The sequence below is a fragment of the Cryptomeria japonica genome, chromosome 10 (assembly GCF_030272615.1).
Source record: "Cryptomeria japonica chromosome 10, Sugi_1.0, whole genome shotgun sequence".
Taxonomy (NCBI): Eukaryota; Viridiplantae; Streptophyta; class Pinopsida; order Cupressales; family Cupressaceae; genus Cryptomeria; species Cryptomeria japonica.
In genome coordinates, this window is record NC_081414.1 from 134,554,464 (window position 1) to 134,698,642 (window position 144,179).

General features: G+C 38.1%; 1 protein-coding gene across 2 annotated transcripts; it reads right to left on the bottom strand.

The window, feature by feature from the left end:
- Positions 1–15,422: 15,422 nt before the first annotated feature.
- On the bottom strand, positions 15,423–107,044 carry LOC131030902 (uncharacterized). Of its 2 annotated transcripts, XM_057961856.2 has the most exons (7): positions 106,341–107,041; positions 68,907–68,984; positions 68,651–68,793; positions 66,071–66,141; positions 65,597–65,704; positions 16,170–16,262; positions 15,423–16,022 (listed from the first exon to the last, which is right to left on the bottom strand). In XM_057961856.2, the coding sequence occupies exons 1-7, from the start codon at positions 106,827–106,829 to the stop codon at positions 15,940–15,942; spliced, it is 1,065 nt and encodes a 354-aa protein (XP_057817839.1). In that variant the 5' UTR covers positions 106,830–107,041; the 3' UTR covers positions 15,423–15,939. The 2 variants fall into 2 exon arrangements, with proteins under 2 accessions (XP_057817839.1, XP_057817840.1); XM_057961857.2 differs by lacking the exon at positions 65,597–65,704 and having other exon boundaries at positions 106,341–107,044.
- Between the last annotated feature and the right edge of the window lie 37,135 nt (positions 107,045–144,179).

Consider the following 144,179-nt stretch of genomic DNA (forward strand, 5'->3'; position numbering starts at 1 on the left):
ACCAAAGCAATTGGATATTCAAAGGCATGCTCAAAATTTGGACACAAGGAAACCCCGCATCAAATTTGGGGGCAACACATTAGAACAGACATGCCTATAGAGTATGGTATACATGCGCAAAATAGATATGGTGTTCCTCAACATGAATCTATACCAAGTGGTCCAACATGAATCTATACCAAGTGGTCCATATATGCAACATCATTACAGACCTCCTCCATATGAACATGTGTATGATCAATATCATCCATATATGCAACATGCCCCTCCTCCAATGGGTACCTCAAACATAGGATATGGTCCAAGAAGTCGATCTCCACCTAAGAGCAATTTGGAGCAACAAATCAAGGACTTACAAAAGAAAATGGAAGACATAAATACACCAAAGCCAACATACACAATGAGAGACATATGTTCTTATCCATTTGACAAGAGCATTCCAATGCCTCCTTTTCCTACACACTTTGTGACGCCTAAATTTGATAAGTATAGAGGAAAAGGGGATCCTAAGGCACACATAAGACAATTTTTCACAGCTTGCATTGAGGTAGCAGCAGAAGAGACATATTTGATGAGATTATTCCCACAAAGCTTAGGTGATCAAGCTATGGAATGGTTCTCCCAACTACCACCTGGAATTAAGTCATGGGGTGATCTAGCAGAGGCATTTATCCAACATTTCTCCTACAACATAGAGACAGACATATCAGTCACTACTTTGTGCAACACCAAGCAAAAAGAGGGAGAGTCTTTTGCATCATTTTTACAAAGATGGAGGAATCTAGCCAATAGATGCTCTTGTGAAATTCCACAAAAACAAATGGTAGAAATGTTCACCTAGAATGTTAACAAAGACATTGGCTATGATCTAAGAAAAGCTTGTTTGTCCACCTTCAAGGATGTTATTGAAAAAGGCTTGGCTACAGAAAAGGTCCTAATTGAACAAGGAGTCATCAAGATATTCAAGGAAAACAAAGATGACTTTAAAGGAAAAGACAAGCCAAGATTTTGGAATAAAAACAAGAACATGGTCAATGATGGTGTTGTTGATGCCAACACAGTGTGACCCAAAGTCATCTTTTCAGGATCAAGTTCTACAAACAATCAAGTGAATACTCAAACAACTTCCAGATCACGAAGGAAGTACACTCCATTGGGAGAACCACTTGAGTCAGTTTTCAAGAAGTTAGTGGCAAACAAGGTAATCACAGTTCCAGATTTTCCTCCATATGAACCAAAAGTTAAACCAAATTGGTGGAATGATGATGAGTATTGTGAATTTCATAAGAGCAAAGGTCATAAGACAGGAAATTGTCATCGACTGAAGAACATCATATAGGATCTCATTGATAGAGGTGACATTGAGATTGAGGGACATTCGTCTAATCAAGAACATGAGATGTTTAAGGAACCATTCCCAAAACATGACAAGGGAAAAGCTAAAGCCACAGAGGATCAAACCAACTATACCAGAGCATCTTACAACTATGATTCAACCATCAATCACATCTTGATGGACAATTATGTCTCTACCATTATCATCAAGGACAAAGCGTCTGAGAATTCTACTCGGAGACCCAGGATTGTCTTAAAAGGTGTTGGATCTTCTTCTGAACCTACCTCTGAATGTCATGTTACAACTCGCCAAGGTAAAATCACTTTGCAAGGTGCTCCAACTAAAAACACCGCTTCTTCATCAACCAAACCTGAGTATGATCTTGTAGAATAGTTAGGGAAGACACCTGCGCTCATCTCCATTCTTGAGCTCCTATGCATATCCCCTACTCATAAAGCCATTCTTGACAAAATCTTGAGAGATACTGACGTTCCTACTGATCTAAACGTGGACCAATTTCAAGCCATGGTGGATACCTTTCCATTCCACATTCACTTACTTTCACAGAAGCCAATGACGCCTCTGTAAGTCAGCCACATAATGCACCACTACACATTGAAGCCTTCATACACAAACATCGAATAAAAAGAGTCCTGATAGATGGAGGAGTAGGTCTAAACATTTTCACATTAAGCACTATTACACAATTGGGATATTCTGATAAAGCTGTGAATTCTACAAATCAAATCACCATTAAGGCTTATGATGACGAAGAGCGTTCATCCAAGGGCACAGTCACCTTACCTCTCAGAGTTGGGCCAGTTACAAAGGATGTGGTTTGTCAAGTCCTGGATTTAAATCTCACTTATAACATATTGCTAGGACGTCCTTGGATTCATGAAATGAGGGCAGTCCCATCCACATATCACCAATGCATTAAGTTTCCCCATAATGGAGTGGAAGTAACAGTTAACGGTGATCCTAATCCATTCATTTACTGCAATAACCTGAAATCAAAGACTGAGACCATCATTCCCAGTAATCGTGAGGCTGTTCCTTCGTCGGCATACATTGATCCGGAGTCATTAAAACCTTCGACATCAAAACAAGGTGAGCTTAAAGGAAAGTTTCAAGACAAAGGCATGGGGGAATATACTTTAAATCAGACCATGTACTTACGACAAGTCATGAGTTTCCCAAAAGAATATGGAAGACCACATCCTAACAAGCAAGTATCCATCACGATGCTCAAATGGGACCCTACTACCTTTCAAAGATGGGGTGAACTAGAAGAGGAAGGTTTATACAAAATGCTTTTCAAAGACAATGAAGAGGAAACACAAGATCACATCAATTTGCCATGTGAGAAATATGGCAAAGACTTCAAAATTCTACAAAAATTCGGGTATGATGGAAAAATCCCTCTGGGGTTACGAAAGGAAGGCATCATTGAACCTTTACAACCTGAATTGACTTTCAAGAAGGAACGCTCGAAAGGACTTCGTTTCTTAACTTCCAAGGTCCACACCCAAAGGACAGAAGAAGCTTTACAAATCAAAGCTGCCAAAATTCAACAAGAGGATCGCTATTCCACAGATTCCAACGAATGGGAATGGGGTTCCAACAAGTCTTCCAGTGACTACGAGCTCACCGAGACATTCAGAGAGCCAGATGAACCCACAGAAGAAGAGGAATTTTATAACAAATTCAGAGTTGGTCAAGAAACAACCCAGGAGGATTCCACACGGTCCATGTCTCAAGGTTCTAGGTTGAAATCACATAGGATGAGAACACCTATCCCAAAATGCGCTACTAGTGATGATAATTTGGATTCGCTCACGATCGAGACTGATGAGGAGAGTGTCATCGATGACCTCGATAATTACCTTGACATACCCGAATATAACTGCATCTTCACTCTTAGCTCCGCTAACTTCGAAGACATTAACGGCCTTCCCCTTGTCCACCACCAACTCATTGACTGGGATCATGAAGGACCTACACAGTTTGACACATTCCAAAATGATGAAGCTTTTATAGACTATCTGGGGATACGAGATGATCTTCCCCCTGGTGACCATAAAGCGGGATACACTATAGAACTCAATAGTGTGGCATATTTGGGTGAGGGTGTCGGACCTTCCAGTCACAAAAATGTGAAAATAAGAACAAATCAAGGGTCTTATGGCGAAAACCACACTGTGGCACTGTCTGACCCCAAAAAAGTAAAAAGAAAGGACGTATCTGAGGGTGAAAACCTCTTTGAGGCACCCGAAGATGGAAGGCTCGATATTCTCCCAGCATCATATGAGGAAAAGTCATCCATGTTGGTAGAGGAGACTATCAAAACAAACATTGGTACAGAAGAGGTTCCACACAACATATTCCTAGCTCAATCACTGACAGAGTCCGAAAGGTCAAAATTCATAAGTTTCTTCAAAGAACGACAAATCAACTTTGCCTGGTCATACACTGATATGCCTGGATTAGATTCGGATTTGGTAATGCATCATTTGACAGTCAAACCGAGGGCAAAACCAGTAAAATAGAAATTAAGAAAAATGCATCTACAAGTGGCATTACTAGTCAAAGCAGAACTTGAGAAATTACTCGATGTCGGATTCATACGCCCAATTGATTATCCTGAATGGATCTCCAACTTGGTACCTGTTAGTAAACCAGATCGCAGCATCAAAATTTGCACAGATTTCAGAGACATCAACAAAGCTTGTCCAAAGGATGACTTCCCATTGCCAAATATTGACTTGATTGTTGATCTCACCACAGGTCATGAAATGTTATCATTGATGGATGGATTCTCTGGTTATAATCAAATAAGGATCGCACCCGAGGATCAACACAAAACATCATTTACTTGTCCATGGGGAACTTTCTGCTGGAATGTTATGCCTTTTGGGCTAAAGAATGCAAGTGCTACATATCAAAGAGCCATGACTACTATCTTTCATGATCTCATGCACGTAATTGTGGAAGATTATGTTGATGACCTCTTGGGCAAATCAATAGACAGAAAAACACATTTGGACATACTTTCAGTCGTCATTGATCGGTTGGAAAAATACAAAGTAAGATTAAACCCCAAGAAATGTGTCTTTGGAGTAACCTCCGGGAAGCTCCTAGGATTCATTGTATCCAAAAGAGGAATTGAAACTGATCCAGCAAAAGTTAAGGCCATCTTGGAAATGCAACCTCCAAGAAATATCAGTCAACTTCGATCCTTACAAGGCAGACTCCAGTCCATCCGAAGATTCATAGCACAACTAGCAGATAAGTGTAATCCTTTTCAGCACCTGCTACATAAAAACATCAAATTCAAATGGGATGATAACTATTAATAGGCATTCCAGACGCTCAAAGATTATCTTCTAAATCCACCAGTTATGATGCCACCAGTTCCAGATCAACCACTATTACTATACATATCAGCTACTCCAACAGCACTGGGGGCACTCTTAGCACAACAAATGGCTAAAGGCAAGGATAAAGCAGTATACTATATCAGTCGCACATTAGTAGGATATGAGCTAAACTACACACCAATTGAGCGTACATGTCTCGCCGTGGTCTTTGCTTCGCAGAAATTATGACATTACATGCTTACTCATAAGACTAAGTTAGTTGCAAGGATAGACCCATTGAAATACCTTCTCAATAAAGCAACACTTACTGGGCGACTGGCCAAATAGGTAATGATCCTGAGTGAATTTGACATCAAGTATGTGTACAGAAAAGCAATAAAAAGACAAGCCATTTCAGATCAATTAGCAGATGCTCCCATGATAGATGATGTTCCTCTAAGTTCAGAATTTCCAGATTAATCCATTTTGACAATGTCACATGCAAGGCCATGGCAATTGTACTTTGACGGCTCATACACACAGCATGGGGCAGGAGCTGGCATCCTCTTTATAACTCCTCAAGGGGATTCTATACCAAAATCATACCGCTTATCATTTCCTTGCACCAACAATATAGCGGAATATGAGGCATTAACAACAGGATTACGAATTGCAGTTCAATGGAAGATCCAGGAACTTCGTGTTTTTGGGGACTCCCAACTTGTCATCCGTCAAGCAACTGATGATTACCAAACAAAAGATGAAAAATTAATGCCTTATAAACAAATGGTGGACGACTTGAAACAACACTTCACAAAGATAGACTTTGAGCAGATACCAAGAGAGCAGAATCGCGCCACAGATGCTATGGCTACAATTGCTTCCTTGATTGATTTACCTCCAAACGAGACCCGCTATGAGTTCTTGGTGGATAACCTTTTGGTTCCTTCATATGAGATCATGCCTACTGAGACAATATGCATTTTCGGTCCCGAATCCCAGTTATATGGTTCCATTTTCACATACCTACGTGACAATACTCTACCTCCTGATCTATCAAATAACCAACGTCGCACTTTCATTCGTCAATCTTCTCGATATGTCATTTTAGCTGATATCCTATACCGGCGAGGTCTAGATGGCACTCTTCTTAGATGTTTAGAAAGTGACGAAGCTCAGATTGTGTTACGGGAAGTGCATGAAGGGATATGTGGTCCACATGCTAGTGGTCCTACCTTGGCCAAGAAACTCATCAGGACTGGATATTACTGGCCCACTATGGAAAAAGATTCATATCAGTTTGTCAAGAAATGTAAGCAATGTCAAATTCATGGAGACCTCATACATGCGCTCGTACAAGAACTTCAACCACTTGCGTCTCCTTGGCCCTTTTGTCAGTGGGGACTCGATCTCATAGGCAAGATTCACCCTCCTTCTTCCAATGGTCATAAATTCATTATCACTGCCACAGAATATTTTACAAAATGGATTGAAGTCGTGCCTCTCACACAAGTCACAAGAAAACAGATTGCTACATTCATCCTCAACTATATCATTTGCCGATACGGTATTCTTGTTTCCATTATCACTAATAACGGGCGTCCCTTCAAAAATCAAGATGTTCGTGAACTCTGTGACCGCTTCCATATTTCCATCATTTCTCCACACCATATTACCCCCAAGGTAATGGCCAAGCTGACGCATCTAATAAAACAATCCTTAAAATCCTAAAGAAGACAGTCGACGATGTTGGTCGTAATTGGCATATTCAACTTAATCCTGCACTTTGGGCCTACCGCACAAGTGTCCGCACACCTACAGGAGCTACACCCTATTCACTTGTCTATGGTACTGAAGCCATCTTGCCTATTGAGGTCGAGCTACCCTCTTTACGGGTCTCTTTGCAAAACATCATCAGTGACAAAGACTATAGGGTCTCTCGCTTACAAGAGCTGGAACTACTGGATGAACGAAGACAAACTGCTTTTAGTCATCTCAAGGCTTACCAACAATGAATGAGTCGCAGCTACAATCACAAGGTTAAGCCTCGCACATTTGAGGTAGGTGACTTAGTTCTTAGAGAAAATCCTAAAAATCAACAAGACAGAGAGAAGAAGGGCAAGTTCGAACCAAATTGGCTTGGTCCTTACATCATTACAGCAGCATATAGATCTGGGGCATATCAGCTCTCAACTACAAAAGGTGAACCTTTGGAGGATCCTATCAACAACATGCACCTTCGCCGATTATACACATAGCTCTTCAGAATATCCTAATTCAAAAATACAAAAAAATACAAAAAATACAAAAAAAAATCGTTATTTGGTGAAACCCTGGCAAACAGGCGCCTTGTGACACAAAAAACATTGAAAAAAATCGAAAAAAGTAAAGAGAAATAATTTCGTCCAACGGTGAAAACCACTTCAATGGCGCCCTGGGCAAGTACCATGGTGAAAACTGGGTCACCAGCGCCATGCATAGAGACATTGTTCCTCCCTTCTTCAGGATTCACTTTCATCCTTTCACTTTACACACACTCACAACCTATTCGTTCATAATAAACTTACCCATTCCATCATGGCTTGTTATTGATCTACCCAAGATTGGTTCGCTATTCATAATAAACCTCCCTTTTCACCTCCATTTCCATCCATAATAAATCAGATCCTATCTGTGGCTAAGGCAAATCCTACATCTAGTGATGGGTGTGGAACTGAGAACATCACATGTTTCGAGGAGTACAATTTCTTCCAACTTTCTTCAGTCTATCCGCACACAATCCGCAATAAAGCAACATTTGCATCACAGATCCACAATAAAGTTTCATCTTCTCTGCAATAAAGTATCAGTTTCATGGATTCAGTCAATTTCAGATGAGACAGCAGCAACAATGGGCTTCAACAAATCAAATTTTTCAACAGACTCAGACAACATTATGGTTCAGTGCTATCTATCATTTTTGTGAAAGTAAACATTGTGACCACAATCAAATAAGACTTATACAACTGACAAGAGACACTAAACTTGAGGACTACAGTGGATGTTGGTGTCGAGTCTTGCTTTTCTTTTGATTTCATCTTTTTTGGTGACATGTCTTTTAGCTTTTCCAGGATGTCTCTGACTAGAGATTCTATCTCCAGGATGTCTTTGACTAGAAAGGCAAGGATGGGGTATCGTCACCTATTTGTATTTTTTGTCTGTGGATTGTCTCTTAGTAATGCTATGACTTGTCCAAGGATATGAGGACACTATGAGTCTAGTGTGAACTGGGGCATTCCTTGTTCGCGACTGTCTTATCTCCATGCAAACAGGTACAATGACTTTCTGGGTCGAACATATGCCTCAATTGTCATAACCTACTTGCCATAATAAAGTTCAATGATGATAACGCACAAGAAGCTCTTTCACTCTCATATCTTCTATCTTCCATCCCCCTTTCTTGATTGACTTCCATCATCCTTCTTGAGTCCGCGTAGCCTGCTATCACATGACTGAGTATAATGACACACTAAAAACATTTGCATTTCACGTAGTTGCACCTGCATTACCACATATAAGCATTTTATACATACATATAGATATCACAACTGCATCACATCCTGCACACAACACCTGTTAGCACAATTTACATTTGCATTACATGCATTTACAATTGCATTGGCATAACATTTTAAAACATAAAAGAACAAAAATATTGCATTGCATCATATACATATTTGCATCCATAAAACAAACATCACATAAGAACATCTCATCACATAGGTACACATGCATATAGCTGCCGCAAAGATGAATCATCTCATATATATAATCATAAAGTGTCATGATACAATGATGTCAAAATCATATGGCTACAAAAGCACCCGTAGGTGTCTACAATACAAAAATGGTAAACTGATACATAGGGAGCCCTCTATGGCTATGATGAACTCCCTCCCTCGGAGCCGCCTGGCCTCGATGGAATCTGAGCCCCTGAAGGACCCGCCCCAGGATCATCCCTCCTGTCTCCTCTATCTGGTGGTGGTGGAGGACCCATAACCCCACCACTCGATGCCTGTCTCCTCCGGCTCCCTCCCATAGCTGTCATTGTACGCTTTGGTCTATGGAAGCTCCTCGCCCGCTAATCTGCTGGTACTGCACCATAGTAGAGATCTCGCCAGTAGGCAATCTCCTCCCCTGCCTGTAGGACATAAGCATATCCTGCCCCTGTGTCCTCCGCTGCCTATCTCCCGGCCCTCAGTGCTGTCTCAGCCTCTATATAGCGCTGAATAGCCTGATCTCGCTCCCACTCAATATCTTTGAGCCTCATCCTGAGTCGATCCCTCTCCCTCTCCAGCTCCTGGATCTCATCTGCCTAGCCCTGGTAGATTTCCCTCAGCTCTAGCAGCTCATCCTCCACCAGGTCAGCCCCCTCCACCTCTGCCTGTGGGTCCCCCTGTACGAGTGCCTGCCCCTATACCTGTGTCTGTACCTGTACTGCTGCCTGTACTGGTACCTGTCTCTGTCCCTGTCCCTGTCCCTGCACCTGTACCTGTCTGGGACCCTGTGTTGTTGGCACCTCTAGCGGCAATCCACCGCGACCCCTCACCACCCGAGCCTGCCTCTCCTCACCACCCTCCCTCCGAGGTGCAACCCTCCTCTCTCCAACTGCTCCCCTCCTCCTCCGTCGGCCTCTGCCCCCATCACCTCCACCATCATCATCATCCCCACCCCCATCTCCATCCAACGGCTTTCCTGGATCCGTCAAGTGTGGGAAGGGATGCTCTGCCCAGTAGGCTGTGTACTCAGCATCCATGTCGGTGTCCTCAATCTCTGGCCACATGTCCCAGGGTAGGGGCATCATCTCTACCAGCTGTGTCACTACCTGATCATATGACAGCAAGGGCCCAAACTGTGCCTGATCTCTGACTGTCCGTGCATACATGCCCGAGCCCCGTGGCATCCTCTGAATCCTACCAAACTGTCGGCCAACCCTGTCCACTAGCTGCCTCTCCAGCACATAGGGCGTCCACCCAATCAATACCTGCTCCGGAAGGTGTAGGGAAGCTCAACTGCATCATCCTCCCACTGCTCGCAACCCAGGTATGGTCTCCATATGCCCATGTTGATATCATCTATCACTCCCCGCCAATGCTCTAGCCTGCCAATCCGTGGCTGTGATGTGATCATGTCATACAAATGAACAAAACTGCATCCATGACCCCTGCCTCTAAAGTGTATCGGCCTCGTCACTGGAGATACTCGTAAGCCCATACCTGCAGCAATGTCACTCTGCAGCCCAAACCCACAGATCTGTGGTACACAAATTGATGTAGCTCGTAGTAGAGGTGTGCCAGCACACACAGTCCCCGAGCATACCTGGTGTGCTCCATCACCAGTGTCTCCAGTGCTCCTCCCCACCCCATAGCCAACCCCCGTGTCGCCCTATCCGGACACAGAAACCCACTGATCGCTCCTCCTACCACTGCTGGTAGTGCTAATCCTGTGGCTGTCATGGTATCCCATGCCACATGTCCTGCCCTCATCTCCAGTCCTGGGTCTTGGAATACTCATCTCAGGGCCTCCCTGTCTCCATCTCGATCATATGGGATCAGCTCCCCATCGATCGGTATCCTCAGTATCCTATATACATCCTCAAGGGTGACTGTCATCTCACCCATCGGCAAATGAAACGTACAGGTCTCGGAGTGCCATCTCTCCGCCAGTGCAGTCAACAGTCCCATGTTCGCCCGAAACTCAGGCACATATAGAACATGTCTCAATCCCATCTCCTCAATAGCTGCTCGGTCCTCGAAGGACAACTCAGGTCGCAACCTCTGAGTGGACAGGAATCTCTCCTGTGACTCTAGCATCGGCAAATACTCCTGCAGTCAAGCAAATCACTCATGTCAGTCATAGTGGCATTCACTGTTCATCACAAAATGCTACTTTTTATCCAAATGCATAGGGCATTCTATCCTAGTGACACTCACTGTTCATCACAAAGTGTTGCTATCTATCCTAGTGACACTCACTATTCATCACAAACTGTTGCTTCTATCCTAGTGGTACTCTCTGTTCATCACAAAGTACTACGTGTGTGACACTCACTGTTCATCACAAAGTGTTACTCACATTTGCACTCCCTGTTCATCACAAAGTGCTGCTCATGTTTTAGTACTCCCTATTCATCACAAAGTACTCTATCTTGGTACTCACTGTTCATCACAAAGTGCCTTGATTTATCCTAGTCTTCCCTAGAGAACCTGCTTGAGTGTATCCTCTCAGCAGCTTATCCAATCGACAGCGTATGTTCATCACAGAACTGCCGATTTGACCTAGAAGACCAAAACTTAACACAAACGCGCTTACCTGACATAAACGCGCTTTCAAACTGCACAGACGCGCCTGATTGACACAGACGTGCCTATGCTCTACACAGACGCGGCTAGGCGACACAGACGTGCCTTCTTTGCACAGACGCGACTGACCATCACAAACGCGGTCGCATTTGACACAGACGCGGGTTCAAACGCAGATGCGCCTGGCACAAACACAGACGCGCCTGGCACCAACGCAGACACGCCTGGACGTTTTTGGACACTTTTTGGACCCTAGTCTAAGCGCATTTATTGCTCTATCTACCATGCATTAATGACAAAATTAAATGCGTCAAAGTACGAGGAGGTTTGGTGGTACTTACCGGCTCTCCTGCCTCTACTGGCCTCTGAAATCGGCGAACGCGGTCGAATCTATGAATGAAGGCCATCGCTGCTGACTGTTGCTGCTCTATTTTCGCTCTGCAATCTGCTCTCGTGGATGTGTAGATGACAATGAGGATGTATTTTCCCCCGTGGTCTATCTTATAGACTACCCCTAGCCTTCGTTTCTCGAGTCAGTCTTCTTTATCCCGTAACTTTGTCACTTTATCCGGTCAGTCCATTCTAGCCTTTCTTTCTTATCGAGAGATTGTCTGCAATCTTTTCAGATATTCTCATCCAATCTCTCGAGCGGGCATATCATTCCCATCTTGGGGCAATTTTGTATCAGTTCATCTTATCTTCTTTGAAACAACGCGACAAACCGCATTGTCTCAAAGAGGGGCAAAATGTAGACACCTAAAATTGTCATGTCTAATTAAATAAATATTTTATTTATTTAATTATCTAGGCTTAATTCTTCTATTAATTAAATAAATCTTTATTTATTTAATTAATTCATTTATCCTCTTCTAGCCTTATTTCTCATTTAAATAAATACATTTATTTATTTAAATTATCCTTTTCCTAAATTAAATAAATATTTTATTTATTTAATTTATCCCACTTCTTCTATTAATTAAATAAATATTTATTTATTTAATTAATTCATTAACCTTTTCTACCCATGACACATGTCATTCATCTCTTAATTCATACACTACCTACCCCTTTCATTATTTTATTATTTCTTTTACCTACCCTCTAATCATAGCCGACCTCCTTTTACACCTCTCAATCTTATCCCTCAATTTCATATAGTGTCTTCTATATAAGGAGATGCTTACTTCATTATCAAACCCTAAAGAGCTAATGAGATATTCGAATGAATCTTATACACTTGATTACACTACGATCCTACTTGCAACCACATTTCGTTCTTTGTTGAGCTCTTATGCACATAAAATCTGAGAGCAAATATATCAAGCAAGATCAATGGAGATAGGAAGAATGGAGATCCAAACCCTATTGGACATGTGATGGTATAATCTTTGTGATTTTGTTTGATTTGCATTGTCTTAGGTAATCTTCATATGTTATGGTGGATCTTTGTTGTTGTTAGGCTAAGGTTTTGTGGTTGAATTCATTTAGCCTTTCAATATTGTTATTATTGTTATCCACTTTCACCATATACACCAAGCACCATAGAACCTCTATTAATCTTGCATCCACCTTACAAGAAAACAACCTGCACACCCATATCACTCAACTTACTTACATAGAGTAGATTTTGTGCCAAACCCAAGATGTGCATTACACTATCGATCCCCTTTACTCTACCATCAAGGAATCTAATCTTGATTGTTCCATGACCAACAACTTCCAGATGAGAGACCAAGACACATCTTCCCACCATCATATTCTTTGTACTTTGAAAAGCAACCCTGACGTGAGGTCATGTGAAAAGATGCAACTGAATCTATCAACCACACATCTTCTGATGCATGCATTATCAAAGTTGCAACAAATGTTTCACCATCTTGAGAGAATTTATCTAAATCCAAATTGGAGGGTCTCTTCTTCTTTTTCTCCTCCTTACAATCTTTATGGAAATGACTAGTTTTATCATAGTTCCAACATTTTGCCTTGGACATTCCAAAAGACTTAGATCTCCCACGAGATTTGAATCTACCTTTTTCGTATTTCTTGTCCTTCTTATTGCCTTTCTCTTTCAATCTACCACGAACTACAAGAGCCTCCTTAGCTGACTCAGAAGTCTTCCTTTGAATCTCTTTAGAAAGTAACAATTCTATCACCTCATCCATCTTGAACTTGGTGGTTATACTCCCAATAGCCATAACAAGGTGGTCCCATGAGTTAGGCAAAGAACACAACAGAAGCATGCAACAATCCTCCTCCTCGATCTTGTCACCAACAAAACCCAACTGACCAATGATCATATTGAATGCATTGAGATGATTAGGGACAGATCCTCCATCTTATATCTTCAGAGAATACATCTTTCTCATTAAAAGTTTGTTTACCGGGGATTTAGCCTAATAAACATCTCCAAGCTTCTTCCAAAGATCTTTCGTAGTCTTCTCTTCATGGACATTCAACATAATGGAGTCTGCTAAACAGAGCCTTATGAGGCCCTTAGTTTTTCAATCCACTGTATCCCAAACATCTTGCGTCGTGGTTTGAGTATTTGTTCTAGATATTGCAGCCCATAGATCTCTATCCACGAACATATCTTTCATTTTCAACTTCCAAAGTTCAAAGTTGTTGCTATTAAACTTCTCCATATCAACTTTTGTGGATGTGTTTACCATCTTCTTCCTACAACGAAATTTTGAAAATACTCTACAAAAGCTCCCACTCAAACTGAGATCAGAACAAAAAACCTACTACCCAACAACAAAACCAAAACTGATCAGGCTCTAATACCAAGTGAAAGGAAGCTAAGGTGCGGAAAATGCTTCCTTGCACTTATTTACTGGGGGAGATAGCACAAATTTTCTTTACAAATCTTCTATTACAAAATCAAAAGCACATTCACAAGTAGATAATAAGCATGCATAAAATCAACACAATGAACACTAGATATATTGTGGGGAAAACCCTTTCGGGTGAAAAACCCTACACTCCAAAAGCATGGTACATTGTATTCCAATAAACAAACTCTTATAACACAATATCAACACTTAGCTTCTTCAATAGGAGTCTACAACCTAACAACCCACAATCTGGATTAATTCGAACAACATAACACTTCACCAGCAATACACAACATGACTAATACTCTCCAAGGCTACCTTTTATAGAGAAATACAACATAGGAAGCTTCTAGATGAAGCAAGAAGATGAGGTCATGCAAAACATTTAGCCCTTATTTTCAGCCACCAAAAAGAATGCGAATGACACATGTATGTTTCCAAATGACTCCACATTCAAACCTCCTAAATTGGGCACCCAAAATTAACTATTTGGAGGTATGATAGATGCTCTAACACATCTTACAACCATCATAACTTACAACACTTACAGCTGTAAGAGAATCCGTCCTAAATGACTAATATTAGCTTATTCTATTACAACTCGTCATAACCCAACTTGGGCGCCCACCTTCCCCATGCAAAAGATATCTCCCACCACTTGTCCAATATGATATAGAATCTATCATAGGCTGACACTTGTCAAGATCCTCAAAATTGGATGCCTACCTCCACATGTGCAACATATGTGTCATGCAGTCATTGCCAGGTAGGATGCCACCAAGACTGTGTCCCGCTAGATGACTAGATATTTATAGGCAAAATAATAAATAAATAAATCCAAAATCACTGTTCGTATTTACAAAGGTTGAAACACCTTAATCCCAGCAGAGTGCAAGCTTAAAGGTAAACATGGATAATAATATGGAGTTAGTTCAAAGTGAGGGGTTATAATACCTAAAACAATTGATTTTAACTTAGAGAAGAATTACTGAAGTCTCAGCCACTACTTATGCTAAGAATACAGAACTTAAATTGTAAATTCCATGTTCTTATGATCTTATTAAGTTATGGATTATAATTTGAGTTTAATCTATATATAAAATAGTTGAATATATATGTTCTGTATAAATTGTACATTTGAGCACATGCCAGAGCTTATAGTATTGATTTTATATTTTCTTTAACAAAATTTTCTATTATATATTTTAATTTTATATTCCTGCAATAATTTTTTCTTGTAATTGCTACAGTTGTATCACAAGGAAAGATACTATTTTGATTTCTTCTGTACATTATCCGTACTATTGCTCAAATATTTTGCTTCCATGTGTGATGTTTATTTGGACTCATTAACCCAAGATTCTAAATCTATTAGCAATGATTATATTCTAAATTACAACTAATTTCATCGATCTACCAACAATAAGTTGTCTCCATTATCCTCAATCTTTTACATGCAACTACAGAAAATTCTCATGGGCATAGCCTTCTTAAAAAAATACAAGAAAAAAAGGATTTTTCTGAAAAAAGACAAGGAGAATGAGACAGTTAGTGGATGATAACATGATATTGAATGAAGGAGCTCATACTAATACAAGAATCTGATACAAGATACAATGTGCACATGACTACGATTACAATGAATAAATCATCACAATGTTCGTTCTAATGTTGTGCAACAGTAAATTCCTGACTATACCTGACTGCCATAAGTGCAACCACAAAATGTGTAATACTTCTGATGCAACAACGATAATTTGCTACATTAATAACTTTAAAAATTTCAAAACAACTGCTACCTAGGGTATTGACCGACCTATTCAGGTAACAGAGATCTGTATTGATATCAGAGAAAAGAAACCATGATGTATTTAATTGCTTGGATTATTGTACATGACATGAGGATAAGACAAAAGCGTGGTGGCTATGCACAGCTTAACTTGAGGACCATCGCTTAGCCAGCCCTGCAATAAATGGATTATCAACGTGGGTAGCTCTTATTTTCTGAATTGTTGTTTACAACATTCAAATAATCAAGTATTACATTTCCACTAGTCCATAGCAGATAATCAACATAGATAGATCCTGTTTTCTGGAGGACTGTTTGCCACATTTAAATAGTTGACATCAAGAATTACATCTCCAAAGTCATCTGCAAATGAATGAACATGTAATTGAAAATATATCAATTCAAATATTCTGTCATGTTTGCCGATCAGATTAGAGTATAAAAGCTTCCTCACAACAAATATATACGATGTGCTAACTATATTCGATCTATTGCGGGAACTACTTTTACCTTCATAAATTGTTCTGAACTCTTGAACCCACTCGCCAACAAGGTCCTCATAAATTATGCCCCCCGGGTGAGCATCAAGAACCACCAACGCTCCTGGAACTATATGTTTTAGTATGTAACTATGTATAATCAAATCAACCAAAAAAGCAAGTTCAAAACTCTGACAAGCTTTGTCCATTCTAATTGTGCTTTCTAGGGCACTAAATTCAAACTTAACATAAAATATGTTTCAAATATAAATTTTTCTAGCCTTGATTTTTTTGAAGACAAATATAACCCCTATAAAAAAAGATGATCTAAAATATGTCAGCCACAGTAGTGAACGTAAGTGTTGCAGGAGCATCTCAAGGATCATGTCATGAGTGTGAACTAAAAACATATTTTTTTTGCAATTTTTTTTTTTTTTTGTAGTCTAACCTTGTATTTCACTTTATAGTGTTGAGACTCAGACTGGCACAGACTTGGCACGCTATTTTTTGCTTCAGACTCAAATTTGCCCCCAAACCTCAGCAAATTCAGCAAAATGAAAAATAGCAAATTTTAAGGTAAAAAATAATTATCTTGCATCTTAATTTAAAATAGCTTAAAATACACATAAACTAATCAATGAGATCTATCATGCACATTTTTAAACAACAAAATAAGTAAAAAGTGACAATTAGTTCATACTTAACTCCAATACCAAAAAAAAATGTGTTTTCATATATTTAAAATTGTACTTTTGTAGACAAAGTTCAAAAAATGGAAAATCAAATTAATGTTGAGACGAGCCATTCCTCCCAATATTAGCTCCAAGCTGCTAGACCTTGTGCCTCTTTGAGTATGTCAAGCAGCAGTTGCAGACTATCTGTAGAAGAGGGAACATCATTTCGTGCACAATTTCATCTTATTTGTCTCTAGCTGCATGCACTTGAAACTCCTCCTCCCCCATTGTTACAGCAAAGTTCCACCTAGGTGCTTGGAGAGTACCCTTTAACCTATTTCATTTCCCAAGACTAATTCTTATTTTACAGACAACTTCGATTTTATTTAATTATTTTTTATTAAAAGTGACCATTTAAGTTTAAACTGAAATTTCAGAAGCCCAAAAGTATTTAAAAATTAAAAGTGGTCACTTCAAGGGAAATAAAGTAAAAAGTTTCAAAATAGTTCGGAAGGGATATAAAAAGAAATTGCAAAAGGAAATTTCATATTCTTTGGTCATTTTCATTTGTCATTGTGCAAATCGGACATTTTAGCTCATCTCAAACCCTAGGACGAAAAACCTTGAGGGTTATTGGCATCAAAAAAGAAATTTCTTCCGAATCAATGCAGGTGGATTTTAACCAAGATTCACAATCAGGATTAATGTTTGGAGAATAAGAAAATGTTGCAGGTTCAAGGAGTGTGTTGATTACAACTTTATTGGAGATTTGTAGGCAAACAATAAATTTGGTGGAGTTCAAGTTTAATCTTACCTAGCCACTCCATATTGGGTAAGATTTTAAGTGCTTATTACAAGCAGAAGAATCGTGGAATTTGAAGGGAGTGGAATCTATTAATATACTCTTTGAAGACTCTAAGTAGCCACCCATACTTTTGGAATTATCTTGATATTTGTTGTCCCAGCATAAAGGATACGGTGAGTTTGGGTAAGTTGGGTGCTAAAGGGGAATTGCAGCCTTATGATAGAAAATTCTGGCATTGGCTACAAGATATCATTCTCCACTTGGGCTGACATTTCAGCAAGGGAGTTCTTTTTGTGAGCTAGCTGAACCACATTGAAGTCCGGTGCAGGGCGCGAGCAACAAAGGATGAAATGATTCTTTGGTGTAAAGGTTTGATAATCCCTAACACGTATATTCACATCCTTTCCAGCTTTGGTCTGATTTGTGGAGACACATAGTATTTTGGGCAACTTATAAGTACTTTCAGCCTGCAACGGCAGTAATAATCTCCTCCTGAACTTCTGCAATATTTAAGGTCAGACTCTGATTTTATAGCAGTATATTCATAATTGAATGCATGAGTTTATTGTCACAATAATCTCATCCTTTACTTAGTTTCCCGCTGTAATTTCAATATTGATAGTGTATAACAGTCACAATTATCTGTCATATTGCTGGCATAAATTTACTATATCAGACATTTTTCAAACAGCAGTTTGTAAATTCTTGGGATATTTTATGCAATAATTGTGTCACTCTTAATATACCTGTCAAGTATTCTTATGTTACAAAACCAGTTGGAAACCACAGTGTTTTGATTGGCAGTTGTTCCATAAATCATTAGTTAAAATACATACAAGTGCAGTTTCCTACCGTCTAACAAAATGCCTATGTGCAAATGAGACATTTTTGGCAAGTCTCATTCAAGATATTAATGGTATCAGAGCATGTATGTGTAGTCATGACATATGCAAAAGTTTAGAAATATTCCAGCCCGTGATATTACAGTTACAACCTGCTGTGACCAAATCACACATTGCCCCATTTCAATGGGGACCCCTTTTTTTTTACCATAGTTGTAAATATGGTGTCATAGTTTAGTTTAGTTTATAGTTAGTGTCTCTTAAATAAATTCAAAAATACAAAAAAATACAAAAATACAAAAATACGAAAAAATCAAAATTCAAAAATTCAAAAAAATGAAAATCAAGAAAATTTGGCTAAGGCATGGAAAATAAGTAATGCCTCTCAATATTTTGCAGAGGCCTCTTCCTTCTGCCCGACAGATTTAAGCAAATGTGGGCGGCGGCGTTTATACATTTGCCAGAACATTTTTGGCATGGGGTTTCGATAATGTTGTGTTCCGTGAACTGGATGTTCAGAAGCACAACAGTATTTTAGATTTTGGAAGGTGGATGAAGGATAACTATGGCGGCCTCGACATACTGGTTAATAATGCTGCTATTTATTTATCAGAGAGCAGCGACTTAAAGACAATGGATCTCGGCGATTAATATATTGCTGCAATTTATCTGGCGCTGATAATAGATTAATCAATATCCGGCTCTCCCTTTTCGCTAGAGAATTAGGGTTTGATTAAACTGTCTGAGTTTTTTTCTGAAAGAGCAGCATACCCACATTTTGGTATTCTTCAAGTTCCGTTCTTCTGCCTGTAAGACATGGACGAATCTAGGGTTATTGGCACGTGGGCTGATGTAGGCTGGGAAGATCAGTCGCATGTCCCACAGCTGGTCTTCACGAAGGGCAAATGGGTAGATATGGCAGCGCAGAATTGGTTGAGGGCAAACTTAACAAAATTTCAAACCGGTCTCGAAGTATTTTCGAGGTTTTTTCAGAGGTCCAAGCAGTGGAAATTGGTGGAGTATGGACAGATCTGGTGAAGGGCATCAATGATTTTTGGATCGTAGGCATTTTGGTTAGGGCCCGCGGCAAAAGTTTATCCCAAATCATTTAAAGGGGCTTCCGGGTAAACAATTTACAGCGCTGGGAGGAAAACCGTCCTATGCGAAAGTTGTGAAGTTTTCATCTGTAAATGAGGCAATTAGGGCTTCTTAGCTGAACACTGGTGAAAAGATGATGGACAAACAATCTAACAGTAACCCACTTGAGTTATCTTCGTCACATCAAAGGGGGGATAAGGTAAGGGAATCTTCAACATTAGGAAAAGACGATAAGGTAAGTGAAAATCAAACCGGCTCTGATTTAGGAGGTGGGTCTTCACAGGTATGGGTTCCTGTTCCATGCATTGATTTACTTGATTCTGTTGTGGATTTGAAAGCTCGCTGTTTGCATACACATGCTATTTCTGGGGAAATATGGGGGGATGCAACTAGTTTATCTAAATAATTGCAGAAAAAGTGGTCTGATATGCATTATTTTCAATTACTCTCTACAAATGCATTTATTATTGTTTTCAACTCTTCTTCTGTTAGGGATGAGGGTTTAAAATCTTCACATTACTAGTTTGGTAAAAATTTAGTGTTTGTTTCGGCTTGGAAACCATTTTATGTCCCTGCTTGGTCAAGCTTTAAATTAGTTCCTTTCTGGTTTGGCTTGCCCAAATTACCATTTGAATTTATGGACCCAGAGGTTTTGGAACAAATTGGTAATACTTGTGGTTCTTTCTTATCATCAAGATTTGATTTTGCGGAAGGGGAGGTTTTGGTAAAAATTTGTGTCTTGACTAACCCTAATAATGTTTGCCCTCGAACTTGTATCATTAAATCTCATGAGGGTATCTGGAAACAACCAATTAATAAGTTGGAGAAAGACTTTGGTAAAACTTCCTTGCAATTGGATGCTCCTTTCCTTATGGATTTTTCGAAATCCTCTGTTCTGGATAAGGCAGAACATTGCTTGGGTAGTAACGATAATCTATTTCTGGATAAACTATTAGTTAATGGTTCCACTGGGAAACCTCCCGCTACTTTTGAGGTTAACCAGGCTATGAGGGATGTTGGGAAGCGAGAGGTTTATGTTGTGTCTCACGATCTGGAGTCTGTAGGGTTTTTTACAAGTAAGGATAAGACAGTAGCTCACCAAAATATTGTGGTTTCGGGGGACAACAATGTGGATGATCTACTTCCAAATCTCACTACCTCGAATTTCTTGGATAAGTCACTAAATGATGGTGGTGGGAATCCTGTCTGTCCTGTGAAGTCAAAAGAGTGCTTAGAAAGTTGTCAGGGGATTGGTCAGATTTTTGCGAAGAATGATGGGGTTGTTTCAGAGTCTAATGTTGGGGTTTCTTCTCTAGGGTTTCCTGATGATGCTATCCTTGCTCAACAAGTCAAAGAATTGGTGTCTAATTCTTCGCAACATGTTGATGTGGATGTGGATAATAACGCCACCTTAGGAAATAATATTCAGTTGGGGGACATTCCTGTTATTGTGCCAGATGAAAATCTGGTTCACCAAGTGAATGATCTTTTTAAAGATCATGAGCATTAGATGGATGAGGACATTACAAATAGGGTTATCTGTTCCATTGAGAATGACTTGGGGGGAATTAAATCGACCCTTCCTATTTCTGCATCTGCTAACCCTTTTGAGATTTTGGCCTCATCAGAAGTGGGCATCATAGATAATTTAGCCATGACTTCTCCTAAGTCAAGTAAGAGTTTACCAATTGTTCAAACTACTCTAATTAGGGGTTCATCTGTGGTTTCTCCTGGTAGGGGTAGGCCTCCAAAGAATCGAATTGATGTTGGGATTCAGCAGATTTTGTCTCTTTCTCCTAGTGTTGGGAAAGGGAAGCATTCGGTTTCTCTTGGTGACGCTATGAAAGGAAGTGGTACTCCTAAGGGCAAGAGGAGTAAGAGGTCTATTATCAATCCTCCTGTGACTAGGTCGAGGGCTGTGAAGCGTAATCTTCAAAGTAGTTTTGGAGAAGGAAAGTCTTCTCTGTCTAAGGGAAAGAGGGGAGCCTCAGTCTCCCCTCGAGAGCAATGAGAATTATATCTTGGAATGTTAGGGGCTTAAATGCCCCTAACAAGAGGCGCTTAATTAAGTCCCAGATGGACTTAGTTAAGTGTGATATTTTCATGTTGCAAGAGACAAAATTGTCAAAGGAGTCTGCTGATTTGGTTTTTTCTTCTTGGAGAAAGTGGGAATTCCTCTCCTCTCCAACTTGTGGTGCGTCAGGGGGTTTGGCATTTCTTTGGAATAACTATAACATTGAGGTTGAGCTAGTTGCTTCTACTATAAACTGGATGTTGGCCTTAGTTAAAAGCAAGCTTTCGAAGGTTAAGTTTTGGCTTTTTAATATTTATGCTCCTTCTGGTATTCAAAGGAAGACTAAATTATGGGGAGAACTTAGAGGATTTCCTCCCCTTTAAGGCATGGTCCCTTTATAATCTTTGGGGGGGATTTTATTGCTATCACTGACTTGGGAGAAAAGAAAGGAGGTATTCTTCCTAATAAAAAAATTATGGAAGACTTTGGGATGTTCATTAAGGACATGCGTCTTTTTGATTGTCAATTTCAGAATGGGATTTTCACATGGACAAATATGTGAAGAGATTTTTCTCAGATTGCGAAAAGGTTAGACCGGTTTTTGTTATCAGATGTTTGGATTGATTCAGAGTTTGAATTTTTTTCCTCTATTCTTCCAGTTTCGGGGTCAGATCATTTTTTAATTTCTCTATCAATTCTAGAAGATAAAACTCCTTTTAAGTCACCTTTTAAATTTGAACCTATGTGGTTTAGAGATTCTTCCTTTTTGCCTTTGCTCAAAAAATGGTGGAGTTCTGCTCCTTATTGCTCTGGATCCCGAATGTTTCAGATTGCTAAGAAGTTGAGATTTTTGAAATTTAATATTAGAGAATGGAATATATTGCATTTTAAGAACATCTTTCTGGAAAAACGGAGGATTCGAGATATGATTGAATGTTTTAATTCACATGTGATTCAACATGGTATGGTGCCTCTTGTTTTTGATGAACTAAAATTGCTAAAAGCAGAGCTTGAAGAAGTTTTGTCCAGAGAAGAAATCTATTGGAGACAGAAATCGAGGAAGATCTGGCTTTCAGATGGTGATAGAAATTCAAAAAAAATTCACTCTTCAACAAAAATTAAGAGAAGTAGAAATAGGATATCTTGTATTGAGTGTCCAAATGGTTGACTTTTAACAGAACAGGAGGATATTGCTTCAGAGGCAGTTAGGTTTTTTAAGTCACTATCGTCTTCAGAGCATGGAGATCTTCATAATAACCTTTCTTCTAATATCCCTTCTTTAGTTTCTTCGGAAGATAATAAAATGTTGATGTCTCCTTTTTCTTTGGATGAAGTTAAGAATGTTGTTTTTGCAATGAACCCTGATAAGGCTTCGGGACCGGATGGATTTACTCCTTTATTTTTTCAGAAATGTTGGGATTTTGTGGGGAATGATGTTTTATTGGCCTTCGAGGAAGCTAGAAGGAATAGGTCTGTTTTGAAAGAGCTTAATACTACAATGATTGCAATTATTCCTAAAAAAGAGGTTACCAAGACATTTGCTGATTTTCGCCCTATTGCTTTATGTAATACTTTATACAAGATTTTTACCAAGGCTATTTCTTTAAGGTTGGCTAAAATTCTGCCTAGGATCATTTCTTTAGAACAAGGTGGTTTTGTTCCAGGAAGGGAGACGGCAGAGGGAGCTATAGTGGTGCATGAGGTTCTGCATTCTATTTCTACTCAGAGAATCCCAGCCATGATCCTCAAATTAGATATGATGAAAGCATATGATAGAGTAAAATGGGGGGCGTTGTGTGTTGTTCTACTTAAATTGGGCTTTTCCAAGGCATGGGTCAAATGGATTCGTGCTTGTATTTCTTCTGCAAGGTTCTCGGTTCTAATTAATGGCTCCCCTTGTGGTTTTTTCTCCTCTTCTAGGGGTTTGAGGCTAGGGGATCCCCTGTCTCCTTTCTTGTTCATTCTTCTAGCTGAAACGTTCAGTTGGGCTATAAGAGCCGCTAAGCTGGGAGGGCTTTGGAAGGGAATTAGGATTCATAATGTTCCACAAAGCATTTTGCATTGCTTGTTTGCAGATGATACCTTGTTATTTGGTCACGCCTCTTTGGGTGAGGCAAGAGTGATAAAGGGGATAATACAGAATTATGCATCCTTTTCTGGTCAGAGAGTCAATATTGATAAGTCAAAGATTTTTTTCCTTCATGCTTCACAATTGGTTCAGGATAGATTGAAGAGTTTTTGGGGATTTGCATCTGGAAATCTTCCTTGTTCTTATCTTGGTATACCTTAGAGTTGAGTTTTGGGAAAAAGATCATTTTAGTTATCTCTAGAAGGATCCTATCCTGGAATCATAGATGGTTATCTTTGGCTGGTAAGATTGTTCTTATTAAGTCTGTCCTAAATGTCGTTCCTATTTATCTCATGTCTGTTTTGCAGTCTCTGAAAGCGGTTCTTGTTAGTTTGCAAGATACTCTTAGATCCTTCCTTTGGAATAATAATAAAGAACGTAAGAAGAAACTCCCTCTGGTAGCATGGGATAAAGTTTGTTTGCCTAAAAACCTTGGGGGCACAGGCATTAGGAGTCTGGAAAGTCAGAATTTAGCCTTAGGTGCTAAGTTGGTTTGGAAATTGTATGAGAGACCATTCTCCTTTTGGGCACAAAATATGTTTGCTAAATATTTAAATAACAGACCAAGAGAGTGTTTTTCAAGTTTCTAATTTACCGTCTGGTTCAGCTATTTGGAATTTTCTATGTAAATGTAGATCGGTGATTTTGCCTCATCTCTCATGGATTGTTCATAATGGTAAAAAAGTCAAGTTTTGGGAGGAAGTTTGGAATGGACATCCCCCTTTGGTGAACTCGAGGGATTGGTCTCCTTAAATTTCCACTCTTTCTTCCCTTTGGGGTGTCTTTGTGGCTGATTATTTTGAAATTGAGTATAGTGGGAATCTTAAGGTGGCAAAATGGAAATCAATTGAGTTTTTAGATATTGATCAAAATGTGAAATTGGAATATGAAAAGATGTTGGGGGAGAGAGTAATAATTCTTTCTGATGCCGACGATGAGCTTATCTGGACAAGGAATATCTCTGGTAAGTACATAGTTAAGGATGGCTATAATTCTCTCTTGGTTGGTAAAGATTTATCTACTTGGCCATACAAGCTGTTTTGGCATATGGCTTGCCTCCCAAAGGCTGGTGCTTTTGCTTGGCTAGCAATGCAGGACAGGGTCCTTACAGGAATGAGGTTGGACAAGTTGGGTATTACTGCAGTATTTTCTTGTGTCTTTTGTAATGAAAATTTAGAATCCTCTACACACTTGTTTCTTCACTGTGATTTTGCCTATGCTTGCTGGCAGTGGTTGTTTGAAAAGCTTAATCTATCCTTTGTTATTGGTAAGGATCTCCTTTCCTACTTTAGAGCCTGGCCTATCCTGTTTGCCTCATCTTTCTATGCATGTCTTTGGATTATTTCTCCATCTATTGTGATTTGGAATATTTGGTTAGAGCGTAATAATAGGATTTTTAAACAAACAAGTTCTTCCTTGGCTGAGGTTTTATTGAGGATTGAATCTTCCATCTCTGAAGTTGCTTTGTCTTTTATCTATAAGAATTTGGACACCCTTACCTCTTTTTCTCATTGGGATGGTATGGTAACTCGAGTTTGGAGAATGTTATCAGTCTTACCTTCTCATGGATCTATTTTAAATAAGACTAATGCTATAAGTAAGAGAAATTTTGCTTGCTGGAAACCTCTTCCGCAAGGGCACTTTAAATTGAATTTTGATGGTGCTTCTCGTGGGAACCCTGGTCTAGCAGGGGCAGGTATGGTAATTTATGATCATAAGGTAAGATTTGTTCAAGCTCGTTGTCATGCGATTGGTTTCAAGTCTAACAATTGTGCAGAATTCTTTGCTTTGTCCTTTGGTTTGGATATGGCTGTATCTTTGGGAATTAAGGACTTGATAATTGAGGGTGATTCTATGGTTATTAATCAAAGTGTCATGAAAAAGAAGTCGAATTGTTGGCAATTACAATGTATACTTGATCATATTTTGCAAAAATTAGATTTTTTTGATTCCTTTTTGATTTCCCACTGTTATAGGGAAGTGAATAAGATTGCAGATTTCTAGGCTAACTTAGCCATTGATAGTGAAGCTAATATGCGGGAGGTAAGTGTGGATGAGATCCCTTCCTCGGTTTTGGAATATTTTAAGTAAAGAAGGGCATAGTTGTAGTCTTCATCAACCTCCTTATTTGGTGTGGCTTTTCTTTGGTGTGGGTTCTGCTATGCTTGATCACAATGTTTATTTTGACAGGGTCTCTGATTTTGCTCTCATTTCTGCTATGTGGTATCATTCTAACCAGTAGTTTGGAGAATTGCGTTTCATAGACAGGGGTGGTTCAGACTGGTGTTTTTTGGCAGCAATGGATATGCATCCTTTGGTGATCATACTTTAATCTTCCTTCTATATGCTTCTGTTGGCGGCTTCCTTTATATCTAATGCGGCTTATGTAATTGGGATGGGTTTTTTGATGTACTATGCCAATGGGCATTTGGTATCGGGTAGAATAGGCTTGTGTTACTTAAGCAATACTGAAAGGTTTTCTTACTGGTTCTTTCCCTTCAGTGCTTTTTGAACCAAACACTGTAAAAAACTTTTAAAATTTAATATAGTTCAATGGTTCTATCCACTTTTATCAAAAAAAAAAAAAAAAAGTAATGCCTCTCAATGTCATTACTGCTTTTAAGCAGTGCTTCTCAAGAGCATTACTCCTTTTAAGCAATGCCTCTCAAGAGCATTACTGCTTTTAAGCAATGCCCCTTGATGTCATTACTGCTTTTAAGCATTGCCTTTCAATGGCATTGCTTTATTTAAGCATTGCCTTTCAATGGCATTGCTTTATTTAAGCATTGCTTCTCGAATCACTGCTTTTAAATTATACTACTTCAATCATTCAAACACTTAAAGCAATCCTTGGTAGATGTGCATTAAGCAAGGCGAACCTCATTGTCAATTGAGAAGCAATTTGAATGATTACATTCAACAAGGATAAAGTGTGGAGTAAGTGTTTAAAATTAATGCAATTGAGATGAGTTCAAGGGTGAATTTGATTACTTGAAAAAGCATTTGATGTGGTGATGATGTTCATGCAACTAAGCAATTCAAATCGATGCTTTGTGGAATGATAAAGTTAATTTGGAAATCCAAAGCATGAATTCGAATTGATTAAAAGGCATTAAATGAGAAGTGATCAATTTTGTATGATAAAAGTGGACTCATTTAATGAGAGGCATTTTAGTTTTCGAAATTCGATGAGAGTGAAGAGTATTAAGGCGTCCAAAACGTTAAGTTTGAAGTCTTGAATAAAGGTGGCAAATTTTTAAAAGTTCAATAAAGGACAAAAGATTGCAAGACTCGATTCTGGTTTGTCATTGGGGTACTGTTGTGACCTTTTCACACATCGCCCTATTACTAACAGGGACCCCCTCTTCTCCGGCTTTCTACGTTGTTAGGTTAGGGTTTTGGCTGCTTAGTGGGCAATTTTGTGTTTCCCGTGCTCGAGTCTCAGAGTTTTGATCATGCCTAGTGACGTTTCGGGTTTTTGAGGTTATAGGATCAAGTTGCAAACGTTGATATTTTAATGATCCTAAATTTTGTCTAAGTGTTAACCTTTTTGAGCATTAACTGTTTTTAAGCACGCACATCAGTGATTTTAAAGTGCCGAGGTATTTTCAGACCTTTTGGAGTTGTTTTCTCGCTCCTAAGGTATTATTTAAATTGATTTCACACTTTATCCCGATAATTTCCTTGCGTTTCGCTCAATTTTTTGGAAAATTTGCCTAAGTCCAGTCTAATTTTGAAGTTTCTAAGCGATTTTGAGTTGTTAAAATGCCAAATTCCTAAGGGAAATCCATATCTCAAGGGTTAGAAGGTAAAATTCCATGCTAGAGGTGCTTTTCCCCTCATATTCCAGATTACCCACCCTTTTCCCCCACTCAAAATCCACACTACACATGGGTTTCCCCTTAAATCCATACTGTTTATGATTTTCCACCACTGTTTATCCATGCTTGGGTCGTTTTTCCCCTGGAAGAGCTAGAATTTGGCTAAGTGTCAGGATTTTTCCAGACTGCCATCGATTTTCCACCAAGAGTGCGGACTGAAGTGCGGACAACGTTGAGGATGATTCCATGCCTGGATCGATTTTCCACCAGGCCGTTTTGTGACAAGTTAGTGCGGATTTTTGTGCAGACTCTCAGTCCATACTCAAGTCGATTTTCCACTGGGAGCAATTTGATGAGTTTCGAGTCCGGATTTTCATCCAGACTGAGGTTGAATTTTCATCAGGGAGTTTTTTTTTGCAAATGAAGTGAATTTGGAGTGTGGATTCCTTGTCCATGCCCCCATCGATTTTCCCCTAGCCTGTTTTGTATGCATTTTGATGAAATTTTGCATGGATTTTTATCCAAGCTGGGATTGATTTTCCCTTGTGGGGAATTTTTGACGTTTTAAATGATTTTTAATGGGATTTTTTGATCCCTACCCATATCAATTTACCCTGGAGGCTCAATTTCAACTTAAAATTGAAATATGTAATAAGTGAGCCCCATTTTAATTGTTTTTAAATGATGATTAATGATTATTTAAAATTTTTAAAACAAAATTAAATAACTTGCAATAAGCATTTAATGTTTTTACCCTTCTAGAAGCAAGTTAGTTTTGCCAAACAAGTATATAAGCAAGTGTTTTATCCCACATTGCTTGTGTGATGAAAATGAGAGGCAAAAGCAAGTATAAAAGAGGAGTCTCCAGCAATATTTTATTATTAAATCTGCCAGGTGTCTCCATGAAAGGCGATTTTTCTCTCTTATTAGCGAATTTTGGCGAAGTGTTGAAGTGAAGTGTTGGATTGAGGATTTCTTTCCTCCATTTTTTCCAACTTGGCAATCCTTTCTATTGCTGCCATTGAAGATCATTTCCAAATTTTTCGATTTTTCCCAAGTTTGGCGATTTTTGGTGGAAATTAGCGATTTTTTGGTGTTTGAGACTTTGGCGATTTTATCTACATTGCTTGCTGTTCCAGACATCCATTGTTGCAGATTTGAGCTACATTGAAGAGATTTTCAGAATTTTCAGAAATGGCGCTATACCTGGGAAAGTTCGATTTTTATTTTGCAAGTGCTGGGAGCTTACTTTGGTGAATTCCATGCATGTTTGATGCGACCTTTGCTCTCCTACTTGCTGTCATTTGCTTCAGATTGAGACCTCCATTGTTGGCTGTACATTCAATTTTCAGACTTAACTTTTATTGCCCAGCCAGCTTCAACTTTAATGATTTGCATTTGGAGACATTTTGGAGGCATTTTGGAATCATTTTCAAACCATTAGAAGGCTGTCTTAAGGTCTGCAACTGTGTTAATGGCTGCTTGTCCTCAGAAATATATCTTTTACCAGCCATAACTATGTTTCCAAAATTAATTATTTTCATCATCAAGACTGATTTTTATCAAATTTGTGCATATTTTTGAAGGATTGCAACATGTTTTTTTAAGTTAATTTATTAATTGCAAGTTGTCTTCAGATTTGTGAACTCAATTGTTGAATGCGGAAGGTGTCCTCAAACATACCTTGTGTGAAAACACAACCTTTCACACCTTTCCTTAGTCATTGTTGATCCGGTATACTCCTTTGCATTTTAGTTTGCATAATTTCTAAGCATAAGGAGGTATTAATGAATTTCATAGAGGGTTTCTATGCCCTAGCATTGTCACACTTTGAATCTAATTGTCAAAATCTACAAAGAGTATGGACTATTTTCCTGACTTCATGCTCTAATTAGCTAAAATCTTTAGAAAGTTAGGAATTTTATCAAGAACACTATTTATTTTCCTAAGTCTAACTTCAAGCTTCGTACAGGTACAATGTCGAAGTCTGGATTTAAGGAAAGGAAAGACTACTGAAGATGCTGGAGACTGGATTCTATCCAGAGCTCAAGATTTCATCCAGATGGAAGGAGATCACAGATACAAACATGCATTTCCTAGACTTGGACCAGATGCGACAGCGGATGTTCGGAGTCGAAAATCAGGTTCCTTCCCCAACATATGCGAACATTATGAAGAGTGGTATTTTTCATGCCGCTGGATTTCCACAGTCCATACAGTGCAGTGAGCTTATCCTGGAGTGTGCACGATGTTATGATCCGTTCACGCGAATGATCAAAACTCCTAAGGGTGTTGTTATTGCCTACCTTGCTGAGGATGCTATTGCTGAGGTGTTTGGAATTCCACGTGGAACAGATATGAAGGATGTGACCAAGGATGAATATACAGAAAGATAGACGAAAAAGATGGGTGCATGCAAGAATATGATAAACAAAGGGTGGATGATTGAGCCTAGGTCTCATCATTCCAAGGCTCCCAAGACACTCATGTGCATAGACTTCAAAGAGGAATATAGCGACTTGATATTCCTACTCAACAGAGTGATGGGGATGCCGCAGGGAGCAATATTCGATGGATGGATGTTTTACTTCATCCAGGATTGTCTTAGAGGAACATTGGTAAATTGGTCTAAGATTATAAGTGACAATCTGGACTTCAGCTAAGGAATGTAGAGTGGTCCAAGTCATTCGCCATGAGTTTCTTACCTGGTATACCTGCTTGCAAGGTTTGTTTCATACAAAGGATTGATATGCAAGGGTGAAGTCGAGAATGGGCAAGGACAATTCAGGAGTCATGAATGCTACCCCCAGCTGAGCATGTATAGAATTGAAGACTATAAGAGAGTGAATGATGCATTCACTATGTACATCACGCGGATGTTGCAAGGCGGAATCCACAGAAGATTGTCCAAGGAGGCAACAGAGCTAATAGAAAAATATGGATCGTGGTATATTCAGTTCCCCACTTTCACGTACCTTAGGATTCATGGGTTTCAATCTGAACCCTATAGACTTCCTAGGTATCCAACCGACAGAATCATCTTGTTGGAAGTGGTGAGACAACTTCTAGAGTTTGATGTCATTCAATGAGAGAAGCATAGGACAAGCATGACATTCCCTATTTCAGTTGGGAAGACATCAGAGGTTTGCTAGTCTGTCTTAGCCGCCAGCATTGCGAGTGAGGAGCTTGCATTCTATCGATTCACAATATATAAGAAAAGAGAAAGATTTGATCCAGATAAGAAAGTTGGAAGGATCAAGGGAGAGAAGTTCATCCACAAAGTTGACATAGAAGATTATTGGGCCAACCTGATGGACAAGCAATCAGTGAAGAGACGAATGTGGTCTAGAATGTTAGTGGATTTCATGAGGAAGTGTGGACTTTTCCTCATTCCTGATCAAGTGTTAGATGACAGAGATCATACGCATCCATAGTATGAGAATGAAATGAAGAAGGCAATCTTATTGCCTAATTGGTCAGAGTCAGAAGATATGTATTGATGAGAGAGGTCTTGAGTTTCTCCCGTGCGTGGGTAGATATACAGATGAATAAATTAGTTGATATGGGTGTTCCCTTCACTTATGAAAGGATGAAGCCAGAAGAGTCTACTTTCGAGGATGATCAGAGGACTATCAGTGATGTCAGGATTTATGCAGATGAAGAGAGTCAAGCTCCCAAGAGAAGGATGAACACGCCAAGAGAAGTCAAGGCCAGAGGGAACAAGATTGAGGAGGTGAAGAAGAAACAGAAGACTATCATTCCTCGACCTATCATTCCTTCACCACCTCTCAGTGTCTCATCAATCAAAGTGATTGAAGTAACAGAGCAGAACAAGGAAACCCAACAATGTTCCAACACAGTGATACTACCAGGGAATATTCAGGAGTTACATGCCACAGCGACATTTGCATCTCCAAATGAGAATGATGATCAGTCGGGATCCCCTACTGTCCTTTTGGAAGTTAGTTTGGGAAATGAGGTATACGATTGGACCAGGAATAATCCTGATGATGATGATGATGATGATGATGATGTCATCTCGGCATTGAGAGGGCTTGATCAAGAAATGTGTCTCAACGATGGTATGGAGATGGCCGCTATTCCTGAATGGCTGATGAGAAGTATGGAGAAAAGTAAGAAAATGATAGAGGTACAGCCTATTGATGACATTGATGACTACCTAGCTAAGAGTGCTAAGGAGAAGGAACCCAAGAGAGCGGAGATTTTGTCACACATAGCTAGAGATGAGACAGGAATGCGGATTGCGCAAATTGCTATTCCTATTGCAGGTGTGACAGCGGACATTGCTACTCCTATGGATTTCCAGATCACTTCAGTTGCCCTTGGTCGTACATCCAGAGAGCACGAATTTCAGGAGGTTGGTGAAAACCTCAAGGCAATCGATGCAAGATTAGATAGAGAAATTGCAGAGAAAGAAAAATACAGAGAAGAGAATAACAAACTTAGAGAGTACATTGCAGGGATAAGGCGTGAAAATCCCACCCTTATTTCCCCTATTGCAGTTGACCATGGAATGCATTCACAAAATGAGGCAGCGAGAGATACACTCTCGGAGGTAGAAAAGTGGATTGAGAGTACAAGAAAGCAGGCAGATGATTTCCTTACTCAGTTTGTCCATGCATATGATAGGACAACAAGGCTCGTATTCAAAATCCAGTATTTGGAGGAAGTTTGGGAAGAATTCCAGCCTATTCAAAAGAAGACTATTCCACACCTCCAGGCTTTGAAGAGGATTCCTAATTCCACCTTGGTCAGCAAGAACATTGTGCACAGTGGAGACAGATACGATTTCCATGGCTGGTATTGTTTATTTGCCGTGAAGAAATCAACTTATGAGAACGCCCAGTCGAGTTGTATGGAAATGGAGGGATTGATTCAGGACATTCAAATGAAGATCCTTGCCAAATTGAGGAATTATTAGGTGTTGATGTTAGTGATGCTAGTGGTTTACATTTAGCCGAATTAAGAGACAAGATGAAATTTATGTATTTTTGCCAATTGGACTCTTTGAAGAAGAGTCAGATAGATGACTTGATCTCTTTGTTGATTCATGTTCATAGTTCGCAAAAGCTCATGCCAGATTGGGAGAACAATTTGGATGCTTGCTCGGATTCATTGGACGTGATTGATTTACAACAGGATACCTTGCCTAGCATTTCCATGGAGGATTTAGATTCAGTATTGGCTAGATTCTTGGAGTATGCTAGGAGAGAGAGAGAGATGCAGGGAGGAATCTTCTAGAAGATACCCTATTTGATGACTCGGTATCTTTTTATTGGGCCATATGTAGGTGGCGCCATTTTTTATGTAAACCCTAATTAGGGCAATTCTAGGGTTTTGTTGGCATGATCTCGATCGTTGATCTTGTATCAATCCAGGCCATCCATTTTTGTAAGAGACTCTATATATGCCTCCTTGTCTCTCATTTGTAAGAGAGAGTTTTTGTAAAATTGTTGGTATATGCTGCAGCTATTTGAATCATAATCATTGTTCAATTGTTGGTGATTTTGCTCTTCAAGTGTTGTGTTTGCATTCATAGTTCTCAAATCCTCCAAGTTAGATTAGAATTTTAGATTAGAATGTATTTTCATGTATGTTAGATTGAGTGAAAGATTTGTTGAATTTATTTGTGTGGAATCCTTAATCCATACCACTAGCCTCTTGTTGCTGGTAAGTGCACCTTGTGTGGTCAACTAGAAATTTGAATAAGCTTAACTTCAACTATTACGCGTCCCTTGACAAGCATCAACTTGGATGGTGTCAGCGTTTGATGGTGATAATCTGAAAATCTTTAAGTATACCTTAGACGATTGCATTGGGCTTGTGTTAATACCTATTTGTGAGACCTTGCCTAGTTTGATTCCACTAGATTTGTTCATTATTTCCTACATTCCTAGGCTTAGAATAGATTTCCTGAACCCTATTCCTTTTGCCCATTTTTTAGTAAGAATTAAATCCAGAGCCATATTGATAAATCTTAAGTTGTCAGCACTCCTATTCCGCACCTTCATGATAATCCAAACATTTGCATAAGTCCCCAAGTGAACACAGCAATTCACATCGACCATTGAGTTACCCACTCGTCAAGACCTAACATGTAAAAACCTTGGAATCATTTTAGTTGATCTCATTCTTAGCATCTAAAGTGATTTTGTTCAAGAGAGGGTAAATTACCTTGGTATTTTATTTTGAAATGCTATGTGCATAAAACACACATCAACAAGTACATTAAATGAAGTGCATCAATCACCCAAGCTTGGTTTATTAAATCAATGCCTTGGCAAAATTCATTTAAAGTTGGGCACTAAGCATTTAAAAATTGACTAATTCGAACTCCAAGGTGGCCGACTTATTGCAAGGCATTAATGAAAATCGTTCAAGTTTGTGATGGGTTACTGGTTACTATTTCCTTCAAATTGATCACTTGTTGATCAATTTGTAAATCGATTTGCTCCTATCTGTATGATATCGAATTACACACAGCTTGTATACAATAGCAATTTGTAATTGTGAACAAATTTCTATCAACTTCAGGCAGCGACTATAGTCTTTGATGGAAGCGAATTCATCTTGAAAGGTTGGTGATTTGAACTTAACATGATTTCATCTCAGGGTGTCAACAATTCTGATTTTCAAACGAACGCATTAGCAAGTTCACTCCTGAGTGATCAGCGACAAGCATCTTGATCTTCTATATCAGCGCATTCCCCTTTTGAAGTCAAGCGATTGGGGTTTGATGCACACTGTGTGATTGCATATCAGAATACCAGTGAGTTTGTTTCAGAACTTGACGACATTCGAGTTTGTTTCAGAACTTGACGACATTGTCCCTGGGCGATTTCACCAGCATCAGCAACTTACGCTTTAATCATAATTAGCAGCGACTCTTGTTTTACCAAGGGCGATTATAGATCAGAGGCAGCAACTCAGTTTCGATCAAGATGTGTTCATACATGATGATTTGGCGATTCTATTCCACACAACAGCGATTGCAACTTTGATCAAATTTTGACCATCTCCGAGCAGCAATCTTGATCTTTTATATCAACGACTTGCATGTGAATCATTGCCATTCAACAATTTTATTAAGACATTCAGCGATTGCATTTGAGCATCAGCAATTTCATCCTAGGGATATCGGTTTCATTTCTAGACAAAAGCGATCACCCATCACAGTCGATCATCTTGGATCAGACAATTCAATCTTTAATCAGCAAATCCCACAATAAATTTGTCATCTGCAGTGAGTTTGATCTTCAAAGGGGCGATATAGAGCTCAGATCTGAGATTTAAATTATCTCAGTGACTATCTGAATCTGATTTGGGTGTCTTCCTTTATAATGATTTTGTGCCTTTGAAAGCCTTGGTAGCACATACCCACTTTATTTTAAATTGATTTCCTTGTCAGAGGTGATATTGTTACTTGCTGATGTCACTGCATTAATCTGATTGTTATTACCATTTTGACAGTGACATACCAGGTTCGAGCCATTTCATATGCCAGCTAGTTGACAAGATCTTGAGGTTTGGATATAATCAGCAAGTACTAAGTGAAATTTTCATATTTTAATCAGTCTGATATAAGATATTTGTCTCAGATCTGAGACAGATCAGACCTCATATTAGGACAGATTTGGTTTATTTTGAGGCCTTCATCTTTATTGTCAAGTTATTGATGCTTAATTTAATCAAGGACAAGGTCATCATTAAAGATTTGATCTAAGTTATCAATTAATTATTTGTAATAACAATACAACTAACTTAGTCAACTCTCACAGGTGCTATGGCAGGAGCTAGGCAAACACTTATTAAGGAAGATTCAAAGAACCCCATCTTTGAGATGAAGATCACATCACCGTGAATAGTGTTGGAGATCTTAACCTCGGACAGATTGATATGCAAAAGTTTCAAGGACCACTCTACACAACCACGCCAACAAGATACTCCCAAATGACAATGGATAGTGGGATTATTAAACCCTTTTCGAATCGCAAATTTTTCGGAGGACCGTGCATAACTTACGCACGGTCCCGATGACTTTTCTCCAAATTTGCAGGGCAGTTCTGTATCAGTCTAAATATCTCAGATCCGAAGTTACAGCGCGATCTTGAATTGGTAGCTCCTTATTTCATCCATTTTGTCTTCCTTTTCTGCATAGTCAACAAGTCAACATATCTATTTACAAAAGAGGGAAATTACATTCCAACACTTGAAATCCACTTAGCATTCACATCATTATTTCCCTTGGATCTGGATCTAGTGGATTCAATCCCTCTTTTGAATGTAAAGTGCATTTTTGCATCAAGTGAAAATCATCCTAGTGGTTTCCTTCCTCTCCTAGGTGGGGAACCACTAGGGTTCAATTTTCCACTTTACATTTTGGTAGACCCGACATCTTACATCTTAATTCTGATTTCTTATTGTTAGATCTGAACAACTGCAATTTGAATTTCAAAATTTCATTTCCAAGTTTGATCTTTTTACAAATTTTAGAGGTTATTTGCATTAAAACCCTAATTTTTCATTTTGAGGAAATTAAGCTTGTGAAGTATAGCATTTTAGTTGCTTGTTTTAGATCTGATTTCTATTTCAAAATTGCAATTCAAATCTGTCTTTTCATTCTAAAAATTAAGTGGTTAAACAACACAACCCTAATTTTTAAGAATTTCCTATTTCAACCTTTGACTGCTAGTTTATCCTACCTAGACATCTCCAAATCAGCTATTTTTTTGGATTCTGCAATAAAATCATAATTTCTATCATCCCTGAAAATTTCGAAAAAAGTTGGTTGGACCATGAATAACTTACGTACGGTCCCTAGCTTTTTTCCCGAAATTTTGGGAGCCAGAATTGACAATATTTTTCTGCTTAAATCCAGAAAATTGGTGTACTTTATCAATTTTAACACCTCTTAAGGTCGAAAAACAAATTCATATTTCAACACTCTCAACTTCTAAATTAATTTTCATAAAAGGGTCCTAATTTTAGATCTTCTTTTTCAGCAAATTAAGATTTTCATTAATACTTTCAATGGCAATCAATGGACTAGATTTATTTGCTATTTCACGTATGATTACATTGTTTTTAACATATATTTATGAGTTGGATAAAGGCTTCTTTCATTTCATGTTGCTTCTTTTCATTCATAGCACTTGGTCATACTGGGTGGTTAGGATTTCAAAGTCATTTCCTTTTCAATTTGATCTCAAAGCTTTCAGTATCATTTATGTGGTATTATGGTGATGTTATTAACAAAATGCATTTCATATGTTAATCACCTTAAGCCTTTTGTAGATCCCAATCTTAGAGATCCTAATCCTTGTACCTCTCCTAGGGTATCTTGTGTGAATGAGATGAGAGCTAATGCTTCAAACCAATGATCTTTTTAAAAGAGAGCAAGCATTGGAAAGCAACATAAGCCCATCTTCTCACACACATACCCTTGAGCAAGGGGGGCAAAATCAAAATATTAATGTTCTTACATCTTTAGACCCTCCTTATTCTCCTAGGACATATCTTCAAAATCAAAATATATGTAGAGAGGATGATGTTATGCATTTTATTCATGATCTTTCTCCTCACATAAAAATAAGTAAAAATGAGCCCTTACATGATGAAGATGTTCATTCCCAATCTCCCAAAAAGGATAAGCATGATGAGAGAAAAGAGAATGTCCCTTCAAGTGATATTCCTTCCTCATCTACAAATCCTTTTATTCCCCCTTACACATCAGATTTCAAAGAAATTCATGATCCTATTCCCCCACCTAGTCATTTGCAACATTCTTATAGTCGTGGCTTTGATATAATAATAAAAAAAGGTTTTAGAGGACAAGGACTTGGGAAGTTTGAACAAGGAATTTGTGTCCCTATAAACCTTCCCACACAAGCTACTACATGTTGGTGTTTGTTTTATCATCTACTAAACATTAGGATAGGATACCCGAAGGTATTCTATCCTCTCCTGAAAAATCACTACTGATTCCAAGGTCTATATGTGCCAACAAGCGACTTTAGTGGAATAGCTTCTTGGGTAGTGTATGCTGAAATTTAAAGGGGGACTCACGTTGACAAGCATCTCGAACTGCTGAACTTAGATGGATTTGGCAATTTTAGGCTCTTCTTTTTTAGGGGGGGAATTTTCTGGGATTTAGACTATCAAAAGAAAGGGAAAAAGGATAGGGTTCGAGGAGGTTAATCTAATCCTACGAATTTTGGAGACGGTATCAACTAGGTACTCTTGAGAAACCAAACCTTGCTTCGCCACACTAGGGACAACTACACAAGGCCGGTGCAATCTTCAATGGGTTGTGCTTATGATCGAGATGTTGGGATGCACAAGGGATGGGCTCAGGCTAACTTTGCACGGTGAGATGGAAATCATCCATACACCAAAAGTATGAGAGAAGATACACCATCAATTGACACTTATCAAATCCTTCATTCAAGTTAACAACAATGAAAGCAAATCTAAATTAATTCTAACTAAGTGTTGAGGCAATTGAAACCATGCAAATCATTCAAATAATAGAGGTTACAAAGCAGCGCACATGCAATATATTATCTGGAAATGACCTTAAGCAACAATACATCAAAAACCTCACCCCCTCCAAATGAGAGGAGGCAACCTTATATAGTTTTTCAAAATGAATGAATGGCCGAGATCAAACAGTGATCAAGGGCCAAGATTGAAAGTCTTAAACCCTAATTAGGGTTTCCCGAAATACTATCAGTTCAAACAAATGGAAGAGTGACACATGGCGCAGCTGCTAATTTCACTGTGGTGAGTGGCCACTTTCTTCTTTCAGAGATTCAATGTATCTGGACACAATGAGCTTGACCTCCTCCATGGTGACACTTGGCAAACCGCCAATCTGGAAGTCGACGAGGTCCACATCATCGGTACATGTGGCAAGGATGCCTTCCCACTCAACTGCTTGGGTGAGGAAGGCATCATTGATGGAGAGGAAGTTTGCAATCTTTGAAAGATCGCCTTTGTCAATCATCCTTGAATCCCTGAAGAAGCTTGCCTAAATCCTGGCTCTCAGGTTCTCTGCTTGTAAATGCTTCTCCCTTAGGCTTTCCTTCTTCCAGATTTCTGACGCCACACGGAATACCTTGCCCAAGATCTCTCTAACACTTGCCTCTATCTCAAAGCACTTGGTCTCGGATTTCTTCAGAACCTCAATACGAGTGACCAGAGTATAGTACCATGTGCCGAAGTCGTACCTGTCTCCTGTCTGTATGATGCTTGCATCCACTAAGCTCCTCTTCGACATGCCTCGGATAACCTTCAGATGAGGGAGTATTTCATTCTGAATTTCATCCACCTCTTCCCAATTGGAGGCTAGATCCTAGATACGATCAATCAATAAAGAAGTTGCCTCATGTGCCGATACTAAGTTTTCTACCAGTGTGTCAGCACGCACCGAAGCGTCTGAAATCCATTCCTTTTCTTGAGTGTATGAGACCTTCATATCGTCATAGTCCTTCATTGATCCCTGCTAAAGAGGCTGTGGCGGAGTAGCCGGGACTTCATGGTTGAGTGGGCTGGTAAGATGGAGAACATACTTCTTCCACTATCGGTTCTCTTCTACAACCTTCTTCCTCTTTTCCTTTTCATGAGCCAGCCTCGTCTTTAGAACGTTGCAGGAGTCATCAAAATATTGGATCTCTTGGTCCTGGGTGGACTTACCCAGCTCTATGGTGGTAACCTTGTAATCATCTGTGGTGACATTGTCTCTAGTCTTCCCTTCTTTGGGCACCGCTATCTGGACTGTCCTGAATCTAGCACTGTCTCTCTGAATTCGGGAAAACTTCCTAGCGGGTTTGGGTGGTTTAGCTATAGCGGATTCATTCACCTTCTCCAGGAATGCTGCGGTGACCTCCTCGGTTGAGTGGGCCTCTTTGGGAACCTTGGCCTTTATCCTTTCTCTCAGCCAATCCGGAATGGTTGATTGTTCTACAGTGTTCCGATCAAACTCATCATCTGCCTCTCCTGGGTTTGTCGGTATGCCATCCAAGAAGATTGTAGGTGCTTCAATTCGCTCTCTGTCTGGACTTTGGAAGACCTTTTCCACTACTCCCTCAACTGGCTGGGAAAGCACTCTTACTTCATCATCAATCACACAGATGTTCATCTCTTGCTCCCAGTTGCACTCTGATCAGGCGCAATGGAAGCAGCACTTAGGATGGAGTGACTCTCGCTGGATTCTCTTCTCTCACCTACAACCCTTTTCCCTGTGACCTTTGTGGAGCTTCCAACCAACTCCTTCCTCTTTCGAGACCCAACACTTTCTAGATTTCGAGCATCACCGACGGAGGTACAAGGATTGACGGACAGAGCATCATCTACTCCCATTAATTCATAAGTCAAGGTCACACCTTTGGCCTTCAACTGTTTTGTCTTTTCAGATGCCCACCACCTTGAATACTCAACCATCGACCTCATGAGGTTTGCTAGATCTGATTTCTCTCCCTCTGTCCAATCTATTAAGACTAAGGGTTCATTTTTCATCTTCTCAAAGCCTGGCTGCTGAAGTTCTAGGCTTTCTTCTACCTGATCGGCAACTCTGAATACTTCTGTTGCTCTCACTATACCCAACGAGATTTTTGACCAGAATCTCTTCCTGATCTCGAAGCTATCGGCTGCATTAGCCCAGTAGTCTTCTAGATCTAGTCTGTGCTCAAACGTTGTTCCTTCGATCTTCTTTATCCTATGGAATGGATCGAAATCTTTTCTTGCCTTGTATTGATAGAAGGGATACCAGGCCAGCTCCTTCTCAGCGGTTGCAGCAACCTGTGATGATGGACATGTTTCCAACCCATTACCAATCGTAAGTGAGGACGTCCCTGCCTTCTTCTGCTTATCCCTTTGAATCACTATATACTCCTCCAATTGTCTCACAACCTCGAGCAACACCACTCGGTTGGTAGGGTAAGTTGGAAGCTTGTATGGAGGCCCGGTGAATCCCTAAATTCGGAGGTAAGTGAATTTTGGATATTGGATGTACCAACACCCAAACCGACCGATGAAGTCCATAGACTCTTGAGAGAGCCTCTGGTGTAGGCCACCTTGAAGTGTCCGGGTAATGTGCATCAGGAAGGTATCATTCACCCTTTCGAAATGGAATTTCTCCTCCATGTGGAGCTGGGGATAGCAATCGTATACTGGAAACTGGTTCTCCTTGTTCCCAACTTCTCCTCTACAAGTGAGACCTTTGTACCTGTAGGTCCTGGCCAAAGAATAAAACAAGTAAGAACTCATGAAGAAAGTCCTATTCGTCTCCAGGTTCCTTAGCTAGCTGTCTAGGTTGTCGCTGATCATCTGGGCCCAGTCTATCATTTTTACTCCATTGATTATCTCATTAATGAAATAATACATCCAAGGTTCGAATGGAGCTCCCTGAGGATTTCCTATTATTCTATTGAGCAGGACAATCATGTCCCCAATGTCCTCCTTGAAGTATGCTCGCACTAGGCTCTTTCTCTGGAGTTTAGAGGCACCCTTCCTTGGCTTGTCTAGTCAGGAATGGTTAATTATGGCATCATATTCCTCTAGGTGGTCATGGTACAGACTGTCAGCTTCGTCATTTGTCATATACACTGTGTTGTGGTACTCTGGGATCCTAAAGGCCTCTCTGATGGCCTCATCGCTAACATTCGCCAACACTCTTCCATCAGGTGCAACAATGTCCTTACTGATGGGGTTGTAGTGTTTGGCACATTCGACTACTAGTTCATTGCACTGCGTGGTGGGGAGGAAGCCAGCAGCATGCACGATACCACTCTTCATCATCTTTCGCGCAATGGTGGTAGGCACAAGGTTGTCCAGACCAAACATTCGCTTCTTAAATTCCCTCAGATTGATGTGTCCAAGGTTGGTGTCACTGATGTTCTTCCACTTTGAAGTCATCCTCGACTTTGGAGGAGCATCTTTGTCTACCTGAAATTTCATAATGCCTAGGGCCTGCAGGCAAACAATGAAATTTTAAAGTTAGAAAATAATTTGCAAAGTTTAGAAAATAAAGGAGTTGCGAAATGGCAAAGTGTTGGAAAATTTTCCATTTTTATTCTCATACTTAGCCATAAAAATCGAATTTCCACCTAAAAACCCTCAGTCATAAGGCTGGTTGTGGTTACCACCAAGTGTCAAAACTCTCAAAAAAATTCATACTTAGCCAAAAAAAAAAGATTTTCTTCCTCCTAAATTTTCGAAAAAATCATTTATTAAATTCTGAAAAATATTCAGAAAATTCATAAATTTAATTTCACCTCTGACTTGGATAGAAGTAAGGCTAGAATTTTCTCCAGAATACTCAGAAAATTCAGAAAAGTTTAGATAATTCTTCCTCGTGCTAGTTGCCTTTCTCCAAAAATCTGTAAAACTTTTGCCAAAAAATATTATCCAACTTCCAGCAATATCTAGAATTTTCTCCAGATGATCTTCAAACTGTCATACTTTACTAAGCTCTCCTTGGTAACTTTGAACTTCTTGGTGTAATAATGAAGTTGATAATGAAGTATTTGTAGACAAGGTTAAATATTCAAGTAGAAACCCTTAAAATCATCCAACTCATACTTCTAATTTTAACTTCATGTTTCCCAGTTTTAAGGCAATATCTCAAAAAAAACTTTCCACTTTGATTTAATATCTCAATAATCTTTCAATATTCTTTTCCTCAAAAAAAACTTTCCATTTTGGATTTATTTTGAAGATATTTAATAGTCCTTAGATATTTTCTTCATTTTGGATTTAATTTTGAAATCTCTGTGGATTTTTGTGACATCATGTTGACTTTGTCTGACCTCCCATGTGTAGGCGGACTTTAGGAAGTGTATCCTCATCTTCTCCATGTTTTGGCGGACTTTGCCTACCTCTCCAAGGTATGGTGGACTTTGGAAGGTGCTCTTGGGCGGACTTTGGTGGTTGCTCCATGCAAGGCGGACTTCAACACATCTCCTCATGGGCGGACTTTAAGCACCTATCCTCATGGCCCTCTAACCTATGGCGGAGTTTAAACTTGGCTTCTCATGGCCTAGGCGGACTTTGAACAAGGCTCCTCATAGCTCTCTTACCTTGGGCGGACTTTGGATAGTGCCCCCACATAGCTCTCTTACCTTGGGCGGACTTTGGTGGTTGCTCTTGCTACCTTGGGCGGACTTTGGAGACCTCTCCTCATGACCCTCCTAGCTTATGGCGGACTTTAGGCATCCCTCCTCTTGCTTTAGGCGGACTTTGGAGAGTGATCTCACACTTAAGACCTTGGGCGGACTTCAAGCACTTCTCCTCATGGCCTATTAACCTATGGCGGACTTCAGGCTAGGCTCCTCCATCACTTGGCATGCTTGGGCGAACTTTGGGCTATACCCCTATGCACCTTACACATACATGGCAGACTTTGAAGGTGCCTCCTACATGACCTCCGAGACAGTGGCGGACTTTGGGGAGTGCTCCCACATGACCTCCCAATGCATACATGGCGGACTTTGGTGGTTGCTCCATGCAAGGCGGTCTTCAACACATCCCCTCATGGGTGGAATTTAGAGTGTTGGCCATCATGGCCTCTTCAACACATGGCAGACTTCTTGATGGCCTCATTTGTACCTGCAAAAACCCTTCGTTAGCCAGACTTAGAGGATTTTTTTTGGAAAAATTTCAAAATTTCACAACTTAATCAAATTTAACTGGATTAACTTGAAATTTGAAATCCATGCCTAGGTGGATCATCTGAAGCAGCAAAAGCCTAAAATCTAGGGATTTAGCTTTTTTAGGTCAAAACTTGGAATTTTCGAGTTCCGGTCTAAGCTGGTCAGTGGTGCAAGTGTAAACCCTAGGTTTGCATCCCGAAAAAGCAAAAAGCAGACATCCCTAAAAAATAGGGAAAACTTTCTAAAAAAGTAGCCATGCCAGGGATTGGGCTAAAAATGCCAAAAATGAAACTTCCTAAAAAATAGGAAAAAAGCAAAAAAGCAAACTTTCTAAAAATAGAAAGTTGTCCAAATTCGTCCAAATCAATTGCGATCTTCGTCCTTTGGCCTTTCTAAGCACTCTGGTGGTGTTCACATTCCGAAATCACATAACTTGCAAGAACTAACTTTCAATCGTCAGGGCCTGAAATGCTCTGAACTGGACAAGGCTTGGGGAAACTGCAGCAAAAGGTCACAGGATACTAACAAAACCCTAGAAAGCAAGAAAAGAGAGGGTCCCCATTTGCAATGGGGCGATGTGTGAAAAAAGTCACAACACTACAAAAGGCCTGGGAAACGAGACTCCTTTCCCTACGGACGAACTCCTTAGGCTCCAAAACTTTCAAAATCATCTCTAAAGACAACAAATCATAAAAGCCCGCAAGAATGCTTCTTCTTCAAAACATCCCTTTTGCTCATTTCATCAAACCCACGATCACAATGCCGATGATTGCCCTGATTTTCAGAAACCTATTCAAGAAGGCATAGACAATGGAACAATTAGAATCGTGGATAATGATCCTTCTTCTAACAATTTTTCTCCTCCGTGTCAAGAAGATGAATTAAAACATATTTATCATCCCGAAAGACTAGCTACAAGAATCTATTGGAGATTGAAATATGATAAGAACATTTCCTTTCCTCCTAAAAAGCAAAACATCAATCTTGAGCAAGTGAAAAGTGACGAATATTGCATTTTTCATGATTCATATTCACATTCTCTTGGAAAATGTCCTGCATTAAAGAAATTTGTTCAAAAGCAATATGATCTTGCACGAATTTGTCTTACAATAGATCTAGCTGTATTTCTTGGCAAAAACATAGTGCCTTAGCACTGATTTTCTCTTCATGTTGCTCTTCACCCTATGACATAAGTAGCCAACTTAATTGGGGGCTCTTTATCATTTGTGGTGGTGTTATTTCAATTTTAAATACCTTGGGGTAGCAACATGAAGTTCACTTTCCTTCTTCTTTCTATGGATTTATCTCTATCTTTGTGCATTATTCATTATCAGATCTCCTTTCTTGCATAGAGCTACGAAACCCGGGGACGCGTCCCCTACTTGAAAACCCCCGTCCCAGTCCCGGGGACGTTTCGGGGACTTGGGGACATCCCCCCCCCGTCCCCAAATTGTCAAAATTTTGAGGGGACGTCCCCGAAACGAGGGGACGGCTTCCCTAGCTGTGGGGGACGTCCGTACGTCTCGGGGACGGCTGGGGACGGATTGAGGACGTCCCAGCCATCCCGAGGACGGCCAGACGTCCCCCACGTCTAGGGCTAGGGAAAAATATTAAAATAAAAAAAGTCGTATTTTCAATTTTTTTTTAATGATGTTTTTTGCGTAATTGAGGGAGTGAAATATCTCATGAAGGGTTTTTTGCCAATAGAAAAATAACACCCGACGCCTATATAAAATAATAAAAGTATTTTTGGCCTCGCAGGGCGCTGCCCCTCGACCCCGCCCTGTATCGCGACAGGGAGCGCGCAAGGGGCGCTGCCCCTTGACCCCAAGTTGGGGGCGCTGCCCCCAAACCCTTGTCAAAAAATATAGGGGGGAACTGCGCTGATGGAAGTAGTGAAAATTTAACCTCTGAGTTTGATTAGGCTCCATTATGTATTTTATTTCTTTAATATCTATTATGATATGCATATTGACAATGTGAATGAATTGAAATTCTGAATTATGAGTGCATATTGAGTATTGAGTCTATTGATAATGTTGTATGTTCGATGTTTGCATTCTAAAATGTTTTCATAGTATCATACACATGCTATATCCATGTTTTCATATGAATATAATGTATAGATGCATTCTTTATCCATGTTTTCATATGAACATTTAGAATTTTCCTATATATTTTAAATTTTCCCTATATTTTATACAGCCGTCCCCTTTGCCGTCCCCCCCCGTCCCCAAATTTGGCAAAAAAATTTGCCGTCCCAGAAACTCGTCCCCCCGTCCCGGAAACTTGGGGTAACGTACTGTTGTGACCATTTCACACATCGCCCCATTTGACATGGGGACCCCCTCTTTTTGCTCGTTCTGCTTGTTCTTTTTCTCTGCTCTTTTTAGGGTTTTGGTAGTTTGTCAGTTGTCTGGATTTAGGGTCAAGTCTTAGGGTTTCCGTTACTGTCCTTTCAGGCCAGAGTCCAGTCAGTCTTGAGAGCTTTTTAAGCTTCCTCTCGCAGGATGCAATTTTGAATGGAATGAATTCGCCAAAAATGGTCTATTTTCAATTGGAATTTTGGGTGCAGAGTCTTAATTTGCCTAAGTGTTGATGATGAAATTGTGAATTTTATCCAATTGAGTAATTTTGACCAAATTTTGAGTTTTTTGATTTTTTGATCCTGGGCATTGGGAATGACTTATTTTTGCCTTGTGAAGTGGTTAAATGTGTGAAAACTTGATATTTTGGCCTGTAGGAGCAAAATCGCTCCTGTCCCTCAGTGAAGGACCGGAGCTCGTTTTCAAAAATCTCACTGTCTCTGCAGGGTCAAGATGAATTTCGAATTGGAAGTGATAGAGAAAGGCATGATCTTTCCGTTGAATATAAATTGAAGAATTTCACGAACACGGAAATGCCCTAGGGAGCAAAATCGCTCCTGTCCCTCAGAGAGGGACCAGAGCGAAATCTTCATAAGGCTCTAAATTTTGAAGGATTACCAAGCATCAAGTATCCAAGGAGATCAAAGGGACTTTATTTTGCACGATGAAAGTAATGACAAGTCAATAGAAGCAAAGACAAGCTCAAAACCTTGAAGTTCGCTCCTGTCCCTCAGGCAGGGACCAGAGCGATATCCACCATATTGGCCAAATCTCCCAAAAATCACGTTAAGTCAAGGTTATGCGAGATGATAAAAGGTCCAAGGTGTCTTTTGAAGATAATATACAAAGGTTTTAAACGTTAAATGAATACCAATTTGTACAAAGAAGCTATATCGCTCCTGTCCTTTGGGCAAGGACCAAAGCGATTTTTATTAAAACCTTCATTTTCCTTCAAATGCATGTCAAGGCAGGGTCGCACAAGGTCAAGGACGCCATTCGGAAAGCGATGAACAAGAGGCAAAGATCAAGAGTTTGCAAATTTGAGCCAGGACACAAGGATCGCTCCTGTCCCTCTCCAAGGGACCAGGGCGATGATCCTCCAAACATTGAAAATGCTTTGATAAAACAAATGAGACAAGCGTGGAATAGAGAAACAATATTATTATTCGCCTTATAAAGAGGATTGGTGATCAAAGAAGCGAGATCAAGGAGAGGAACACCAGGATCGCTCCTGTCCCTCACCAAGGGACCAGGGCGATATTTGTTGAGTCACTTGTTATCCATTGAAGATCACGTCAAGGCAAAGTTGCACAAGGTTTAAAAACATCGTTTGGAAGGCGATACAAAGGAGGTGAACGTTAAGATGTTACCAATTTAAGCTTGAAATGGAGAAAACACATGGATCGCTCCTGTCCCTCTCCAAGGGACCAGGGCGATGATCCTCCAAACATCAAAAACGCCTTGTAGAAGTTAAGTGGAACAAGCATAGAATGAAGAAATAATGTTATTATTCGCCTTATGATGAAAATTGGAGATTAAAGATACAAGATCTAAGTGAAAACATCTAGATCGCTCCTGTCCCTCTCCAAGGGACCAGGGCGATAATGGTCATAAAGGGCACCCGTTCACACAAGCAAATCAATCAAGCTCGAAGAACCCAACGAAAATGGCAAATTCAATGTGGAGATGAAGACTTTGAACGTCAAAAATGCAAGGATCAAGACAAAGTTACTGGATCGCTCCTGTCCCTCAGTCAGGGACCAGGGCGATGAGGTATGTATTGTTCATCTTCAAAATTTGGCGCTTAAACAAATATTTTTGAATCTATTTTAAATGCTAAAATTCGATAAATTAAAAGATTCAATTAATTAGCATTTAAATATTGCGTTTGATATTTATTAATTATTTTTGCCTTTGTAAAAATCGAATTTGACAATTTAAATAATAAAGGCATTTAATAATTAATTATTAATCAATTAAAAAATTAAATGAAGCGCTTGGTTTATGGAGGTCGGCCTTTATATTTTATTTAAAATTTGTTTTTAATTACCAAGTCGGCCTAATGGTAATTGAGGTGTGAGCGCTTATAAAGGGGAGATGAAGATTGTATTTTCACATTCTCATTTTACCATTTCAAGTGCGATTTGAGGAAGACAAAGGAGAAATGCGAGTGGTGTTTTGAGGTGCGAATTTTAGTTCAAGCAAGGGCGGCGCAAGTATCATCGAAAGGAAGTGCGAACCTTAGTTTCATTTGTGCAAGTTTGCCAAGGACGTAAAAGATATCCCGAAAGGTGGCGAAGTTGCTATTTTGAAGAGGAGATCACGTTAAAGCCACCTAATATCAAATTTTGCCTAGGCGATTTTATTCATTTTGCATTCTAGAGTTAGCTATCGAGAAAGGTATGGCGATATGGTTTTATTGTTTTGATTTTGAACGTTGATCGTCATAGCTTGAATTTTGAATTTTGAATTTTGAATTCCCCTAGCTCAATCGTTATTTAGGAAATGATAACTCAAAGACTTATCATGAAGTTTCCTAAAATTTACTCTCTAATCTATGTTATTCATTGCAATATCCAGTTTCTTATTGTGAAATGTTGTGTAGGTATGGCGACCCCTAAGGCGGGAGCATCCACCAGTCGTCCAGCTCTCATGAAAGAAGATCAGAAGACTGAAGAAGTGGAGACCAAGATCGTGTCGAAGTGGAGCAACATTGGAGATACTAACTTGGGCAACTTCAGCACGAAGAAGTTTCGAGATGTCCCTTACATTGGCAAGCCATCACCTGTCGCCTGGAGGATAATTGAAAGTGGCATCATTAAGGCGGTCGGCTTCCCTCCAGCAGTACAGTGTCATGAGTTGATGATCGAGTGTGCTCGTCATTATGATCCTGAATCCAGAACGATCGTGTCCAATGAAGGAAACACTTTGGCGTACCTTTCAGAGGAAGCTATAAGTGAAGCTTTCCATCTTCCAGAGCACAGGGACATGATATACAAGAGCATAGAAGGAGCCAGGTCAATGTACGAAGATGATCCAGATGCTTGCCTAAGCATCATCAACAAGAACTGGTTACTCAAGAGTCGTCCTCGCCTGAGCAAGGTACCGAACACACCACACAGGATTGATTTCCAGGAGGAGTACAGAGATTTGATTACAATGCTCAACCGAGTTACAGGTGCACCTCAGGCTTTTTACTTTGAAAAGTGGATGTTCTACTTCATCCAGGTGATAGTTCAGGGTAAAGGAACAATTCCTTGGGCTAGAATGATTAGCCATTGCTTGGACGTACAGTTGAGGAGACTCAAGGCTACCAAGTCCTTCCACATGAGTTCATACGTCAGCTATGCATTGATCAGGAGTTTTGAGTACGCAGGACTACCTCACAGAGGAGTGATTGGAAGAGGACCCGGCGAGGTCAGAGCTTGTGATTCCTATGCCTACTTGCATCATCCGCCAGGAAGCAACTACAAGTTAGTTAATGATACCTTCACTATGAACATCACAAGGACGTTGCAAGGTGGGATTCACAACAGATTATCTCAGGATGCACAGAAATTAATAAAGAGGTATGGTGCTTGGTTTATTCAATTTCCGAAGTTTACTTATATCAGAGTGCATGGATGTCCTTTACCTCCATACATGTTGCCGAGATATCCGACAGACAGAATTGTGTTACTTGAGGTAACAAGACAGTTGGCAGCTTATGCGAAGGCATTCAGACACAGACATGGAAATGGAGTTCCGGTACCTATTATATTGGGCAATTCAGTTGAGGTATGTCCTAATGCTTTAGCCATGGATGACGCAGAGAAGGAGTTAGCCTTGTATTCTTTTTCATCTTTTACTTTGAGAGAAAGCTTTGATCCACATGGACATTTAGAGGAGACAGTCGGTAGGAAGTTTAAGCATGAGTACCAAATAGAAGATTTTATGATGAATCTCTTAGATGATCTTGAAGTGAAACGAAAAATGCATTCTAGATTGCCTTTGGATTTTATCAGGAAATGCAGGATTTACAGAGTGGCCGACCAAGCTCAGGACAGTGGCAGACATATCCAGTCATCCTATGATCGAGAGAGTAAGTCAGTAAGGTTAGATTGGAATGAGCCCGAGGTTGTGGATTTGGATGCTTTGATGGCTTCAGTCTTGTCTTGTACTCGCAGATGGGTTGACGTACAGCATCAGAAGTTGAGAGAGCAAGGCATAACTATGACTTTCACTTTGGAAGAGAAACCAGCCGAAGGTGGAGCTAGTGTAAGCGAAGGCAATCCTAATCTTAGAAATTCAAGTGAAGGTAACCTTCGAAGTGCAAGTGAAGGCGATCTCCATCCAAGAGGTTCGAAGAGGAAAGAGAGACCTGGAAAGAGGGAATCTTCCAAGAAGAAGCAAGAGGCCAACCGAGATCGTTCATCCGGTACTTCTTCTAGACCAGAGAAGAGAACATTTCAGGTGGAAGAATCCATGGAGTCGATGGTACAGAACGATAGGCAAGAAGAAGGACAGGCACCGCAAAGGTCACCAGGTGGATCTCTCTAGGATTATGAGCTAGATGAAGATAAAGAAGATAACGAAGTAACATCTCCTCCCAGAGAAGAAGAAGTAGTGCATAAGGAAATTCAGGTTCAAGAGACAAGATCGGCCATCCCGGATTGGTTGAAGGAAAGATTAACGAAGGTGATTGTGATAGAAGACGAGGACAATGTGATTGATTTAGAGAGCCTTGTTGGACATTCCCAGGAAGTGACAGAAAAGAGAAAGGCTACCAAGATGTCCAAGATGATTAGAGATGAGACTGGATCCAGAAAATTACAGATAGCTACACCGGCAGTAGACAAGTATGAAGGTGAGATCTTAGCAGAGGAATATGATGTAGAGACATTTGAGCTAGGTCCATCCACAGCTGAGCAGACACTAGATGATGCCACAGATTCATTTGAGGCATTGAAAGACAAGCTTAGAGAAGAAATGGAGAAGAATAGAAAGCTTGAGAGAGAGGTCGGTGCATGGAGGACATATTTCAGTCATCTCAATGAACCTTTGGGACGTCAGGATCCAGCTAGATCACCAATGCAGGCACTTCCACTTCAATCAATTAATGAGGTAGAAAGATTCAGGAATATGGTCCAGCGTATGAGTACTTGGATGGATAAATCTCATACAGTTGTTGTAGAGTTTGTAACAAGGATGATGAAGATTATTCATCAAGCTATCCAGGTTCTTGAGATAATCCACAATTTGATGATAACAGTAGCCGCATTTGCTCATACCAAAGATGTTATCATTTCTGTCTTGAAAGTAATTAGACACAGATCAAGGAAGGTCTTAGTGCAAGAAAAGATCATGGATGGAGGATCTCACAGTTTGCTTCAGTGGTCCACCTTACTCCAGATGAAGGAAGTTCTCTTCGAGGACATCAGTACTAGATGCAATCATGTTGAGGAGGTGATCAACCCGATCCAGGACAGAGTATTTGAGGTACTACGTACCATTCTTGGCAGGAGGATCGAAGTTGAGACAGATGTGGATATGCAGGAATTAGAGGATAGAATCAAGGTCATCTTTTGCAAGGACACTAATATCACAGACGAGCAATATGATCAGATGTTTGCCACCATGCTCCTGATTGAAAGGACAAAGGAACTTGAATCTTCATGGGACGCAGCTCTTCTACATGCATTCGATCAGGTCATCCACTTGGAAGAAAGTATGAAGAATCTTCCCGAGATTCCAATTGCTAAGATCGAAGGAATCGTGTCAAGATTCATTACATATGCTAAAAAAGAGAATTGGAAAGGGAATAAGATTCTAGATGAGAGGTTGTTATAGATGACATGGCATCTTATTTGTCATTGGTTCATGTCTCGTAGGTTTTTGTGCCAAATTTAATATTTGGCTATGCATTTAATATTGTTCAGTAAAAAGGAGGCCATTTGTAACAAACCCTAATTAGGGTTTAGGTGTCATGATCTTGACCGTTGATCCACTTTCAATCTGGACCTTTCATTGTAATTGAGGATGCTATTTATACCCTCATTTTTCATTTTCATGAATAATAGAATAGTAATGTGAGAGAGAAGAGAGAAAGTTTGATGTATTAGAGAGATTAGAAGCAATTTTCACTTTTGTAGCAAGATTGAGTTTGAGGAAAGGAATTCAAGCAATTGTTGTACATGATGACTTTGAAATCAATGAAATATTGAAGTTATGGTGTTTTGTTGCAACTTTCTTGGTTATCTTCATGGTTGTTCAATTTACTTGAATCATGCTCAATCAAAGTAGTGTGTTAATTTGAAGGACATAGTGTGAGACTTGATCTTTGGTAGGATTCGCTTTCCATATCACTAGCTTCTTGCTGATTGTAGGAACGCCTTGCATGGTCAACTGGAGATATTTGAATCACTTAACCTTCAATCATCATTGTATCTTGGATATGTACCTTCGTGGTAGTGTCTTTGATCTTTGATACGTTGAAAATCATTTGTTACCTTAGAAGATCGCATCAATTTCAATTAAGTTGTTATCTTATGGCAAAATTGAAGTTGGTTGAATCTTACCAAGTCTTGTTCACACGAAGTCACTCTTAGGGTTAGACTAGATTAGACTTCTTGCAAAACCCTATCCTTTTGTTATTTTTTGAAATGCTTCTTAGTTTAGTAAAATTTCAGGCTTTCGGAGCGTAAGACCCCTTGAGGATACAGCAAATCACATCATACCACGGCGAGCTTGTCCACACGTAAAGACCCTACTAACCAGAACATTGGAGTCATCCTAACTGATCCTTCATGCGAATCTTCAGCAGTTAGAGACTTTATTCAAGAGAGGATAAGATGCCTTTAGGTATTTTATTCTGTGTATGATGGTGTACAAAATACACGTCAACACGTAGGCATAGAGTTATTCTTATGTGAGCATATAATTGTTCTTTGGTTTTCCTATTTGCTTGGAGAGGAGCATCTTTAATGAGTAATCCACTTCTTCTCTTGCCTTCATTCTCTTGGAAAACTTACCTCTTCTATGGTTTCGGTTATTCACAAGTATGACATGCCCCCTAGCATGGAATGATCTCTCGTGAAGTACATGTCCCTTCCTTGAGAGGATTTGTTCCATTAGGAAGGCATATCACTTGAAAATAACCACCATTAGAAGATGTGTAACGCTTATCCTTGTTCTTCTCACTTGGGGGGCAAGGATTTCGCTCCTTTCTCTTTCTTTCTATCTCATTTATCATTATTTCCTTTAGGGGCTGCATTTTTCATATGTGATTATCATTTCTTACAATGGCATGTTCTTATGACTAATCCCCCTTGGGGAATATGTGATGCTCTTTCTCTCTTCTCTTAGAAGATTACCACTTCTTGAGACGTGTATTTTACATATACTAATGTCTTTTCTCACATGCGTTCATGTAAGTACATTGTGCATTTGCTTATGTTTAATCTCTCTCTAGAAGATTGTGTAAGCTCTTCTCATTGTCCCTACACTTGGGGGGGCAATGATCTCTCTCTCTCTCTCTCTTTCTCTAAGGATCCACTCTTTCCTATTTTGCAGATGGTGTGAGTTTTATTACTTGATGTCATTCCTTGTGTGAAATTGTTGTTGTTTGCCCAAGGGTTCTCTCTTATACAAGAGGTGTAAGTCCTTGACAATAACCTCTTTGACACTTGGTAATGTACATCTATAATAAATTCACCCATCCCCATTTGGATAAAAGTGAGTCATCCTTCATCAAGAATCCCTTTCACCTAGCAATAGGAGGAAGGATTGAATTCTTATTCTCTTCTGTGCTTCGTTCTAGAAGATGTTATATTTGCCTAAGACAACTCCTCTTGGAGGTAGATGTCTTTTGAGCAAAGATCTCTTCTCCTCCAAGGATCTCCACACTTATAGCAAGATATCTCTTTTCAACTATCTTATCCTTGCTTGAAGAGTATTCCCTCTCTTGCTTGGATTTATGACATTGTTGCATGATGGATATCTTCTTGGTGTCAAAGGTAGGTATCCTTGTTCTACTTTCCTTAAGATATCAATATTAAACTACGTTGACATCTTAAGGGGGGGGCACCCACACTGCTCCTTTTGTATTATATTTCTCTCGTGCATTGTATCTCTTATACAGGGGGTCATTCTCGGAACCAGAGGGCAGCCTCTTAGCATGAGATGTCGCCACTTTTCTCTTATACAGTGGGTCATTCTCAGAACCAGAGGGCAGCCTCTTAGAGCGAGATGTCGCCACTTTTCTCTTATACATTGGGTCCTTCTTGGAACCAAAGGGCAGCCTCTTAGAGCGAGATGTCGCCACTTTTCTCTTATACAGTGGGTCATTCTCAGAACCAGAGGGTAAACTCTTAGAGCAAGATGTCGCCACTTTTCTCTTATGCAGGGTGATTATTCTCAGAACCAGAGCATAGTCTCTTAGAACGAGATGTCATGCCTTTCTTGACATTTGTACTATACATCTTATACAGGTTGTAGCATACTGTTGTGACGTATTCACACATCGCCCCATTGCAAATGGGGACCCCTATTTTTTTTGCTTTCCGAGGTTTGCTTTCTAGGTGTTTAAGGTTTGTCTGTTAGCCTTTGCATTTTGAGTGTCGCTAGGGGATCAATAGGATGGTAGGCTTTGCTTGAGCCGGGGGAGTCAGCAGGTGCTCCAGGTTAGCGTTTCTTTGAGAGTCTTCCTTAGGGCCTAGTTTTGCTCTTGTTGCTAATTGTGTCTTGCTTTGTGAGTGGGTATCATTCTTGAAGGTCTGAGCTAGGTCAAGTTGGTGAGTGATGAAGTCTGGAATGCCCTAATCCTGAAATTTGGCTAAGTCTGGAATGTCCTGATCTTGAAATTTGACTAAGTCTGGAAAACTGAAGAATCCTCCAAAAACTAGATTTTGCAATATAACTCCTGGAGGTCCGAAACCACTCTCAAACATCCTAGAAGTATATATGGAATATAACTTAAAGTATAAGTGACATTTCTTATACTTAAATGTTATATTCCATAAAATGATCCTGACGGAGAGTCCAAAATGTCAAATTTCGCTCCTGACCCTTCCAAAGGGTCCAAAGCGAATTTCGCTCTTGACCCTTCCAAAGGGTCTAGAGCGAAATTCATATTTCCTCTATTTTTCTCCTTAGCTTGACCAAGTTTTTAGACTTTTGAGGCATAATTGAGAAGGTTTGATGCAACTTTGCCTTGGAGAGGAGATTTTAGACCTTGGGATGATGGATTCTAGCCTAGGAGAGGAATTTCGCTCCTGACCCTTCCAAAGGGTCCAGAGCGAAAATCCTTATGCACCTCAATTTATCACTTGTCAAGACCAATTTCATAGTTCCTTAGGCATGTTTGGGGGATTTTTGACATGTTCTAACCTTAGGAGGTGAGTAAAGGTGGATGAGATGAAGATCTTAGCCAAGAATAGGAATTTCGCTCCTGACCCTTCCAAAGGGTCCAGAGCGAAATTCACTATAATCCTCATTTGCTACCTTGAATGGGCTTAAAACCTGGTTCCTCAAGTGGAAAACAATCTATATTTGCCTCCAGGAGAAGATTGAAGTTTGAAAAATGAACAGTTAAAGCTTAAATCAAGATTTTCGCTCCTGACCCTTCCAAAGGGTCTAGAGTGAAAATCAACCTAAGACTCATTTCTTGCCTTATTTGACCAAATTTTGATTTGCAAGGCATTTTGAAGGGAAGAGTAGACATGTTTGGACATTGGAAATGTTTGAAAGCTTTGAAAAAATGAAGGATTCTAGCCAAGAAGGTGAATTTCGCTCCTGACCCTTCCAAAGGGTCCAGAGCGAAATTCCTTGCAAGCCTATTTTTTTGACCTTGCTTAGACCACAAACCTTGTCTCCTAGGTGAAGAATGATGTTTTGTTACCTTTCAGAGAAGATTGGAGTTGAAAAGATGAAGGATCAAATCAAGAATGAGATTTTCACTCCTGACCCTTCCAAAGGGTCCAGAGCAAAAATCCTCCTAGACCTCATTTCTTTCCTTATTTGGCCAAGTTTTGATGTCCAAGGCATGTTGAAAGAGAGAATGGGCATATTGAAACCCTTAAGGACGTTTGAAGGAGTTAAGGAATGAGTGTTTTGGCCAAGGAAGGAAATTTCGCTCCTGACCCTTCCAAAGGGTCCAAAGCGAAATTCCTTACAAGCATATATTTTTAACCTTGCTTGAGCTTAAAACCTTGTTCCTAAGGCAAAAAGAGATGAAATTTCACCTTGCAAAGAAGATTGGGATTGAAAAAATGATGATTTTGGGCTCGAAAAGGAAAATCGCTCCTGACCCTTCCAAAGGGTCCAGGGCGAAATTGTGTAAAACCTATCTTTTCCCTTAGTTTCATGCCAAATCTAGTGTGGATCATGATTAAAGAAGTCCTTAGGCATGTCCTTGAATGGTCAATAATTATCAAGTTTGAAAGAATTGAGCCAAAATGAGAATTTCGCTCCTGACCCTTCCAAAGGGTCCAGGGCGAAAATCCTTCAATCACCTATTTTGCCTTGCAAAATCAAGTTAAACTTAGGTTGGATGAAAGAAGTGAAGTGTTTCCTTGCCTTGTGAGGTGGATTGAAGTTGAAATAATGAAGAAATGAACTACAAGCAAGAAATTCGCTCCTAACCCTTCCAAAGGGTCTAGAGCAAAAAACACTAAAACCATCCTTTTCTCCAAATTTTGTGCTAAGTCAGGCCTATACTAGGGTGAGAGAAGCTATTTAGAATGCCTTGGAAAGATGTTTCACCTTCAAAAATGTGAATTTTGACCTAAAATTGGAATTTCGCTCCTGACCCTTCCAAAGGGTCTAGAGCGAAATTCATCAAAATCCCTATTTTCTCCTTGTGTCAAGTCAAGACTTTGAGTCCTAAGGCGTAGTTCAGGTTGAAATGATGTTTCTTTGCCCTGTAGGATGAATTGAAGTGAAGGAGATGAGGAATTAAGACCTAAAGCTTGAATTTCGCTCCTGACCCTTCCAAAGGGTCCAAAGCGAAATTCTTAAAACCTCCATTTTTGCCCAAATTTACATCAAGCTTGGTGTTGGTTGAGAATGAGGACGTCCTTGGGCATGTATCTAAGCAAGTATGATCACAAGGTGAGAAGAATTTGAGCCAAGAATGCAAAATTCGCTCCTGACCCTTTCGAAGGGTCTAGGGCGAAATTCTTATGGAGCCTGTCCTTGGAAAGAATCTTAAGCAAACTTCATTTTGATATCTTCTTGTTGATGATTTAAGGTAGCAAATGCTATGTTGAAATGAATTTATTATGTGTCCTTAATCATCTCTTGATTTGTTTTGCAGATGAAAGAAGAGCAGACATCATCAAGGACGACCTCCTCCAGTCTGGCATCAACAAGGACGACCTTCTCCAGCCCAACATCATTAAGGACGGCCTTCTCCGGTCTAGCATCATCAGGGACGACCTCTTCCAGTCCAGCATTCGAAGGAAAGGTACACCATCCATCCTGCACATCGAAGACAAAGGAAGTTAAAGCAAGGGTCCATTGAAGAAGCCAATAGTTTCAGAAGAGTTAATTAAAGTTAGCTTCTAAACATCACCAAATTGAACATCAACCAAGTGTTGGACAAGGTGGCATCCCAATCATCACTCCTCCAGTCGGGTTGGTCCACCTGAGCGTGTCCAGATTCAATGTACCTGACTCATGGGAGATGGCACAAACTTCGATGTACCTACCCCGGTTCTCCATTGGTCGAATATTCCAAAAAAGACATGTGTCCAAATAATGCAATTATTTCATTGGCCAGAATTGAGTTTGTTGTAACAAACCCTAATTAGGGTTTTCATTGTAAAATCTCAACCATTGATCTCAAATTGATCGGAGCCATTGAATTGTATTGAGGGCGCTATATAAGCCCTGGCTCCTCATTTGTAAAAGCTAATAGTTAGTCATTAATAGCTAGAAGGTTAATAGTTAGTTCATAGAGGTTAGAATAGCTAATGATTAATAGCAAATAGAATAGCAGTTAGAGTAGAATAGAAAGAGAAGACAAAGATTGTTGCCATGATGTTGTTGTAAAAGACTTGTAAACTTCATTGAAGAAATGGTGAAATCTATGGGTCGATTCAACAATTTGCATGGTCTCTATACTTCTCAAATTTGATTTCATGTTATTAGATGAGTGGAAGAAATGTGTTTGATTGATGGTGAAATTTGTATATCCATACTACTAGCAGTTTGTTGATTGCAGACTTGCCTTGTGTAGTCAACTGGAATCATTTAACTTAAGCTTAACTTCAACTATCGATTCTTCATTGATATGCATCAGCCTGATGGTGTCTATGCCGGTAGCAATGATTTGAACATCATAAAGCTTTCCTCTGAAGATCGCACTAACCTTGTGGAGATGGTCCTAGGATGTCAAGACAAGACTTAGTTAGAATTTCATCAAAGGTCATTCATTGCTCCTACATTCTTAGTATCAGAATTAGATCCTTCCATCGCCCTCATCCTTTTTCCTTTTTTTTCAAAATCTAGGCCAGTAAAATCCTGTGTTCCAGTAATATTCAAAGCAAGGTCATCACGTGTAAGTCCCCTTGTGATTCCAGCAAAATCACATCATACCACAGAGAGCTTATCCACACGTAGAGATCCTACATAACAGAACTTTGGAGTTACTCCGACTGATCCTTCAGCGAGATCTTCAACAGTCGGGAACTTTGTTCAAGAGAGGATAAGATACTTCGGTATTTTATTATGTGTTCGCATGTGCATAAAAAACACATCAACACATACTCGGGCATAGACTCCTATGAGTGCTTCGAACCTCACTTGCACACACGCACGAAGTTGAGTGGAACTAACCGTGTTCTCACTCTCCTCCCTTACATGGATCACTTAGACAAGTTCTAGGGACGTGATGTCCACGATTCCTTTTGTTCGCCTTTCTTCTCATGAATCACCAAAGTGTGTATTCATGTTCTCTCTCTTCTTCCTCTCATGAACTCATAGTTTTACTATTGATGGTTCATGGATGATGTCGGCTTTGCTCTTTTATGTAGTAATTGGTGTTTATGTGATGGCATTTGTCTTTGTGTTTCAATTAGTTGTTGAGACATTTGAGTATCGAGGCCTCTTCGGCTAGTTGATTCGTGGTCTTGTGTTTTGGTTTTTGTCGTGTGTCTTTTGTGCTTTGTCTTGTTTTGTTTGTCTTGTTCTTTTTGTTTTGTGTGCTCTTGCATATGTTTGAGTGAGTTAAGATCCTAAGATTGGGGGCTTTTGTTCCTCAAGATTAGTGGTGTCTTATACTCCTTGTGGTATTGCTCTGCATCTCTCATCTTCATCTCTCTCTTTCTTCTACTTTACCGGCAATATTGGCATAAGCCATACTTCCGCTAAAGTGGGGGCTAAATGTAACATCATAAAATTGCGACCCTTCCAATTTTGATCGCGTCTTAGGTCCTCACCCTAACGACTGCATCTCCCTACTCAATTGGGACCCCTCTCTGCATTGTTCTTCCAAATCTCCTCCTATTTCAGCCCTTGTGTCACCTCATGACCCTGTCCAAGCCCCGAAATAGGGCAGGACAGGGGTGTGGCACCCCTGTCCTCCCTCTTTGCTTGGCCCCAAAATGGGTCCATCCAACCCTTGGACCTAATTTGCTTTTCGGGATTTAATTTCTCCCATGTCGGCCTTTGGTGAGATGAAAATTAACCCTCCTAGGCAAGTATAAAAGGAGACTTAATTCTCTCATTTGGCCAGGGGAAAAGGGGGAAAGGAGAGAGCAAGAATAAGCGAAATTCATGAGGAGGCCTTCATTATCATCATCAAGCGTTCAATGTAATGTCCCCATTTTGCGAGCATCAGAGTTTGTAAGAATTAGCCTATCATTTGACCCTCATAGGCTAACAATTACTGATAGAGGGCCTTGTGTGGCAGTTACTTGGTGATTAGAGACATTACTCTTCAGTTGGATTCAGGTTTTGGCCTTTGCACAGGTTTTTTGACTCAAATTGGCACACTTACTATTTATAGTAAGTTACTATTTTGGGAGAGTCAGGGTTCCTATTAATAGAAAGACACCTGAGCAGAGCTTATTGGCAGTGTCGACCTTGATTGGGCCTTTGCAGCTATTTCTAGACTCAGTTCCACATACTTACTATTTATAGTAAGTCACTATTCAGGGTTTCTATTTTTAGACAGGCATCCAATCACATGGAGAACAGGGAGAGTCGACTCCTGGCTCAGACGGTTTAGCAATCAGACAAGTACATCAAGAGATATTAAAGTTTAAGTGACTTAAGTGATTTATTTAATATTTTAATATTATTATAAAGTTCTAAAGTAACTTTATAATAATAAAGTCACTTTAATATAATAAAGTGCGTTAAGTGAATAATTTAATGTGGGAATAAATCTTTTATCCCACATTGGCCAGGAAGGTGTTTGAGCTCTCTTAAGGAAAGAATAAAAGGAAAGGCAAGAGTTCATTCTCGACATCCAGTTGATGAATCGTATTTTGATTGATTTTTATTGTGGAGCCTAGGGCTTTCGCAATTTTCTTCTTTGATCATAGGAAACGAAAACTTCCTATTGATAGCAATTTTGAAGGTGTGAAATAACACCTGAATTATTGCAGTTGTGGGAAAGAATACTTCAGTTCTTTCATTTGTGCAAATTGGTGAAGTTTTCTACAAGGGTTTGAAGTTTATTGTTGAAGAACATTTATAGTTGGTTGTGAATCATCCTTATTTGGCAACAAATTATTCAAGGTTTTAAGAGCAGATTGCAAGTTTGTTCTTGCTGCTACAGTGCGCGTGAACAGTGCCGTGAACAGTGCGCTACAGTGCCGTGAACAGTGCGTTACAGTAGTTGGAGTTCTATAGAAGGGGATTTAGAAAGGTTGAACAGCTATATATATTTGACAAGGGATTTGCATATGAAGAGAATCAAACCAATATACCAAGGCAGCCATTGAAATACCAGGTTTTCTATCTATGGTCATTGTATTAGAAAATCATTACTTCATTGCATCATTTTCTATTATGATTATATCATGAAATATTTGGAGGTTGCATATGTTTAATGGAGATATAATTTGCATATTCCACATTCATGGTAACATTCAACATTGATCAGCCATTTAGCTTTCATGCCAATTGTTTGCTTAAATGCCTAATGGCTGTAGGTGTACTTTGGGATGCATGACAAGTGTTTGTCTTAATGTCAACTAGCTGTACTAGTTAATTTCAGTCATTACATATGTGTGGAAAGGTCTAAAACAGCTAGTATATCATTTCTATAACAACTTTGCATTGTTAGAATCTTTCCATAACATCATTTGCAGCCTACAAACCCAAAGAAGACAAATAAAGAATTCACTACAGCGGCTTCAAACATTGTATGCCAAGTGTTTGACAATATTCCTTGGGGTTCAAATAAGCGAAACAGGGTCAGATTAGCCAAGGGATATTACATTCAAGCCTTCAAGCATTCATCAAGTCTTCTTCTTCTTCATGTGTCTTCTTCACTCATCCATTGGAGCAACATTACAACATTCATTTGCAAGCATGTGTGTGTGTTAGGGTTTTGTCATGTTACATGCCATTTCATGCAACACTTGTGATTACATTCAAGAAGCGAAGCAACCGTCATCAACAAATTGCAGATCTACAAGGTATACGTTTCCGTTATTCACATTTAAGTATTTGCAATTACTTTCTTTCAAGGTTGATTCCTCAACCGAGGTTTGACTAAGGCAAACCCCTATCCACAACCCTTCTTCCCTTCTTTTTTGTGTGCAGGTTGTAGGTGCACAACTGTAATTGCAGATTTAGGCTTCATTTGCAGAGATGGAAAAACCCTTTTCGACTCACGGATTTTTCGGAAGACTCTGCATAACTTACGCACAGTCCCGACGACTTTTCTCCAAATGTGCAGGGTAGATCTGTATCAATCTAAATATATCAGATCCGAAGTTACAGCATGATCTTGAATTGGTAGGTCCTTATTTCATCCATTTTGTCTTCCTTTTCTGCATAGTCAACAAGTCAACATATCTATTTAAAAAAGAGGGCGAATTACATTTCAACACTTGCAATCCACTTAGCATTCACATCCTTATTTCTCTTAGATTTGGATCTAGTGGATTCAATCCCTCTTTTGAATGTAAAGTGCATTTTTGCATCAAGTGAAAATCATCCTAGTGGTTTCCTTTCTCTCTCCTAGGTGGGGAACCACTAGGGTCCAATTTTCCACTTTACGATATGTCTGCCATTCTAGGAGAGAAAATCTTTGTAAAGAGATATTTTGTCCTGAAGGAATTTTTCCACGTTCTAGTTCACATCTTGTTCTGAAGGAGATTTTTCCATCAACTGACCATTTCTTCCATGTCTGGGAAATTTTATCCTGTCCAAAGTTCTTGGAGAGAGAAAATCCTCTCTCTTAGCCAATTTTTCTCATGCCTTGAGATTCTTCATTGAAATGTCCCCCTTACTTTTTTCAATTTTGAACACCACAATGCACCCGTTAAGGTTAGGAAAGAGTAATACAATACTGTTGAAAGGTAACCCTTCCACTTTTTGATCACCAAGAGCCTAGTGTGGGTGAGGTGAGAGCACACGGTGAATAGGGGATCGTTAGCTCCAAAACAAACTGAAAGTACACTGTTGGGCGGCAAGCCAGCCCCTTCCACTTGTTCAGCGAGCAAGAACAACTTGAATGTAAAATCACTCTACCACTTTTCAGCAAGAGGACAGTTATTACAATATTGAAAGTAAGATCACTCAACTACTTATTCAACGGGAGGACTGTGAAACAAACTGTAAGTAATTGATAGGCGGCTAAGCCAGCCTCTTCCACTTCTTCAGTGGGAATGCAAAATGTAAATGCAATAAAATGAAGGTTGATCAGTACTACTAATTTCAGTGTTACAATGAGAGCATTAGCTTGCAAATTACAATAGGAAATTGATACCAAAACACACCAAAATGTTAGGAATTGATCCTCTAACAAATATGAGCCATCCAGCATATGAAAAATATCCAAACAGGTAAATAACATGGGTCTGATATAAAGAACAACAAACTAAAATAACAGACCAACAAGAAGAGAAATCACGTAGATGTTCATAACTTCGCCCACACAACTCCAAATGACTTGAAATCAAATGCAAATGATCCCTGAAGAGGAGGCGCCCAAGCCAAGACCAACCACCAGCTGCAAATCTGATCAACACACCTAATGTACGCTTCCCAAGGCATTCACATACATGATATGGCCAGGTAAGGAGGGCGGGTTTGTTAATAAAATCCAAATCAACACCAAAAACCACGAGACTTAGCAAAAGGAATCGCCTAACCAAGAGGAAAACATAGGAAAAATACCCAGAAGCAGCAACTGAACTTTCAAAGACTTATCAATGAATTCACGATCAGCTCCATACCAAACAGCAAACTACAGCACTGAAAACAACACTCCAAAATCAGAAAGCATCAAATAACTTCATCTTCGTTGAGCTCAATCTACTCCTCTGAATGAGAAACAATCACAATATTTAGCTAGGGGCTATCTTTCAAGCACGAAACTGAAGGAGGCTAGGAGGTATGTATTCCTCAAAGCAAGAGTCTGGAATGATTTCGACAACACTTCGTTATGATAAGCAATAGATAGTCTCAAATGAAGGCCAAGGCACTTATTTATAACTTTCTCCCAAACTGAACCTCCTTTTCCCTGTAATGTGGGGCTTAACAATGGAATTCAAATTTACTTTTTAATTTGCATTTCATTTCATTTCATCCTTCACCAAGTCGTCCCATTTTGCCTAGACAAGACACTTTAATAAAATGCAAATAATACATAATATGAGCGCCCAACATATAATTGAGAAAATGACTTTAAATATAACTTAAGCAATCCCTTAATAAATCATCCATTTTGCCTTAAGTTATAATTCAGCTTTAAACACCATTTTCCATTAAATACTAAACTTGTCAAAAACAAACTCCAACAATATGGGAGATCAAACTTAGAGAACTGCCCTACTAGATATAGCCACTGCATTGAGCTGCAGAAACCCTGCCAAAAATAGCACTTACTAAAAATAGCATACTGCTAAAAATAGTGTGTCCAAATGCATTTTTAACCACATTCTAAGCAGCAGTCGCAACTTACTAAAAAGTCTTCAGATTCATTTGCATGTCACACCATTGTGAAGCTCTTAGAAAAACCCAGGATAATAAGCTGTCCTCACCCCCACTTACTAAAAATAGTAAGTTTACCAACATGAATCTGAAGACCAAAAAAGTCTTCAGATTCATTTGCATGTCACACCATTGTGAAGCTCTCAGAAAAACCCAGGATAATATGCTGTCCTCACCCCCACTTACTAAAAATAGTAAGTTTACCAAACTCCACTGCTTGCTATGCATGTAAAACTCCAACATGCAAGCCACCAAAAACGCCAAGATATCCCCCTAGAAGTAGGAAACCCTAATTTCTGCTTCCAACTAACCTACGGGTCTCCGGAATAGGCTAACGGCCAACTGAATTGATTACTGTTGAGAAGGGGACATTGCATTCACCTTGGGCACATTTCTTCCCTAAGGAAGGAATTTTTGAAATTTTGAAATTTTCCTCCTTAGCCTTGGATTCCACGTTCTGTTTTGTCCTTGGGCACATTTTGAAGGTGGTGAAGGATTTCTTTGGAATTGACATTTTCCTTCTTGACCATGTTTTTGCATTTTCTACTTTTGCTGGAGCGCATTTGCTAGGGAGTGGAGGACTTCTGGAAAATTAGACTTTTTTTCCTTGATGTCACTTTGGCATCCATTACTTTCCTAGAGCACATTTTCTCCATGGTGAAGGAATTTTTGACGTGGAGGAAAATTCCTCCTTAACCTCATTTGGTGCCCAACCTTGACCTTGATTCTACTTTTGCCATAGAAGAAGGAAATTCTTCATGTCTTAGCCAAATTTTACATTTTCCAAGGCCTTGAACATACCTAGGGTGCATTTTGGCCTTAAGGAAGGAATTTTGTTGAGGAAAAAATCCTCCATGGCATGGAATCCACGTTCTCGACTTGTCCTTGGGCGTTGTTTCCACCTAAAGCAAGAAAATTTTCCTTGGAGGAAAAATCCTCCTTACCCTCTATTTGGCGCCTATCTTGCTTCTTGGACGGAATTCTCTAGTATGCAGGAATTTCATCTTGGAAGGATTTAGACATGGATTTTCAGGAATGCTCTGCCTTTGGTGTCCTGACCACTGCTTGAGATGGACCTGCCAAAAATAGACTTACTAAAAATAGTAAGTACTTCCAAACGTCATATTAGGGCAAACTGGGGGGGTGACACTTAACTAAAAATAGAAACTGTCAAAAACCGTAAGTTTGATTTTAACTTAGGCCAATCCAAGACATAATGAAACTTACTAAAAATAGTAAGTGCTCAGAATTCGTTCAAATTTCACAAGTAGATTCCTTAAAGGGTTCTGACTTCAATGCAACGTTCAGATTTTCCAAAACCCTAAGAAAATGACCTCAAATCTAAGTCTGAAGGGCAAAACCTTAAAATAGACACAACAAGTTCCAGACTTAGTCAAATTTGCTCAAAACACATGCAGACTTCATCAAAATTCATCAAAAACACTTGCAAACCAGGGAGACTGAACGGATTGCTGCGAAAAGATCCAAAGAACGAAAACAAAAAGACCTAGAGGACCTAAAAAGTAGGGGGTCACCATTTGCAATGAGCGATGTGTGAAAAGGTCACAACAGGTTCTTTTTATTATCTTCACTTCAAACTTCCAAAGTTGAACATCAGACTTCCCATAACCAAACTCTTGGTAAGTTCTGTTTGTTGAAGATGGAGAAAACAGAACATTTAATACGTGTAAGTTGTATGCCAAAGAATCCATTAAAGCAAATAAGTTATATTTAGCTGATAGCATTTATTTATCTATTATATTTCTATCTATTAAAGATTAAGGACTATTCATACTTCTAGGAAAATTTAAACAATGCAATCTGTCAACCTCACAAAGTATAGAAATCGTATTGTGAATGAGCTATTTTCTATCTCAAAAGCTTGCCTGGTGCTAGCCATTGTGTTGAGCACTTTTTGTTGGAGCAATCTGGTAACGGTGCCAGCCATAAAATATTTCGTAGATTCATGCTATAATCATATGGTAAATTAGAGCCTGAAAGGAAATGAAAAAGCCATGTGATACATGCATTAAAACTTAGCAAAAGAGCAACAAAGGAGGAAAGAAAAGTTGCATGTGATTTAGAGTATGAAGCAAAGCAAACATATAGTCAACAATATATGCAGTATCAAACAAAAAAACCATATAACATAACTTATCATAATAGATAGATTAATTCCTACAAAAACAAAAATAAAAGAAAAATTCTATCTTGACACAATAGAAGATGGATGGTCCTTATATATTCCAATGAAATCTAAGCAAACCGTGCACTTATCTCATAATTATAAATCATTAAATTAAGTTTAAAGGGTCCAGAATAGCCAGGTTTTTAACCAGTCCATCTAAAACTGTATTTACCTGTTTGGCAATAGCCAAGGTGTACTGGAAAACTTTCCTTGTTGTATGCCGGGTATTCTTTGGCATGAAACCTAAAAATCATTACAATTTAGCATTTCATTAGAAATTTAAAATCGTATATCATTCTCAATTTGCATATGTATAGCTCACTATTCTGCATAAATACACGTGACAAACAAAGCTATTCTAATGAAACCATGTATCATTCTCAATTTGTACCTGTATGGCTCACTATTCTGCATAAAGCTCACTATTCTGCATAAATGCATGTGACAAACAAAGCTATTCTAATGAAACCATGTATCATTCTCAATTTGTACCTGTATGGCTCACTATTTTGCATAAATACATGTGACAAACAAAGCTATAAATTAAATGATATAAATACAGCTATGAACCAAAAAAGGGCTAGAGAAATCAATGTAGTATGTGTTTCTTATTTCCAGTCATTCAATAAACACATCACCTCCACTTGAGGTAACTTTTGTATTTATTCCTCGTACTTTAGAAAATCTGTGAATTTTACATCCTTACCCTTTTTCTTAGTCAGCCCTTCTCTAAAAAGGTCTTCCAATCTCCTCCACTAACTTTGAAAAGTGCGCTTGTCTTTTCCATCTCTAGTTCTATCTGGATTTCTATAGTAGCCCTAAACTAGTTGTCATTACTTATGTACGTTTCTCTTTGCATATTCAAAACCATATTTCTTAAAACTAAATTTCTTTCAACTGGTCAAACCGTTTAAACTTTAACCAGATAGTCTTAAAAGGTTTCAAGAGAGTATTCCAGTAAAGATCTATCTTCAGAAATAACATTTGCCTATCAATAGTAATCCCAATCCAAGAAATGAGTACTTGGATTCTAGTTCAGTTCACCACTGAACATCGCTGGTTAGAAAAACAATGAAGATTTTGACTCCCTTGTTATCCTGCAATGTGGGATTCACCAGTGATAACATACATTTGGCCTTACATGGTCTTGATAGCTTATTTAGGAAAGTACGATACAGCAGAATAACAACTGATTAAAATCATAGAATATAATAGCAGTGATCAATCAGCTATGAATGCAAATAACAGCATAAATAGCAAACAAGTACCAAAAGAATGAACATAAATATGAGTCTAGGTTATCATCAGAGGTGCAACTCTTGATCATACCTTTTCAAAATGATAATAAAGAAGTAGGAACTTGAGTTACTTGATAACATATCTTTGGTAGCATAATCCAAACATGGTGCTTGGTATTAACTTAATTACATCCCTACACCTTCTAGCCTTGAATTAGCTTTAACTATATTATAGAGTCAAAAAATACAAGTTACCCTCCCTCAAACTTGGGGACAATTCTGCTGTAAATTCTTTGTACGTGAGCTGATTCTTGTAATGATAATATATATAAATGAGAGTGATTTGAGCCTTAACATGACTAGCTATAACCCCCTTTATCAACATACTTGGGCATATGCAAGCACTTCATGTCAATCACTTCTTTCTATTATAGGAAACCTAATTAATCTTGCAGCCTATGTGCATTTGTGAGTAGGCCTCATGTAGCCTCCTCTCTGCGTTACATAGTAGTCTTCAGCAACTTAAAAAAATAATCTGCCAAAAGTTTTGCCCAGTAAAATTTCTAGTGGCCCATTAGATCCCTTTTTCCTAATTGCTCAGGCTGTAAGTTTGTAACGGTGTTGAAGTTAGGTTATTTAAAAAAATTATTTAACTATTCTAGAGAAAACCACACATGAGAAGAGCAGTTCATATGAACACGTGGACTATATACATGGATTAATTATAGTAAGTGAAGCCAGAAATTAAAGAAAAGGATAATTGCTTCTTCCAACATCCAAGAAATGCAGACTCTGGTAGTGCCAGATGCCCTGAAAATGATGAGAGAGCAATAGAATCACAACAGATGAAAAGTTCTTGTTAAGAAGCAAAGTTAGTAGATTTTAAAACATAGTCTTGCAATGAAACGAACTGCCTTACAGAGTATTTATTGAATGATTACCAACACATTTTGTTACACATTATCATTTCCATGCTTTTCAACAAGGTTGCATCGCACAGACAATGGGATTGATAAAGTGAATACAAAATATAGAAACAAAAGATTAAGTGAAAAAATAACTCTGACATGCATCAAATATAATTTAGACAGAAAATATTTTTCAATCAGAATAAATAACCAGAAGACGTCCATAGCATAAACAAAGGTCTAGGAAATATTTGAAAGGTTAGGATTCAACAAATTAAACACTTTTCAAACAAGTAAACTGTTATATCTGGAGCATAAAGTGTCATTGCATAAATGACACAACTAAATGCCATGTTATTTGAGAACCTCAAGTTCACATTTTCAGTGCATTTGTTACAATGCTAATTCTTGTATTTCAATTTGGAGGTTGTAACAAAATCTTTTTGTACCCTAACAGCGTTGATGATCTGGATCAACTGCTCTAGTATTATAATTGAATTGATGCAACTTAGGTAAGCTATTGTGGTTATCAATGATATCCTGATTTAACAAAATTACCCTTGCAATTTAAAATGTACTTAACTCAAGAAAAGAAGCACCACTTACAAGATCCCAAGTCTCCCAGTGTTACTGGCAAGAAACAAATGTCCATGGAATAAGTCATAGCGATTCAATGAAATGTTGAGTCCAGCAGAGGGTGAAAGTGCAGCAATGGTCTCAAATAAAAAGGACATATACAAGTTCAAATCCTGTATCAAACAATCCAAACTTAAAATCTATACAATCAGAAGAACACGACCAAACAATCCATTGTTGACAGACTCTGCTAAATATAATCCCTAAAAAAGCAAGACTTGCCTACCTTGTTTAAAAAGCGTCGGCCAAAAGTAGTCTTGGTAAGTTGACACTTGTGTTCCAAACAATCTTCAACATCTGGTACCTGTAATGAGTAACTATAAGTTTTCCATCACCTTAAAGAACAAATGTCAGATATAACTGTATCTCGCTGGCAAGAAATTTCAAATAATTCATTATTGACAGTTTCAAACAGATGATGTGAGTAAAAACCTTTTCTGATTCAGTGCAAAAAAGGTTAACTATCTAAACCATATATGGAAAAAGACACATTGGAATATCAAAATAATCTAGTATATTTTAAGACTAAAAAAGCTCAATGAGCAATCATGCTTACACATGAAAGGGAAAGCATTATTTGTCTATTCAAACTGCTCAAAGAAGAATCTTAGAGAAGAGACGAGACAAAATATAAATTTGGCAAAATATGATTCAAAGACATCACCATAACTCGTGCATAAATTCATCATGTGATTTAAAATGAAGTGTCTACTTTATGGAAATGAACTCCATACTTTTATCTCTCTCCTGGTTAACCTTACATTCATGACAGCATTGAAGTCGCTCCTATTGCTGACTGGGAGGGCAGGTACCATATCAGCCTTGTTAATTGCAATTTAATAAATCAGTAGAATTATATGGTATTAGAAATAATGAGAATAAGCTTAGGATTGACTCAAATGTGTAACACTACTGTACATAATCCTTGGTGTAGTCAAACCTATTAGAATAATATTTTATATTTCCTAGATATGCTAGAAGTTGAAGAGTCATCTAGAAGATGAATTGAACAGTCATTTCATATTGATAAATATGTACATTGTATCACATTTTGAATGAATGAAATACAAGTTTCATTGAATACTTTCTTGTTGCCTGATTTCCCGTCCATTCAATTTTGTCAATCTTTCCTTTGCATTTCATTCCCAGGCCTATTGGTATCTGAGCATAGGGATTTTTCCGTTTGCACCAAAACCCCATCCCTCACCCCTAGCCCTAGTTTTCATTCATGTCTGCCATTCTATCTGTCCTCTTGCCTTTAAAATTTTGGCCCCCTCTGTTTCTGTGAATTGAAGAACCACAATCTTCCTAAAGTCATTTGTCAACCTTCAGTTTTTTCTAGGGTTTAAAATGAAATATTCCCTAAATCCCTATTTGTGTCTTATGTTAAATACAATCCACATGTATATTCTCTTCACTATTGTTGTCTTCTATTTTGTATACCCTAACCAGCAAATCCCACATCCATTTCCCTGAAAATCACATCCAAAATGCACAAATCACATCAATTTATATGTGGAGTATTATCCTGAAAGCAAGGTTGAGGGTTCAAAACTACAGTCAAAACATTCCGGCTGCTCAATACTCCTACATCGCTGCCTAAAACCTGTGCATACTCAGTATTTCAGATCTTCTCTAGTATTTTCTACGCTCATACTCCCATGTGTCCTATTGAGAAATGATTTGCATTTATTTTTCTTTTCCCCATAGCCTCCATTATTGTAATCTCCCATCTACTGTTCCCACGTCTGTGTTATCATGAGTGATCACACAGTAGAATTTCAGATTTTCAAGAAATCTAATTGGCTGTTAGAAATATGAAATTGGGATTCTTGTAAGAAAATGACTCCACAACCTTCCATCATTTGCAACAAGTGGCGCTTCCATGATTTACAAAGAACAATTCCATAAACATCTGAGTTTCAAACTCTCTTCTTAAGAAGAAATAACCTTGCAAACCTAGGCCTACCATTGAGTCCATTAACTATGTGTCTTGCAGTTGGATACATCTGTTAATGAAGTCATTTTTAAAAATATTTTGTGGTCAGAACAAAGGATTAGATTAACATTGGTTGCATATAAGTTTTATTTAAGGCTGAGAAGTCATATAATAAGTTTGAATTAAAACAGCATGCATATAATACTTAAATAGGGTTGTCCATATTTGAAAGGAACTACAAAAGTATAGTTTGAGTCCAAACATCAAAACAAATCATAGCGTTTAGCTAAGTCACAGAATACGGTTTTTCATGGACAAGGTTCGAATTTAATCAAATTTCAAACTTTCATAAAAAAATCGTTCAAATTCGGCCATAAAAAACTTCTGCTAAAAAGTGGGCAGACGGCCTCTATAAACACACAACTCACTCCCGTGGTTGCCATCGCTGCCGCCTGCCGTAGTCGCCGTCACTGCCTTTGCCATCGCTCCCGTGTTCAGGTAGGTGCCCGAGCTCTCAAATTTTATTAGTTATTTTGACATCACTCCAATGTTGTAAACAATATCGAGCAATAGTAATGTATTCGATGTTGTAAATTTTATTAGTTAATTACGAGCAATAGTAATCAGGTATTCAATATTGTCTGATGTAGTTTTATTTTTTTATTGTAATAAATTCGAATGCATTCAAAAATATACAGTAATAAGTTATTATGTATATTTTTTAATGCATTCGATATACATTACTAGTTATATTTTTTAATGCATTAGTTATATTAGTTGCATTAGTTATAATTTATTAGAAGTATTACATATATTTAAAAATAAACAAAATTATATAAGGCGAATTTAATCCAAAAAAAATTTTCAATTTTTTCCCTTGTCAAATTTCATTCGAATTTCATGACTGTCGAATTGGAATTCGAATTCGAACCTTGTGACTTAGGCGTTTAGTATACGCAACGCCTCTAGTTGATGTTTACAAGTCAAATCGTTGTGATTAAACTATTGCATATAGCTGCAGCAATGGCATCTATGGCTTAGTTCCTATAAATTGTTGAGGAAAAATAAGCACATTTTTGTTTTTGTTTCCCTCTATTACCCATTCATCATTATTGTAAGACATGAATCTTGACAGGAAGAAATTTTGATTTCTTTCTAAGCAAATGTCGTTGACACGATAAATCTCTTTCACATGTTGCCTATGTGTCACATACCTCTCTGTTCTCATGTCCTTCAATGTAACTTTAACATATCACCAGATATATTGAAAGGACAGGCTTCTTCCACATGTTGATGCATATATCGAAAGGGTGAGAATATCAAGAGGTTTGGTATCACAATCTACCACTACATAAAAATAGAAACCTATTGTAGTGATAAGGAACCAATCCATTTCCATTTGACAGCAAAAGTCATAAGGTGTTGTGACTTGTATCATCTCCGAGCATTACCAATGGAACCCAACTCAAACATTTGAAATATTAGTAATTATGTCTACATTATACACCAATGCCATGTTATCCTTGCAAATTCACATTAGTATTGAACAAGAAAAAAAAAAAAATTTATGAAATTAATTTTAGATTCTTGAATTCTAATTTTGAAGACTTTAGGGATTAACTATCTCCAACTAGCTCTTTGATCTAACTAATAGTTTTGTGCTCTTCAATGCTTCCCATTATTTCACAATATTAGTTTTCTTGACAACTTCATTTTAGAATAAACTCTGATTGAGCTGATTGCCTATTTGGCTAGAAAACCACCTTGAATATGCCATTCAACATGCATTTTATTTCTCTAAAACTTTTTATCTCTAGTATTAAATCAATTAATGAAACATCAAATATAAAATATATGTTAGAAGTCATGTGCCAAATTTGCATGCTAACCAATTTGTTAATTATGATAGATGTTGAGAGTACACACTTATAATCTCCAATATAGAAAGTTTTTAGTAACTCTTTCATCCTGATGATGGATCACGGAGTGTGATCCGAAACATTGATGCAAAAAACTATCACGCAATCGAATCCAGAAGCAATTACAGACAACAATATGGATTGTGGAAATCTAATATCATTAACCATTTCTTTTGCAATTAAGCCACTTAAAATCTTATTTTTTTAATCAAGTTCAACCAGCCTTATAATAATTTAAGTACTGCCTCTTGTCCTTATTGATAATATTGACTGATAATATTAAAAATATATTTTTATTTACAAATTATATAAAGACTATCTTTATCTTTTTATGAATAATATATATTAATAATTATATTATTTTATCAAAATTCAATTACATAATTATAACTGATTAACTCATATTTTATAAAAATGTGATATTAATTCATCTCTTTCACTGCACACATTTCACTTATTCTGCTCTTTTTTATTTGCACACAACACTTTCATTTTATTATTTGCTAGCAAATCCCAATAAATTTGTATTTGAAATTTTGAAACCTTCAACTGGCAACAATATCTTTGTTTTTCTATTTAAACGCAGATGTGAATCTTGTCTGAATTCACCTATGGTTTGACTGGGAAAAAAATCTTTCATCTCCAAAGCCAAATACCCTTTCCATCCTAAGGTTTAAGTTAGACATGCAGTATAAACTTAACTATAAGAGAAATAAAATGACGAAAGACGTCCAAATGAGTTCCTTCATCCTCTTTTTATAACACCTCCACATCACATTCCACTCCTACCATGGCCATGTCCATACTCTATCACTCTCTTCCTTATCGACCTATTTATACCAATCCCTTTTTGTCTCCCATTCCTACTACTACCATCCCTATTTCTACTTCGGATGCACTTATTCAAAAGCTAGAAGGGGGGAGCATAAAGTTGATACCATGCCTAACGGACAAAATAAAGATGAATATATGGAAACAAGAAATACACCACGTGCATTTTAAAGTATTGCTTATCCTTCACTTAGTGGTTTTGTGGCACCATGATTTGATATTTACAATGGAAAAGGTGATGTTAACTCACATTTGAGATCTTTCACTGCTGCATGTTTAGATTGTGTATGAAAATAAAGTTTTGGCTAAATTATTTTTACACATGTTAAATAATTATGCTCTTGATTGGTTCTTATTTTTGCCTCATATATCTATCAATTCTTTTTCCAAATTAGTCAAAGCACTCCTTAAGCACTTCAAAGTTGATATGGACCTAGAGGCTACCATTGCTGATTTACTTGAGTGCACCCAAGGAACTAATGAGTAGATACATGAATATGTAATTCAATTTCAATCTGTATGCTCTAAGTTGCATCATTGGCTTTATGAAAATAAGTTGCAAACTATTTTTATCAAAGAATTGTTGCCACCTTGTTGTGACCTTTTTCACACATCGTCCCATTGCAAATGGGGACCCTCTCTTTTCCTGCTTTCTAGGGTTTTGTTAGTGTCCTATGACCTTTTGCTGCAGTTTCACCAAGCCTTGTCCAGTTCAGAGCATTTCAGGCCCTGACAATTGAAAGTTAGTTTTTGCAAGTTATGTGATTCCGAAATGTGAACACCACCAGAGTGCTTAGAGAGGCCAAAGGACGAAGATCACAATTGATTTGGACGAATTTGGACAACTTTCTATTTTTAGAAAGTTTGCTTTTTTGCTTTTTCCTATTTTTTAGGAAGTTTCGTTTTTGGCATTTTTACCCCAATCCCCGGTATGGCTATTTTTAGAAAGTTTTCCCTATTTTTTAGGGATGTCCGCTTTTTGCTTTTTCAGGATGCAAACCTAGGTTTTACACTTGCACCATTGACCAGCTTCGACCGAGACTCAAAAATTCCAAGTTTTCACCTAAAAAGCTAAATCCCTATATTTTAGGCTTTTTGCTTTTTCGGAATGAGAACCTAGGGTTTGCACTGATACCACTGACCAGCTTCAACCGGAACTCAAAAACTCCAAGTTTTGACCTAAAAAAGCTAAATCCCTAGATTTTAGGTTTTTTGCTTTTTCGGAATGGGAACCTAGGGTTTGCACTGATACCACTAACCAGCTTCAACCGAAACTCAAAAACTCCAAGTTTTGATCTAAAAAAGCTAAATCCCTAGATTTTAGGCTTTTTGCTTTTTCGGGATGCAAACCTAGGGTTTACACTTGTACCACTAACCTGCTTCGACCGCGATCCAAAATTTTCAAGTTTTGACCCAAAAAGCCAAGTTCCTATATTTTAGGGGGTCATGGCACCTTCAAAGGATAATCAGCTCGAAAAATCATCCTGATCCTCAAATGTCCTGAAATTTGGCTGTCTGGAATGTCATCCTAATTCTAAAATTTGACTAAGTTTGGAAAATTGGAGAATCCTCCAAAAATTAGATTTTGCATTATTAGTCCTAGAGGCCCGAAACCACTCTCAAACATCCTGACGATATATATGAAATATAACTTAAAGTATAAGAAACTTATACTTAAATGTTATATTTCATATATAGTCCACCCTCTTGAGAGACCTTCAAAGTCCGCCATGGGTTGGGAGGTCATGTGGGAGCACTCTTCAAAGTCCGCCCAAGCATGTGGAGAGCGCCTCAAAGTCCGCCCAAGCATGTGGGAGCACTCTTCAAAGTCCGCCCAAGCATGTGGAGAGCACCTCAACGTCCGACCAAGGAGGAGAAGCCACCAAAGTCCGCCAAGGCTAGAGAGGTCATGAAGGAGCCTCCACCAAAGTCCGCCATAGGTTAGGTGGCCATGAAGGAGCAAAGGCTAAAGTCCGCCCCATGCCTTAGCCAAAATTTCGCCTTGAAGAGAGCCATGAGGAGAGGCCTCCAAAGTCCGCCATGTCTTAGGACTCTCTAAACTCCGCCATGTGGGAACCAAGTCCAAAGTCCGCCCAAGGTAAGGAGACTCACCAAAACTCCGCCCATGGTGCTGGTCATCCAAAACTCCACCCAAGGTGCTGCTGAGTGAATGGTCTTGAAACTCCGCCCTATCCTAGCACCTTGGTGGCCAACACTTGAAACTCTGCCCTATCCTACCATGTTGGTGGCCAACCCTTCAAAGTCTGCCATGTTTTGGAAGAGGCCATGATGGCCAACACTCTAAAGTCCGCCATGTGTGTGGGGTGCCCAAGGGGTGAAGTCCAAAGTCCGCCCTATGTTGTAGACCCATCAAAACTCTGCCCTACCCTAGCAAAATGATGCAAAGGTCTAGAAGTCTGCCCATGTTGGAGATGTCTTAGGAGTCCGCCTAGGGGGTGTGTTCCAAAGTCCGCCCTATGCCTTAGCCAAAAAAATCGCCTTGATTGAGCTTTGCTCAAAGTCCGCCCTCCATGTTGAAGGGACCCTTCAAAACTCCGCCCAAGGAAGTAGATGCTAAGTATGATGTTGAAGAGCCTTCTCAAACTCCGCCATGCCTTGGAGAGATAAGGAAAGTCCACTCAAGTTTGAGGAAGATGAAGGTAAGCCTCCAAAAGTCCGCCTACACATAAAAGTCAAACAGAATCAACAAAAATACAAAGTGATGTCATGAAAATCCTTCAAGATTTCGAACTTAAATCCAAAATAGAAAGTTTTCAAAAGGAGAATATTGGAAGATTAATAAGGATTTAGAACTTAAATCCAAAATGGAAAGTTTTTTTTAAGAGAATATTGGAAGATTAATAAATGTTTCAAACTTATAGCCAAATTGGAAACTTTTGGAAGATATTTTCTTCGAATTTGGAAAAATGACAACACTTTCCAAAAGAATGAAGTTAAAATTGGAAACATGATTTGGAAGATTTTAAGGGTTTTTGATTGAGGATTTAACTTTATTTACAAATACTTCGTTGTAAACTTCATTTCTACACCAAGAAGTTCGAAAATATTAAGGAGAGCATAGTAAAATACTTTCAGTTTGGAGTTCATCTGCAGAAAGTTTTGGATATTGCTGGAAGTTGGATAAACTTTTTTGACAAAAGTTTCACAGATTTTTGGAGAAAGACAACCAGTATAAGGACGAATTATTGAATCTCTCCTGAATTTTTGAGTATTTTTGAAGGTGAAATTAAATTCATGATGCGGATTTATGTATTTTCTGAGTTTTTCCAGAGTTTGAGAAATGATTTTTAGTGAATTTGTTCGAATTTCTAAGGGAGGAAAATCATTTTTTTGGCTAAGTATAAGAAATTTTCGGAGTTATAACACTTGGTGTTGGATTGTGATCACAGTTATCTTGAAGGTTGGAGAATTTACATGTGAAAATCCCATTCTCATGGCTAGGTATGAAAATGAAGTGAAATTTTCCAAACACTTAGCCATTCGCAGCCTCGATTTTCTTTAATCCAAGATAGATTTCTAACTTATTTTCCTTTGGTTTTACAGGTCGCAGGAGGAAATAGAAGTGGGATCATCATAGAGATCGCAGTTGGAGTTTCAAGCCAAACGAAAGATTGAGGACAAGTTCACAGGCAAGGTTCATCCGGGCGTGAAGATAGCCAAAATTTGGCTAAGTATGGGAATTGTTTCACAAAGAAAATTCCAATTTCCTCAATTATGATGAAGGCATGTCAGGGTATCGAGAAGAAGGACATGATCATAGCGAACGCCCGAACAGCTTGATCCCATCATTTCATATTTGCAAGGGGTTATCTAGAGCTTTTACCCTCCTCCCACGCAAGATAAATTGGCAAATGAAGGCAGGATCGTCACAGAAAACACAAATGGAGTTTCAAGCCAAATTCAGAATTGAAGACAGGGACCTGTTGTGACGTTTTCACACATCGCCCCATTGCAAATGGGGACCCATGTTTTTTTGCTCATTTTGTTCGTTTTCGCTTTGCTTTTTCTAGGGTTTTGTTAGTTTGTTAGTTGTCTGGATTTAGGGTCAAGCCTTAGGGTTTTAATTACCGTCTTTTCGGACCAAAATCCAGTCGGTTTTGGGAGCTTTTTGATTTTCCCTTTTCTAGAATGCAAATTTTGAATGCAATGAATTCGCCAGAATGGTCTAATTTTCAATTGGAATGTTGACGCAGAGTCTAAATTTGTCTAAGTGTTGACCGTCAATATGAATTTTTGTCTGATTGAATATTTTGACCAAATTTTGACTTTTTTGAAGTTTGATCCTGGGCATTGGAATTGATTTGTTTTCGCCTCGTGAAGTGTTAAAATGTGAAAAATCTTGTTATTTTGGCCTGTAGGAGCAAAATCGCTCCTGTCCCTCAGTGAAGGACAGGAGCTCAATCTCAAATATCTCATCATTCTTGCAGAGTCCAGACAAATTTTACGTTTGAAGTGATGGAGAGCGGCGAGATCTTTCCATTGAATATAAATTGAAGATTTTCATGAGCACAGAAATGCCTCCAGGAGGAAAATCGCTCCTGTCCCTCAGTGAAGGACCGGAGCTACAAATCCAATTTTGCTTTGTCCTTGCAGGATTTTAACGTCTTGACGATGTGAAAAGGTCCAAAGAGGTACATTTTATCAAATGAATATAACTTGAAGTGCTGTCGGGGAGATCAACAGGGTAGCAAGTCCGGCTTGAGTGAGGTCCTGATCCTGAAATTTGGCTAAGTCTGGAATGTCCTGACCCTGAAATTTGACTAAGTCTGGAAACTGAAAAAACCTCCAAAAACTAGATTTTGCAATATAACTCCTGGAAGTCTGAAACCACTCTCAAACATCCTGAAAGTATATATGGAATATAACTTAAAGTATAAGAAAGAAGAAACATAGAAGGAAATGTCACTTATACTTAAATGTTATATTCCATTAAAATTGTCCTGATCGAGAGTGCGAAAAGTCAAATTTCGCTCGTGTCCTTCTCCAAGGGTCCAGAGCGAAATGCGCTCGTGTCCCTCTCCAAGGGACCAAGGCGAATCGCTCGTGTCCCTCACCAAGGGTCCAGAGCGAAAATGCTTAGTTGAGCCATTCCTGACCTTGTTTGGACGAATCGAGACATCAAAGGCATGGCGAAGGACGAAATGAGCATGATAGAGCATCCAGACTTGATCAAAACAATAAAATGCTTAAGTTCGCTCCTGTCCCTCAGGAAGGGACCAGAGCGATTTTTGTTATAGATGATTTTCTCGCCAAGTTACGACCGATTCCAAGGCATGGATGAATGGAAGGACGCATTATGAACCCGTTGAATATAAACTTGGAACCAGGCAAAGTGAGATAGTGGCCACAAGGGAAGGATCGCTCCTGTCCCTCTCCAAGGGACCAGGGCGATATGATGATTATATTGCCGTCCCTCCAAGATCAGGACACTCCAAGGCGAAGAACAAGGTACCAAGGACGTTTCGAAGCATCTCCATCAAACACAAAGTTACAAGGATCGCCACATTGAGGGATTTGCTCTAAAATATCCTAATTCGCTCCTGTCCCTCAGGAAGGGACCAGAGCGAAATTTCCATAAAGACCAAGATTTTGGAAGTTTAACAAGTATCAAGCCACCAAGAGGAATCAAGGGACGTCATTTCACGCATTGAAGGTAATGGCAAGTTGAAGAACGCAAGGACAAGCTTAAAAACTTGAAGTTCGCTCCTGTCCCTCAGGAAGGGACCAGAGCGATATTGATTATATTGGCCAAGTCTCTCAAAATTTACGTCAAGCCAAGGTTTTGCAAGATGGTAAAAGGTCTCAGGCGTCCTTTGAAGGTGATATACCAAAGTGTTGAACGTTAAAATGCTACCAATTTGCACAAAGAGCCTATATCGCTCCTGTCCTTTGGACAAGGACCAAAGCGATTTTTACTAAAACACTCATGTTCCGTCAAAACCAGGACAAGGCAAAGATAGGCATGGTCAAGGACGTCCTTTGGAAGACAATGAATGAAGAACAAAGATCAAAAGTTTGCAAATTTGAGCCAAGACACTAGGATCGCTCCTGTCCCTCAGTCAGGGACCAGGGCGATATTACATCCAAAGGCACTCATTCACACATGCAAGTCAATCTAACTCAAAGGACCCAGATAAAATGGCGATTTGGACGTAAGGATGAAGACCTTGGACGTAAAAATTGCAAGAATCATGACCAAATTGATGGATCGCTCCTGTCCCTCAGTCAGGGACCAGGGCGATGAGGTACGTATCTTCTCACCTTTTCATTTTGGCGCTTAAAACACATTTTTTAAATTTATTTAAATGCTAGAAAAAAATCGATATTTAATTAAAAGCATTTAAATAGCGCATGGTATGTATTTATTAATTATTTTTTGCCTTTGTAAAAAAATCGAAATTTATTAATTAAAAATAAAGGCATTTAATAATTAATTATTAATTTAATAAAAAAACAAAAGGAGCGCTAAGGTTATGAGGTCGGCCTTGTTATTGATGTAAAAATCGTTTTAATTGCTTAATTTTTCCAAAGTCGGCCTAAGCAAATTAAGGTGTGAGCGCTATAAAAGGAGAGTGGAAGATTTCATTTTCACATCATCATTTTATCCTTCTACATGCGAATTAAGGAAGACAAGGGAGAAGTGCGATTTGGAGTTTACTAATAAAGGTGGTGCGATATCTTGGAGAAGGCAAAAGAGGAGCGAATTTCATACAAAGGAAGGGCGAAATTATCATTCAAGAAGAGGAGCGAATTCAATCAAAGGTGGTGCGAAACTACTATCCAAAGGAGAGGCGAACTTGAAGTTTCCATTTGAGCGAAGTTGCCTAGGACGTCAAAGACATATCAAAGATGGCGAAATTGCTAACTTGAAGAGGAGATCACGTCCAAGACTTGAAGGGTGGCGAAGTTGATAAGAGGAACGTTCTTTTGAAGATCACATCAAGACCATCTTATTTCAAATTTCGCCTAGGCGAATTTTATTCATTTTGCATTTTAGAGTTAAGCTCTCAAGTAAGGTATGGCAAGATCTCTTGTTTTAATTTCGAATTTTGATTGTCATTGCCTTAATTTTGAAATTTTGTTTTGCCTTAGCTCAGTTGTTTTTAGGAAATGATTAATAAAGGACTTATCATTAAGTTTCCTAAAATTTGCTCTCTAATTTATGTTATGTATTGCAAAATCATGTTACTAATTTTGAAATGTTGTGTAGGCATCAAATGGAGGTCTCTTCAAGGAAAATCAAGCCGGATCAAGGACGGTCTTCGCCAGGACGGTCTTCGCCAGGACGATCAAGCCAAGACATGGGCGACCTCTTTCAATCCAGCGTTCCAAGGCGAGGTACATCATCATCCTGCACATCAAGGACAAAAGGAGTTAGAACAAGAGTTAAATAAAGATAGCCTCTCAACGACATCAAATTGAATATCTAGCAAGCTTCAAGTGTCAGATGAGGTGGCGTCCTAGTCATCATTTCTCCAATCAGTGAAGTCCATCTCAGCATGTCCAGATTCAATGTACTTAACTCATGGAAGGTGGCACAAACTCCGATGTACCTACCCCGGCTATCCATTGGTCGATTTTTCTAGAAGGGACATGTGTCCAAGCAATACAATTTTATCATTGGTCAAGCATTAAATGTTATGTAATGGTTGTAACAAACCCTAATTAGGGTTTTTCATTGTAAAATCTTGGCCATTGATCTTGAATTGATCTAAGCCATCAAATTGTATTGTGGGCACTATATAAGCCCAAACATTTCATTTGTAAAATAATAATTTTAGAGAATTAGAGAGAGTTGTAAATAGTTGAAAGTAGTTAGAGAGTAGAATAGGAGGACAAGGCAAGAAATTGTTGCCATTGATTGTAAACAAACTCCATTTTCATTGAAGTAATGGTGAAATATGACGTTTTTCTTGCAATTTGCATGGTTTCTTGTTGAGTCTTCAATCTTAGATGGTAGATGATTAAATGAATGGAGGGAATGTGATTGATTGATGGTGGAATTCGTACATCCATACTACTAGCAGTTTGTTGATTGCAGACTTGCCTTGCGTAGTCAACTGGATCATTCAGCCTAAGCTCAATTTCAAATTGTTGCCTCTTCATTGATATGCATCAACTTGGATGGTATCTATGCCTGCGGTGATGATTTGAACATCATAAAGCTCCCTTAGAAGATCGCACTAGTCTTGTGTAGATGTTCCATTGATGTCAAAACAAGATCTAGTTAGAGTTTCACCAAAAATCAAGTCATTGCTCCTACATTCTTAGTATTAGGATTAGATCCTCTCTTCGCCCTTATCCTTTTTCCATTTTTTAATCTAAGTTAGTCAGAGCCTGTGTCCAGCAAAGCAGATCGGAAGTTCAATGTAAGTCCCCTTGTGATTCCAGCAAATCACATCATACCACTGGAGCTTGTCCACACGTGGAGACCCCACTAAATGAACCTTGGAGTCTACCTAACTGATCCTTTACGCGAATCTTCAGCAGTTAGAGACTATTTTCTCAAGAGAGGATAAGATGCCTTTAGGTATTTTATTCTGTGTATGATGGTGTACAAAATACACGTCAACAGGACCATGAGCAAGGTTCGTTCGAGCATAGAGAGGGACAAAATTTGGCTAAGTATGAGAAATACTTCGCGAAGAGATTTCTTCTCCAAATTCGAGGCACTTGAAAGAATCTCAAGGCATCAAGAAAGAAAAGTTCTCAGACTTGGTGAAAATATGGAAAAGTTAAATAAACTTCCAACTTCTTGAAGGATTTCATCTTCGGAAGGAATTGAAAAAGACAAGCTCCCAAGCATAATCAAATGGTGACAAGAAGGAAGCAAATTTCCATACTTAGACAATTTCTTGACACAAATTGGAAATTTCAAGGAAGACATTCAGCACGTTGAGGTGGCGCCTTGTCACCTTCCAACCAATCAGATCGCTCCAAGTCATCATGTCCAGGTTCGATGAACCTGACTTACCCAAAAGCTTCTAGAAGGGCACACTTCACAATGCAACAACCTTCTATTTTCATTAATGGTTCACATTTAGCAAGAAGGACAAGTGTCCCAAATGTAATTGGTCGAGGGTAGTTAGTTTTGGGAAACCCTAATTAGGGTTTGTAGCTTTCAATCTGGGCCCTTGATCACTGTTTGATCTCAGTCATTCATTTATTTTTGAGAAACTATATAAGGTTGCCTCCTCTCATTTGAAAAGGGTGAGGTTTTTGATGTATTGTTGCTTAAGGTCATTTCCAGATAATATATTGCATGTGCACTGCTTTGTAATCTCTATTATTTGAATGATTTGCATGGTTTCAATTGCCTCAACACTTAGTTAAAATTAATCTAGATTTGCTTTCATTGTTGTTAATTTGAATGAAGGATTTGATAAGTGTCAATTGATGGTGTATCTCCACTCAAACTTTTGGTGTATGGATGATTTTCATCTCACCGTGCAAAGTTAGTCTGAGCCTATCCCCTGTGCATCCCAACATCTTGATCATAAGCACAACCCATTGAAGATTGCACCGGCCTTGTGTAGTTGTCCCTAGTGTGGCGAAGCAAGGTTTGGTTTCTCGAGAGCACCCAGTTGATACCGTCTCCAAAGTTCGTAGGTTTAGATTAGCCTTCTCAAACCCTATCTCTTTTTCCCTTTCTTTTGAAAGTCTAAATCCCAGAAAATCCCAAACAAAAAAAAAAGAAGAGCCTAAAATTGCTAAATCCATCTAAGTCCAGCAGTTCAAGATACTTGTCAAACGTAAGTCCCCCTTGAAATTTCAGCATACACTACCCAAGAAGCTATTCCACTAAAGTTGCTTGTTCGCACATATAGACCTTGGAATCAGTAGTGATTTTTCAGGAGAGGATAGAATACCTTCGGGTATCCTATCCTAATGTTTGGTAGATGATAAAACAGACACCAACATAAAAGGGCGCTAGAAGGAGGGCATTACCAGCAAAACAACAACTTTCTAAACAGCTGAACTAAAGATCATACCAATTCATACTTGTGAGCAATTACGCAGAGTTTTTTAACCCTCCTCCCACGCACCAACATAAAATGGCGCTAGGAGGGCTTTACCAAGAGAACAACTTTCCAAATAGTTAGAGTTGAGATCATACGACTCCATATTTTGCAAAAGTCGTCCACAACTTTTTCTCTACCCTCCTCCCACGCACCAACATAAAATGGCGCTAGAAGGAGGGTTGAGCAATTGACATCTAGATTCTATTAATTTATGCTTGAGGGAGTAAATTTAAGGACTTTTTTTTAAACCTCCTCTCAAGCGCAACATAAAATGGCACTAGAAGGAGGGCTGAACATTTTACAAGTTGGGAAATTCAGCTGGAGAGAACCAATGAACTTTGAAATGCCAAATCAGAGATATGTTAGATCTCTTTTATGTCAAAAAATCCAAAAAAGGTGAAAAATTGAAAAATCTAAAAAATTAGAAAAATAAAAAATCGAAAAAGAGATTCCTCTATAGATGGGCGTTCGTTCCATATTTCATACTGTCAGGACAGTCCCTTGTGGATATTGCTCAGATTTAGGAAAATTTGAATGCGCAACTGCACCCCAGGAATTTGTCTCGATTTACCATACCAGGGAGGTGCCGGATACATGAAACGACTGAGCATGATGAGATCAATTGCTTGGCATTCTTGTCAAGGATAGAATTAGTTCTACAAGGAAAAATTTTCTTTTGGGATGTTCCAAAACCAGAATTGTTTATAAAGCCTGACAATGAGGGCAATGGAAATGATCCTTTCACAAGGTTCATACTTAGAATTCAAAATCGGATAGAACAAGGTAATGTCCACTTGAAGGGCGTATTGCTTCCTTGTTGGTGTAGGATTCACAATGAGCCACATTCAGAATTTGCTTGTTTTATATGTGAAGAGGCTATCAACCAAGCTAGATGTCACTTAGGATTATCAAAATTGCCAAGGAAATGCATCTGGAACGAGCATCTCAGTCATGTATCAAAAGAACAAAGCATCATGACATCATCAGGTTATGAAGGAAGGAAATTGGAAGAAGATATTGAATCAAACATTCAAGTGGATGAAGATTGTTCCTACATCACACTAGAACGAGAGGCCATTGAAGTAAAGATCAAAGAAATAATGGAATACATCCAAGCAAGGAGAACAGACCAAGGAAGCTATCAGCATATGGAAGCCAATGAATATGCAAAAGTGAAAGTTATTGAAGATCATCAGGAGCCAGAAATGGAAGATTTAGTTCAAAATAGAGACAGTGCCCTCGATGAAGAAGTTCAATCATGCACGCTCAAGACGGAAGAAATGATAAGCAGCCTAAGACAAGATGGAATGTTTGATGATCAATGGGCTACCAAGATGGAAGCAGAATATGAAGTACAATTCGGGTCGACGCTTGATCCAATGTTCACAGTCATGGAGGAATTGCTAGATGAAATCGAAGCAAATGGAACGCTACCTGGTGAACAAGTAATGGTAACAGAGGCAAAAGATGAAGAGCAATTCGGATTGGGGCTCAATCCAGTGTTAGGGATTCAAAAGGGGCCAACACATGAAGTATTCCAAATTTCCGAATTCCCTTTTGAATCTAATCCCCGCCGCACTCCACCCAGTTTGGAACGTGACGTTGATATGCATATTTCAGATGCAAGTGGTATGGTTCATCATCAACTTCGGCCTCCTGATGAATCAATGAATAATGAGCAAGATTTCCTTTCTGCAAATGAAGACCACCATGTTGTATCTTTCCCCACTATTGACTACAAAGAATATCATTTTGATTATGGAGATTCAGGAAAGAATATGAACTCATGTGAAAAGACTTGGTAGGGGCTAGCCTCCTCAACTGTACGTCCAGGTTATTACTAATGATTCTAGCCCAGTTGAGCTTTCCTTTTCCTTGCACAATCACTTGTACGAAGAAGAACATCCATTTGTCAAAGAAGAAGGCTTGAGAGGCACCAGTAACCAGATTGAGCATGGTTATCAAGTCTTTGAATTCTTCCTGGAAATCAATTATGTGCGGTGTATTGGGAATCTTGTTCGAGCGAGGTCAACTTTTGAGCAACCAATTCTTGTTGATGAAGTTCAGGCAAGAATCAGGATCATCCTCATACACAGACCTAGCTCCTTCTAGACTTTTGTAGATCATGTCTCTCTGCTCTGGGAGATGAAAGGCTTCACTTATAGCTTCCTCTAAAAGGTAGGCTAAGACAATTCCATCCTCAGCTATGATTGTCCTCGAATGTGAATCATAGTGCCGGGCACATTCAATCATCAACTCGTGACACTTGACTGCAGGAGGAAACCCACGGCCTTGATGATGCCACTCTCAATTATCCTCTTCGCAACAGGTGACGGCTTGCCGATGTAAGGCACTTCCCGAAACTTCTTCACATTGAAGTTTCCTAGATTGGTGTCTCTAATATTGCTCCACTTAGACACGATCCTGATCTCCAATTCATCGTTCTTGTGATCCTCCTTGATGAGAGCCTGCCAGGTAGTGGATCCACTAGCCTTGGGGGTCGTCATTTGATACCTACAAGAAACGCCCAAGTCAGGTTTGAGCATAATACCTTAAGATATGGATTTAAGTCTTTTCAAGGAAATAGATAAATATTAATTTGAAAATAATGTGATAAATCCTTAGAATTACGAATTTTCAAATTGATATTTATTGTGAATTAAATCAGATTGTGCAAGACCTAACCTTACAAAGGATTGCTATGGAAAATCAAATTAAATCTTGAAAGAGCTTTCAAAAATCTGATTATAGATACCCTTTCCTTGATTTTTAGTTATCAACTTTGAAAAAAAGGATAAGGAAAATGGAGATTTGCTGGATAAGAGGTCTTTGATCTGAATTTTAGACGCTTCCCTTTGATGAAATAAACCTTCAATCAATCTTCGAGTTTCCTCCAAAATCTGGAAATTAACCTTCAAGTAATGATTTCGCCTTCAACTTGCTTTCAAGATCTGGAAATTATCCTCCAATCTGCTCAATTTCGCACCTCCAAATCTGATCCTCAAATTCGCACAAGGGAAAATGAATGAAGATTTAAAAATTTCAAAACACACCTCTCTTATATAGGGCGCTCACCTCATTTTGCCATTAGGCCGACTTGGTAAAGGCTTAAATAAATTAAAAAAACCCCTCCACAAGCATGGCCGACTTGATAACAAAGTAAAAATAATAAATTTTGAGCACTCAAGTGTAGATTTTTTGATTTAGGATAATTTCAATGCCCAAAGGTTGATTTTTTATTTATTTTAAGGCTTAGAAAAATTAATTAATCAATTTATAAGTGCCTTAATTCATGCGAATTTGTCTTAGTCCCTCAAATGAGATTTAATTTGCAAATTTAGTGAAAAGATATAAGTAAGCTTAGTGGATGCTAAAGTTTGAACAAGGTTTGATGAAGGCTCATTCTCCATAGGCACTAGAATGTTCAAAGTATGATGGAGGCTTAAATTATTTCAAGGCTTACTTGAACTTTTCATCTAGGCTTATTCACTCCATCAGTCAAAATCCTCACCACCTAGGCTTGTCATCTCCTCATGTTCTTTGTCTAGTCCAAACAAGGCGAAGAATAGGCTTTCTCAAGGATTTCGCCCTGGACCCTTTGGAAGGGTTAGGAGCGATTTCCTTGATTTTGCCTTAATTGTCTCATTTCTTACTCCAAAACCCTCTTAAAGGTGTGCATATGCTTGTTTTGGCCTAACAAAGTCCAGGGATCCATCCTTCTAGCCTCTCATATGGGCAAATTAGGTGATAATGGGAATTTCACTCTAGACCCTTTGGAAGGGTCAAGAGCGAAATTCCTTCTTTAGGCTTCATTTTACACTTTCTTTACCTCAATTCACCCTACAAGGCTTAAATAACCTCCCTCCAGTCTTTTCATGCCTTAGGAATCAAAATCTTGTCTTGACACAAAGGGGAAATAGTGATTTAGATGAATTTCGCTCTGGACCCTTTGGGAGGGTAGGAGCAAAATTCACTTTTTGCTTGCCTATTCACACCCAATTTCATTTTCTTCACCTCATTTCATCTGGACTCCCTCACATTGAATCCATTTCCCAACTTGGCAACATTGGTTTGATCTTCACAATGCCTGAAAGGTCAAATTCACTCAAAAACCTAGCCAGGGACAAGACCTATCCAGATTTTCACTTTGGACCCTTTGGAAGGGTCAGGAACGAAATTCCAATTTTGGCTCAAAATATGCATCTTTTGTGGTCAAAAATCTTTCCAAGGCATTCTAAATAGCTTCTCCCGCTCTAGTCTAGGCCTAAATAAACTCAAATCTTGGAGAAAAAGGTGGTTGGAAGAATTTCGCTCTAGACCCTTTGGAAGGGTCAGGAGCGAATTTCTTCCTCTAGCCCAAAATCATCATTTTCGGAGACCAAAATCCATTCAAGGGCAATCTCAAGGGCTTCTATCATCTTTGTCCAGGCCTGGCTTGGTCTAAATGTGAAAGGAATAGGTGGATTTTAGAATTTCGCTCTAGACCCTTTGGAAGGGTCAAGAGCGAAATTCTTGATTTGGCTCAATTCCTTCAATCTTGATAATCATTGGCAATTTGGAGTCATTCCTAAGGCCTTCTTTAATCATGATCCACACTAGATTTGGCATGAAACTAAGGGAAAAGATAGGTTTTGCACAATTTCGCCTTGGACCCTCTGGAAGGGTCAGGAGCGAATTTCCCTTTCTAGACCAAAATCATCATTTTTTCAATCCCCATCTTCTTTGCAAGGTAAAATCTCCTCTCTCTTCACCTTATGAACAAGGTCTAAGCTCAAGCAAGGTTAAAAATATAGGCTTGCAAGGAATTTTGCTCTGGACCCTTTGGAAGGGTCAGGAGCGAAATTTCCTTCCTTGGCTAAAACAATCATTCCTCACCTCTTTCAAACATTCCCAAAGGCCACAACATGTTCATTCTCCCTTTCAACATGCCTTGGACATCAAAATTTGGTAGAACAAGGAAGGGAAAGAGGTCTAAGTAGATTTTCGCCCTGGACCCTCTGGAAGGGTCAGGAGCGAAAATCATTTTTTAGGCTTGATTCTTCATTTCTCCAATTCCAAACCACCTCAAGAGGCAAAGACATGCTATCTCACTTCCATCCACGCCATAAAAACCCAAGGACTTGACCTTATCCAAGGAAAAATAGGTGTTTCTAGGAATTTCGCTCTGGACTCTTTGGAAGGGTCAGGAGCGAAATTCACTTTTTAGGCTAGAATCCTTCATTTCTCCACCTCCAATCCTCTTTGGGAGGCAAACATAGATCCTTCCTCTTGCATCTCCACCAAGATCCTGAAGCCAAGGGAAAAATGAGTGTTTTCAAGAATTTTGCTCTAGACCCTCTGGAAGGGTCAAGAGCGAAATTCATCTTTTGAGCTGGAATCCTTCATCTTCACTCACTCCCTAAGGCTAGAACATTCAAAAATACCTTCAAACATGCCTTAGGAACTAGAAATTTGGCCTTGATAAGTGAGAATTTGAGGTCTTCAAGGATTTTCGCTTTGGAACCTTTGGAAGGGTCAGGAGTGAAAATCATTTCCCAAGTTGATTTTCATCTTCCTTTCAACTCATTCTCACACAAACTTGGTCAAATCAACTTCCTTTCATCGCAATCAAGACAAACCTCCATCCAACTGGGTCTAGGCAAGGTCAAACTAGGTTTTAAGGTCAAAAGAAGGCAAAAAGGGAAGAATTCGCTCTGGACCCTTTAGAAGGGTTAGGAGCGAAATTCTCCTCTCAGACTAGCTTTCATCATCACAAGGTCTAAAACCTCCTCCCTAAGGCAAACATGCATCCAACTCTCTCATCTATGCCCCAAAAGTCTACAATTCTGGTCAAATCCTTGAGCAAAGTGGAAAAAGGGTAGATTTCGCTCTGGACCCTTTGGAAGGGTCAGGAGCGAAATCTCTATTCTTGGTTGATTTCACACTCAATTCCACTCCCTCTCAATCCAGACTTGATCAACTTTATCTCTCCCTAGTATCATCATGTCTACTTGCCATCCACTTGACTCAAAAAACTTCATTCTGCACGTCTAAGGCCAAAATTGGGGGTCAAATGAGGATTTCGCTCTAGACCCTTTGGAAGGGTCAGGAGCGAAAATCTTCTTTAGGGCTAACTTCCATTATTCTGACACTGCAAACCTTGGATATCCTTTCAAAACTCCTTCAATCATCATCAAGTGCATTTGTTCATCAGCTTCTAAAATCGCCACTTCCATCTCTCTCTGACCACTGACTCTGCTTAATAGGCTCTGACTGGGAGGAAAACAAGATTCTGACAAGAAAACCACCAATCCAGACCTACCCTGACCTGAGACCTATCATCCTATCCATCTTCAATCCCCTGAAAGGAAAAGATCCACTAAGGTAAACCTAGGGCTCCAGGCAGACAACTAAGGATTTCCCAAAACCAGGTTGGACTCAACTTGAAAGAAACCCTAAAACGAGCCCTCGGAAAGAAACCCTAAAATGAGCCCTCGAAAAGAAACCCTAATCTACCTGGCCCAAGCGACCACCCACTCACTCCAAACCCAGCAAGCAAAGAGAGAAAACCTAACTAAGGAAAAGCAAAACCCCAAGAAAAAGAGGGGATCCCCATTCTAATGGGGAGATGTGTGAAATGGTCACAACAGGATCACAACTAGGACACCACTTCAACTTGCACTTGTAGACTTGATTCATCACCATGAAAGGATGTTGAGAGATATCTCTTGATACTCAACATTTCAAGCTTGCTCAAGTAGTGGTGATGGGAAGCATTGATGTAACTGAGCCATTCCTCTATCCTCGCCTGTTTACCTTTGGGTGATTGTATGACTTCTCCATCACGCTCCTTTGATCTCTTCATGTCTCCATGGTGCGGTGAGAGTTGAGATTCCTCTCGAGCATTTTAGTGCTTGTAAATGAAGTTTCCCCCTTTGTATGGTGGTGTAGGTCTTACAATCTTTCTCCTTTTGCTTTGCAATCACCATCCTCTCCCATCTTCTTATGTTTGTCTTATGAAGTTCCTTCAAGTGTATCTTCCTTGTATCTCAACCTTGATGTTGAAATCTGATCCTGGAGCGGCTTGTTTCAATCCTCGTCTAATATGATCTCCTTGATTTGTTTCTTCATCTCCTGCAAAACAAATAAGCAAGCATCAAATACATATGATATCCCTTATAACCTCCTAGTTTAATATAATTATGTAATTTCATGTGATTTGCTGGTTTAACAATAGCATCTATAGAAGGGGTCACTCCTTGGTTGAAGCAAATTTGTTGTCTTGTAGATGAATTCGCTTCTTCTTTTTGTGACTTTTGTTGTCACCAATGATTGGAGTTGCTGCTTGTTTGGTAAATTCGCCTTGCTAATGATTGAATTCTTCTTCTCCAATATACTTCCCTATCTTGAACTTAGAATTCGCTAATTGCTGATGACTAAAATTCGTTGTTCTGCTCTTGATTCTGCTAATCAGGGATGTTTTAATTTGAAGTGATGTTGAAATGAGGATTTCAAACTTACCTTTATAGGTGCCTAAGGTGAATGGATGTGTCTTTTACCCTAAGGCCGACTTTGTCATAAATTAAATTAAATCAAGAACTTACCTTGGCCGACTTACCTCTAGATTGACTTTGAATTTGTTTTAGGCGCTAAGATCATGCATTAGTTAATTTTGTAAACATCATATGAACTTCGCTCCATTGTGTCAACTCATGAAGTGCACTTCGCTCTATGTCCTTGCTAGGGACAGGATCTATATCACAAATTCACTCTCTGTCCTTTCCAAGGACAAGACCTATATTAAAATTTCGCTCATCATCCTTTGAGAGTACAAGACATTAGATGAAATTCGCCCTTTGTCCTTTGAGAGTACAAGACATAAATGGAATTTTCGCTCTCTGTCCTTGCTAAGGACAGGACCTATATCAAAATTCGCTTACTGACCTTTGCAAGGTACGCTCTCATCAATTCACTTTGTGTCTTTTGGGCGGTCTGTTGACGTGTTTTTTATGACAGCGTCGAACACAGAATAAAGTTGCCTAACGGTCACTTCACTCTCTCTTGATCAAAGTGTGATTGCATGCTAAGATTGCAAAAAGTTAAAACAATCGACTCCAAGGTTCCTTTATGCTACGGACGTGACTCAGTTGGCTGATGTGATTGCTGGTAATCCAAGGGGCCTTACGTTTGCATCGTTCTTTCACTTCTTTGTTGTGGCTAGCACTCCATCATCGGATATAGCGAATCTGTAATGCTTTTGCTTCAAACAAACTAAAATGAACTGAAAGTAAAAGGGAAAGGGTTTAGAAGGATCTAAATCTACTCCTAAGGGCAGTGATAACAATGAATAGTGCTTTGGTGGACAAATTCCAAATAAACCAAGCTCTGCTTTGCCAAGATCAACTACAACTCCGCAAGAACCAGTGCAATCTTCTGGGGATGCTAGAGGATTTTCAAATCGAGAAAGTACATTTGAATACCCAAAAACAGCACAATCCAAACGACTATCCACAATCGAACTTAGCACAAATTTAGGGGGCTCAGACTAACTTTACACTACAACTTACAATCAGCAAGATGCAAAAAGTATGAACCATGGAAATTCATTAGACACCATTACATTCTCCATTGAAATCAAAGCACTTTACTATTTCTAATCTAAGTGAGGAAGGTGAAACCATGCAAGCTTTGAAAAAATAATTTAAGTGGACACCATCAGAGAACAATGTTTCACTGTTATTATCTCAAAACTTATCGCAACAATTTCATACAAATCTCCCTTCTATTACAAATGAGGGGGGTCACCCCTTTATATAGGCCTCAAGCCATGATTACATGCAAACCTTAATTAGGGTTTTCCCTAAAAGATTCCCCACACATAATGCAACAAGGTGGGAGTCAACAATTAATAACCCATTATGCCCATATACAATTAATTACATTCCTGCCAAAAATGGCATCCATTGTGCATTGAATGCACAACCTCTTCCAAATTCGCCCAACATGCGTTGAAAATTCATCCATGCAAAAATCACCCCATTATGTCAAAAATGCTCCATCATTTCCACATGTAACGGCTGCATGCAAAAAGAATCTGCCATAAATTCAATATGCAATGACCGAGTCACCATTTGGTCAAATATTTCAGCAATGAATGCACCCCCATACTGCCATGGGTTCAATAGATCCTCGCCATGCAAGTGGACCCCGTCGTCGTATATCCGCTCCTACACATCTAGAATTGTTGGAGAGAGAAAATTTGATTCAGGAAGAATTTTCTTGAAGTCTCTTCAACTTTCCTTGCTCGGAGAAGGTTTTCCATCAATTTTCACCATCTCCTATTTTTTAGGAAAATTTCCAAATTAGGGTTCTGTTGTGACGTTTTCACACATCGCCCCATTGCAAATGGGGACCCATGTTTTTTGCTCGTTTTTGCTCGTTTTCGCTTTGCTTTTTAGGGTTTTGGTTTGAATCCAGTCGGTTTTGGGAGCTTTTTGAATTTCCTTTTCTAGAATGCAAATTTTGAATGCAATGAATTCGCCAGAATGGTCTAATTTTCAATTGGAATGTTGATGCAAAGCTTAAATTTGTCTAAGTGTTGAAGATGAAATGTGAATTTTTGTCCAATTGAATATTTTTTTGACCAAATTTTGACATTTTTGATTTTTGATCCTAGGCATTTCAAATGATTTGTTTTCGCCTTGTGAAGTGTTAAAATGTGTAAAATCATGTTATTTTGGCCTGTAGGAGCAAAATCGCTCCTGTCCCTCAGTGAAGGACGGGAGCTCGTTTTCAAATATTTTACTATTCCTGCAGGGTCAAGATGAATTACGAATTGGAAGTGATGGAGAAAGGCGAGATCTTTCCATTGAATATAAATTGAAGATTTTCATGAGCACAGAAATGCCTCCAGGGGAAAAATCGCTCCTGTCCCTCAGTGAAGGACCGGAGCTACAAATCCAATTTTGCTTTGTCCTTGCAAGATTTTAACGTCTTGACGATGTGAAAAGGTCCAAAGAGGTGCATTTTATCAAATGAATATAACTTGAAGCGCTGTCGGGGAGATCAATAGGGTGGCAAGTCCGGCTTGAGTGAGGTCCTGATCCTGAAATTTGGCTAAGTCTGGAATGTCCTGACCCTGAAATTTGACTAAGTCTGGAAACTGAAAAAACCTCCAAAAACTAGATTTTGCAATATAACTCCTGGAGGTCTGAAACCACTCTCAAACATCCTGAAAGTATATATGGAATATAACTTAAAGTATAAGATTCTTCTTTCTTATACTTAAATGTTATATTCCATAAAAATTATCCTGATAGAGAGTGCGAAAAGTCAAATTTCGCTCGTGTCCTTCTCCAAGGGTCCAGAGCGAAAAGCGCTCCTGTCCCTCTCCAAGGGACCAAGGCGAGTCGCTCGTGTCCCTCACCAAGGGACCAGAGCGGAAATGCTTAGTTGAGCCATTCCTGACCTTGTTTGGACGAATCGAGACATCAAAGGCAAGGAAAGAGGCGAAATGAACGCGTTTAAGACAAATTGAAAATTACCAAATGCCAACAAGGGACCAAAATGCCTAGGTTCGCTCCTGTCCCTCAGGGAGGGACCAGAGCGATTTGCATAGGATCCTTCATTTTCCTTCAAATGCATGTCAAGGCAAGTTTACGCAAGATCAAGGACGTCCTTTAAGAGGCAATGAACGAGGAACCAAAGTTGAAAGATGACGCATTTCGGCTAGAGCTTCAAGATCGCTCCTGTCCCTCTCCAAGGGACAAGGGCGATGATCCTTCCAGACATCCATACGCCTTGTGGAAGCCAAGTAAGACAAGCATGGAATGAAGAAATAACACTAATGTTCGCCTTATGATGGAAATTTGAGAACAAAGATGCAAGATCAAGAAGAAACAATGGAGATCGCTCCTGTCCCTCAGTCAGGGACCAGGGCGATGAGGTACGTATCTTTCATCTTCAAAATTTGGCGCTCAAACAAACATTTTGAATTTATTTAAATGCTAAGAAAATCGATAATTTTTGAAAATTCAATTAAATGGCATTTAAATATTGCACTTAATATTAGTTAATTGTTTTTGCCTTGTAAAAAATCGAAATTGTTAAATTAAAAAAACGTTGGCAAATAATTAATTAAGTTTTTTAATAAAAATTGAGTGGAGCGCTTGATATTTATTTGTTTATTTTACTAAAAGTCGGCCTTTTACTCTTGATATTTATTTGTTTATTTTACTAAAAGTCGGCCTTTTACTTTATTTTAAAATTCGCTTTTAATTACCAAGTCGGCCTTAAGGTAAGTATGAGGTGAGCGCTATAAAGGGAGGGTGAGAATCTTCATTTTCACATTATCATTCTTCATTCACATGCGATTTGAGAAGGTGCGAAATTGTGTTCAAAGTGCGATTTGGAGTTTACAAAGCAAGGTGGTGCCAAGGTTATCCAAGGTGGTGCAAATCTAAAAGTTTCCATTTAAGCGAATTTGTCAAAGGCATTGAAGATCACATCAAGGACAACTCAAAAGGTGGCGAAATTGATATTTTGAAGAAAAAATCACGTTGAAGACTATCTATACGTCAATTTTGCCTAGGCAAATTTTTCTCATTTGCATTCTAGAGTTAGCTCTCTCCTGAGGTATGGCGATATTGGTTTTATTGTCTTATTTTTGAATTGTTCATCGTCATTTCCTTAATTTTGAATTTTGGAATTTTGTTTTGCCTTAGCTCAGTCTTTTTTAGGAAATGATTAATAAAGGACTTATCATTAAGTTTCCTAAAAATTGCTCTCTAATTTATGTTATGTATTGCTAAATCATATTACTAATTTTGAAATGTTGTGTAGGAGATCTCATCAAGGAAAATCAAGCCGGATCAAGGACGGTCTTCGCCAGGACGATCAAGCCAGGACAAGGGCGATCTTTTTCAATCCAGCGTTCCAAGGCGAGGTACATCATCATCTTGCACATCAAGGACACAAGGAGTTAGAACAAGGGCTCGTTGAAGAAGCAAATAATTCCAGATGAATTAATTAAAGATAGCCTCTCAACGACATCAAATTGAATATCTAGCAAGCTACAAGTGTCAGATGAGGTGGCATCCCAGTCATCACTCCTCCAGTCAGTGTGGTCCACCTCAGCATGTCCAGATTCAATGTACTTAATTCATGGAAGGTGGCACAAACTCCGATGTACCTACCCCGGCTATCCATTGGTCGATTTTTCTAGAGAGGACATGTGTCCAGGCAATACAATTATTTCATTGGTCGAGCATTAAATGTTATGTAATGGTTGTAACAAACCCTAATTAGGGTTTTCATTGTAAAATCTTGGCCATTGATCTTGAATTGATCTAAGCCATCAAATTGTATTGTGGGCACTATATAAGCCCAGGCATTTCATTTGTAAAGGCTAATTAGCAATTGTTGGAGATAGTATGTAAATAGTTAGAATAGTTAGAGAATAGTTGGAAGCAATTAGAGTAGAATAGGAGGACAAGGCAAGAAATTGTTGCCATTGATTGTAAACAAACTCCATTTTCATTGAAGTAATGGTGAAGTGTGTCGTTTCTTGCAATTTGCATGGTTTCTTGTTGAGTCTTCAATCTTAGATGGTAGATGATTAAATGAATGGAGGGAATGTGATTGATTGATGGTGGAATTCGTACATCCATACTACTAGCAGTTTGTTGATTGCAAACTTGCCTTGTGTAGTCGACTGGAATCGTTCAGCTTAAGCTCAATTTCAATTTGTCGCCTCTTCATTGATATGCATCAACTTGGATGGTATCTATGCCTGCGGTGATGATTTGAACATCATAAAGCTTCCCTAGAAGATCGCACTAGCCTTGTGTAGATGTTCCATTGATGTCAAAACAAGACCTAGTTGGAGTTTCATCAAAAATCAAATCATTGCTCCTACATTCTTAGTGTTAGGATTAGATCCTCTCTTCGCCCTTATCCTTTTTCCATTTTTTCAAATCCAAGTTAGTAAGAGCTTGTGTTCTAGCAAAGTAGATCGGAAATTCAATCACCAAATGTAAGTCCCCTTGTGATTCCAGCAAATCACATCATACCACGAAGAGCTTATCCACATGTAGAGACCCTACCAAAAGGAACCTTGGAGTCTACCTAACTGATCCTTTACGCGAATCTTCAGCAGTTAGAGGCTTTATTCAAGAGAGGATAAGATACCCTTAGGTATTTTATTCTGTGTATGATGGTGTACAAAATACACGTCAACAGGTTCCACGGTCCAGGAGAGAGAAAATTCTCATACAAATTCAAATCTGTAAAATCATTGAAATTTGGATGTGATTTGATGCCCGAGAATGGATTTTTCAAAAAATTTCCCGGGGGGGAATTTCTTGTTCAGTTTATCCCTGATTCCTTCCTTGCCTTAGAAATTTTATCTTCAACTCATCCTTGGGTGTGATTTCTTCCTTGCTTGGAATTCTATCTTGAAGGAAGGAATTTCCAGCACTTAGCCAAAAAATTTCCACTTTCTGGAATTCTTCACCTTGGACGCATTTCCTCCTCGAGGAAGGAATTTTTTTGTGCTCTTTGAATTCATCACATTCGCAAGGAGCTTTTTGACCAATTTGCCACATTTCCTATTTTTTAGGAATTTTCCTAAAATTTAGGACCCGGGTCTAGGAGATAGAGAATTATCTCACAAGTCCAAATCTGCAAAACTTTCCGGATTCTAATAAGATTTGGTGTCTAAAAATGGAAATTTCAAAAAAAATCTCGAGGGGATTTTTTGCTTTTCATTCCTCCTTGACCCTTTGACTTTCATGCCTTAAACAAATTTTCAATTTTCAAGCTTAAGCATGGAATTCACCATGTCTTGGAATTTGATCATTTTTCATGCCTCCAAGCACCCCTCAATTTGGCGCTTTCCATTAGTCTAGGGCACTATTTCCATGTGCAGAGGAATTCACACTTTGGCGCCCTCCCTTGGAGTAGGGCAGAATTCTCACTAAGTGGTGGAATTCACAATTTTCCATGCTTTCCATGTCAACTTCACTTTGGCGCCCTTGGTGAAGTATGGGTGCTAAAACCACCTAGGCAAGGATTTTCACATTCTCCATGTTCTCCATGGACTCCTTTGTTTGGCACCCTTGGCCAAACTTGGGCGCTGAATTGACTTGGGGAAGGATTTTCATGATTTTTCCTCATTCTCTTCATCAGGATATATATGAAATATACCATTTTCTTATACTTTAAGTTATATTTCATATATATTGTCAGGATGTTTGAGAGTGGTTTCAGGTCCCTCGGAATCATAATGCAAATTCTGGATTTTGGAAGATCTTTCAAATTTTCAGACTTGGTCAAATTTTAGGCCATTTCTGGATCAGGATGACATTGGTGGACTGATGTGAGTTTCCAGACATATGATTTTGCATGCTTTCTTCTTTTGGAAAAGAAGTTCCATACTTAGCCATTTTTTTAATCCAACTTGTCTACCTTTTGACTCTTCCGGATTTAGAAATGGTCTTCAGGAACATTCAGTCTTCAACGTCTTCAGAGATATTCAGCTTTCAGTGTTTTCCTGTGAAGATCCTGCCAAAAATAGATTTTCCCAAATAAGAAGTGTTTCAAAATGTTAGGGTTTGGACAAAATAGGTCAGGAAAGCACTTACTTAAAATAGAAACTTACTAAAAATAAAAATTATTAAAAATAGTAAGTTTGATTTTTGGCAAAATTAGACCAATCCGGGAGGCAGTGAAACTTACTAAAAATAGTAAGTGCTCAGAATTTGCTCAAATTTTACTGGGAGGTTCCTTGAAGGGTCTCGATTCCAGTTCTAAGTTCAGTTTTTCCAAAACCCTAAAAGAAACCCCTAAAATCTAGGACTGAAGGCAGAAACCCTAAAATTAACAAAACGAGTCCTAGACTTCATCAAATTCACCCAAACGAAAAGCAGACTTGACCAATATGACCCCCAAACACTTGCAAAGAAGAGAGACTAATGAGATTGCTGCGACAAGACCCAAGAACAAAGCCAAAAGACCAGAAAGGCCTAAAAAGTAGGGGGTCTCCATTTGCAATGGGGCGATGTGTGAAAACATCACAACACAGTCAAGGTCAAGACAAGTAGTTCGCTCCAGTCCTTTCCAAGGACAAGCCCTATAATGATCAAGTTCGCTCTATGACCCCTCTAAGGACAAGACTTATAGTGCAAATTCGCTCTGTGTCCTTGGCAGGGACAGGACCTATATAGCAGATTTCGCTCTCTGACCTCCCTAAGGACAAGCTCCAAATAAAATTCACTCTCTGACCCTTCTAAGGACAAGGCATGATTGCAAACAAAGTTCGATCCAAGACACGTTCTAGTTCGCTCAACCATCAACAAGGAGAAGGCATGCAAATCGCTCTAGACCCTCAACAAGGACATGACTATAAACAATTTCGCCCAATGTCCTTTGGAAGGACAGGACCTATGATGTAGTTTCAGTTTACCTTATGACTTTCACAAGGACATGACTTAAAACTCTTTTACCTCATCAATTTGAAAGCATCATCAATTCAGCCCTTAAGAACATCAATAGAGGAAATTCGCTTTGTGACCTTAGGAAGGACGAGACCTAAGTAAAGATTTTCAATCTATGTCCTCTCCAAGGACAAGACTCAAAAACAAAATTCGCTCTCGGACCTTGATTAGGTACATCACCTTAGTCAAAATTTTGCCCTTGTACCGTGGCAAGGTACGCTCATGATGAAAATTTTCGCTCTTGTTCCTTAGGGAGGTACATGACCTTGGTGAAATTTTCGCTCTAAGACCTTAGAGAGGTACATGATCTCAAACAACCTTAAACTCAATCCTTCACTTTCCTTCACTCAACTACATCATATCCCAAATCTTCACGAAACATGTTAACTTTTACCCTTTAAGAACGCTCAAGGAAGGAATTCGCTCTAATCTTGAGGCAAAGGACGGATCTAAGGCAAGTTTGCTCCAGCAAGGGACATGACCTATGTAGACACTTTGTTCAATCTCTCCCCTTGCCTATACTTTATTCATTCAAACTTCCAATTCTTAAGTCACTTCAATGTCTATGTCCAATTAATCTTCCAAAGTGACCCTAGGGAAGACTCCTCATTCAATCCCTTTCCACCTGAATTGATGAATTCTCTGGCTACCCAAGAAATTCTATCCTTTCAATGCAAAGATTAATAGCAAAGACTCTAAGACAACCTAGGACTGAGCAAAAAGGACTAAACCTAGAAAGCGAAAAGTGGGGGTCCCCATTTGCAATGGGGCGATGTGTGAATACCTCACAACAAGTACCCAATGTATGCCTAACCCCAAAAGCCATCACTAGGCCAAGGATCAACCTACTGCTATAACCTCTATTAAGATAATAAGCACATCACTACATAGCAGCAAAATGTGGGTATGCACAACATGACTCTCCAAATATAAATACAATTATGAATCACTAAGGATATTTTCCTTGGTTATTAAACTAAATCATGGAGCGCATACAAATCTACTTCCCACCCCCAATCTACTAGTTAATGACTTTTTCAATTTGAAGGCATGGAGGATCATTGTTTCTAGGACTGGTGCCTATTCATTAGGTTACAAAGTCCACACATGCCATGAGGAACAAAAATTGAAATCACAAAGGAACATGAGCTATGCATACAAATACACCATAAATAATGGTAACAAGCAATAGAACATACTTAGTCAACCATATCAGACTACGAAAATTTATATGCAAAGAAGAAAGGACCATTACAAAGCTTGGAATGACTAGAATTGTAGATGGCATAAAATGCCTATTGTTATGTTTGATAATATTGGTTATCCACCAATGTATTTATTAATTGTATTAAGTGGGTTGTCACTCTCGGGTAGTTATGTGTCTATTGGTTGACGGTTGTGTTCCTCTCGGCAACTGTCAAGTACTTTAAATATGTTGTGTACCGCCAAGGAAGGTAGTACAGTATAGTCGGGTGAATTGTAATCCTTGGCCGACCATCTCCGACCTTCTTCTCTGTAATAATTGCATGTACAAATAATATATATTTTACTGTTGTGTCTCATATGCATTGTCATGTATATATTATGTCCTGTATTTAATTTATCAGATATAGCAGCAAACATTTTGGCGTTGTTGCATTAAAGAAATTGGCAAGCCCTGAGTGATTTGTGCCTTCAAACCCCAATAAAGGTGAGAGGAGGCCACAAGGTGGTCAAGACCAAGCGATTAGGTGATCCGCCGACCCTGGGTTTGAGGGAGCACAGGGACAAGTCAAAGCTTGGAAGTACCCGGAGTTTTGGGACATTGGAGGTGGACATGTAGAGGACATGCATGTGGCCAAGAGTGCAAGGAAAGCACCAGAATGAAGCAGTCAGAACCATAGTTTTAAAAACTCGTGGACTCACCACAAACTCGTGAGTCATTGGCAGACCGAGTCGACTCACCAAGGACTCGCGAACCAAGTCCTGGCGAGTCCAAATGAAAGACTCACGAGTCTTTCTAATTGACTGGCGCGAGTTTTTACATGGACCCGCGTCGCCCAACTTGCATGCCCAGCCACAGTTTAAAGTGGTTTTTTTTTTCTTTTTTCACTCATTTGGCATTGTTGCTTGCTGAAAACAGGTTTGTAGTGTTTGAAGGAGGAGAGGAAACAAGATTTAAACAGCCTCATTCTCTTCATCAGAACATATACATGAAATATAACATTTAAGTATAAGAAAGGAAAAAGACATATACTTTAAGTTATATTTCATGTATATATTGGCAGGATGTTTGAGAGTGGTTTCAGATCTCTATGAGTTATAATGCAAATTCTAGGTTTTAGAAGATCTTTTAAATTTTCAGACTAGTCAAATTTTAGTAATCAAGGCTCCTATTAGCATTATTTCGCCCTCTCTATCTCACTCACTTTATCTGCCCCGAATTTTAGACCTATCTATCTCCCTATCATTCTTCCTCTATCCCCTCTCTCTACCACTCTCTATCTCACTCTCTCCCCTCTCCCCCAAGATCTAGACCTATCTCTCTACCCCTCTCTCTCACCCTCAAACCCCATTAAGTGGTGCTAACTGCCCTCAACCTAATTTTGGCGAGCTGGAGAAGCCACATCAAACTCCTAGAACTAGACCCTCTAGTTCTATCTCTCCCTTGGTTTTCACTAGAGCTGGGAAGAGGAAGATGTAGTCTTCTCTTTAGTTTGTTCATTGTTGTTTTTCACATTTGGACATATCATTATATGTAATTTTGTAAACATTTATAAACTTATGCTGCTATTATACATTTTAAAGTTTGAAACTATGAGTATGAATGATGAAATTTCAAATATTGAGTGTTTGTAGATCATATGACATGTGTAATGTGTCAATTATGGCTCTTGTGTTCTCTAAATGCATTAATTTCTTTATGGTTTTTTTGTAAAACTACGGTTTTTCTTTTTGCTGAGTCCTTTTGCGAGTCTTTCACGAGTCCGAGTCTCAGTCCAATTTTTTGGTTTGCCGAGTCCGTGGCGAGTCTGAGTATTCAAACCTTGGTTGAAACAATCCACCCAAGTTCGGCACACCTGGAAGTACCTAGAGTGTTGGGGATGCTGGAGGTGGATGTGTAGAGGACGCGTGCATGGCCGAGAGTGCAGGGAAAGCACCGTAACATAGCAGTCGAAACAATCCACCCAAGTCCAGCACACAAAGGAGTAAGTAGGCAAAAAACCAGTTTGCACTGTATCAAGAACTTGTCCCTCACCATGGAAGCGAGAATAGGGGGGCCCGAGCCGAAGACTCCAAGGAGGAGAGAGTATAGAAATGAAGAAGGTGACCAAGGTGTAGAAGACGCAAAAGGTGGACGCGTAGAGAGCTCGCGCATGGCCGAGAGTGCAAGAGAGGTACAAGAATGCAGGCGAGAGCGAGATAGTCCAGTCTGATCGAATACATACGGTACCTTCCAAGTGAAAACAATGATGAACACCCAGGAGAAGCAAAAACTCCCTAAATTTACAGGGGACGGATCAGAGAATCATGTATGCCATTGCAAAACTTGTATAACAATATGGGAGGTGGATGGCCAAGATGACCAGGATTATTGGCTGAAGGCATTTCTAGCCACCCTACGAGGAATTGCCATCAACTAGCATACAAACCTAGAGGCCAAGCACAAGGCGGGATGGACTGAACTAAAGAAGGCATTTCAAAAATTTAAACTGTTGAGAGATGACAATGAGATTGTTGCAGAAATTCACAACACCAGACAAGGGAAGAATGAGAACGTACTGGCATACAATCGTCGGCTCAAGGATCTATTGAACAAGATGGAGAACCTGCTGACTGATGGGTTGAAGAAGAGGTGGTTCACTGAGGGATTGATCCCCTCATTGCACAAGAAGATGAAAGTAGTGTCTCCATCCTCGTACGCCGATGCTTACAATCGAGCAATGGACATTGAGAGTGAAAAAAAAATCCTCTCAAGGGAATTGGAAGACCAGAGATGACAAGAGCACCGAAGGTAGCAGTGATGAAGAATCAAAAACCATATAGGCCCTTTGATGGGATATGTTGAGAATGATGAAAGAACTTAAGGCCGAAAAAGGAACCAATAACGAATGTAATGAGCTATGGTGTGCTGAGTGCAAAATTGAGAGGAATATGAAAGGTGATTGTCCTAAAAAGAGTTTTGTGAGATTTGCTAGGTGATGGGTCATTCAATAAGGGAGTGTCCATATAATTTGAAGACTAGAAGTAGGCAAGTACTCTTCACACAAGGAGAGCCTAGCCCATCGAAACCATAGAATGTATTGCCTAGCGGCAATGGAAATCGACAAGGGCGAAATCAAATACAATACGACTCCAGGGGGCATCCTATCATACAGTGCCGACAATGTAGTGAATGGGGAGACTTTGCGAGAGATTGCCAAAATAAGAAAGACAACATACAATTATTGTGCAAATGTTGTGTCTAGTATGCATTGTCATGTATATTATTATGTCATGTATTTCATTTATCAAATATAGCAGCAAACAATAATGTTGTCCCATTCACCTAATCTTCAATTACATTCATACAAATACATTCTAAAATATCTACAAATGGAACCACAAAGACATTCATTTACAATACAAATCTCCTTGAGATTTACAAACATTTGTTGCTCTAATGGTAACTAGATTTGCAAGAGTTGAAACCCTAGAAGCTCCTTTGGCTTGCAGCTATGTGGAAACATGCAATGACCAGCCTCTCTTCTAGAAAAAAATCTCACATATATGGCACTCTATCAGTTGCCTCATCATTTCAAGAATCCAAGAGGAATTGACAATCAATGGATGTTGCATGTAAGGCAAACTTAGATCCCATAAAATCCAAAATCCACTAAAATGGTGGTCTAGAGCTTACATGGAAACTAGCCACGTCAAAAACATAACCATTGCATTTTGATGGCAGCATGGCATTCCTTTTCTCATCCTTTTCCATCATAAAGTACAAGTGAAACTGCACCTTTGAGATGAATGGTTGTTTCTAGGCAGGAAATATCTAATAAGGCAGTTGTAGGGCCTTATCAAGTCATTAGTGGTGACTTAGGGCATGCTGATAGGTAGGTGGGAGAGAACATTGCAAAATGCAAGAGTTTTGACTTGTCGGGGATCAAAGATGCCTCATGACTCATACCATTGTCCAAGATTGAGGTTTGAGGATACCTCATAATAGGGATCCAAGTAAGGGGAGGGTCAAAACTCTGACTATAAAAAAATGCTTACTGCAAGAGGATAGGATTCTGGGCTTCATAGATCAGGAAGACCATGAAAAGAATATCGAGGCAAGGGAAAATTCAAAACACCAACATGGACAAGGGAAAGAGTGGGAAATGGGTGAAAGGGATGCCAAATGAAGAACTCTGAAACTTCAAAAACATAAACTTGAAAACTTCACTTTTCCTTGGCTGTTTTTTTCCTTGCGAAGCAAATGAATGGAACAAGGCAAGGACTTAGATTTTGCAGCATTAAATATAGTCATCAAGGGCGAGATTTTTACAGTTTTAAGGATCAGGGATCAAAGATACCAATGAATATTCAAGGGAAAAGGGATGCTAAAACTTTGACTCTAATAGGTAACTTAGTGCGAGGATTGAGGATAGAAGTCAAGAGTCAAGAATCAAGAAGGCTTCTTATGAGGTATCCAAATAAGGACAAGTCCGAACTCACAATCTCAATAAAGTACTTGGTGAGAAGAATCAAGAGTTGGAGTTTGGACGAACGAATAGAACAATACTCCTTTAATTTTTATATGGTTTTTTCTTTACCTATGGGGCCCTTTTTTGGACACCCACGACACCAGAAACGCCCAGGTTTACCCAAGGTTCAGCTCAGGTGCCGGGTTCGAACCCAGGGCTAAACCCGAAGCCAGATTGAACCCAAACCGAAACCCGAAGCCAGATCGAACCCAAACCCAAACCCAAATGGAACCCAAACCCTGAGCCAAACCCACAAATCCAGTAACATAGCTTATTTCAAATGCCACATTAATGAGATCAGCTCTCAGCCAAATTCTTGCAAGGATTCAGCAACCAAACCAAATGCTGTAAAGGTCAACGCATTTGACATTCAGGCAGTCGGTCATTTTCTGATTTCCATGCAATTGTAACATCAAGCATCTTCTTGGGTTCCAGATCTTGCACGTTCAGTCACCATTAGAGCAACTAATGTAATAAATCACAAACAAGTAGCTATTTTTAGTAGACGTTTGTAACTGAATGTCTCTTTGACCATTTGCAGATCTTTCGGAAAACTTTCGAGTGACGAAGTGTGACAATTTCTTCTTAACTTAGGGTTTTCTCTTGCCAAATTTGTTGGTATGAATGTAATAAGAATTTGATAAATGTACAGAAACTTAATTCATTGCAAATTATTACTTGTAATAGTCATTTCCTTGTTGCACATGGATTTCTGGAATTTGGGGAGGGATTAATAAGAATATTTAGTTATTGGTATCATATATTATTTGTTATTTCTATGTGTTATCTTCTAGTAACTGCAACTCTGTAACCCAATATAAAGCACTAGTCCTGAAAGTATTTGACTCTCCGTGTACTTTAAAATGAACAATGTCTATAACCAATAGTGTAGGAGTAAGAAGTTAGTTTATATGCATTTCGTGATTCAATATTATACCCAAGGAAAACATCTGAAGTGAACCATGAAAGTTTTTCCTCTTAAAGAAACATGTCCTGCATATTTTCATCAGGTTAATAGAGGTCGTATGTGTAACAGTATAGTCCTCAATCTAGTGACAGCTTTTGGACCAAGTGTGCATTGGATACTACTGTAGTTGTTCCAATTTGTTTATCTTCAATTGTGATTAAAATCTTGTTAAAATTTACCTCTACAACAACCCTCCTAAGTCCAACTAAGCCTGAAGTGAATGAGAGAATATCCACTCTCAACAATTGGCCAGTCATCACTCACTCTCTATTGATCAGCTATTTCTATCCACCTTAAGAACGACATATCCCTGGCCTTGAAGAGGATTGATCCCTATGAAAGTGGGAGCAACACTTTCAAGATCCAACATATCTTAAGTTAAATCTGTTTATCGTATATAGATATGAACGAAAGCATAACACAATCAATTTACAAATTCCAAGATAACTGTCTGAATCAAGCATAAAAATTCCAGCAAAGTGACGAAAAGATTCTCCATGTCTTCAGTGCCATTTGAATCCCTCCAGAATTGAATAAGTTATTTAAATTCCACATTCAATTTTCACATCAACCCCAACTAATTATCCTAATTTAAATTTGTTTATCATAGATTATATAGAGAGAGAGAAACTAAACATTTACTTTTCAAAGTACCCTCTTGCTTAGTAAACGTCTGAATATCCGATTTATTGCCTCACCAGGTCGCAAGATCATGAAGGTAGGATTATTAAACTTCTAGGAATTGTGAAATTTAAGCAAATACAAAGGGCTTACTTGATAGTGAGTCGAGTTCAAAGCTCGGTGAATGACAGCAGGATCAGCGCCCCATTCTACAGCACTCCTTGCGATGTCCATCACAGGAGAAGGCGGCCACCAAATAAGTTCATTTATTCTCTTGTCATGCATCATCACCTTCCGCGACTTGAACCCTCGCCTCATAGAAGACGCCTCGGGAAGCGAAACTGCGTGAGGTACTAGAAATCGTAGACAAGAGAGCATCTCCCTGGCTAAATCTGGCTCCAAATTACGGGCCTCTTCTTCGCTGCCTAGAAGAGCCACCAATTTGGCGGCCATTTTGGCTGGATCCACATCTTTGATTGCCTCTGTTGATTTCGCTCGGACTGTCGCCAAATGTAGCGGGGCTCTGCGGCTCAACGCAACAGAAGATAGCAGAGAACTTCCGGCAACTGAGGATAAAAAAGACCCGCAAGGGGAGAGAGAAAGCATGAGGAAAGTGCAGCAAATGAAGGAAAATCTTGCCATACAGATTCTCTGTTTCAGAGGCAAATTTCTGTAAGATTGGTTTCTGAAGGTTCAAGTGAAAGTTTTGCTGATACGATAACCTCTTGTTTTCTCCACGTAAATAAACGAGATATACCTTGCCATGGGATCTGCAGGTGACGTAACTTGTATTCATGAAATTAGTTCCCACTGTAAACTGATTGGAAGAAAATGTAAGGAATCGATGAAAAAGCGAGAAACAGACAAGATTTGAGTTTTTATATTGGTTTTGTCCAATTAAGATTTGAATTTTTATATTGGTATCGTCCAATATGGGTAAGCATTATTGGTTCAAAATGGTTGGTGAAGAGGAGCTAAATTGTAGGAAAATGAGATGGAGGAAATAAAATATTAAGTGTGGATAGTGGATGGACAAATGGAACATAAATCTGCATGATTGTTTGCACATTAATGATGAGATAAAAATATGGGTGCTAGAAAAATTTGGGAATATCATGTGCCCAAAAGAATTCAATAGGAAAAAAACATGCTATGTTGAAACCCCACGTGAAAACGTGATGATAAAGACTATTGAGATCTATAATCAAGGAAAGGCTAAAATTTTAATTGCACAACTGAGGACTAGCTCTCAGCAAATGGAAGGTGCCCAAAGAAGATTGGGAAGAAAGAATTTGCAGTTTTTGCAGCAAAGGGGTGGTAGAAACTAAGAATTTGCAGTTTTTGTAGCAAAGGGGTGGTAGAAACTAAATGGTATTTTATCAAAAAGTTGCAACATATGAAGATATATGTAGTTAGTTTGATGATAACTTCAAGGTCAACAATCTAAATGAATTTTTTGAGGGGGCGAGACTTCACAAAACAACGAGATTCTTACTTGAGATTCATAAAAAAAGAATCAGAATGGAAAAGAATCTAAATACAGATTAATTCGTTATCTCTTGGTCCTTTAGATCGCTCGGTCTTGTAGACGTCAATAAAATTCCTTTATACATTCATATTATTATTGTTGTTTGACAAGGTGCAAATTCGTTCTAAAGAGTTTGAGGTCTATTTCGTAGAGTTGAGTGCATGAAACCATTCTGATTCTTTGGGTTGTTTGATTGATTTTTCATTGTGCATTAGTTTTGAAGTTCAAATCATTATACACAAATTCTTTTCTAATGTTTAAAATCATTCATTCTACAAAAAATTTCAAAAAAAAGGGAGTTTTTATAGCTAAAGATGAAATTGTTTGCATATTAATTGAAATCATTTAGTTTTGAGAATTATTTTATTAAGAATTTTTTTCCCTTAGTAAGATTGTAGAAGCTTTAAATCTAACTAAATTTAATTTTGCATGATTTAAGAATTATTGACATCAAGTTGTTGCTCAAGTATTTATCATAATTTCTATTAATATCACAATATATAGAATTTTTTATATAGATTAAAGTTTTTCTTATTGTATAAAATTTAAAATTTGTTAACCAAAGGGTTATAATTCTGGTTGAGCACAATTGATGACGATGATGATATGTGATAGAAAAGTCATCCACCAAGGTTCAAACCTTTAGAAATGTGTTTGGGTCAAGTTCAACATGTAGGTTATGTGGCTACTTACTAATTTAGATGTATGCCAACTCAGATTGATTGTTGTAATTTAATTTATTTCTATCAAAAACGCATCATAGTTTATTCTTTGACAAGGTTTGAGTTTTAGATATGAATTTGTATTTTTCTAAAACTTTAATGTAAATAAATTTCTCACTCGATTATTTTTATGTTGTTACCATGAAATCAAAGCTTATGTTAAGTTTTTTATATATTTAATTTCAAAGTTTGTTGCATTGTACATAAACTTCTCACATTGTGCATAGAATCATTATTTTGGGAAGAATATCAAAATAAATTATGCTTGTATTTTTTGGTGTTGCAAAATGTGATTTTTTTTAAATTATTGTCATGTCCTATTTTCAATGAATTTAATTTCATGGATAAATTTTGTTCATTCCAACATAGGTTAAGGAAGAAGATTGAAAAATAATCTATCTAATATTTAATGTTGGATCCACGATGAATTATATTTTCAGGATTGATGGAGAACAATCAAATGTTACATATATTATATCATTTTATTATAATTATGCTCACAAATCAAATGGAGTTCTGAATTCTTTATGAGGCAATTAACAACTTTCAAGATCATATGACACCTTAATATAGGTTATTTTATTATAGGTTTTATGATATCTGGGATTTAAATTGCCTATTTTTAGTCAAGAATCAAGTAATGGTTATGAGAGCTCTTTGTGAGGGGCAATTTTTGGAGGAAAATTGATGAAAATGATATTATTTTTATTTTTTTTCAAGAGGGGAACTTTTGGATTTGGTCATCTATTTATTTGTTTACAATTTCATATTCTAAGCATCTCATTTTATCATACAAAAAATTTGCCAAAATTTGTCTAGACACTTATGTTTACACAAAAGTCTTATATGGACAAAACCCCATTGAAGATTGGAATCAAAGGAAATAACCCCCTTTAGTTCTTAGTTTTATTAAAGCATGAGGATCTACAATAGTATCAATGTTTTATGTATTATATTATTTGTAGATTGCAGTAAAATTTGGATTGCATAGTTGAGCGCAGTTTGTTATTGTAGAAGTGTGGTTTAATATTGTAAAAGTGTGTTTTGCTGCTATAGAAGTGTGGTTTTCTATTGTAGAAGAGTATTTTTTATCAACCCTAGATGTGGAGGAATTCATCTCTCAATTTGGAGCAATCGAATGGTGTGTAATGTTGTAGGTGAAGTCTATGTGCATGTGGATTATTGTTTTGGTTGGTGTGTTACGGTTTTTTTTTTATTGTAAGAATAAATTATTATTATTTATTTTTCTATCTAGATCAACTCTAGGTGTTGGGAGCATTTGCTTTCGATTTGGAATGAAATAGTGAAGTTTTAATGTGTTCATTGCAGTGTGTTGAGTGGGGAAATGTAAGTTTATTTTCTATAGTTTATTGTCATTTTTTTCATCTTCTTCTTCTTCTTCTTCTTTTTATTATGGGAAAAACAGGTTTTGAGGGGACTCGAAACCCCTTACAACAGATTCTTAAGGGACCCGAAACCCTCAAATTTTATCAAGATTTGGAACCCACAGTAAATCGTTGCCATAGAGAATAAACCATGAAAACGAGTAGCCCAAACACAACTGAGCTGACAAAAGCCAACCAAACACCAGCACTACCACAGGCAGAAAGAACCAACCAAATACTTAAGATATAAACAATACAAATCATGTTGGCCACACCAACTAGGCTATTGCCTCAAACTTAAGAGCAAATGACGAGGGTTAGCAGGTACCCTCAGCCAAACAACACAGATGTTCCCGGCTCCGTTGACCTAAGACAAAGACTTCAGACAGCAAAAAGCATGACTAGCCCATAACCAAAAACAAACACAATCTGAACTAGGCCCTTGAAAACTATTAGCTGCCAAACAGACAAGATAAAATAAAGCAAATAAAACAAGCTGACTAGAAACAAAGGGATTTTGAAAGGCTTCCCTAACCTTAAAAATGGGTTTTGAAATGGCTCCCTGAACCACATCAAAGGGTTTTGAAGTGGTACCCTCAACCACCTTGAGCTGAAACAGAGGCCTAATCAAGATAGCATCCATACAAACAAGCACCACCACACTCTCCACCTCTATAGGAGAAGATAGAAAAGAGCTTGAAAGCAAAGATCCAGCAACCAGGAAATCACCTGCCTCAAGAGAAAGATCCTTCAAAACAGAAGAGGAAGCACCTGGATCTGAGAACATCTTCATGCCACGAACTGAAAACCAACTTCCAAGAGATATAACCATAGAACTTAGCTGGACATTTGGGAAAAAGGGAGGCCCACAGAAACAAAAGTTGAAAAATATATCTGAACCAATCCATCTCTGAGCAGATGACCACAACCCACATCTCCGCCTCTATAGGAGAAAAGGACCATAAGCAAAAAGGCATGGGGAGGGCTTCAAACAACCATCCAACCCCCAAAAAATTCCATATATCAACAACCAGCCAGCAACTCTTCCCCTCTACATAAGAATGGCCCACCTCAATAGGGTAGGCTGAGAAGATTCAATAGATGCAACCCAAACAGAAAGTGAAGCTCTTGAGAATCAAATGAACAATGAAGCACCCCCACCCTACAAGAGGACCACCGAGAGAGCTTGAAACCTCAAACATGAAAGCCCCCCTAAATGAGAGTTTCAACGGATACAAAACTGTCAACAAGGACTGAAGATAGGCAGTCAAAGCATAACCAACAAGGAGATAATCTCCATCATTGAACCAAAGAGCATGGGGAGAAGGAAAGGGGTTAGTAGGAAGAGCCCTCAAGTAGAATGAAGGAAGCATCCAATCTGGTCTTAAAATACTTCCAAAATAAGAAAACTCCAAGCCCTTAAACACCCACCAAAGCTCTGGAAGAAAAGAGGAACCTCCTAGATCCCATACGGCCTCCCCACTCCAAGGAAAGAGTAGAGACCACAGACTCTGCAGAAAAGAGGTCGCCTGCAACAGAAGGATCTCTGCACCACACCAAAAGAAACCGTCGACCCCAAAGTGTGGACAAGACGAATTCCCACAAAAAGTAGAAAGCACGACCAAGAAACAGGGGTGAGGAGAAGGAACCCGGAAAGGGTCCCAAGCCACCGAACGCACAGGAAAGGCATGGTTAACTCCTATCGCCAAGCCAATGACCTCTCTCGCATATGTCCCTAACACCCAACCCTACTTAGCGATCTACAAAACGATCGCATCCCACCGCACCGAAGTCTCCACCCCGCTCCATCTGCAACCAGCGACCCCTAAAACCGTCACAGAACAGGAGACAAGCACCGCAAAAAGAAAGACAGATCAAGAAGAACAAGGAGAAGGAAAAAATCGCTGCCATCACCATCTTCATTCTCTACTTCGTCTGCATCTCCAGAAGAAACGTTCTCCCGCTCGATCTCCCACTCCCGTTCTTCTTATTGTTATAATTACGCCGAGAGGCATAACCTACAGTGGCAGCACGGGGTGGAGTGGGATGGTGTGACCGTGTTAAAAAAAATTTGTTAACTTTTATAAATTGAAAGCCGACAAGTAATATTTAATAAATATTATATCTTTTTGAACCAACAACTAAATAATCATAACGTTTCAAACTAATATAAATACCGATGAATGTGTAGAATTAAAAACATATTACTATGAATAAATACAAAAAAAAATTATCACCAGCAAGTGTGAATAGTGCGAATACTTCAAATAAATTTACCAGCAACTGCGAATAGTGCAAATAGTGTGAATAAATTTACCCATAATATAGTGCAAGGTGGTGCAAATAAATACTCTAAAAAAAAGTAAGTCATTTTCACTTTATTTTACCTATAATGTAAAATGGGTATTATATATACAATGGATAATGATATCTTTTATTATCTTTTTAGTAAAAGTAAATATTTTTTAATTCTATATTATTTATAGTAGTTTATATATTAAGTTGATATTAAATTAATTTATATAATTAAATAATATGATTAAGTTAATATTTCTCATATATTTTGTATATAATTAAGTTGATATGAACCTAAATTATATAATTAAGTTAATGTTTTTTTTAGTTTTTAAATATATTTTATTTATATTATATTTTTTTTATTTTTATATTTAATTATATTATTTTTATTTATTTTTTATTTTAATTAAATTGATATTAACTTGATATGAACATATTTAAAATAGGTAGTATAAATTATTAATAAGGATATTTTTAAATATGTAATAATTTATAATTAAATTTGTAGGATGCCTTGTCGTCCAAGGACAAGTTTTGAAAATGAAGAGCAATGAAAAGAGCATCGAAGAGAATATGCTCGAAATTATATGAGACAACGACGTGAACAAATGGCTAATGCAGAAAGAGAGGAATTAAGAATTCATTCAACTGAAGAGCAACAAAGAGAAAAAAAGAGAGAATATGTTCGAACTTATATGAGTCAACGACGTGAACAAATGACTGATCTACAAAGACAAGAAGAAAGGAATCATCGAAACCAAAATGATAGACAAAGAAGTGCTAAACGTAGGTTAGAAATGACAGTGACAGAGATTGAAGAGGAAATGAGACAACATGCAGATAAAATGATGAAACATCGTGCACAAACATCTCAAGATGATGGATGTATATTAAGAAGAAGAATACAAAGAGCTATGCATTCTGATCAATTGAATGAGATGGAAAGACAACAATACAAGTGCGTAATCGTGAAGCAGTTGAGGTTAGTTCTGAAGGGATGAATTCTTTGACAATTGATCGTGTGCTACAAACACCAAATGATAGAGTTCAAAATGTAATGAATGTTGATTTTCAAAATCATATGGAAAATAATAGTTCACAACAAGAATTAACAACTCCTCTAAGAAGACAAAGACAATTGCAAAGAACACAAAATAGAAGAGATCAAGGAGTAGTTAATAATGATGGAAATATTGAGATTGATTTGAAGACTTTACAAATGATATTTCGATTAAAATTGGGATTAAATTTGTGTTTTTAAAGATGAAATGTTGCATTCAATATGAATTCCTATTGTACACTCCATTGAATATGATAGGCATCATGATTTGTAAAGGATAAATATGCTTTATTTAAAACAAAAGGTGATAAATTAATACTTTACATGTCGCGTTGCAAATGCTACTAGCCTAGATATCTTAATACATCTATCTAAAATACGCCAAGAGATATCAGTCTCGAGGTGCCTAACTATTCTCAACAACAATTTAAAATAGGCGCCTCGAGACTGATATCTCTCGGCGTATTTTAGATAGATGTATTGAGATATCTAGGCTAGTATAATATTTTGTGTTAATAAATCAGTTTATGATGTTTTCAAAAGTCCCTAAAGTTACATTATATGAAAATTGTTAAAGCAACATTGATTAATAGAATTGACAAGGGTTCGTGGGTTTTTTTGTTGTTGTTATTTTCATATTTTTTTTAATATTGTTTCAGATGTTGTAATGACTATAATAATAGTCCCATTTGATGTAAAAAATAGATCTAAAAACATAATATTAATTTTTCAAATATTTTGGGTTCATTTGGTGTAGTTTCGATGCTAACTAGCTTATTAGATGTCTTGCAATTTACAAGTTGTACAAAATTTGTAAAGTTTGGTTGAAGCAAGTGAAAAATATAAATTGATTATCATATTTTAACCTATTATATAATAGTGGTATTAGATCCAATGATCTTTCTAACCTATAAAAAATATGGGAGAACAAATTCAGATAAATGAGGTTATTATAGTGAGTTATGAAAGGTATAAAAGTCTTGCTCTTGATATTCAAAAACAATTTCCTTTTTCATATTTTTATAAATTGGATATGGAACATTTATGAATAGGTTTCTAATAAGAAAACCCTAACAAAGATCTCTAAATATGTAGTAAAGAATTAGTTCAACAAGAGAAAGAAGAATAGTTAAAACAAAATACTCTAGATGTCATCCAAAGAGTTACATCACCTTAACAATTAGTATATAGAAACAAATATTTCTTTTGGAACCTCTTCTATGGAAAAGAAAAGATCTCTCCTATGGAAATTGAAAAAAAATGACAACAAAAAATAATCTTTTAGAAGATGAAATGTTTCTTCTTTTGCAAGTCATGGATGTGGGAGCAAAGAAGAGGTGAAACTAGAAAAATAAATATAAGAGGTGATGGATAGATAAAAACCACAAAAGTTCAAGGAAGAACAGAAGATTCTTCTTGAACCTGAAACATTTTTGGGAACAACCAAAATAAATTTAGAGGAGAACGTCAAGGAATGAATTAGGGAGTAAGAATAAGAGGAACCTAACAAGAAAATTGAAGGTAAAGATACTTTTGTAAGAGAACATGTTTTATTGATTTCCAATGATTGCAATCATTAGGAAGTCAGGAAAGGAAGAGATTCACTTGGAGTTCAATATAAAAGAACATGCACTATCCTCCATTCTCTCAAAAGGTGATCCATTGATTGATTTCTTGAGTAGCATTTTAACAAAAGGTTTTTGACTTACAAAAATTGTGATGTTGAAGATATCTCAACAAATCCTCTATATTTAAAAGAAGTTGAGCATTATACTCATAGCCCAAGGAATGCAAATAATATTTCATATTTGTTATTTCCCATGTCACTACAAACTCTTGCTATCATGGAAAGCATGTGAAAAGTAGTGATAGAGTAATGGATACAACTTGTAGAAAAGGGCATGGAGACTTTTTGTTACAAGTTCAATATTATTATTCTATATGGGATCTTGGTATTTTAACCAAAGAGTCACATAAAGAAGATATTAAGAAGCACGTGAAGGATGGAATTCTTGATTGGTCCAATTTCAAGGATGCAAAAGCATTTTCTGGTTTGAAATCCTTGACTTGTAGTTGTATTAGAGTAGAATAGTGGAAGCATGGCGGTGAATGCACTTTCCATTTGGGACGATAACTAAAGAAGATAAAAATGATAAAGTATAAGGTATGTGGTGATTTCTATGTTGTGAAATTTGACATAGTTGCATTCCATCACTTTGGCATCATGGGCCCCGAAGACAAAGTTCCCTCGTTAATCCTAAAACCCCATATATTCATCAACACAATATCTAATCATCTTTGTGTTATGAAGTGACTATACATATGTGTGTATGTGTCTATGTGTATACATGTTCTTTATATCTCTTAAACGTATCCATACAATGATCATCATGGAATTTAATCATGTATATACAACAATATGTAAATTAAATTGTGATTTACATCTAATCTAAACCATCCATCACGTGAGTATACAAAGCTGAAAGGACATCCATCCATAATGATGCACAATAAGATCAGAACGTTGAATCTTATGTGTGTGTGTAACGTGGAAAATTTTAGGGTTTCCACCATTAAAGGGAGAAAACCACTAAATTCTTCACTTAGGGACCATTACATTCAAAAGAGGAAAGGGAATCCACTAGTTCGGTCAAGGACTAAATACTAGATGGATTTGCTTTGATTGTGTGATAATTTTATTCCTCTTTTGTAAATTGAATTATTGAAATTAGGTAAAATGCTAAAAAAATTAAGTCAAAACTGAGAAAACAATGAACTACAGACGCGGGATTTTCGCACGCACCCAGATCTAAGCAATATATGTAGATTCAAACCTGATCCCCAAAACATCTCTAAAAATGTTGGGACCAAGGAGGTGAGCGCCTTGGTCTTCCTACTTTTTCACACATTGAAAAGGGTCGATTCATCTTTGCAAATAATGTTTACTCTTAAGATCGTAGCTCTGTACCTGTTTCCTGCACACAGAAAGAGGGGGAAAAGGTAGGGAATAAGGACTTGCCTTAAATCAAACCCCAGTTTTGGAATTAACCATGGAATTTAAATAAATGACTGTAATGAAAGGTTATCCTTTTGAGGGAGATGTTGAATTATGACTGAAAATTGAATGATGATACCTCCTTCTAAAGTTATGCTTGCCTCCACATGGAATTAGGATTTATGAAGTCTTCAATAAAATGGATGAATAATGTCTTCTTCAATGCTTGAATCTTGACTTTATTGTTGATCCAAGGTTGTAGAAAGACTGAAAATGCTCAATTACAACACTCAATGTACTACAAAAATACGTGATGTTGGCATATGTAAAGTATCAATGTACATGTATCGCATCACTACAAAAACACATGATGTTGGCATATGTGTCTCTGAACTACATAAGTACATCCATATATAAATCAAAAGAATTATATACATCCAATGAATAAAAAATAGATCAATCTGTACAAATACAAATGTCTCATGACCCCTAAGGTGGATGAGTCTCTAAAGTCATAGGCGTGAAAGGATCCTGATCTCAGTGTGATGGTTGTCTCACTAAGGTGGACTGTGATCTTGTAGCAGTAATGCTCCATGACTGCAAGCCCCTCATCTCTCATCGCAGCTCTACCATGGTCTCATGTTGCCTCATGAGCTCCTCCCACGGTGAATCCTCTCTCTGGCACGTCACCTCTGAACCTGCTAGCAGTTGGCACACTCTAGGGTGGTTGAGGTGACCAGCGACACCCTATTGAGCATCATCCACCTGCCATCGGAGGTCATCGATCTTGCTTTGGATGGAATCATGTTCCCTCTCAACACTCTCAACTCATGTCACTGCTCGATCTCTCTCTCTGAGGACAGAGTGGACCTCCAACAAAGCCTGATCCCTTTACCTCATCACGATGGCCAACTGTGTTGCTCCTTGCACCAGCTCCAAATCCACTTGGCCCTCCTCATATCCTATTCGAAGTCATGCTACTAGCTCAAATAGGTGGGCATCTCTCCCTATTGTCAGTAGGGATTGATAGCTATCCAGTACAAAGCCCTAAATTTGCACATCAGGGACAATCACTACGAGTGCCTAATGAATGAAGCTCAGCCACTCGATAACACCCTCTGCAACATGGAACATTCATCTATCAATATCCATAGCATCATAATACTTTCATGTGTATATAAATATCAAAACATGTATGAAAATGACTGAAATATATAAACTAAAATCACAATGCATACCAAGATCACCCCTCTGCCAGTTTGGATCCTACGAAGGCACCCTGCTAGTGGATGCCCCCGAGTGGCTACTAGTGTTGGTGTCGATGTTGGTGGTGAAACAAGCAAGGGTGGGAGGTCTCTCACTATAGACATTGGTCTCTCTAGGCTCAAGCTCCCCACCTGTTGTCTCTGCACCGACCTCTCACCCTCATTGCCCAAGGAGGACTGGTCGTCTTTGTCTCCTCCCAGAGCTTTGATGTCTCCTCCTGCTACATCTAATGGGAAGATTGGGGTAGTCCCTGTTGTGCCCTGATAGTGTGTGAAGTCATGGGTGATCTATATCTAATTGTGGTGCAATATTATCATCATCGTTGCCCTCAGAGTTGTCACAAACATCTCCAAGGGTGGGGCGAGATAAATCTTGTGGTCACACTACACTCTTGGTCGAATGAACGTATATGGGGATGACAGGTGGGATGATCTGCACCTACCTAAATTGTCGCAAACACTGTTGCTAGTAGTAGGGCATCACAATGTGGTCCTAGCGACTGAGCAGGAAGCGATCACATTGCATCTGTTGGAGCTAGATGCGGTCTATGGTCCTGACCCCCATATCATGGAATGACTGCCACATGAAATCACCAATCCCGAGTTGATCGATGGTGACCCTCCAGTATGTGAAATCCCTGGTCCACCACTCATCATGTCGCAATGGGTAGCCATGCACCCTCGACATGTCTAGAGGAATCGACACTGGGAATCCAACCGGTCATGTGCACATGATATGCTTGAACATCCAGACCTGTAGCAGGGTGCATGTTGTAAGGCTCTAATACTTGTGATACACGTAGTGGGAAAGCTCATAATAAAGATGTGTGAGCATGCTCCATCCCCACATGTATACAGTATGGCACTCCTCCATCTCTCAGATCAGCGAGATGAATCTAATGGTTAGCTCCAATCTGCAACCATCAGTCAACACTTGGTGCACCACAATCGCTATCATGATGCGATGAACCAGGAGAATCGGAACTCGGCCCTGGCCCAACGCTCACAAATATATATCCCTAGTCGCATCATTTCTCTAACCGAGGGCCCACTTCTGTTGTCTCCCTAGCTCTACTCCTAACAAAATGTTGGGGGAATACTCTCTACCCCTAGATAGGTAGCCGAAGGATGCAATAGACATCAATCAAGGTCATGGTCATCTCCCTTATGGGAAGATGGAATGACATGGTATTCACTTCCCATCTCTCCATCAGGGCTCACAACATCGATGCGTGAAAATGGAACTCTGGTAGGTGGAAGGTCCACCACAGCCCCATCCTTTGGAGTAGTCATCTATTTATGGCTAATAACTCCTCCCAATCCCGTAGTGTCTGTAGAAGATGTCTTGACGTATGCTCCTGCATCTCAGGTAAAGTCTACACTAAAACATAAATTTCTCATCAGCCTCTATCAACTCTTTGATCTAGATGATAGCACGTCCTTGAGACAAAAACACGTGCTTGAGATGCCAACGCATCTCATGGATGCCAGCGTCCCAGAGGGACTAACTCACCATCCCTAGACAACAACGCGCACCCTAGATGGATGTGCAGCATTGAAACCCGAATGCGTCCCCTAGATGCCTAAGCAGCATAAAAAATGAAATTTATGCTAAAAAAAATGTATAACATTAAGCATAAGAGTGTGATTTGATGCGTGCTTGCTCGGGCTCATCACCCTACTCCATTGTGGTCTGAAGCTCCTCAATCTTGGTTGCCTTGTGCTCCTGTCTGTGTTGCATTTTTGCTTGGACTTTATGTAAATTTCAGCTCAAATGCTAATGGTGAATAGTGAAAATGACCCTCCCTGGGGCCCACTTTCGAGCAAAGATTACTTTAGTGGTGAATATTCGCCAATGGCAAATTTTTCCGTTGGCGACCTGGGAAATGGCGAATATTTTGTACCGACTGGGGGTAGCCATGTTGCCAGAACATTATCAATTTTCGGCAAATTCACAACCCGATCACCATATGTTTTATGTAATTAAATATTTCTATGCGAGGATTCGCCAATACAATATACATAAATTTAATTTTTTCACCTACACTCTTCGAGGTTGCCTTAATAGACGATCACAATTCACCTATAGGCATATGAAGATTTGTTAGCCAGAAGGACCCAATTCGCTCAACATTTTGTTGACACGTGTCTCCATTCACCCCAACTTTTGCCAACTATATTGTATTTGCCAATTATTTGGCGACCCATAATCGCCTCGAAAATTACATAAGTCATGTTATAGTTACGCGGGATTCACCAAATATTTGTATACCATATAAAATTCCCGCATAATTCACCATATAAGGATTGGTATAAATACATTAAAAGATCAAATCTATCTCTACACAATCTAGTGGGTTATATGCTCTAAATTCGGATCAACAGCGAAGTTTTAGACCAAGGAAAATTATTGTTGTTGACTGCATTGGCGACTGCTAGTGACCTAAAGGTGAGCAATCATATTTTTGAAGTGTTATAATATTATTTTGAATTTATCTATATCTATTTGCACTATTGAGTTCATTCTTATTCAGTGGGGACCCGTTAGTGCCAAGTGGTCAATCGGGTGATTCAGACCTCAGACATCTAGATTGTAGGTCGTAGGGCCAATGAAACATATATTATACTTTATAGTCTATTATTGATTCTTCAACAAATTGATATTTTTTTTGCAGCCTTTATTTCATTGGAGATGTCGAACAGGAAGAAGGGTAGAAAACCTGAATGTGGGGAAGGCCATGAGAGGCCAACAAAATGCAGAATGTTGTCTTCGTACTTTGGCTTTGGAAAAGATTGTGGTAAAAATCATGAAGGTACATCATCACAAGTACAAGTACAAAATTCACAACCTACACCGCATGTTGAAGACGACGGAAAACCTGATATCTCAAATCAGGATGATCTTGAAGAATATTATTTGGTAGATGCCCAAGTTAGTCAGAATGATATAATCGACTTGGGTGATAATGCCATTGATGATAATGCACAGAAGGGGAAAAGAAAAGCCAAATCAAAAAAGGATCGGGAGTGGGATATGTCAGTGAGGAATTTTCAAATTAATTGGGCATCAAAGTATCCATTCATTGAACTAGTGGAGAATCCAATTGAAGGCGAGCCTCCAATAGAATGCAGGTGTAAGATTTGCTCTTGGAAACATAACAAGGAAATTAGGTTGCAGCTAAAATTTGACATCATAAAAAAGCATATGGGTAAAGTATGAAAAACAAATGATAGACGGAGTTGAAAATCAGTGATAAGATGGAAAACAAAGGAGGAATGTAAGAATGTGAGGAATGTCGAAGAGTATTATTTTAATGAGAAAATACAGACGAAGCCTGCTAAAGTTAAAGGTTCTATTGAAGCTAGTTTTAGAAAAGCAATGCAAATAGAACAACTGGGAAAAGTTGTTCAGTTAAGTGTTGTTTTTTATATTTTGAGCAGAGGGTGTGTTATGACAGATTTCTCATAAATTAGTGGTTTATTACACTTTTTTAAAGTTCCTAACTATCCTAATAGTCACTAGTCAATAAACAGTGGATGGGAATGGGCAAGTTGTCTTGCTGAGGTTGAAAAAGAATATGTAAAGGAAAAAATAAGAGATTCAAACTTTATTGCATTTTCTTTAGACGAAGTTACGGTAGTAGACAATGCTTCATGGGTATGCATGCATGTTTATACTATACTAGATCATGCCTGCCAACCTCATCTACTATATGTTGCTAAAATGAAGGATAGTGCAACAACAGAAAATTTATTTCAACTAGTAAAGAGAAGTTTAATTGAATATGAAGGTATGGATGACATGACGGTTGCCAAAAAATTGGTGTGTGTTGGAGCAGATGGAGCTTCAATAATGCAAGGTCACAGGAACAGTCTTTGTACAAATATTGAAACTTATTTTGCACTGTACATTACTGCAATTCACTGCATGGCTCACAGAATCAATCTAGCTTTTGGAATTGTGAGCAAGTATGCTTTGGTTAAAAAAATTGAAATTTTAATCAGAGAGCTCTACTCACACTTATGTCAAAGTCCCAAGCGATTTATGGAATTTCAACACTTTGTCGATGGAATAACTGATGGGAACAAGCTTCTCAAGGATAATGATACCAGAGGGATCTTTTTGGATGGTCCAACGCTTCGATTTTTTTCACAATATCCATCCTTGATTGGACTATTTCACACAACTCGTGATGAATCAGAGCAACTGAAATTTCTTGACCTTCTTTGGAGGTTAAGTAATCTAGAGACACTCTTAACTTTAGCAACTCTTCTGCCCATGCTAGAAGAAATGAGGAATATCGTGAAGGATGCCCAAAAAAGAGCTCTGTATATTGTAGAATATGCTATGCTACATAAGATGACATGCATGACCCTGGACAATCTCTATCGAAATCAAACAACACTATTTGATGAAAAATTTGTAAGTGGCAGACACTCACAGATTTGAACAATCTTGATAAATTTTTACAAAACGGTGCAAATGGGGAAGTATGTGCCAATGTATGGGGAGTTGAGATACCAATGCACTTATATGCCACGGTTGACCCTGAGGAACCAAGAAAGTGCCCCAGGAAGCAACTAGCAAGAGTTACAAAGGAAGATTTTGATAAGATTGTTGAGTCTGTAACTACTTCTGTGAAGAAAATTTCCTATGATCTTTCCTCATAGATTAGAAGCATATTCCCTCCTGACAACCTACTCGAAGCCATGTCTATTGTGTTTCCTCAATATTGGAGCCTCAACAGTGCAACTGATTTTTGAAGTAAGATATTGACTTTGATAAAATAATTTTGTATATCCAAAGAATTGAATGGAGAAACTATAAATGGAATATTAGATGAAACTCATCTTAGAGAGAAATCATCTCATTTTGCATACACTATGAGAGAACAATATGGCATACTGGAGAACCCCAGCGAAGAGGGATCAGTAACAAGGTTTTGGAAATATATAGCTGAGAATGAAGTGTTGCGTGATTCAATACCAGAATATTTGAAGCTTGTTGATTTATGTCTTACCATGATATTGGGTTTGGTGGAAGATGAGAGAGTTTTCAATGCTTTGGGGTTCCTAAAATCAAAGCTAAGAAACAAACTAGACAAAAAAATTGGAAAATTGTTTGGGGCTCTATACATCTAGGTATGGTGTCCACACTTTTCCTTACGATAGGGCACTGCAAATCTGGAGGTCCAAATGTGAAAGAGGAGGTTTGGGAAACACTTCAAACCAAAGTGTCAGTCGGACTATTGAATCATGTATTGGACCTACTGGTAGCATTGAGATGCAGTTCAACGAAGGTATGTAGACTCTGAGTGAAGAAAACACAGACAAGAATCAAGAAAGCTCTGAATTTGATGAGGATGAATGACAACTGTAAGAGATTGGTATTTATTAATCTTATTACTATATCTCATCATTCATATTACAAAAGAATATTATTATGGTTGATAACTTGATGATATTTAATGAGTTTGTCAACTTTTTGCAATTAGAATTTAATATTGATTTGTAATTGTATTTTCAACTTTCTATTTCTATATTTAAAATAGCATAATAAAAGACCATAATGTGTTTATTAATACAAAGATGTTTATTTAGACATGTTGAGAACTTATATTTTCATTAATTCTTTCAAAATATAGCCATATGATACAATTCATTCAATACACCACCATGTGTGATTCTCCATGCAAAAGTCAATACAAAGTTTCAGAACCCTTTGCAAATGACCTTGAATTTCCTTTTATAGAAACAAGGGAGCAACAACAACTTCAGGCAATTTACAACATGTGAAAACTCAACATCAAAATTAATTACTAGGGCACCGAACATTGAATATATCATCCCGACTGCCATCAATATCACAAACTGAGCATAAATTTACATGACCATCACAAACCAGATTAGCAATTTAGCAATTTAACAACTGCTACATGTCTGATGTCTCATGTTCAAAAAACATAGTTCAAAATTAAATACTAATTCAAGCCTTGACAAATTAAATATAGATAATAGCAGTACCCAAAACCTAGTAATCAAAAATAGAGAAATGCAGAAATATTAAAACTTGGGAGAATTTGAGAATACAAATTTGCAAGCTGAAGGTTTGCACTGTGCATCATAGATTCATAGGCTAGATTAGCAATAGCGAGTGCTGGTTTTTTCATGTTCATAAAACAAATTTATTTCAAGTGATGCCAAATTCCAAACAAAAGAAACATAAAACCTTGAAATTAAGAGTAAAAGCATAAAATTGTGCAATACATACTATGATTCTTGAGATTTATGTGCCATTTTTTGTAGAGTGCTCCACTCTTCGTCTGATGGAAGGTCAATATTCTTTAAACTATGGAAAGTCAATTGCAACTTCATCAACAATCCATATTTAGAAGAGTGACTTGACATTGCTATTTCACCCAATACCGCATTCAGAGTTGTAAATGGTTTGATGAATTCCAGAAAGTTTGGGGAGTTGTGTTCTTAGGAAGAAAGTCTAAATCATTCATTTTTATCTCCATGTTTTTTTTGTAAGCTTCTTTTCAAATGAATTTATTTGATGGGTGAACGGTCTTAAAAAAACCAATTTTAATCAAAGTAATTGTCTTTTCTTGCAGCTTCAATATCTTTTTGTCACATTTATCCATAACTTCTGATGTTTTCCTTAGTTTCTGGCATTTTTGAAGGATAGATGATGTCTTAACTGTGGCATCAATGCAGCTATTAATTCCCTTGGATGCCAAATAACTATCACTGGTACTGTAGACTACTTGCAAAATTTGTTTTTCCATATCCTCTTTTGAATAAACATGTATGCTCTTCTCAATGTGACCTTTGATTTTCATATAAATTAATCTCAGACTTTCATTCAATTCAAACCATTCACACAACTTGTCACTCCTTTACATTATTTGCCCCCAAATGTTTTCTTATATATACTTCATTGTATTTTTCATATTATCTTTCAATCTATCCTTCGAAGTTTTAATTTTATCATTTGCATTGTGCAGGTCTTCTTTCATTTGTGCACATTTTTTTCTTTCTTCTTCTACTTCCTCCTCCAAATGTTTTGCTTTTTCCTTCTCATGATCCAATAGGTCCTGTATTTTTCTTATTTTGGCAGCAACAAACTCATAACTTTTGTATAATTTTTGAAAATTGGCTCTTTCATCATCAATTTTTTTACTACTTTTAGCCAATTTTTCACTCAGGTCCAATTCTACATCCATCTTTTCCTGCTCTGCAATTTCTACTACAGAGCCCGAATTTTTTATCCTTTTCTGTAAATCATTGCACTTGTTATCTATTGCTTTCCTCTTTGATTTTTTTGTTTGCCAAGTATGCCTATAACTTTTCTATTTGTTTCTCCAGTTTGTTTTTTTCTCTTTCCGCCTTTAGCAGTGAAGTGTAGACAACTTCGTTAGTCCTTTTTGACACACTAATTTTGTCCACATTTCGTACTTTGGAAAAATCCATTTGGAAGGTGCTAACTTGAAATTCAAAGGGATCTATCTAACTATGTGGTGGATTTTTATCTTTATTTGGGGGCATAACAACCATGAATTCCATCATATCTTTGTGTGGGTCATATGTTGGAAATACCATGTTCCTTGTAGGTTGTTCGTCTAAAACTTCAGTCAGGGCAACCCTATGCAATGCTCTCTCTTTTTCTTTATTTACATTTGTTGTGTGTTCAAATTTTTCATAGTAATCACAAAATTGAACATCTGGGCTTACTGAATGTTTGAAAGGTGAAATAGCAGAGGCTTCAGTTCCACCTATGCATGTGGTTTTAACTAATGCATTACGAGGAGTACCAACAACCATTCCTGATCCTGTCCCACTGTCACTTTCATGTGTAGTTTTTATAGTCTTTTGAGGGGTCTGTTCTGAAGCTGCAAATGATAGATTTGTAGTGGCAGTGGCATTTGATATAGGATTCTGAATAGTATGAGTATCTATCACTAGTGGCCTCTTGCGAGAGATATTTTGTTGTTGCACTTGTCCAACACCAAGACAACTAGTATCAGTAGTAGTACCCATGCCAAACCCACCAATCGTAGTGGCACTTGACTAAATACTAATAGGAATACTATCCCTAGATTCCCCACCAGTAGTAGTGGCACTTGATTCACCACCAATGGGAATACCATGATGTGGTGGTGGTTGTGGATTTGAACCTATAACAAATGCAGGTGGACCCTAAGGGTAATGAGTAGTACCTTTTCTTGATGAATCTGACGAATCAAGTCCAATGACTAGTTAAACAAGAGCTTTTGATTTTGAATCTGATGGAAGTTGTACCTCAAGTGGATACCAAATGCCTTCTCCTCTGGGACCTAGACCACCACCTTCAGAACCCATTTTTTCCACAATATTTTCCCCTTTGCTATATTTTTCTTTCATGGACTCATTGACTCCACCTAATATTTTAGGGATTGTAGTAGTTATTGGAGTGGGCTCATCCTCATACTAATTTTCATCATCACTCCTGTCATATGTTGTTGTGGGATGCTGTGTATTTCACAATTTGCTAAACTCTACATCCTCGCTGATGGACTCAAATTCTGCACTAGTCTTTGGTTCACCGAGATTCTTCCTCATAGTCCAAAAATCATTTATTTTGGTTTGAGTCCAATAACTGTCTTTACAATATTGTAGAATTGTTTTGGAATAGATTTGTTAGATGGATTAGCAAATTTTTGGTAGAAATTGTAGGACCTCCTATTTTGGATGCCCTCCTTGGTTGTCCTCTGTGTGTGTAATGCCATAATTTGTGAGGACAATTCTTTTGTTGAAATGTTATTGTCAGCGAAAATTTTCTCCATCTCTTTTTGTACCTCATCCCAGGAGTCAATGGTTTACTTTCATGTTGACATAAAGCTGAAGAGTTCCCATTTTTCTTAAGCTTTGCTTGAACTACACCAATTGGATCATACTACCAGAGACCCTCATCACCAAAGTTAAAAACTATCAAAAAACCATGTGCCACATTAAATGCTTTTCTCTCAAATGTGACCCTCCACATGAGAAAGGCAAGGAAGGAAATATGCTCTTCTTTTGTTGACCATGAAAGTGCCTATCTATGCTCTCCAACTTTCATATATATTCCAATGCAAATACCCTCTCTGTCACATGTATTGGAAGTCTGTAGGGTTTTACTGTTGATCCGTAAAACCTTAACATAGTGTATTCTTCCATGTAGAACCAGTCAGCCAATTGTATTTGACTTCCGAGTTGAATGCAATCTCTACAAGAGACAGGCAATATAGGCATTGGAGTGCTTGCAATTTCATTATACATTGGTGCCAAAAAGAAGTCTACAAAATGGTTGTAGTTCTTTCTATTATCATGCATCCTTATATTTGGTGTCCATTCATATATTGGACACTCTATTTTGTTCCGAGTCTTCTCATCAATCTTATAGTTCACAATGTGAAGATTGTTGATCTTGAATATTGCACAATACTTGGATAGAAGAAGATAGCACAAGTAGGATGAGAATCTAAATGTCTTATAGGAACCTTTTTTGATCATTAGTAATTGTTTTTGCATGGATTGAACAACATGCTCCACAAAATTATATCTTACTGGTTGACTTACACAATGGATATTAAAAATCATTTCAAGAAGGCTAGCACCCACTTCCCTATTATTTTCCAATCCCAGGCAAAATGTCAGCAAGGAAATAGTATCTCGAACCCATGGAACAAAAATGTTATAATCATAAGGAGGCTTATGATTCTGATCCAACGAAGTATCACACATTATTAGAGCTTTGATAAATGAATCTCTATGACTTGGATTGAGACTCTCATATTTCTCTGCCAGCTTTCCTAGGTCAATGTGGACGTTTGAGTTTTGTGCTTCAAACCCTAGGTTTAGCAAACGAGCAAATTCTCCAACGTTTATGGATAAAATTTCCTCTTTTGTATTTTTATTGACAATTACTTTTTTATCTTCATCATAATTTTTGGTGCATACCATGACAAATTCAAGGCAAGGGAATACTTCAGATAACACCATGCTTCCCAATCCAACATCCCACAATGCGATTTTATTTGTTCTTTGTTTTAAGATTGTGTTGAAAACAATAAATTTTGCTCTATTTGGATATGCCGCCTTATTAGACATTGCATATCTAATATCTATGATATGCTTTTTACTATAGATAGCAGGGTTATAAATATCATGGTATTCATCAGTGAAACATGGTGTTTTAACCAGTTCGATTAGGTCTATTTTTTTTTTCACTTGGCTTTTTGTTGAACTACTACTTCCCGGTTTCCCCATCATTGTTATTGTTAATAATTCAAAATAATTCTAGATACAAGCTTGAAAATGCTAACCCTCAGATTGAACCATGAGATTTTAAAAACGTAAAAAACGCAGGATGTAGGTGTTCTAGATTTTACCCAAAATTTCTATTTCACTAGATTGGCACAAATAGACTCTGTTGCAACTTGCATTCCTCAATTTAGTAGTCATTTCTGAATCTCCCTCGATTTACTAGTTTGTCCATGAAATGAAATACAATTATAATTTATGAGTCACTTATTTTGAAAACACTGAAAAGTACAAAAGTAATACCTAAAGGGCAAAATTTCTAGAATCCTGTTGTAATTTTATAAATTATTATTAATATCTATTCACCGTCGAAGGACAAAACATTCATTGCTTCAGTCTAAATTTTGAGGACAGTGGACACGTCACTAGACTCGAGTGACGAGTCACTTTTCTAGACTGTTTTTGAAATCTTTTAATCCTTTTCAAGTTCCCCCCGAAATAGAGCTTAATTATAGATAATTAAATGTAAAACGTTTAATTCCGGGTCAAGTTCTCAAAAATCTATTTTCTTCCCACATTTGGGCCAAGATCTACCCTAAGCCATTGATCTATGCTCATCTAACAAATGATGGTATCTATTGTCAGTTGTTGTGGGTCCCATGACTTTTGCCATTTTTCGGGTACGTCACCAGACTCGAGTCACTTTTCTGGACTGTTTTTGAAGTCTTTTTAATCCTTTTCAACTTCCGCCCGAAATAGAGCTTTATAGACTTAATTATAGTTAATTAAATGTAAAGCGTTCAATTCTGAGCAAAGTTCTCACAAATGTGTTTACTTCCCACATTCAGGCCAAAATCCACCCTAAGTCATTGATTTGTGCTCATCCAATGGACGATGGTATATGTTGTCAGTTGTCGTGGGTCCCAGGACTTTTGTCATTTTTTGGCCACGTCAATAGACATGAGTCACTTTTTCAGAATGGTTTTGAAGACTTTTTCATCCTTTTCAACTTCTGTCGAAATAGAGCTTATTAAATTTAATTAAGTATACAATTGCAAATTTAGAATTTAACTATATTTAATTAAATGTTTATCATTTATGGAAGTCTTCTATTAGAAGTTTGCAAAAAAAGTTTATCGTTCCCACATTTGGCCTGGAACACACCTCACGTCGTTGATCTGTGCTCATCCAATGGATGATAATATATAACTTTATAATGAATTAAATATACAATTTAAATATGTAATGTAAAAACTTGCATGATATTTCATTTTTTATATCGATAATTTTTGTATTGTATTACTTGGCAATAAAATATTACAAATATGCAAGTATAGGTGGTATAGTAAAACCACCAGAGTTCTGCCACTGCAAAAAACACCCCCAAGGGCCTGTAGTGTCATAAAATTGTGACCTGGCAATTTTTTACTACATTAGGGTCCTCATGCATGCAAACTTGAATCCTCTAAGCCTGATCAGAGACTGGAGATTGCTCGGATTGCAGAAACAAATTCTTCCTTGGCCTCTGCATCACCCTGTCCGCACTCTGCCCTGGAGAAAGGGGTAGGAAAGGGGCGTGGCACCCCTTTCCTTGCCCTATTTTGGGGCATGACCCTTCCTAGGATTGCATTTTTGGTTGTGCCTTGGGCGGGAAACTCCCTCGATGTCGATCCATGACAAAATTCAAATCCACCAACATGTATTTAAGGGGGAATTCACTCTCTCATTTGTATAAGTTGGATAAGTTGAAGTTGGAGAGATTCAAGTTGCACAAGTGATCAAGCATTCAAGCATTCTTTTCCAGCATTGAGCATTCTCAAGTCTCCCTACAAGGCTAGGTGTTGCATTCAAGTCAAGGATTTAACCATTGAAGAGGAGATTGATTCGAACATTCAATTTAACACAAACATTTCTATCAACATTGCTACTACAACCTCCCTTGAGGTGATTTACAATTCAGTCTTTCATTTGCATCTACTTGCAAGTACTTTCTTTCATTGCTTGGTTAATGCCAAAACTGGGGTTTGACCTAAAGGCAAACCCCCAATCCCAACCCATTTTCCTCTCTTTTCTATGTGTAGGTTGCAGGTGCACAACTGTACTTTTGGATTCGGGCTTCATTTGCAGAGGCAGGAAAACCCTTTTCGTTTCATGGATTTTTCGGAGGACCGTGTACATTCTCGCCATGGTCTAGACAACTTTTCCTCAAATTCATAGGGCAACTTCATGTTGACATTTTATTGCCGGATCTAGGTGCACAGCTTCATCCCATATTCTGATCTTAAGTTATGATCAATTCTTTGTCACCTTTGCACTACATAATTCAATCAATTTCCTTTCCAAATCAAATAAGGAAGAGGGGATCAACTTAGAATTCCTAATTCATTCAAAATTCAATCTACCATCTTCGTGTGGAGAGATTGAATCTAGTGAATTATCCTCTCCTCTTCCAAATGTAATGGTGACAAGTGCTTGAATGGTAATTGATAGCAAAACTCTCCTCTCTTTGAGGGAAATGGTAGTTTCCTTCTTGATTTATCATTCACCATTTTCCCACCATTACATTTTGGTGAACCCAACGTCTTGCATTCTTTCCTTACATTGCATATTTTTCATTTACAAGTTTGCTGCAAACTTAGCGGTTAAATCATTAAAAACCCTAGTTTAAAAAAATAAATTAAAATTGAACTTGTGATTTATAAAAATTGCTTATGGTTATCTTAGGTCTGAAAATTGTTTTGTTTGTCAAATTCAATTTCGTCATTGTCTTGTTCAATTTGAAATTAAAATTTACAATACTAAGAGGTTGCTTGTTAAAACCCTAATTTTCAAAAAACATCTTGAACCTATGCAAAAATTGGATTTTCATTTAATTTTCAGATTACTGATTGTTCTCACATTTGTCTTCAATCCTACAATTCAAATTATCAATTCCCCCCCCTTTTCCCAAAATTCAAATTTCAAAATTAAGTGGTTAGGTCATCAAACCCTAATTTTTAGAATTAATTGGATTTTGTATGAATTTCAAATCAATTTCATTTACATTCAAATTTCTAAACATTTTCCAAAGCGTCCCTATCCATTAGGTTTGACCCTTTTCAAAATTCCAATTCAATTCTTCTTTTTCTTCAAAACCCTAATAGGGTCCTATTTTCACATTTGCGCCTTCATCTTGCCCATCTAGATATCATAAAATTCACCAATTTTTTGGGGTTAGCTTTAAAATCATCATAATATCCATCCCTAAAATTTTTGAGAAAACTTGATCGGACCATGTGCGTTCCTGCCACGGTCCTCGACTTTTTTCTTGAAATTTTGGGAGACTATTATGACTGTATTTAATAGCCTAAATCTAAAAGTTTGGCTGATTTTATCGATTTTTGATCCCTCTAGACTTGGAAATACCTTCAAAATTCAACATTTCAACTTTCAAGAAATTTTTTAAAATTAAGAGGTTAATTTTAGTTTTCCCTGCTTTTAAAAATTCTGATTTTAAAAGTAAGTGGTCTTCCCTTGACCCTAATTTTAAAATTCCAATTTCCTTTCATTTCTAGAAATTGTGTCATCCTCTTCCCCCAACAAATTTCACATTGTGTAATCATTATTTCCTTGCATTTTACATTACTCAATTTTGTAAACTTTGTTCTACAATTCAAAATTCAAATTTTCCCTCTGGTGCATGAGTTTTACCGCTATTAGTCCTACCTATCCTATCCCCATTAGACGAAGCATTAAAATTAAGGCATCCCAAGGTTTAATTACCAAGGAGATGGAGCCTAATTTGGGTGACTTCTTTAATGAGGATCATGCTAATTCTTCTCATCCTAATCATGTGCCTATTCACCCTATTGATGGATCCCATGATGAAGAAGAAGCTTTAACTAGGGTTTCTTTAGATCAACTTTCCACATTGGATAATCAATTTGATAGCTTTCAACAATGGATGTCCCAAGAGTACCCTAATAGTGAAGCACTTCCATAATTGAAGGTCTTAAACACATGCTTCAAAGTGATAAGAATGAAATTGATATATTGTGTGGCATTGCACATATTGTTAATTCTAATGTCATGCCTATCAATAGTTGTGCCGAAACCCTAGGTTACTCACAACCTTCAATACAAGTCAATTCCTCTATTCCTTTGACTAATCCTATGACTAGTATTCCTGCTTTCACATCTAACATCATTGCTACTTCAACTCAAAATGTCATTCCTATAATTATAGGTCATGGGAGCAATCCCTTTTCTTCATTTAATCCTCCATCTTTACCTATGTCTTCCATGAATATTCCTATTATTCCTCAACCAATCAATGTGACACAAGGGGGCAATTCCTTCAACAACTTTATTCCTCCTTTAAGTGTCCCTTTTCCTACCCAATCATCACCTATGCCTACTTATCATAATGTCCCAACACCTTATTCTCAGTCCATGCCTTCTTTCAATAACATCACACCACCTGCTTAATCACCTATGTCTAACATCAACTCTTCTACAAAAATGACAATTAACAATCTTTCTCAAACCGTGTCTTCCTTACAACAACAAATTGCTTCTATGAGTCAATCTAAGCTTAGTGTGCCCACCTTTGATGTTGCGAGCCCACTTTCTCTTGATATTGTTAAAGTCATGCCACCTAAACATGTTGAGATCCCTCAATTGGAACTCTATAATGGAAAAGGTGATCCTCTTATGCATGTCAAAACATTTCAAACCTTGTGTATTGATTTTGCTTATGATCAATGATTGCTTGCAAAATTATTTAAAAGAACACTAAGAGATAAGGCCTTACAACGGTATTTCTCTTTGCCTTCTTATTCTATCACTTCCTTTCAACAATTGGAAAATGCTTTCATCCAACAATTTCAAAACAGCATTGGTCCTAAAATCACTTTGACTGATTTAATGCATTGTAAACAAGGTGTTAAAGAAAAAGTGACCGATTTCATTGGTAGATATAAGCATTTGCGTGCTCAAATTTCTTTTCATGTACCTGATAATAATATATAAGGGAAAAGCTATAAGGGAAAAGCTTCTTTTGTCTGAGTTTACTTCCTTTCCGCTGTTGTGTGCAACACTCCACAATTATCAACTGGTTGTGAGTCAAATGGAGCAATCCACTCCTATGGCTCAGAGTGATAAGGGGGAGAGTGTTCAACAATTGTTTGCGAATTTCAAACCAACAAAAAGCTTCATCAAGTTCAATGATCCAATCAACAACAACCATGTGAATGCTACAACAGGTGTGCCTTCTATTTCTAATTTTTTTCAAAGAGAAAGACAATTTACTCCTTTGAATGAATCTTTACATATTATTATGTCTCAGTTGTTGCACATAAATGTTATCAAAATTCCTCCTATAAAACAAATTGATCCTTCCAAACTTCCATCTCCTTATTTTGATAACAATTCCTTTTGTCAACCTGGTCATGATACTGAGAAATGTTTTGCATTGAAAAATAAGGTTCAAGACTTGATTGATAATAGTACAATATCTGTGGTATGTGTGAATGATAAAGGGAATAAATCAGTTGCTCCTCTTAATAAAAATCTTAAGATTTTCACTAATCCCTTGCCATCTCATACCTCGAACGTTATTGAGATTGTGCGTAATTCTCACTTCTGAAGAATTCACCTCTATGGCTCCAAACTTGGTTAATATGGTAGATGTAATACCCTAAAAATGGTCATCTAAACCATGAGCCCCTAATCTCGACAACATCACCAAGGTCCTAACCAAAGGCAATTAAATCAATCTTGAGCACACAATTAATTCTTTAATCATCAAATGTCACATGGCAAATTAATCAGCTAATATTAATTAAATATTTATTTAATTAATTAAATCATTCCAAGTAAATCATTTTAAACAATTATCTTATTTATTTTATTAAATATCTTAGCATATTTAATTAAATAAATCAATTTGCCATCAAATCAAGAAAGAGGAATTAATTTTAATTAAATAAATCAATTGAGCACAAATCTTAAAAAATGGAAATAAAACAGAAAAAGGAATTAATTGACCAAGAAAGAATTAAAAATTTGAGAAAAGAAATCAATTGGAAACAATCTTGAAAAACAAATTAAAAATTGATAAATAATCTCAAAGAAAGCAATTAAAACAATTAAATATTCAAATCGAATGAAATAGAGAGTAAATCAGTTTTTTCTGATTTAATCTTATTTTTAGTTCAATTTCCTTTAAAACTGAGAAAAACATCCAATCACTTCAATTTACCTGGATTGTGCTTCCTCTTGGAAAATCTTGACCGCTCATCATCGTTTGATCTTAGCCATTGGTTTCTTTCTGAATTTTCTATAAATTCAGGTTCATCTCTCATTCAAAAAAGGCTAGAAAATATAATGTTATTATGTTGTTTTTGCTCTAGACTCATTGATATATTGCATGTTAATTATTTCATATTGATTAAATCATTTAGCTTAATATTGCAAAAATATTGTTATATCAATATTGCATCCATCGAGCATTCATCATGTTCATATAGATAAAATCATTCGTCTTGATGTTGTCTAGTCACTGGTATTGCTAAATAATATGAGAGCAATCTTATACTCGCATCTTTTAGAAGGCAATGGGTCGATTTGTTATGGTTTATTATTCATTAATTATATTTGATTAACCATGCATGTAATGACTTGATTGAAGTGCTGTGTCTTGCAGATACAGATTCTTAGTCCACTTTTCACACACACATTTCTGGCGCCCACCATGGGGCTGAAGACTACATTTTTCGGCCTCCGAAGACTGACTTTTTATTTTTATTTTATTTTTCAGGTTTTTCAACTTTTTGGATTTTTGGTCATACAACCTCTGCGTCATCTCGTACGACATTTCTCATAGGATGAAATGACAAACTGCATGTGTCGTACGAGCAGAAATCCTCTGTCGTATGAATAGAAATCCTCTGTCGTGCTATAAGAAATCCTCTATCGTACGAGCATAAATCCTCTATTGTGCAAGAAGAAATCCTCTGTCATATGAGTAACTGATTTTGTCATTTTTTATGTTTTTACTCATTCGGTTCGGTGAGAATTATCGTATGGTCAGGTGAGAAAACTCGTACGAGTTACTGTTTTGTTGTATGAAAAACAGAGAGTTTTTGTTTAGGATTTTGCTTGGATTAAGGCTTGTGGAAGGTCAATATGTATGGAATATAACATTTAAGTATAAGAAAATATCACTTATACTTTAAGTTATATTCCATATATATTGTCAGGATGTTTGAGAGGGGTTTCGGACCTCCAAGAGTTATAATGCAAAATCTAGTTTTTGGAGGATCCTCCAAATTTCAGACTTAGTCGCATTTCAGGGAATTTCAGCATTAGGAGTGAAAAATTTGTAGCCAAGATTTGAAATTAGGCTTGTGTAAGCTCCCCAAGAGATTTGATATTTCACTAACTTTTGCTTCTTGCAAATTTCTAACAATTTCTTGCAGGTTGGATGATGCGGAGCATCATGAAAAACCCTTTAAGAACCCCAAATCAACATGGAGTTTCAATCTCAACACAACATCTTCACTTGTATTAGAGGCATAATCTGATCATAATCATTATTCTATAGTCCAAAACAATATTAATGTCAACCAACCAATACAATATCAAATCCATCATATCATTTTACAACACTTTGAACATTAATCAAGACCAAAACAATGCATTATGTTGTCCCGGTTAATGACAGTTTGATATACCCGTACTAAGTTATTAATAACTTTAAAACCTGAAAATATTTGGAAGATCGCTTCGGTGAGGCTGTATAAAACTAATTTTATAAAACCATATCCAAAATTGAGAACGATCCAATGGTGCAATAAAAATTTATCATCTCTGCACCGAGACTAATTTTGACTGTCATAAATCTCGAAAATGTATGCTTGCTGCCTGCTAGGGCATCATATTTCACAACAAATACTTAACCAAAATAAAACAATACCATACTCAAATGAAATCCCTCTGAGTCTAATTTCATAATATTCAAGTCATTAATTTTTCCAATGGTGAAATCACAAGATAAGTACAAACCCTTTCCAGCAACTCCATTTAAGACAGTTTAAAACCAGTTTTCACCAAAATCTTGATAACTTCCACAAATAAAAACCAAAATGCCTCAAACAAAAGTGAAAAGAAATATGATTAACATATCTTTTCAATAAGTCTATTTAGATTTTTTAATAATATTATATGAGTTCATACCATACGCTGCAATGTGACTGTTCTCAGGAAGTATCAAATCTGCAATTAACAACTTTCACCAAAACTTCCATATCTTCTTCATTTCTAAACATAATAACTCAAAATAAAAAGGAAAAGAAAGGTAATTAACATATCTAACTATTAATTATACATATACAAAGGTTTCCAAGCCATACATGGTCGTACAAGGCCTAGAACCAACACAAAAACTGGAAAGCCAACCAAAATAACAATAGTAGAATGCACCAAAATGTATCCAAAATGTTCTCCTTTCTTCTCTATTCTTCCAATAATGATTTGGTTCGACCAATAAAACATATTTATAGACTCTTTGGTAGTTATAAACCATCCAACTACCTTTATGACCCTTCATCTTCCATTTTACAACTTTATGTGCAATTTTTGCACTTTTACATTTTTGCAAATGTTGCACTTTTGCAATTTTCTTGCAACTTTGACACTTTTTCCTAATGACTCTCCAAATTGTAAAAACCTCATAAACATGTCCAAATAATCTATTTAATACCTTTTACATACTTGATAGCCTTCTCATGGCCTTTTATACAATTTTGACCATCTTGACCTATAAGGGCCTATATGGACAACTAGGACATAATCAGGACTTGCTTACATTTTTAGGCTTCCAAGTCTTACAAATCATTCCAAATAGATTCAAATACATTATAAATGACCTTCAAATATAAATTATATTTCAAATGATGAATTTGACCATATATTTTCCTTATGCCATGGGTGCTCCTGCACCATTGGAGGAGTTAGATTAGGATTTGTTGAAAAACAAATTACTTTTCAGGGCTTTTCTTGAATTAAATTTTGATGATACTGGCACTAACCCTGAATCATCTTCTATCTGCCTAATATTTTCACAGCCTAACCAGTTTCTTACAAGATGCTTGTCAAAGAATTTATCAATCAAACATATGCCTGTCAAAGAATAAAAACAACATGACTACTGATGCGTTGTTTTTGCAGGTTGCCTAAAGTAAATCGACCAAACATTGTGTATTCTTTAAATTTGTTTTTTTAGGCACCTAACTTGCTATCTGGTTAATGAACAAATCTATCTTTTGTGTTTTCAGAAAAATCTGAGAGGTAGGAGATTATGCTCTTGTCTTTTATAGACAATCATAAATCTAGACCCTCGAAGCTTTTTCCAAGTTTTGAGATTTGTGTACTTTTAGCGGGCCTGTCACAGTGGGAAAAAGTAATCACCCAGTGAGAATGACCCAAGTGAGTACAGCTAGACCTGAGCATTCCAACTCACTATAATAAATAGGTCTCTGGTGACTAAAGTCTCAGAGGATGGGATTATTTGAGTTTTCTCTTTGAGATCTCTCATATCGAGCATTTTGTAGGGCCTCACGGTCTCAATCACGTTTACGTGACTACAGCTTGTTTCGGTATCTTGTCGGGCTATAGGCCTCAATCATGCTTGTGTGACTTCAAGGAGTAATTTCAAATAGAATTCCTGACTAAGAACTATAAATTAGAAGCTACCCGATTCACCTCCGAAAGGTTGATAATCTTTGTGTAAGAGAGATAGTAACTCTCCCAAGACACTTGCCATATCATGCCCCCATTAGCGTTTGGAGTCGGCTAATATGGTGTTGAGAATCCATTGCGTGAGACTCATCGATCGTATTCTGATTAGCTATTGGGTGTGTATCTAAGTCAGCAAGCAAATGTTTTCTTCTCTAAGCCAACTTCCACAGGGTTTGCATGCTGTGATTGGAGTTACTATTCATACTATGTGTTTTCTGTGTTTTCATCCCTCAAACTAAAACTGAAGAAAACAAATCAACAAACTTAGTGATCAAAACTTTGTCCTTGTCACAAACTAGTCTATCCTGGTAAAAAATTAGTCCATTTCAGAACTGGGCGTACTCAGTTGTCATACCCAGCCATTGAAAAACTTAGAATTTTTGTCTTTGTCCTTTTAACAGTCATACGAGCCTGATAATTTATTATCCTGCACCATATTATGTGTCGTACGAGTCTGCTAATTTGTTGCACGAAGCTAATACTCTATCGTACGAGATCCAAAAGTCTGTCGTACGAGATCCAGAAGTCTGTCGTTCTAAGTTAAATCTTGTGTCGTACGAGACAGAACTACATAGAATCATTTGTCGCTCGGGACCTACCCATTTTTTGTACGGTACTAGGTAGCAACTCGTATGAAACAAAACTGTTGTCGTCCTAAAGCTGTTATACTGTCGCACAGTCTCAGAAATTCTGTCGTATGAGTCTCTGATTTCGCCAATCCAGAATAGTCAAACCTGTCCAAAATAGTCTACAATGAGCATAAAACTAGTTATCATCCTCCTGAGCATAAACAACCTTGTTAGTGTACCTTTGTCGTTGCGTTGCACGATTTTGTCGATCATCTTTAAGCTAGTTCAAATAAATATCTTATCAAACCTAAGTTAACTTAGATAACATCTTACACATGATAGTTCATTCCTGAAACCAGACCAAATCTTAGTTACTTCTCTCAATCACTACGTTAAACGAACTACTAGCTATAATTTGATCTTGACTTTTGCAACACATTTAGCTCTCGGTCCTGTCGGTTGTAAATGCTTGTTCAAACCAAAAGCTCTTCTAATTTTTTTGACAAAAGCAAGAATCTCATGGATACCTTAGCTCCAATTCCCGTGGCTACCTTTCGTCAAATACTTCAAGATATCAAGAAAGAAATATATGACATGGAAATCCAACAAAATAAATCAATGACTCCATTTAAAAAACAAATGCATGATATCAAGAGTGAGAAACTTCAAGGAATGCTAAAATGATTATGTGATTTGACAAGCAAATACCAATAAATGATTGACAATCAAAAGCCAAATCTCAAACAAGCTCATGAGACACCTTCATCAAGACAAAAAGACATCTATTCCCTAGATAGATAGTTTACACCTTTGGGGCAATCTATTGAGTCAGCTTTGGAAGAGCTTCTTAAGAACAATGTTATCATATTGCCTAAAAAGACCACATGGGGATGTGCAGTTTTGAGTAGTTATTGTGCATATCATAGACATAACAAACATAAGACTTCAATGTGTATGGAATTAAAACATAAGATTCAAGATCTCCTTGATGATGGTGTCATTGAAATTGAAGAAGATCCTAATGACTCACCTAAAGAAAAAGAAGGAACTACTTCTAAGCATGATCAAAATCATGAACCTATGTCTAGCACGGCTCCATATGTAGCTTCCATCACTTCCATGATGCCTTCATCTCCTAAGACTTCTCAGCAACAATCCATACCATCTCCTTCAAACAATGAAACTTCTCATGTTGACCCTCAAGGGCTATCTCTTATGGAAATCCAAGTTAATGCCAGTATTGATACAAGTTCCTATAAAGATTTAAAAATCCCAGATCCTATGCCATCATGCACTCCAATTCCAAACGTACCCACTCCAGAGAGTCCCACTCAAAATGCTTCCCCGTCATGCCAAAATATGGAGACCTTCCAAAAAACCCCTATTCCTGTGCAAAATCCTATCCCTTCCTTTTAAGTGATTCCATGTCAAGAGGATAACCTAAAAAATGAAGAAACAAGTCCTATCATAAATCAAGATCAAGACACCAAAACTCCTCAATCCCATCTAATGATTGAAAAAGATCCTATTTCACTAGAATCCCATGATGATCCCCTTATACCTTTCCATTTCTTCCAAGATGACCCCCTTCCATCTCAAGAGAAAACCATCCTTCCAAATCCCATTCCTACTCTACTTCCTAAGAAAGATCATGATGTCTCTTCCACCTTTTCAAATGATCCTATTCAAAATGAAGAGTCAAACACCCTTCCTACTCTATCTAATGGTCCTCTTCCATGCCAAGATCAAAGTATCCCTTCATCTCCTTGTCATAATCTTCCATATTCACCTCAAGGATCCATCATGCCTACAAATCCCTCTCGTGATCCTATCATTCCTTGCATTCCACCTCCATCTCATAATGGACTCGTGCCTTCTTTCCAAAGAAAAGTGTATCCTACATGTCAAAATATTTATAAAGGCAAAGGGGTAGATCTCCACAAGCAAGAACCCCTCCATATTAAATAAAATGTTAAAGGTCATGGCCTCAAGGAAATTTCTCAAGATGTTGGTATCTCTCATAAATCCTACATTTCTCCAGTTAAATCCAAATATGCACTTTCCCCATCACTGCTTCCATCCATTCTAGGTCCCTATATCCCTCCATCCCTTATGCAGGATCAACAAAGGCACACATCTTCAAGTACCTTCCATCCATCTAAAAGACCTCCATATCATTCCTATATATCCATGCATCTCCCTCCAAGCAATTTGGATGCCAAGCATAAAAGTCATAAGTCAAGTAATCCACATGTATTCAAGGATCAACATGTCAAAACAAAGAAAAATATGATCCAAAAAGAAAAAGAAACATACAAAATGCCACAAAGGCCCATAAAGAAAGAAAAAAAGTCAAAAGTAATATGGGTTCCTAAGGCACTTGTATAAGCAACGTGCTCTAAAGAACTACAAAAGCATGAAAAATCAAAAACCATGTGGATCCCTAAGCGGCTGCTCGAAGTACAACAGTCTAAAGAAAAATCAAAATTGGCATCCAAAATTTTTTTCCTCCATCCAAACCTTCCAAGTCTATTCCTCCATCACCTCCTTCATCCATTTTGGGTTCTTATGCCCCAAAATCTGTAACCTTTCCTCCATCCAAATCTCAAAAATCTGATATTCACTTCTCATCCATATGTCCACCATCCCTCAAGGCGTGTGCCAATGTTGATCTTTCCAACATTTTCATCTAGCCATACACAATTCTCCCAACATCCCATCCATTATCCAATACCTCTTTTTTGTCCTTCCATCCCTCTTATCCAATCCTTTGCATAAATCCTTGCCCTAGTTTCATTTCATTATCTTGCCAACATCTTTGAGCATACCTTCATAGCCATGGTCTATTGCAACTTATATTCTAAGGGTACCATCCAAAGTAGCGAGATGTTGGGGTCCTTCCATTCCATATCATGCCTCCATTATCTTCCAAAAGAAAAAAAAATGATGAAAAAGTTAGAAAAAAAAATTAGAAAAAAAAGTAAACAGAAATAATTTCGTCCACGAGTGAAAACCACTTCTTGTGGCATCTTGGGCAAGTACCATGATGAAAACCTGGAAAACGGGTGTCATGCGTAATCCATTATCCTTTTGCACTTTACACTGGGGGAAAGTTCCATCCATGTACATCCATCTATTATCTTTCTTCCTCCATTATCCTTCATCCTCCATTATCCCTCATCCGCTCTATCTACCTTCATATCCCTTTTCCACCTTTGATCTTGACAAGGTTAAGGATCTTTACAAGTTTTGTGTGTCCTATCTATTACACTTGATCTAGACCCTTAGCTCCTATCCATTTCTCACTTACATCCTTCATTATCACCTTTGATCTTGATTATACTATTTGTCCCTTATCCAAATCTATCCCTTGATCTTGATCAACACTATGGACAAAATGCAAAAAACATGCTTTCCACAAACCTCTTGACATGGCCACTTCTTTGGACCATATGGATTTGTTACGCTATATCCTTGCTTCGTTGCACTATATTCTTGTTTTGCCTCACTAAAATCTTTGCTTTACATCGCTAAAATCCTTGCTCTACATTGCTATATCTGGACCCTATGCTTGGATTAACATTGTGAGATAGTCCTTGAAAGCGTCCACCATCATTCTCTTATCCATTCATGTACTCAAAATCCCTTTTGCCTTGCTAGACACTAGAAGGAAACATCAAAATCCTAAACAAATCAGCTAAAAAGTCTTGAAAAAATCCTAAAAATCAGAAAAAGTCCTGAAAAAATCCTAAAAATCCAAAAAAGTCCTGAAAAAAAAATCCTAAAAATCAGAAAAAGTCCTGAAGAAATCCTAAAAATTAGAAAAAGTCCTGAAGAAATCATAAAATAAAAAAAAGTCCTGAAGAAATTCAAAAAAAAAGAAAAAGAAAAAAAAAAGAAAAAAAAGAAGAAAAAAGAAGAGAAAATGCCCTGGTCAAAACCTGGTAAACAGGCACCTTGGTAAGAAAAAATAAAATGAATCTCTGCCAAGCAGGTGAAAACCTGGTAAACAGATGCCTCTTGTACTCAAGTGCTCCATCTATCAACACAAAGTTGGCATTCCCGCTTTCCTGCATATTTGCTTTCGCTTGTACATATTTCAGTCACTTTTGTGACATCCTAGTTCGTTGGAACCTTCATGGCTTCAAACCGATCAATGTCCTAGTCTTAGGTAATCAATAGAGCACATTACACATCTTAAGTAGTATCAACCAAGTCAATCTTACGTCAATGAAACCTGGTCGTCCACTCCGAGTCAGTTACCTATCTCCTGACCACTGAAGAGTTTTATCACTGAGTTAACAAACAAAACAACATAACGGAAAACAATCACTGAACAGTTTGAGCTATGAATGAAAATTTTCTCTGTGTGTTGTCTTTTATATTGGTTTTTGATTATTATCCCTCTGAGTAACTCGAGGAAGTCTATCTTGACTAAGAGGAGCAAGGATTGGGGGCATAATATCTTCTTTGTTTTCTTCTTGAAGGAATGATCCCAATGATCTGGAAACATCTAAATTAGATGGGTGTCTGTGATAAGAGCCTTCACATCAAGGTGAAATCACCTCACATACCTCGACTCCGCTTATTTGAATGCTACAGGGAGGTTCCCATCATTTCTTTGTCTGTTTTGAGGGAATTCCTTTATTGTGCAATCCGGGTCCATAAGTAATTTGTCCAAGGATATGAATGGAAAAAAGGGTCATTGTGGACAAGATAATTAATATTGCATATGCAAAGAAAAGAACTCTATTCTACTTGCCATAATTGTAAAATGCTCAATGATGACAATTAAGCTTTTCAAAGTCCAATGACTAGGTTTAGATTGCATCTCATTTTGCATCTCATTTTGCATTTCATTATGCATTTTGTGCATTTAGAGTGATTTTGGTATAGTAACAATGCTTTCTCTATCTTCTGCACGAGAGTCGGGAGTGTCATCATTTCTTCGCTGAGTGGTCTCTTTTCATCATTTCTCCAATCGAGTACTTGTGTTTTGAGATATTAGTTGCATACATGAGCATCTTATATAGATTCATACATTCACTATCATTCATTTGTATTCATCTTATTGCACAGAAAAATGAAATTTTTTTATTACTCATTACTCATTACTCATACTCATTCATTTATGTGCATATGAAAAAATAAATAAAATAGACATCAATAATCAATTGCATTACATTCATCCATGCTGAAAAATAAATGCATACATATAGAATAAAGCATATAGAAAAACATCTCATAATCAATCAACACAAGTACAATGAAATCAAATCAAGAGCTCGTAAATCGGCTACCCTAAGTTCATTTTTGGGATCGAAATCGAAATTTGAGATCATTTTGCTAGTCAATTTCAGAATTTGGACCACTTACCGCTCTTTTCATCAGCTGCTCATTCTTTCTTCTAAATTGCGCTCAATTTCTCATTAATTAATGCTGAATCTCAATTTAATTTCTGCAAATCAACTTTGTGCTCAATTTCTCGCTAAATTTTTTTAAAATTCCTCTTATTCAATTTGTGCTCAATCAACTTATTATACTAAAAATTGCCTATCATCATGTACCCTCGCTATCTTTCAATTTCACTCCCGAGGGGGCATACTTGTGACCTTATGACCTCACATCTTTAAATGTCAAGAAAATTTTCAAATCTTCATCGAAAGTCAAGCAAAAAAATCTTTTTCAACTAAAGAAAATCAATCAAATAAGACCTCATCGCTAGGGACATCTCAACTTCATCGCTTTATATCAAGTTGAGATCTCTCGATCATCAGAATTGAATCAATCGCTAGGGGCATATTAGTTTCATCACTTCATATCAAACTGATATTTTTCTTTTATCTGAATCAATCTCTTAACGTTAAGGAGTTTCTTTGATCACGCTAAATCTAAGCAGGTGTTTAGTATTCGTTTCTTGATCAAGCTGAACAGTTTATCTTTATCGTATCTTGATCAATCAAGTCCAAGATTGATTTTTATCATCACTCGTTGTGTCTAGATCAATCAAGTTCTAGATCAGTAAGATCTGCTTCTTGATCAATCAAGTTCAAGTTCGGTATCTTTTGTTTTCTATCATTCCTAGTTCAATCAAATTCAGGAA

Excerpts from the sequence above, each read along its gene's own strand:
- LOC131030902 (XM_057961856.2), bottom strand. The coding sequence starts at position 106,829 with ATGGCAAGATTTTCCTTCATTTGCTGCACTTTCCTCATGCTTTCTCTC. Across the intron at positions 68,985-106,340 it reads TGAACTCGACTCACTATCAA|GTACCAGATGTTGAAGATTG; the intron begins GTAAGCCCTTTG and ends TACTCATTACAG. Across the intron at positions 16,263-65,596 it reads AACACAATGGCTAGCACCAG|GAGCGTTGGTGGTTCTTGAT; the intron begins GCAAGCTTTTGA and ends ATATAGTTCCAG.